At 39.5% G+C, this 144,179-nt stretch overlaps 1 protein-coding gene across 1 annotated transcript; it reads right to left on the minus strand.

The window, feature by feature from the left end:
- Positions 1 to 13,777: 13,777 nt before the first annotated feature.
- LRRC3B (leucine rich repeat containing 3B) lies at positions 13,778 to 102,847 on the minus strand. Its single transcript, XM_003256779.4, has 2 exons — positions 102,418 to 102,847; positions 13,778 to 15,043 (listed from the first exon to the last, which is right to left on the minus strand). Exon 2 carries the CDS (start codon positions 14,881 to 14,883, stop codon positions 14,104 to 14,106), a length of 780 nt encoding a protein of 259 aa, XP_003256827.1. The 5' UTR covers positions 14,884 to 15,043; positions 102,418 to 102,847; the 3' UTR covers positions 13,778 to 14,103.
- Positions 102,848 to 144,179: the final 41,332 nt, after the last annotated feature.

The following is a 144,179-nucleotide window of genomic DNA, read 5'->3' on the forward strand; positions in this document are numbered from 1 at the left end:
TCAAGCTGCTAGGTGGTCCACTTCAGGGGACTCAAGGAGTCAGTTCCATGAGTCTGTCAGCCTTGTTAGATCAATGGCTACCTGGTATATGTTCTTCTAATGATGAATAGCAGAAGTGTAGGAGGGTATGTGGAAACATTAGACACCCTGGCTCTGAATGGGCACGCTGTTACTTTTGAACAGTGGGAGGTACTGCAAATCACTTGGCACTGGGTAAGAAGTGATAGGGCTATGATCTAATCTGCCACAGGGCACCCAACGTACTGGTACAGGGACATTTGTTTTCCTCCTTTTGGCCCTTTAAATTTTGCCTCCTGATTCCTCTTTCTATATATCTAAATCTATATTGATATCTATATCTATATATACAATCACAGCAAATAGCTGTATGAAGAGCCATGTTAAAGTATATTTAATTTAGGCAAAGCTAAACCCTCAAAAAAAGAAGATTAAAATTACACCAAGATTATTTCACCCCCAAAGCTGATATTTTTCTTACTTATTATATTTTTTTCAGGATGAATAAAAAAGTTGTGTTTTGGAAATGTCTCCACCGTTTAGGAAGAACCAGAAACTAAATTTATTGCATACTTTCTCAAAGAAAAGTCTGTATGTTATAGCTAAATCACCCAATTTTCCATAGAGAAGAGCAATGTACACATTCATGAATTGGAATAAAGCGTGTGCCCAGAATGTGATGCATTTTAGTTTATTGTCTTAAGTAAGATCTTTTTATCTTAAAATGGTTAGTAGATTCTTGTTACTGGCAGTGTACTGTAATATAGGTGAGAATCAAACATGAATGTAGTTATTAATATTAAATTGTCAAGTCTATTACTTATGATGAACAAGAGTTCTTATCACATCATGGTAGATGGTTAAAACATACGAATAATTACCTTTAACAAATCTAATGTTCCTTAATTTGTAAAATGCTCAGCTACTCTTCTGCATGACAGGAAGTAGCTAAATTCAGGACTGCCAGTACAGACTTGGGAATAGATTATATGATGCTGATACATCACACTCATCAGCACTGAGTGTCAGAAGACTGAGGTTATGGTCCCCATTCTGCCTTACTAACTTTGAAAGGCTGGTAAGACACTAAAAGTTTGGGGGCATGGAAGATTATAATGGTACATAATGTAGGTTCTTAAGCTTAAATGAATTGACCCAAGTGTTAATTATCATGATGATGAAAAACATGTAGACGTGTATTATCCTGGCATGGGGCAGCGTTGCACTGCTGTGGCTTGGTGATGTGACCTCTAGAGTCAGAATGCTTGAACTGCAATCCCCTGCTCTATCACTTGAAGAAGGTGTGACCACAGATGAGTCTATTACCCTCTCTGAACTTCAGTTCTTTCATCTGTAAAATATGAATTGTAATAGTATCTGCTTCAGAGTGTTGCTGTGAAGAGTAATCAAAGAAGGCATGAAAAATGCTTAGCATGATACCTGGCACATAGTAATTCCTTAATAAATGTTGTTAGCTAAAATTTATCATTTTCATTATTTTAAAGTGTATTAAATTTATGCAACACTAAAGGGTCCCAGAGGGCATTTTATTACATTGAGTCTTAAAAACAATGTACTTCATTTTATTTTGACAACCAGGCATTAATCCTTTATACCATTTTTTGTTGGTCTTTAAGACTCCATGGGATGGTATCCGAGTGGCTTGCAAAATAATATTTAGTTGTGTTCACCCACCTTTAAAAGACATCTCTTTTGGTGAATGCCAGGTACAGCATGCCACACCCTAATCTCCTGAATAAAAAGCTCAGACATTACCTAGGTTTTTCAAAAAACAGGTCCACACGTGTGGAGATGTAGAAGGTGCTAGAAGGGCAGAGATTCCAGCTGATTACAACTGTCAGGTCAAAAATCAGACAAGAAATGTAATAAATGACATTAACAGGAGCTCAGTCATTTTCTTGCAAGGTGATAAGTGATTATGATTATAGTTTTTGATATAAAGCCTTCATTAAAGGATGTCTTCAAATAAAATTAACTCCATCCTTTTCTGACAATTAATATAAAAGATTTGAGACCATTTATTCTGTGATACAGTTTAAATCAAACCTATTTTTGGCTAGATCAGGTTCAAATTGACAGTGAAACTATGTTGCTGGCTAGAATAATTAAGCTGGTTTTACGAAGCCTCATCGACTCCATGTATTTTATTTTATTTTATTTTATTTTTATTATTACACTTTAGGTTTTAGGGTACATGTGCACAATGTGCAGGTTTGTTACATATGTATCCATGTGCCATGTTGTTTTGCTGCACCCATTAACTCGTCATTTAGCATTAGGTATATCTCCTAATGCCGTCCCTCCCCCCTCCCCCTCCCCCACAACAGTCCCCAGAGTGTGATGTTCCCCTTCCTGTGTCCATGAGTTCTCATTGTTCAGTTCCCACCTATGAGTGAGAACATGCAGTGTTTGGTTTTTTGTCCTTGTGATAGTTTGCTGAGAATGATGGTTTCCAGCTTCATCCATGTCCCTAAAAGGACATGAACTCATCATTTTTTATGGCTGCATAGTATTCCATGGTGTATATGTGCCACATTTTCTTAATCCACTCTATCGTTGTTGGACATTTGGGTTGGTTCCAAGTCTTTGCTATTGTGAATAGTGCCACAATAAACATACGTGTGCATGTGTCTTTATAGCAGCATGATTTATAGTCCTTTGGGTATATACCCAGTAATGGGATGGCTGGGTCAAATGGTATTTCTAGTTCTAGATCCCTGAGGAATCCCACACTGACTTCCACAATGGTTGAACTAGTTTACAGTCCACCAACAGTGTAAAAGTGTACCTATTTCTCCACATCCTCTCCAGCACCTGTTGTTTCCTGACTTTTTAATGATGGCCATTCTAACTGGTGTGAGATGGTATCTCACTGTGGTTTTGATTTGCATTTCTCTGATGGCCGTGATGATGAGCATTTTTTCATGTGTTTTTTGGCTGCATAAATGTCTTCTTTTGAGAAGTGTCTGTTCATGTCCTTTGCCCACTTTTTGATGGGGTTGTTTGTCTTTTTCTTGTAAATTTGTTTGAGTTCATTGTAGATTCTGAATATTAGCCCTTTGTCAGATAAGTAGGTTGCAAAAATTTTCTCCCATTCTGTAGGTTGCCTGTTCACTCTGATGGTAGTTTCTTTTGCTGTGCAGAAGCTCTTTAGTTTAATTAGATCCCATTTGTCAATTTTGGCTTTTGTTGCCATTGCTTTTGGTGTTTTAGACATGAAGTCCTTGCCCACGCCTATGTCCTGAATGGTATTGCCTAGGTTTTCTTGTAGGATTTTAATGGTTTTAGGTCTAACATTTAAGTCTTTAATCCATCTTGAATTAATTTTTGTATAAGGTGTAAGGAAGGGATCCAGTTTCAGCTTTCTACATATGGCTAGCCAGTTTTCCCAGCACCATTTATTAAATAGGGAATCCTTTCCCCATTGCTTGTTTTTGTCAGGTTTGTCAAAGATCAGATAGTTGTAGATATGTGGCATTATTTCTGAGGGCTCTGTTCTGTTCCATTGATCTATGTCTCTGTTGTGGTACCAGTACCATGCTGTTTTGGTTACTGTAGCCTTGTAGTATAGTTTGAAGTCAGGTAGCATGATGCCTCCAGCTTTGTTCTTTTGGCTTAGGATTGACTTGGCGATGCGGGCTCTTTTTTGGTTCCATATGAACTTTAAAGTAGATTTTTCCAATTCTGTGAAGAAAGTCATTGGTAGCTTGATGGGGATGGCATTGAATCTATAAATTACCTTGGGCAGTATGGCCATTTTCAGGATATTGATTCTTGCAACCCATGAGCATGGAATGTTCTTCCATTTGTTTGTATCCTCTTTTATTTCATTGAGCAGTGGTTTGTAGTTCTCCTTGAAGAGGTCCTTCACATCCCTTGTAAGTTGGATTCCTAGGTATTTTATTCTCTTTGAAGCAATTGTGAATGGGAGTTCACTCATGATTCGGCTCTCTGTTTGTCTGTGATTGGTGTACAAGAATGCTTGTGATTTTTGTACATTGATTTTGTATCCTGAGACTTTGCTGAAGTTGCTTATCAGCTTAAGGAGATTTTGGGCTGAGACGATGGGGTTTTGTAGATATACAATCATGTCATCTGCAAACAGGGACAATTTGACTTCCCCTTTTCCTAATATTTTAATCATGAACCTCATAATCATTACAGTTAAGGGCCAGAGCACAATAACTACAAAAATGATGGTAATGATAGACAGAAAGATAGATAGATAGGCAGGTAGGTAGGTAGGTAGATAGATGATGATGATAGATAGATAGATAGATAGATGATAGATAGATAGTGTCTAACATATGCCTGATTGCATCTCCCAAGCATGTCTCAAATTCACCTACTTTCTGTCTCCACTGCCACAACTCTGGTCTATGCCTCTAGCTTTTGTTCACCTGGAATTAGTGCAATAAATACCTGGGCTACTTATATCCAATTTCCTCCCATTCTTGACAATTCATTCTGAATGCTGCTGCCAGTTAGCTTTCAGAAATACAAAGTTGATCACACTCCCATCTCAGCTTGGAGCTCTTCAAAGGATTGCAGTGGGGTGGATTGGCGGGTTAGAGGGATGTTGTTTCCAGGAATTCAAGATAAGAGAGTTAGGAACCTAGTGGGTTATGAGTATGTAGACAAGAGATTATTCCAGAAAACTGGACAAGGTTGATCTGGAAGGGCCATATCAGCATAAAGGGGTCTGGCCTGAACATTATTGAGAGGGGCATAGGGAGTTATTAAATGTATCTCAACAATGTGCATAAGATGTCACTTTTATATGAAATTTTAGAAATGTATGTGCAGGGAGAGAGAAGAGGTCTAAAAGAAAGCACAGAATAGGAAGGAATACTTATTTTTTAATGACTTTGGAATAATTTATAATTTCTCCTAGTGTCTTTTAATATTGCTCTCATTTTCTACATGAGTTTATACCCTCCGATTTTTAAACATTGAAGTTTTTGTTTTGTAAGCGAACTAAAAAGTCCTGAGCTCTTTTGTTTTTTTACCACTCCACAAGGCAAATTAAAATACTGAGTTAATTGGGCCCCTCTGCACTTGTCTCTTATTGTAGCTAAATCTCTGGCCCAATGAACTGTTTTCTAATAGGCTTCCCACCATCTCTGCCTTCCAAATTTCTTGCCTGAAGAAGTCTTTTTGAGTCTCTTACTGGCAGAACCATAGCCCCTGCTAGCTGAGCCAAGCCAGCTGTGAGTATCATTGACCGAATGGTAAGCCAATTCTAATTACAGTGTTTTTGTTACTCTTTGAGAGGAAAGGGACAAGAGTCATCGTTTACAGTCCTGGTCAGAGTTTTCAGATCTCCCAACCTCAGAAGTGATCACTGGAGTTGTAAACAGAGCCAAGCTACTGTGAAAATTGCTGGAAGGGAATTAATAAAGCCTCTCATTTTTTTTCCCTGTTTTTAAGGAAAACTATTTTAATGGGTATTTGGGATTTTTAGCTCTGAGGAAAATTCCTAATGAAGCTGGGCCACGGGGTAGAATAAGAATTCAAATGTAATTAAATGCAGATAATTATATCATTCTCCCAATTAAGATATTTCATTATATATGGCTATTTCCCCTTTAAAATAGTTATCTGGAAATAGAGGCAGCATGATCTGATCATGTATTCATTTTTTCTCATTTGCTCTCATGTATCTACACATAAGTTCTCACTTCTCAGAGGTACGATACATACTTCTCAGCACAGGGCATTTCCAAAAGACAGAGGTAGATCTGTTTCAAAGGCAAAGTTGCCCCTGAAAACTAAGGGCAACACAGAAAGATACACATATAGCACTCAAAATGGGATGGCATTAATTGATCATTTGCACTTCCTACAGTTTTCCCATATTGCCTACTAAGAAAACCTTCCAAAAGTCCTTGTAGAAAAAGGGTTAATATGGTGTAGTAGTTTGCTGGAATGTCATAACTAAGTAACACAGACTGCGTGGATTAAACACCAGAAATTCATTTTCTCAGCTCTTTTGAAGCTAGAAGTTCAAGATCAAGGTGTTGGCATGTTTTCTTTCTTCTGAGGCCTCTCTCCTTGGCTTGCAGATGGCTGACTTCTCACTGAGGCTTTGAACACATACATCCTTGGTGACTCTCTGTGTGTCCTATTCACTGTCTTAAGATACCAGTCATATTGGATTAGGGCCCACTCTAATAGCTTCACTTTTGACTTATCTCTTTAAAGGCACTGTTTCAAAATACAGTCACATTCTGAGGCACTAAGGCTTAGGGCTTCAACATATTACTTTTTGTCATAATTCAGCCCACCATATATAGCACCAGTTGGAAAGCACAAATTGACAAAATGAAACAATAAAGCAACTAAGATATTATTTGTTCTCATAACAATAGCAACAGTGATAAGATAATCTTCCAAATCTGAGTAAAGAGATAAATATGGGCCTTTTTCGCTCCAAAGAAAACCAAGAAGCTGCTCAAGCCAGATCATTACTCTTCTTCTTGCAATTGCCTGATGCCTCTCCAAAGGTGTTCATGCCTCATAAATGAAAAGTGGATGGAACATGAGCTTTGGTGTCAACGGAGTTTTCTGTAAGTCCCAGCTCTCTTACCAGGGAACACCTTGGGCAAGTAACTTAGCATCTCTGGGTCTCAGTTCCTTCATTTGAAAAATAATGCTCTCATCCACTGTACCTCCCTCCTTCCAAGGTGAATGGGGATCAAATTAGCAGAAGCTACTGGGGGGCTGTGAGATTGGGAGACTTGAACTTGTGTCTGATCTTGAATCTTGGTGATCAAGGCATAGTTTCATAGCAAAGGATAAATGGATATCCAATATTTCTGGAACATGAAACCAAGTTTGAGGAAACAAATTATAAGAAATCAGAACTTGAGCAATATAGAATATTAAATGAGTCTGGGAACTATCTATAAGTTTGAGAGAAATGTAAAAGACAGCAAATGTCATTTTCTTCCTTATTGCATTACATAAAGGATTTGAGAGATGGTAAATAAATACTTATAATAAAATGGGAACATACAAATAACAAATTTAAAATAATCAGAATATAACTAATGACTTAAATGAAATAGCCAAAAGTAGAGGAAATTGGGCTACAGCTAGATGGGCTGTGAGGTTGTATATCTGAAGCATAGATTTGTTTTTCTTATGATATTCCTAGGATGTAAGGCAAAACAGGGAACATTATTATGGGTTCACATGACACTCACTTTTCCCGAAGGAACAGAGCTCACTTTTTTTCTTTTATGGCAGCAAAGTTTTGTCAAGTGCAATGTTCCAGAAAAAATTTCTAGTGCAGGATGCTTTATGGGTCAGTGTTGGTATCCTGACTAATCACTAAATCTTCAGAAGAAGGGAGATTAACAGAAAAGACAGAGGCCTGAACCCAACCTCCAGAGATTTTAGTTCAGTAGATCTGGGTAACGCATTCGTGCTTATATTTTTCAAAGGCTTTCTCAATCTGTCTGATCATTAGCCAGGTTTGGAAAGTATTGCTGTAGGGTATATTCGGGTGACTTAGGTTGGGTTCCCTTGAAAAGTGGGCAATGAGATGAAATTTGAATGCAAAGAGTTTATTTAGGAAGTGTTTCCCAAAGGTTTATTTGGGAAACACCAAAAGGGAAGTAGAAAAGTGAGACAAGGGAACAAAGACAGCAAGAATTCGTCCCTCACAAAGCCCATTATTTTGATGTATGAGTTGAGCTTCATTCTGCTGGGGAAACTCTGCAACCTGGGGTAGAATAGATGCTTCTAAGAGTGAGGGGTCTGGGTGTTTATACACCAAGTTCTTAGTAGTCATCGGTTGAGGATTGCACCTGAAAGGTGCAACTTGCCCGCATTCCAAACCTGCTATGTAAGTGGCAAAATGTGCCATGGTGGCCACCGAAAACCCTCAGGCAAGTGGATGCAGGAGGTGCCAGTTGGAATTTGGCTGGTGTACATGCAAATAGTAAGACTGAAGGCAGATGTGGCTGCCAGTGACACCACCCTCCTCAACATCCCACCATCCCAGGAGCAACCTTGAAATAAAAGTCATCATTCCTATGATTGAAAACTATATGTACATCTGCCCCATCCAGGAGCCTGGTTTACTTTAGGTGTATGTGGGATTTCAGAGCTGGGCCTAAAGGGATGGGTATGAAAAAGGGATAAACCATTGTGGTCCCCAAACACCAAGCTCTGCTAACTAGCTGAGTGAGCTAAGACTTGCTTTGTTCTTTAGAACCTCACTTCCCTCTCCTGCAAATTAAGAAAAATGTCTTTCCCTATCCTCCTCCCCTTATCATGAGTCTTAAGATGAGACTTCATAAAACGAAAGGACTAGGCAATGTGACACTGGTGGAGCAAAGGGCTTTGCAGATAGCTACCTGGCTCTGCTCTTGCAGGATGCTTTCTAAGTTTTAGTTTCCTCATCTGTAAAATGAGAAAAATGATAATATCTACTTGATAATAAATGTTGTGCGAACTAGGAAAGATGGGAACAGAATCTTGCACTACGCCAAGTAAATGACAACCATTGTTAGGGAAGGGTGGAATTATTTGATAAGAGATTCTTTATCTGTGGCTTATGCACAGGATTCCTCAGTTCATGTGAATATAAAAAGTCTTGTTAATGGTGAAGTGCTGAAAATATCAGTTTAAGTCAGTCCTGTTTGTCCCCCTAAAGACTTACTCCAGGCAACATTTTTCCAAGATTTTCTTCTTCCTTTCTCACATCGCATTCACCTCTTGTCACAGCAGTTGGCTCCTGAGGGAGCCCAAGAACTGGCAGGGCTGTCTGTGGGAATGAAAGACTTTGAAGGAAGACCAGCATCTTTCAGACATTTGCCTTCAGAAGAAATGCAGACAATCCCAAGGAAGCCGGCTTTCTGTGAATTAACCTCATCCTACTCCCCATGGGTCATTTTCTTTGGAAATCTATTCAACAGTCAATGCCATTAGCACAATAGACTGCTTGTTAATTCTTAGACCAACAGCCAGATTTCAGATTGCCTTTTGTTTTACAAACTCTTCTTTGTAAGAAAATAAAAACAAAAAGAATAAAACAAAAAAACATGAGATTTTGGTTCCAACCCCAGAGAGACCCACAATGTATTCATTTCAGGCCTCACTTTTGAGGTCAGATCCAGAGAACTCCTGCCATTTGAATGCCTGGACATCTACAGGGAAAGAAAGAAAATACGTCGATTCTTTTTTGTAAATGGTGAGCAAAATGCAGAACACTTTCCAGCCAAAGAAGAAATACAACTTATGAAATTGATCAACTCAGTTGCCACTAGTGAGTGACAGTGTAAATGTTTGCACTCGACTTGGAGACAGCCTTAAAAATATATCTAGTAATTTCCCCAGAAACCTGAAACTTAGGCCATCCCTAGGCCAAATTTGGCAGGTACACTTTGTTTTCAATGTTTTCAGCATCTGTTTTCCTGACGTTTTCAGAACCCAATTGCATGTTACCCCAATGTGCATGCAGACACACACACTCACACATGCACACTCACACATGCACACATTCATGCACACGTGCATGGTTCTTAAGTGATCCTCACTAGCTTCTGGTTCTTTTCCTATTGAAGAGATTATAGCCATAAAACTAGTGGCTTTCCTTTTTACTGTCATCCACCAATGAAACCATGAGACTCTATGTTCACCTTTGGCCTCTACAGCATAATTTCCCTCAGTTGGATGAAAAAGTCCTGGACCTTGAGGAGTGCCCCTGGCTGAGGGTATGTAGCCCACTAAGTCATTTGGCACATTTGGGACCATCCGTATCATGAGTGTGGGCAAATGTGGGATGAGGAATGCACATCTTCCTTTTTTTTTTTTTTTTTTTTTTTTTTTTTGCGAATTCTGATTCACCTATTTGGACTTCGGAATGAGTTGGACAGGACATTTACAAATGTGTGGTAATTGAGATTGCCTCTGGTTTGCTTTGTCTGGGTCAGACCCAATCAACTTGACAGATGAGCGATACCACTTTGGGAAGCCAAGCTGACAAGAGCTCTGGAAATAGAGAAGGGCATCATTTATGGACAGTCATTCTCCTCCTGCCAAGCAGGGATGCACTCGATCACTTGTGGTTTATGTTGTTACTCAAGGAAACAAGTGCTAATCAACTCTCCCTCTCCAGCAACTTGCACCAGGATTATTTTCTCCATTTCTCCACTGGGAAGCTAGGTCATGCTCAACATGGAGCATGTTATCTGGGGTCTATTTTAAAAGGCAAACTGATCTCCTCATCCTATCTTGAAAGAACAAGAGGGTTTTTGGAATCATAAATATTCTTTACTGTGACTCTGTGACAATGTGGGAGCCTTACATGCCTTTTGAATCCTCAAGGAAACTTGCTGATGGCCAGTGACATTTTCATGGTGTATATTGTTATGTTATTGTTTCTTTGTTGATTGGGAAACAATTTATCAAGACAGGAAATTAGTGTACTTTAAGGGATACTGGTTGGGGAACATGAGGACACGAGTGCTAATCTGCAGACCTGCAAGGGTTTCAATTTCAACACCTGTAAAATAAGTAGGTAAGCTCATCCCTAAGACTCTCCCAGCCCTAACAATCTAGGAATTCACCTAGCTGTAGTAACAAAAACATTCAATTAAGCAGAATTTTCCACTTCCTCCCTCTGCCAGATAGATGAGAGAACTTACTATATGAATTGAAAGTATTAAGCCGATAAGAAAAACCTACCCACATCTGAGACTGCCTTATGTTTGTTGATGTCAGGACAAGAATTATTGTGAAGAATCAGAGAAAGACGAAAAAAGAACAATGCGTACCTGGCAGATTTTGTATATCATTGCATTACAATTTGCCAAAGTGTTCTTGAAAGCTAAATCTTCCATTACATAACTTTTCATTACTTTGTTAAAAATGTTCCAGTTGAGTTGACATAGTTTATGATTTTCCTTGCTTCAAAGATAAGCACATTGTCAAAGATTAGACTAAAATTCCTAGGTATTTCTGAATTTAAAAGGTTGGGGTTAAGGAAGAGATGCCAAAAGAGAAGGCTGAGAAAAGAAGCGTTATTTAAAATATTTAGAAGGTAAGATCGAGGTAAGATAGTATGTGCCTTGGATAGTGAGTTGATAGTTAATTTAAAAAACCTTACAGTCCCCAAATAGGTAGCTCTCCATCTGCAAGGGTTTGGAAAATTGAGGGCCAAGCTGGGATCAAAACTGAAGCATGCATGTTGGGCCTTTTTCTGTGCAGATTTGAGTCTTAGTTCTTTTCACTCATTGGCAGCATATACTATTGGCCTTGGGGGACAGAGCATTCCCACAAGCTGGCAGGAAGAGTGCTTCTTCTCAATTCTGATCAAAAATGGGCGCCATAGCCTGGTATTTATTTTAAAATGAAGAAACAAACAAAAGAATTAATTTTCTCCTCCAATGGCTTATACATGATTCATGGCAACCGAACTAAAGGCTTAAGGCACTGTTAACTAAAAATCTACACATAGAATTCAGGCAGGAGAATTATTAAGCTATGACACACCTCTCAGCTCTATGTATATGGAGAATTTCAAAGTGAATATGTGGAAATTTAACTTTTCTGCATCTGAACAAGGATATAACTATACTTACAAAACTTTTCAGAGATTTTTGCTTTACAAGTACTTTTACTTGAATAATACAATTGACCATTGGGAAAACAAGCTCTCATTAGTGAAGACAAAGATTATTTTGGAAGAAGCAGCCTGGAATGGATTATCTGATTTGTGAAAGCTTTTCTAAAATGACTGTGACTCATACACTCAAGTAAATACAATTAATTTACCTTTTTAAAGGGTTGTCTTAGCAAAGGCTTGATTTTCCTATTCTTTAGGAAAAAATTATGTCTATTTCAGTTCAGTTGGGCATCTTTCTAGAGTACCTGCAGAGATATATTATAGTATTGTCCTCCAGGGGGCGATAAATCTTCAGCAAAGCTTCAATCTCACTGGAAAGGTGAACTCTCAATTCAGTTCGTAAAAGCAGTCTGGCTTCCTTCTTGCTGGGATGCAGGAATTCTTGGGCCTATATCCTGAATTTTACATCTAGGAGTTACCTCAGACTTCTAGACTAGATCTAACACTTTTAGCAAGTTTGGTGGGATTGGGGTGAAAAGCCCATGGCCCTGAGGTGTGTACAATGAGCAGAGCCTGGCCACAGTGCTCTGCATGCCTCGCCACAGGTCCTGGATTAGCTGACCCTGATTGCCCCTTGCAATAAATAAACATTTAAAGAGACTATTGCTGCCTGGGACCTCTAGGGCTTTCTGAAAGCAGAAATATTAGGCCCAAAGATACCCTAACTTGGGTTGGAGAAGGCTAAGTGTCTCAAAATGAGAGGTTCCCTCTTACCTGCATACATCTCACAAAGGGCTATTTTTGTGCTATTTGAAAAATAAAACCATCATGTAGGAGGCTGCAAAACTGTAGGTCTGAGGAATCCGCAACTTTAGGTAGTAAAGTTGATGAGCATAAGGCAGCACAGTGGATAAAAGGTTCATAGGTTCTGGAGTTGACAGACTGGGCTTCAATGCCTGCTATGCTTACCAACTCTGTATTAATTACTTAACTCCTGTGTCTCTGATTCTCATTCACAAAAGACTATCTCATAGGGAAGTCTGTAAGGGTTCATTAAGATACTCCAAAGAAAGTACTTGGTGCATAGTAAGTGTTCCATAAATGCCATCAGTTCTATTATTCCTTATTCTGGAACTGAGATCTCCACTATATAGTTCCAGCCTTGTTTCTCATTTCTGTGCATAGACTCCTTCATCCCAAACACCTCCCTATAAGGTATCCCTCTGCTTCTTCTATCTTCCTTGTCTACATCATCACCTTATGAGATGCCACCCAAGTTTTAAGGATTATCTGTAATCGTACCGTAAAACCAATAACTTCCACACAATTCCCTACTCCCAAGAACCAAATGTGCTGTCTCCTATCTCTGGCCAATGACAAGGACACAATATCTTGATTGTATGACAGATGCCAGAAGTATATATATTTTAAAACTCATAGAACTGTGTACTTAACCTAGGTGCATTTTTTAACAGAAAATTATAACTATAAACCAACTCAGTAGGAACGTAATGTGAAGACCTTTCTTTGGAGACAGATCTGATTCAAACTTAAGTTCTAATACTTTCTACCTGGCAAATCAACGAACCTCTCTTACTTGAAGTTTTTTCCTATGTAAATAAAGCAGCTGTCACTTTCTTTTCTTGTTGTGAGAGTTTAAAGACACAATAATAGCATAAAAATGCCTCTCACAGTGCTTGCACCCAGTTGATGCTACATGATTACAAGGACCTTCCTCCCTAGCATAACCATTTCTATATTTGTCACACACACCCCAGTCCACCAGAAAGTAATCTTGAGTGCAGGCTATGTGCTGTCTTTTTCTTTTCCATTTTGTCCAGCATAGAGCAAAGGTATAATAAGTATTTGGATTCAATAGCTAATTATGTCTATTTTTGAAGAGTAAATGCCAAAAGCCATCCTGACTTAAGCCTCTGAAGGATGCCACACTTGTGTATAACCACCTAGTAAAGCTCGGTATTTTAGAGTCTGACAGATACTTAACTTGGCCAATAATTCAGCTATGGCTCCCCAGTGTACAGTAGGGCTTAATAACACATTTTTTCATTGTGATAGTTCTTTGAGTTCATAAAGGTTGTCTGTTTTTCTTTAGAGCAAGTAGAATGACTATACTGTTTTCTTGACCAATAAGTCACTCTGTTTTCCATGGTTCAAAGTTAAGCTTTTATTTGGTTTTAAATTAAAAAAATAAATTTCATTATTAAATAGTGAGATGGATCTAATGATGTTCAGATAGTAGCTTACTCAGAAATATACCATCAGGGGTACAATAAAGGGGTGGATCACCTAAACTGAAATTATTTGTTATGTTGTAGTGTTTGTTTGTTAAAAGTTCAGCAGTGGCATAATTCAAAAGAAACTGAAATACAAAGTTTCAAATGTTTACAATGGATGGGAGAAGTAAACCACTTATTTCTACTGCAATTGCAAACTACTTTCTTTCTCAACACCAGTCAGTTTGGACACTATACCACAGTGCTAATATCATCAGGTTCATCTGCTTTCTTTTGCCTGCTTGGCAGGGATTTCAAGTATTCGAGGTGTCTCCGGGCATCCTCCTGATTTTGCCTCACATAGTATACCACATATGAGATCACCATGGTGAACCAGCCAAACATGGTGACCAGCATGGCATAATCGGTAGTTTTTTTAGGGAGGTTACAAAGGTCAGCGTCATTGGCAGCATTGAGGAATGGTCTGCCAGCATGTTCATCCAACACGGACGTTTTACAGATCACGTTGTGGGCTGTCTCGTGATTGGACGCCATGCTCCTCAGAACTTGCTGTAGAGTACAGTCGCAGTGCCAGGGGTTGTTGGCAATTCTGGCCCGGGCCTTCAGGTTATTGAAGGCATTTTTGTGCACACTTTGAATCCGATTATCGGACAAGTCCAGAGTCTGCAAGGTTTCAGCTACTCCTTTGAAGGCATGCTCGTCAATAAACTCAATGCCATTTTTGGACAGGTTGAGAACTCTCAGTTGATGGAGGTCCTTAAAAATTTCATTGGGAATAGATGTGATCTGATTGGAGTCCAGATACAGTAAGACTGTTTCAGGAGGAAGATCTCTAGGTATTTCCTTGAGATTTGCATTGCTACAGGTGACATTTAAACCCCCAGAGGAAGAACAAAGACAGCCCTTGGGACACATACTGGCAGAATGAAAGCACAGTATCATAAGAACAAAACTTTGTAGGAGGAGACACATGGAGAGGGAACGGGTTAACCACAGGTCTACCAGATTCATGCTGGAATGTCAGCATAATCACGAGCCCATTCCTCATTTACTCCAACAAGCGTGGTAATGGTTCCAGCCCTGTCCACACTATTGATTTCCTTCTTGCGTGGTTCAAAAGGCTGCAGCTAACACATGTGTCTCTTCATTATTTCTTTCCTTGCTTGGGCACCTAAAGGAAAAGGAAACAGATGCAATTAGTTCCTTTGCAAAGGGAGGTACATTGTAATTAAAGGCGTTCTTAGGTGTCTGGCATTCTGCGTGAGCAAGGGGGTTAGTTATGCAGGTAATTTCCATCAATGCCACTGGGAGTTATCTGCGAGATGGGAGTCTCCTGTTCAAATCCCAGGTGCTGGGGGAGAGAACTGTCAACATATGAAGATATTTCTGAATTCTGTTGCCTGGTTTTCAGTTGGATAGAATGAGAACAAATACTCCCTATTTCTCTGCTGCTCTCCACATCCTGGACCCCTTCAAATTCTACAGAAATAAAATTTAATTATGTCTCTCACCCTTTCTGAGATAACAGATGCATTAATGCAATTTAGTCCTGCACTTGGGCAGCAATGAGAAATAATACCAATATTTCATGGTTAATGACTATAGACAGGGATATCTGTCATGGCTTTTGAACGGATGCCCCATTTGGAATATTGTCTCTAAAGAAACATCTTACTTGAATTAAGAAAATAATAAATGCATACCAACAAAATATTACTAGAGGCTGACAGCCAAGAACCTCCAGGATAGTTGCCTTCCTTGTGATCTCTTAAAAGTACATTATACCTGGGAGGATGCTTTTCACTGAATTTCCAGCGGATCCTCTCTCTCTTTTCTAAGGACCATATCCCCTTCCCAATAAATGCTTAAATATGGCACACACCTATATGACTTTTTTATGTAACAAAAGAATTAAGAAATACTGTCTTTGAAGACTTCCCCAATAGACTTCACTCTCTATATGTTGCATGTTGCATATATGTACTGTTAGTGTTGGCAGGGGGCACAGAAATTACAAAATTAAGTGATGAAAAAAGTTATGAAACTTACTCAACAGCAGAGAGCACAGATAAGAATATAAGTTAACTCTCAAAATTACCCTTTACTATAGAGAAGAAAGCACACATCTTTGGGACCAGTTCACAGAGGAGACAAGTGGATCCCAGAGAGATGAGGTTACTTACCCAAGGTCAAACAGATTGAGGTGTAGAGACAGGACTCAAGCCAAAGTCTTTGTTCTGACTCATTAATATCAAAACTCTTTCCACTATCCACACACTCTCTTCCAGTCTTATCTGCTCTATAAGTATCCAGCAAGCATTGCTTATTGTGATTTCTGATGCTGTTATGTTGCAGTCCTATCTTTTATGCCATGAATACTGTTCCAAGTTGAAGACCCCATGGAGCTCAAGTGAGGGGTCCCTCTGCATTTTGAAGGGAACCCATGCCTGACTTAGAAGATTCCCTCCCAGGATCTAAGAAACAAGAGCATTCACTCCTCTTATAGCAGTGAACAACAAACAACTTTCTGCATGAGCAACTAATGACTTTCTGAAAACTTATCTTTTATGAAGATTCCAGATGGATAAATACAGAGGGAAATGACTCCAAATGTTACCAAACTCACAGAAGAGAAGATTAATGTGAGCTGAAAACATAATGATCTGGATTGTTAATCATGGAAAAAATGAGATTAGCAACAACAGAATGGAGCGGATGTGCTTTTGGAAAACTGAGTCCGTTAAATACCAGAGAATGCTAAAGAGACACCCTAAGCTTACTAAGCCCTCCATCAACAGATCATTTCATTGGCAATGAAAGTGTCCTCCCTGTCAAGTTTCCCTTCAAAACTGTATTGCATGGCACTTGGGGACTCTAGGAATCTAGATGGGAAAGAAAAAAAAATAAACAGGTGTGGAAGGGAAGAGAGAAGACAGAGGAGTAGAAGGACAAGGCAACGAATTCTAGGAAAAGGGCATGAGAAAAACACAGGAGATAGAAGAAATTAATGTAATTGAAGAAAATAAAGGGAGTCCACATCAAACAAGTGATTTCCATCCATTGAGTATATGCAACCATCCTAAAACATGCTGAAAGATGAGAAGCCGTTTCTGGAGGACACTTCATATTTCTCTTTGGATTCATTAAAGGAGTTGGCATAGAAAAGAAGTGTTCTCTATTCAGAGTACAAGCTCCATGATGGCAGAGGCTTGTTTCTGCCTCTTGCAGAGACAATAGTAAGCAATTAAAAAGTAAAAAGTACACTAAGTTTGTATATCAACTTTATTTTTTTATTTTTATTTTTTGAGATGGAGTGTTGCTCTGTTGCTCAGGCTGGAGAGCAATGGTATGGTCTCGGCTCACTGCAAATCTCCACCTCCCAGGTTCCAGCAATTCTCCCACCTCAGCCTCCCAAGTATCTGGAACTACAGGCACACACCACCACGCCTAGCTATTTTTTTTTTTTTTTTTTTTGGTATTTTTAGTAGAGACAGGGTTTCACCGTGTTGGCCAGGCTGGTCTTGAACTCCTAAACTTAAGTGATCTACCTGCCTTGGCCTCCCAAAGTGCTAGGATTACAGGTGTGAGCCACTGCTCCCGGCCTGTATCCCAGGTTTAATTCTTATTAGTAGTGGTGTTCTTGGGGGAACTTACGCAACCTCCGTAAACCTCAGTTTCTTTAGGTGCTTTTATAATCTTTATACAAAGATAATCACAAGGTTGATTTGAGGATTATATGAAGTAATCCATGTAAAGCACTTAGCACAGTATGAAACTGGTAGTAAAAGATCAGTGCTTCTTAGCCATAGTTACTATTATTATTCTCGGATACATTCCCAGCACCCAGCATAGTGCTTGGCATATAGTGAGAACTAAATAAATATCTGTTATATGAATAAAGCAACAAAATATTGAAGAGTCTAGGTATGCTTTTTCTTCTCCAGGGCAATTATTTTTATAAACATTTTAAACATAACCATTGGCTCATCAAATGTCTACTGGTCTTATATGGCAACATAATGGACTTTGGAAAAGTCATATATGTTCAGGCTCCTAGGAGATGGAAAGAAGAATGGAACTCTTCCTCAGCAGGCTTCTTTACACTTAATCAGGGTTTCTCCAGAATGATCAGTCCAATGGTCATGGTCACATATAAGAAATGTTTAGGACACAGGTTGAGTTCTCTACTCAGATTGCAGTCTTTCTTGAGATGGAATCCATCATATCCCAAATGGTCTACCTGTAGACTGGATGTAATGCTTGTTAGGAGTACAAATACAGAGCACCCCTTGCTTTCAAAGAAATTGGACTTCAACTAAGTATTTCATTTTCTCTCTATTATGTTTGATAAAAAGAGAATAAAATCTTCTGGGATTGGCTATATTGCTGAGCTACTGTGATTCAGACTCTAGAGCCATCACCCCCAGCTAGAATAAAGTGACAAAAGATGCAGGATGTAGACAGCTGAGCCCTGGGATGCTGCTATGGTTTGAATATGTGGGTCCTTCACATATTCTGATATCTAAATCTAATCCCCAGTGTGAGGATATTTGGAGGTGGGGCCTTTGAGAAGTGATTAGGTCATGAAAGCAGAGCCATCATGAATGGAATTAGTGCCCTTATAAAAGAGGCCCCAGAGAATTCTCTCATCCCTTCTGCCGTGTGAAGAAACAGAGAGAAGAGAGCCATCTATAAGCCAACAAACAGGACCTCACCAGAAACCAAATCTTCTGGCACCTTGATTTTGCAGGCTCCAGAACTGTAAGAAATAAATTTGTATTGCTTTAGCAGTACAAAAAGACTTAGACAGATGTCCAGGATGTAGACAGCAAAGCCAAAGGTATCAAGTCAAGGTCATCTTCACCAGGGAGGATGGAAGAGCTGCTCTCCACTCTTTGATACTGGTTCTGTAGTTTCCAAAGGGATTATCAGTTTGCTTTATATTACTAGACAGGTCAACAGTGGCTGTTGGAAAAGGAAGATATGAGGACATGTGCCTCAGAGAAAAAGAGGTGGATATTCTTCTGCCATTGGTTATCATCCAGCAGAATACAGGGCTAAAAAGCTTGGAAGCCTAAAACTCCCTCCTGCTCTGACTGAATCACATCTACACACAAACCCAAAGCAGTAAACAAGCTATGCTGCTGGGCAAGAAGAGTGCCTTCCTACTAACTTCAGAATGGGTGGTTAGAACATAAAGAAGGGCCTGGGGTCACACTGGTAATGGCAAAAACAGCAACAGCAATACCGCCTGTCTTTCTGATAAGGAATAAGACCCATCAAAGGGATGGACCAAGTTAAACAGCATCTTTCCTCCCTCCTAACTGCCCCTCTGCAAATCTCGACTCACTGGACTACCCTGTCCCCATCTACTCATTCCCTTTAACTATGTCTGGGTCAAGCAGGAAGCTGTAATATTTCTGGATGTGGTGTTTAAGTACGCACTGCACCCCCGAAGGAGAATTATTTTATCCAGACTCATATCTCGCTCATATTTTCTTGCCACCCAGATTTCTGAGCATCAGCAGTTAATTCTGGGATTGGGTGGCAACCATCAAATACCATTTCCAGAAGAAAAAAACCAGTGCATTTAACAGGCTGTTCATTCAGTGAGAAGACAGGCCATTCAGTGGCTGATTAACAACTGTCTTTCTGCTTATTGCTTTCTTTTCATCATTAAATGATAGAAACATTCAGAGATTCTAACCCAAAAGCTTTTATTAACCCTTCTGAGATAAGTGAGTGTACCAATTCACAGAGAAATACCAGATACACCAGTTTCTTCCAATTATAGTCTATGCAACTCTATTACTAAACAGGAGAATTTGATTAAAAAGGAAATAGCAAAACAGGAAGGGCTTTTAATTTAAAACATAAAATTCAAATCAATGGGAAAAACCCTCATACATTTAATTATTTAAAATTTAAAACTTCTCTATGGCAAAAAGTTAAGGTCATAAGCAAAGTCAATGAACAAATGACAAAACAAAAGGTTGATTATTTTAATACACAGAAAATCCTTACAAAAGAATAATAAACTAATTAAAAAAATGGAGAGCTGGGTGCAACAGTACACACCTACAGTCCCTGCTACTTATGAGGTTGAGGTGCAAGCATTATTTGAGCCCAGAAGTTTGATTCCAGACAGACAGGGCAACATAGCAAGACCCTGCCTCTAAAAAAGAAAAAGAAAAAAAAAAAAAAGAAAAAAAGCAGAAAAGAAAAAAAGAAAAAGAAAAAAAAGAAAAAGAAAAAAAGCAGAAAAGAAAAATGGATGGGAAAATAATATACATAAATGGCAATGTATATGATGTATACAAAATAAACAATATGAAAAGATTCTTGATCTCACTGACAGTAAAATAAATTCAGGTTAAAGTACTTATCATCTAGATTAAAATTAGGCATAGTATTTAGTGTCAATAAACATGTTAAGAACAAAGCATTCTCAAACACTTGATAAGAGGATAGATGGTGCATTCTTGTCATATAAGCAATTTGGGAATATCTATCAAAAATTTAAAATTGAAGAATAAGCTGTTGATGATATAAAGATGTCCAAAGATTACCCTAAAGAGCAGCTCAAAAAAAGCAAATACTTATAATCACATTTGTGTAGATTTTTTAAAGATAAATATGCAAATATAAATATGCATAGATCACTTCCAAAAGGGTGTATTAGAAACTATTAGTAATGGTTAACTCCAAGCGAGTAGTGGAACTGAGGGGCTGTCAGGCGGAGAAGAGGAATTGCCTTTTTATTTTATATTCTTTTGTATGGTTTTAACTCCTGATGGTATAAATGTACATTTTATTTTATTTTGCAATAAATATTTAAAATATAATGCAAAAGGACTAGGATTAGCCAAAAAATGACTTAAATTTAATGCCTCAGAAAGCAACTATTCAGTGCATGAAAGAGTTGAACAATGGTGGCCAAGATGGCAAAGGCAAATGAAAGAACAATGAATTATTAAAAGCAGTACATGTTTCATGATGAGAGACTGAAGATACAAACGGACAGTGGGCACACCATATACAAAAATAGATCTCTGATGCACAATCTGCAGCAACTAGACCAGGAAACCAAACCACAATCTCTGTAGCAAACGGCCCAAATCAGCCAAGAAATGATTATTAACTGACAGTTTTCCTAATTTTTGACCCTGCTTCCAACTTAGGACCAACCAAAGAACACGTAATGTACACCCGTAACCAATCATGTAGGCTGCCATTCTTCTGTTAGCACACCTATAGCTTCTCCATGTCAACAGCCTTCAACCAGAACTCTCCTGAAGCCTTCCTTTTTTCCCCCACTATAATGCTTTTACACTCCTCTGCCAGCCTTTGAGTCTGTCAAATGCAAGGGATGGTGGTTGCCTCTTTTGCTGTAGAAAGCTCTGAATGAATAGCATTTGCTTATTCTCATTTGGGTGGTTTTTGTTTATTTTCACAAAACCTAAAGTTTGAGTACTTGATATCTTTAATGCAATATCCCAAAATTAGTCTTATTGACTATCATAGAGCTTAGATATGATTTATTTATATGATCAGGTTATCTATGAAATAAGTATGGGTTGCATCAACCATCAATATGTCTAATTCCTGTGTATTTGTCACTAAAATAACTAGGAAAAGAGAGTTGGGACCCGGCTAATTCAAGTGAATAAATTGCATAAGTAATTTTTCCACTGCTGGTCTTTCTTTGGGATCATGTTTGGAGATAATAACTTCTTCATTCACATCTTTAGCACTGAGTTCTGCCATGGACTTTAGTTCTCCATTTCCATTCTCAACTGTCTACTACAGGAAGAGTTCATCAGGGCCTCAAACTTTGCATATCCAAAAGTAAAATCATAATTTTACCCTCAGCTTTACCCAATGACTCCCGCCTCCACTGTAGACCACCTTTCTTCCCTCCCTATTTCTTGAAGTTTTTATTTCTGTTCTCCATTCTGCCTGTCCCTTGCTTTGCATTCTCATGGCCTCTTTCCTAATTCAGATCTCCAACATCCTGTTCTAAAAGAGCAAAAGCCTCCTTCATGAATTGTTGGTGTCCAGTCTCTGTGCTTCCATTCTTCTAATGTCAGGTTAAAGTAACACTCTTAACCACATCATCCTGCAGGTCAAAAAAGCACTAATGACCCCTGATGGTTCATAACAATCTCCTTTTACGGTTGTATCTCCCACCATGTTTTCTTACACAGACACAGAAACATGAATTCAACAAATAGCTCAATGAGGAGAAAACCGATGATGAATGGCAGTTCGTTCCACAAATAGATTTATCAGAAACCAATCAAACTGAAGATCTCTACACTGTAGAATAGCTTTCCTGATTTAAAATCCAATTATAAAGTTCTGGCCCGTGAGTCATTTAGGTGGCTCATTAATAACAGCTGTGATCCTTTAGTCAAGGATATGAACTGACAAGGCAGACAGATGCATGAAGAACAGAGTATATTTTCATTTAAGAAGAGAATAATCTGGTAGCAGATCCAGAACTGTTTAAGGCAAGGAACTCTTGCAATCTCCAAACTCTCCTTTCTCTAATATTCCAGCCTTTACTATATTATTTACTGTTTTCTACTTCATATTAAATACATCACTTTTTACCTTCTCTACTGCTAGACCATGAGGTTCCAACAGGCAGGGTCAGTGTCTTACCCATTTTACATTCTCACATTGCCGATGGTAAGAATTTAATAAACATTTATTGAAATGAATTATAATCCATTCTCATTTCATTACAACACAGCTATCATTTGCTTGGCATTTATTATACATTAGGTATTTGTTAAGTGATGAATTCATCTAGCAGGATGGTAAAATTGAAATTCTGACAAGGTTCTTGGTTAAATGAATGTAGAGTTAACCATGTAACTTTTTTTGGAATTAAGGCATTAAGTTACCATATAAAGCTGGGCTGACACATGTTCTGTGAGTCAATGTGTCCTTGCCCACTTTGAAAGTAAAACAGTCAGGAGGTACCTATCATATCACGTTCCCAAGGAAAGGAGAAAGTTTAGTACATGACCCCTGGAGTTGGGAGGCAGAGTGTCTTGGAAAGAGAACCAGACTAACCTGTTGTTTGCAGATGGAGTTGGGTGATGTTTCAATGTTGGGGTGAGCCTACACTCCCAGAATTTGTCAATAAGGGATGGGAAACTATTTCCTATAGGTCAAATGTGGTCACTAGAGGGGAAGAGATTTTCAAGGAGCGAGCATCTTGAGTCTTATTTCACTGTCCCATAGGATTCCTTCGGAGAACAGAGGGACTCCAGCAACACAAAACTGTAGGGTAGACGCTTAGATTTTGAGCAAGTGGCCACCTGAAACGAATCCACTATCAGAGTCAGGGGAGCCACATGGGTGGAGGGCATGGAAGCCTCAGGAGAGAGAGACCTGAATCCTCTCATCATCCTATTAATTCTACCTCCTGAGCAGCTGCCACCCAGTTATGCTCACCTGGGGGTGGGGTGGAATGGAAGGCAGAGAAGAGAAATCAAGCCACTTACTAAATCCTCTTTCCCTTTGAGCCTGAAACAAAGGGAAGGGGAGAACAGTTAAATATTAAATGAAATTCAGGGTTTTTGTTAATCTGTTAAACTGTACATTTAAATGATCATGATTAATTTTTATTTTCGTTTAAATTAACTGAGTTTGTGACTTAAAATAATATTAGGACAATCTATTATCTAGGAGTAAGTACAACAGTATGGGGCTTACTAATGTTTGCATTCAAGGACTAGAAGAGAATGATCAAGAGGATAGAAATTAAAGGAACAGTAGAGGCAAGAAGGAAAGTTTCATTTTATACTGGTTACACATGTATCACCTCACCACAATTCTCACAAAACCCCTAAAAGGTGGTAATTGCAACCCTTGTACGGATGAACAAATTGAGGCTTAAAGAGGTTATATAACCCATTTGTGGTAACTAGTGCTAAATGACAGAGGCAAGAACTTAACTGAAGTCCTTTGGCTTCCAGAGCATGTGTGATCAAACATGGCACCATACACCATTTTACAGCTAAACTATAATTTTTTTCCTTCCTAACTGATTCCACTAAGATAGGAAACAAGGATGAAGATGGATTTTTAAATTAAGGGAAGTATACTTCCAAGTCAAAAGCTCTAAAATTATCCATTTGCCTTACATTTGTGAACTACTTTACTTTAGAAGCTTGTGGGGCAAGTGCACATGCATGCTTTCATTTGATTATCTCTAAACAGCACTGTCCAAAACACATAGTGGACATTATTAGTCTCTATGTTAATACAGTGGAGGAACTCATAAAATGGAGACTCCCCAAAGCCACACAGCTGGTTAGCAGCAGGAAAGGACCTGCATCTCAGGTATCCCCCAGAATAGGTCTCATTTAACATGCATTGGTTTCTATATCTCTTTTCCTGGCCACTTTTTATATGAATGTCTGTAAACACAAATGCTGAGTTTCAAATGCCTCACCAGCCCTCTGTTGACCTCTTTCTGCCAAATTTGGGAAAATCAAAGAGGGATACAACCCCTTCTCCTGTTAGAATTTCTTAAAGGCCACTCTGATATAAAACTTTCATCAAAATCACATGAAATCCATTTGTTCTAGATCTCAGTCAGTTAAGGCACTACATTTCCACTTTGGAAATCTATTTCACAAGATAAATCTTCAAGCAAACCCTCAATATATTGGGAAAGAATTGACTCTTCTGAATATATTAACTCCTTCCTACAAGATCTAGTGCTTATGGATCTTCAGAGTGGGTTTAAAAGTTCTTCCTACAAATGAATCCACTGGAAAAACAAACAAATACATTTTTAAAACCCACTTTTTATGAACCCAGCATTTATCCCTCTGTGGGTACTGAGCACAGCATAAAGATACCACGATGTCTTTGCTACATCCATATTTATTATGCAACATGCTGCAAGTTTATACGGAGACTGAGTGGGAATCTATCCATCTTGGTTTCTTTCTGTTTCTCTACTATTATTTCACAGCAAATGCTTATGACATTTACAACGTGAGAGCTTTGCAAACTTTTAACATCTAATCTGCATAAATGTAGGCTCTCCAAGATTCACCAGAGTCCAGGATAACTTGAAAGCTTCCTTTAGAAAGCCCTTACTTATGCTGAATTCAGTTGTACTTCTGAGTAGGATGAGTGTAACAATTTTTTTAAAAACATATCCTGCTTAACCCTGCTTCATCCTTCTTACACAAGATGCTGTAATAATATTCACTGGGTTGGTGGGAAAAACACAGGATTGAGATCCAAAATGAAGACTCAGAAACTGGATTCAAACCTCAGCTTCCCAAGGAATGAATTTCCGGAATTTAGCACAACACATACTTCCATCCCTTAGTTGCCCTAGGACTATCATCAATAATATCCATCTCATTGGTCTCACAGTTACAAGGAGACAATAAAATATGTGTGGAATGTGCTTCAAAAACTGTCAATGACCATTCAAAGATGATTAGATTTAAAATTTAATTATTTTCCTAAAATATAAGATCATTCTGTCTTGAGGGTTTCACATTTCTTTTTCTTAAGTATAACCAATTAGGAAATGATTCTCACATCACATACAGTATTCATGCCAATACATATTTAACCCAAATCTATCAAGAGGAAAGCATCAGACCAATTCACAACTTTTTGAAATTTCACTGAAGGAAATAAAAAAATAAAGAAACAAAACAACAATAAAACACAGGCTTTAGAACTGTTCTAGATTAAAGAAAAGAGATGTCGCAACTGAAAACAATGCAAGAGAACAACTTCTGGATTTAAAGGAAATGCTAGAAAGGGACATTATTGGAACAACTGGGGGAAATTTGAATGTATACTGTATGTAAGGTATTATTGCATCAAATTTACATTTCTTGAAATTTATCCTGATATAAGTAGAATGGAGGTAGTTGTTCTTAGGAGGCACATACTGAAGTATTTTGGGGTAAAGTGTCTTGACAACTGTAGCTGTCAAATTATTTGGCAGAAACGAAATATATCTGCCTATATATTGTGAGAAACAGTGATGGAAAAAATGTAACAATTTTTAAAGGGACGGTGATGGATATATAAGTGTTCATTGTACCAATTTTTCAACTTGTCTGAAAGTTTCAAATTTTTCAAATAAAAATTTGGGGTAGGGGAGATTCTACATCTTAAAAAAAATCTTCAAGAGGAAGTTAAGTCCTTTTTTGGTGAGGCAAAAAAGTCTTAGGAATCCTAGATAGAGTAAGGCTTATCCCCTCAGAGTGATACAAAATGGAAACCCAAGGTGAAATGAGCAGTGATTCTCTGCAATTGCATTTCATGAACTCCAGGACTCCATTTCACTGCCCTACGAGACATGTGCAAGGTGCACTTGGTTTTAATTGGCCAATATGGAGATCACAGCTTGGCCACTAACTCATTGCATAATTTCTCTATCCTAGTTTTCTCATCTGAACATGAGGGTAATAAAAGTTCCACCTCACAAGGGTGAGATGGGGATTAAATGAGATAACACATGTAAAACATTTAGAATATCTGCTGTTACAAGATAAACTCTCAGTCAGAATTACTACTACTACTGCCACCAACACCACCACCATCATCATCTTACACTGATGTCTGCTATGACAATGTGGAGCCTTCACCATCTTACACTTTGTCTTCTCTCTGCTATGACAATATTTCTAAAGAATCAATGATTTCATTTTATCAACTTTTTCACGTTATTCCAAGGGGGATCCACGCTCAGAGACATAGCTAAATCAGAATCATAGAATGGTAAAGAAAATGAACCATATGATGAGGGAAGAGGATGAACAGCATAATTCTGATGGTGGCTAACATTTTGTGGGCACCTTCTGTGTACAAGGCACTGGGCCAAAAGCTTTACTTTAAAAATAGAAAGAAATTTTGCTCCCAGGATGCTTATACCTAGAATCTTTGCATATCTGATTTAAATGCTAAAATGTGAGGGTTTGGGGGTGATATTTAGATGAGATTTTGTACTTTGAGTTGATGCTGTAATGAATTGAGAATTTTTGGGGATGTTTGAATATGATTAATATATTTTGCATGGAGGATGGATATAAATCTTTCAGAACCAGAGGGTAGATTGTGATAAGCCAAAAATGGTCTAAAAATATCTAGGTCCTGATCTCTGGAACCTGTGAATGTTACCTTTTATGGAAAAAGAATCTTTGCAGATGTGATTAAATTAAGGATCTTGAGATGGAAAGATTATCTTGGATTATCTGGATGAGCCCTAAATGTAATTTTGAGTGCTCTTATAAGAAGGATACAGAGGGAGATCTAACACAGAAGAAAAGGCAATGTAACAACTAAGGTAAGGATTGAAGTGATATAGCCACAAGTCAAGAAGTGCTGACAAGCTACCAGAAGCTAAAAGTTGCAAGCAATGGATTGTCCTTTATAGTCTTTGGAGTTAGTGTGGCCCTACCCCCAAAATTGATTTTTTGTCCATTGAAACTGATTTCAGACTCTACCTCCAGAACTGTAAGAAAATAGATGTGTGTTATTTTTAGTCACCAAGATTGTGGCAATTTGCAACAGAAACTATAGGAAACTAATACAGTAGTAAATGGAGAATAGAACTTGAAGTCAATTCTATCTGACTCCCCATTATATGAGTTAAGAGTTTTTGCTGCAACTAAGTACCTGGCTTGACTCTGAGTTTCCTGGCAGCTAAAGACAGAAAACAAGCAAAAAAAGAAAAAGGTTATTATCTAAAACAGTCAAAACGATTAGTTATTAGCAGAGATAAAATTTTTTCAAATTTTATCATTTTCAAAAAATCCTAGGAAAGAGCTGCCAAACAACATAATGGACAATGTCTTTAAGATTTCACTGACGATGCAGATACATTCTTCTTTGGTCTTTTGCATACAGTGAAATCATTGATGTGTACAAGACTTTCTAAGCCATAGAAAGTTAAATTATGATCTAGGGATGATGTTTACTAGAGGTCAGGATAAAACCAGGATGAGATAGAAATGTGGTGGAACAGGATAGTTAGTATGTCCCTCACAGTGAGGGGCCCACAGAATTTATTGTACAAACAAAGACAAGTCTAACAGTGAAAAGCAATGCTAGTGACAATTGTGCTGGGACAACAGGTTCAAGAAGGAACAGTTCCAGGCAAAATGGAACATGTAGTAACCTCACTTACAAACAGCATTCTTTTTTTTTTTTTTTTGAGACAGAGTCTTGCTCTGTCACCCAGGCTGGAGTGCAGTGGCGCGATCTCGGCTCACTGCAAGCTCCGCCTCCTGGGTTCACGCCATTCTCCTGCCTCAGCCTCTCCGAGTAGCTGGGACTACAGGCGTCCGCCACCACGCCCGGCTAATTTTTTTTTTTGTATTTTTAGTAGAGACGGGGTTTCACCATGGTCTCGATCTCCTGACCTCGTGATCTGCCAGCCTCGGCCTCCCAAAGTGCTGGGATTACAAGCGTGAGTCACCGCGCCCGGCACAAACAGCATTCTTAAGAATTAGGGGAGAGTGTGATCAAATTTACAGAATGCCATTTTAAAAGGATATGTCAATCCCTAAGACTACAACAAACCTCCGTGCACAGCTCATAGTCTTCCTAGACATCCACAGAGATTAGCCCCTGTAGGCTATTAATTTAAAATTTTACAAATAGCATTAAAAAACATTTGAACTTTAAAAAATAAAAAAATGCATAATTCATACATGTAACACATCAAATATTTTGTTCTTCCAGGCCTTATATGTGTACACACGCATCATTTTACAATTGCCGTGTTAGCATAGGTAACAATTTCGCGTTTCTGTCTTTTTCAGGGTTGTAAATTGTCGTGACTTTCATCATTTTAATGCCTGCATAGTACCTGAGTGAATGGGGTTGTATGTTAGATATATTTACACATTATTCATTTGTTCAATATTTAGGTTGTCTCTCATGATTTGCTACCATAAATAATGTGGAATAAAATTATTCCATTCCTGGTCTACATCATTGAAAGAGCCAGCTGATAACAAAATGGGAATACCTTTAAAATGAGAAAGGTTTGGTTACATCTGTGTCCTTGGCATGAAAGTTAAACTGTGCAGAGCTGTTCCATGGGAAGGTAACAGCCTGAGGAGGCTGAAATGCCCTCTCCTGGTTTTAGCCATTGTGGATTTTGGACATACAGGCATCTGATGAGAACCACTGTCTCAGTCCTTTTGCTCCCTTGTTAGAACAGAGCAGACCAGAAAGTCAGGGTCCTATTTTTTGGTCAAAAATATATATTTAAACACACATGTTTATCTACAGATTCTATAATATTTCTTAGAAATGGTCCACTATGTTTCCTAAGAAGAGACATTGGGGAAAAATAATGCCCTTTATGTGTTTACTATTAAAAACGTAACTGTGCAAACACATGTATATAAAACTGTTTTTTTCAAACTGTCTGTTACAGCAAAAAAGAAAAATAAAGAAGTTTTTTTGTTTGTTTGTTTGTCTGAGATGTTGTCTCGCTCTGTCACCCAGGCTAGAGTGCAGTGGCAGGATCTCAGCTCACTGTAAGCTCGGCCTCCCGAGTATCTGGGACTACAGGCGCCCGCCACCATGCCCGGCTAATTTTTTGTATTTTTAGTAGAGACGGGGTTTCACCGTGTTAGCCAGGATGGTCTCAATCTCCTGACTTCGTGATCCCTGCGCCTAAGCCTCCCAAAGTGCTGGGATTACAGGCGTGAGCCAACACGCCCAGCCAAAGTATTTTCTAAAAAATAGAATTAATCTAAATATTCGTCATAAAGAGATTGATTAAATATGGTACATCAACAAAATGAATGAAGCAATCTGCAAATCCTGATAAAAAGATGTCAAATACATATCACTGAGAGAAAAATTTGAATGTGTAATCCCATCTGTGTAAGGCAGAACAGAAGCATCTACACACACACACACACATACATGCAAAAGCTTTAAAAGTTGTGGAAAATCAAGAACAAATTGATAATAGTTTTACCTTTAGGGGACGGTTCTGGGGGTTGATAATATACAGGAGAATTTTTACTTTTTACCTTATATCATTTTCTATAGTCATAATTTTTCACCATGAGCATAATCATAATAACAACTAAGCAACAAACAAAGAGATTGGCCAGGAGGCATTGATAGACAACTTATTCCGTGTTAAGTGCTGTGGAAGATATGAAAGTATATGAGACAGTGCCTCTTCTTACCAGTGGAGCCACTCTGGACCGTTTAAACTTTCTTGGTCTCAACAAAATGTACAGAAATCATCCAGAACCTGAAGCTAGATAAAATCAAGTTCAACTTTCATTTCTGATAACAGCTAGGAGGTCTTGGACAAGCCAACTAATTGTTCTGCATGTCAGTTTCCTCAACTAGAACTAAGAATGATGCTTATTTCATTGATTTCTGATGTGGTTCTGATAATGACTGTCTCATAGTAGATGCTTGGCAAATATTATTAGCTCTGAATACACCTTCAAAGGGATCAGAATCACATTCACATTTTCCAGGGGTTCTATGGAAAGTTAGGTGTCTGAGAGTTCTACAAATGAGTATTATGAAGTCATAAGTCTGAAAAACACTCTTTCTGAGACTCACAATGGATATCAGCCTGTTAAAGGTTCTGACAGTTGCAGTAAAGTATTTATTAACCCAGATTTTCCCAAATATATTTGGCTCCCTGCTGAAGGCCTCCCCAGGTCTTCTTATTTTTATAGTGAAATCACCCATAGACTAAAACATTGCTATTAATAAATTAATACATTCAGATTTAAATGGACAACATTTAATACTACTTCTACTACTACAATTACTACTACCAATACATTCACACTTTACCTAAATATTCTGGAAGGAGTATGAGGTGACAGGTTTTGCAAGTGAGGATTCTAGTTGCACTTGATCACTGTCAAGTTGCATAATATTACCATAGAGAAACACCCACCACCAACTAATGTCTATTGCAGGCAGAGAAGAAAAAATTAATAATCAATAGTTACCACTAAGGGTTATTTTTTGTTTTATTAAAGAAATGTCCCTGGACTTAAACTAGACATACTTATAAGTAAATGAAGATGAATGGACTATTGTGTTTCAATTTTATACTCTGCTATTTCCTCATCTTCAGATAACACTTTTCTTTTTGAAAAGATTATTTAATACTATTACCCTTAAAGGCTTTGAAAACCTTATAAAGCAGTATTTTTTTAAAGGACTTTGGAATTAGGCATACCTAAGTTTGTCTAACTTTGTCATTCAGCCTCTTAGTAGTTACTAGTTACTGCTAGTAATTTGAACTTATTCGTTTTGTGATTTCTAGGGCATGTTACTTAACACTGGACCTCAACGTTTTCATCTATAAAATGGGCATGATAATATCTATTTCACATGGTTTGATAGATTGCTTCCAAAACTGACTTCCATGATTCCTCATCTTGTATTATCCATGGTCTTTTGCAATGCGACCTTGAAGCTCCTTAAATTAACAGGTGGAGCCTATTTTCCCCTTCTTTAAATCTAGTCTAGATTGGGACTGTTGAGGCAGATGAGAGATTCATGAGGCAGATGTGACACTATGCCAGTTCTGATCCTAGGCTTCTCCAAAAGGTCTTGCATGTTCCTGCTCTTGATCTTAGAACCCTGCCCAGCCATCATGTGAACAAGTCCTGGCTAGCCTGCTGGATGTTAAGAAACCATATAAAGGAGAAGCCTGTTGTTCTAGCTGAGGTATCCCAGCCTAGAGCCAGCCACACTCCAAACTTAGGGGAAAACCAGTCTGATCATTAGAGCCAACTACTTGATCTGCAGCGGACCATAGGCTAAGGAGCCAAGACTAGAAGAACCACCAAGCTACTCACGGATTTGTGAGCAATAATAAATGCCACTAAATTTGTAAATATTTGTTATGTAGCGAAAGCTAACTGATACACATGGCTGTTTTACCAATTAAATAAGTTAATATATTTATATTTATGTTTTTATCACAAACCCTGATTAATATTTGTTTCACACATATACACTAACAACTAATAGAACAGTATGCTTTTTAATAAAAATAGAAACCTCATTTTAAAATTTTGTCATTGCTCAATGCTGAAGGACAACGTGGTTCCATTGTCATTAGATACCAAATTATTTAATTATATTTGCTGACCATGACAGTCAATAATGTTCTAAGTTGTTATGGTAACTTTCAAGCAGCTGAGAAAAACTGATACACAGATGAAAGATATCCATGCACTTCAAAGGTGTAATCTGAATAATAAATTTAAATATTGTTTGCTCACATATCCCTCGTGTCTAGCACAGTTCCTGGTGTGGAATTAGTGCTATATTAGTATAGTCCAGGGGTTAAGACCAGGGACTCAGAAGTCAGACTATCTGAGTCTAAACCCCAGTTTCCATATTAACCTTGCCTTACCTCAGTTTCTCCACCTGTAAAATGAGTGTAACAGCAGTACTTATTTCTTCTATTGGTAGAAAGGACTAAGTGATATTATTTAGGCAAAACAGAATAAGACCTGGAAGAGTAAGCACAAAATAAGTATTAGCTATTTCTCTTTGTTGAGTGATTTTTAAGCATACTCTTGGAAATAGAGCCTGTGTGGCATATAGTCATCTTAGTGGACATGTGTGGATAGCCATCCTAGTGCCTGTTGATTCTCTGCAGCTCTCAGAAGCTCTTTTGCAAACACAAAGACAAACATCAAAGAGACAACTACAAAGGAAGCAAAAATTCTGGAGATTCTGTGAAGAATTTAAATGACATGTCTTGGCAATTCTGATGAAACAGAACTGACATAAATAACATTCTGTTAATTCAGGAATATTGCCAGCATGTGGATAGTATACAGTTCTCACTCAATATTATGTCTGCAAAAGGCTTCCATCAAATGGAGCCCACTCTCCATTATCCACGACTGACGAGTAGGCTATCAAGAAAGTGCTCTCCCCCATTTCATTTTGACCACTGGTCCCCCAACAAACCTTGTCCAGAACTGCGGCATCATGCAAATTCTCACTGAATTATCCAGACTAATGACCTAAAACTGACACCTGGATGCTGAGAAGTTATTTTCACACAATACTTATCCTTCCTTCCCATTTTTATTTCCTAATCAGGAAGTCAAAAATCTGGTTACAGAATCAGTGAGGTGGGTAAGCAGCTTGGAGTTGAGACAGATTACACACATGAAGCATGAAATAGCCAAATTTTCAAGAATCATCGCAAAACAAAGTTGTTCTTGTGAATCTCATCATTTTTCTTTTCCAGAACCACTGTCCATCAAATCAAATGGAATAACTACCCCTCCAATTTGTTGGTAGAGGTCAAGTAGTGTATAAATCATCCCTAACCTTCATATAATTTGTCCTTCATTTCAGATTTAGATTCTTCATTCTCTTAAGCATCCTAATGTAAATTTTCAAATTTCATCTTCTCAGTGATCACACGGGGGATCATGTAAGGTCAAAGTTTTCCTCATTTGATTTATCCTGTCATATATACATATATGTATATATATACGTATATATGACATATATATACGTATATATATATGTACATATATATATATATACACATTCATATGCATACATATATATATGTAGGTATATAAAAGCTTAAGTCCTCGTTCCTTAAAGAAAATGACAGAATGGAAAAGCCAATCAACTAATATTTGTAGAACAATGAAGTCATACAAAATGTTGCCTAAATACTATCAATGGCAATGTAATTCTAACAGTAAGATAATCAGATACGCTGCCTCCTGTTTACCTAATTATACCAATACATAACTAGGCAACCCTTTTAAACCAATTATTTTGATATAGTCTAGAAATGCTCTTGCCTCTCTGTTATCACATGAACAGTTTATCTTCTCAGTTAGACATAGATTTTTTCCAACCAAGAGAAATCTTCCTTTCATAGTAAGGAAACCCCCAGGAACAAAAAAGAAAATCAGAACTGAGATTACCGCCCATCTTTTTTTTTTTTTTTTTTTTTTTTTTTTTTTTTTTTTTTTTTTGAGACAGAGTCTCGCCCTGTCGCCCAGGCTGGAGTGCAGTGGCGCAATGTCGTCTCACTGCAAGCTCCGTCTCCTGGGTTCACGCCATTCTCCTGCCTCAGCCTCTCCGAGTAGCTGGGACTACAGGCGCCCACCACCACGCCCGGCTAATTTTTTTGTATTTTTAGTAGAGACAGGGTTTCACCGTGGTCTCGATCTCCTGACCTCGTGATCCGCCCGCCTCGGACTCCCAAAGTGCTGGGATTACAAGCGTGAGCCACCGCGCCCGGCCTCGCCCATCTTTTCTACACTGGGCAGTTCGTTGAAGTTCCACAGACAAATAATGTTGCTCTGAGTTGATTTTCCTCTGGGAAGCACCCGGAAAAATTAACAGCTACCTAGGGACTTAGCTTTTGTCAACAATGAACCAAATAAAACTTTCCGAACCCATTTAATTGTCTGCATGATGCAGTAAGACTTCCCCTATCTCCTTGCTCAGACATAACACACCAATTTAAATAAAACCAATTGGCATTCTTCAACCTAGCATTTATTCTCTCTTGGTGAACCAATTGGCAGGTAAGATAAGTAAAGACAGTAGGAATCCATGCAGGCAAAACTAAGAAAGTCAAGCAGAGGAGAGACAGCCATTTCCAGAACAAGATAATGTAAATCTTCATCTAGCCTTCTTTAGATACTGGCACAATCTTTTAAAAACAGACATCATCATATTAACATGAAGTCACAAATTTCACTGCCTCTGAGGTAGTTTCAAGAATCATGACCAAATTGCTACCACATCAAACCAATTTTTACCCATATTCAGCTCAACAAACCTGTTTTTGGTCAGGTACACCCATGTGTTACATTTTTACCATGCCTATGGCTTTTGCTTTGTGCAGAGTCATCGCATGTAAGAGGAGGAAGGTGGTGGGGAACCAAGTGGGGTCTCCTCAATTCCCTGATTTAATAACATTCAGTCTAAGCAGAGGCACAGTCCACCCTGAGCATTTCCTCCTCTTTGTCTTTCCAGTTCACCAACATCAAAAGTCACAGATGAGAGGACTGGACAGAGCAGAGCAACACACCCATGTGTTGGGGGGCCTGTGGACCATCTGACTGTTACAGCTGTGGGCATCCCCAGAGCTGCCTTGGAGCAAATAATACAGTCTGTGCTCAGAACATGTTTGCTCAGTGAAAATCTGGATGGCTAAAAAGATGATGGGAGCCTCTCAAGAACCTAAAAGTCCTGGGGGTGGGCCACTCTACCCTTAACATTGCAGATTTTGCCACCTGTTTATGGAAGTCCATACGGAAATGGAGAAAGAGCAGGAGAGAGAGTGAACCACTAATTACGAGCTCCTCCTTGCACAATCAGGTTCAAAACAAAAGGAGGGAGCCTCTCACATTGGGGAAATGGAAACAACAGTATTTAATTCATGAAAACTAAAATCTGGAAAGATGAGGATGACACCTCTATTCTTTGGGAAAGCCACCCAGGGATGGCCGCTGTCAGAAGGAGGTCAGATTCTGTGAGGTCACCACTGTTTAACCTGTCAGGACTGGTCCTGGTGTCCCAGATGCACTGTTATTGAGCCTGTGATGCTAGCCTGGCCTACAAGTTTGAGAAATACCTAATCAAAACATGAAGGTAAAATATTTCCAAAGAGTGAGAGTCAGGGAGAGACTGAATCTGTACTAAGTAAATTTTTCACTTTAAATGTACCAGCATTTCTCTCTTTTTGTCTACTTTGTCTCCACCTTAGAAGAAAAGACATCATTTTCAACCCTCAGGGAGATGGAGCGTCTGAGAGTCTTATAAGGGCTCCTCACGCTCAGCTGCTGGAACTCCCTGGAGTCTAGGAAACATCACAGGTCTGTAGACACTGAGGTCTCTCCACCTGTGGAAAGTGGCACTCATCCCATTATGGGATAATTGAGGCCTTGGTGACGTTAAAAGCTGATTCTTCTACTTTGCAGGTAGTAGATTCTTATCTGTTTGGGAATCTAGGCACATCTATTTACAAGTGACCAACAATTATCTGTGGAAATGCTGTGCTTGCCATTCTACAGCCACAAACGAAAGTGGTTAAAAATCGTACTCTAGGCAGTGATTATGGGAGTGAGATGGTGATATGGTTTGGATCTGTGTCCCCACTCAAATCTTATTTTCAATTGTAATCCTCAGTGTTGGAGGTGGGGCCTGGTGGGAGGTGACTGGAACACCGGGGAGGATCTTTCATGAATGGTTTAGCACCATCCCCTTGGTGCTGTTCTCATGATGATGAGTTCTCACAAGATCTGGTTGTTTAAAAGTGTGTGGCATCTCCCTCTCCTTCTTCCTGCTCTGGCCATGTAAGATATGCCTGATTCCTCTTTGCTTTGTGCCATGATTGAAAGCTTCCCGAGGCCTCACCAGAAGCTGAGCAGATGCCACCATCATGCTTCCTGTACAGCCTAAAGAACAATGAGCAAATTAAACTTCTTTTCATTATAAATGACCCAGTCTCAGGTATTTTTATAGCAATCTAGGAATAGGCTAATACAGATGGGAACAGTCATTTTTTATTGGTGCTGGCAAATATTCCCTGACCAAGTCAAACTTTCAACCTTGGCACAAAGCAGCAGCAAATATTATTCTTTCTGCGGTTCTTTATTTAAAATGTGTGCCTGCTCTTCTCTGTAAGGGAGCATTCTTTTCTGCTGACCAGAAAAATATGGATGCCCAGATGTCTAGAAAGAGCTGTGGATGTATTTTAATTATTTTTTACTCAACATGATTCATGGGTTCACATGTGGATATATCTTTATAGGTTCATACCTTTTCTATTAATCTGTTATCATAAAACTTCCATGTTATGTCCTCCCATGTGCACCAGGGATACCTGAGCCTCCTTCTGATGTAACCAAGATGAAAGCCTCAGTAAGGTGTCTTTATATCACCAAAGCAAGGAGGAATCTGACAAAAGTCTTCCCAGAGCCTACTTGTGAAGCATCTCCTTGTTTGGTGGTTCTGTCCAGTGGCTGCTGTGGGATGAGATAAAGCTGCAGGAGGCAGAGGAGACAAGGCTAATTCTTCCTTATTCAAACTATGGATTATCTCAACCCTTGATACTCTTCCCATTCCATCTCTCTCCTCAGTCCTGGGTCATTTTCATTGCTCATTATCACCAGCACCAGAGGGAAGGCAGAGGAAATGAAGGAAGTTGAAATTCAAATCAATCGATTCTACCACTTGTTAGCAGCTCAGCTCACAAGTACACAAAGGGAGGAGGCTGCAGCTCTTCTGTAGGTTTCAATTCTCCTTGCTATTCTTGTACCCCATGCTGCCAGGCAATATTGAGTGGGCTGTATGGAAACGATCTCTGGGATGAAAAAAGAAGTGGGGGTAGCTCCCTCTAACAGTAGCTTCTTCAAAGAAAAGAAAAAGCAATTATATGCTCAGCGGCAGCGTGCCACACAGAGAAGCCCAAATTTTATTAAACAAACTCATATTTGGAAGCATACTATCCCCTCAGAACTAGAGAGAAAGGAATGCTTAGAACATATTTAGAGCAATTATAATGCAGAGGATACACTGATTGTCATAGCAGCAAAAATTTTAAATAAAGAGTACATTTCCTTAAAAGATTATGCCAAGGACATCAAAAGCAGAAGCAAGCAAAGGCTGTATTAAAATCCTAAAGGATAATGAAAAGGAAGAAAAATGCATTAAGACCTTTAAAACCACTGTTTCCAACACAGGTAGAATGTCAGGGAGAGAATAGAACCCTGGAACAAATGGAATCGTCTTTTTCTCCCTGCACTTATAAGATAAGAAAGGGTTGGACTATAGTCACCAATGCCCTGTCCTGTTCTCAATGGTGGACATTGCGAGGCACCACCTAGATGACCCTGCAACAAAGGGTTTGTCCCAGCTTCTGGGAGTATTGGCGGCAGAGAGCTTTCAATTAGTGACCCATTCGGGGATTGTCTCTGTAGCAGAGAGACACTTTGCCTTCCAGAAACAGCCCACATCCGATGACTGACCAGTGGGGGAGGATGAAGGTCTGGCTCCCTCAGCCTAATATGGGACAGCTCTGAAGGACCAGTCTAGATCCAGAGCTGGCTGTGAGGTTGGCTGAGGCTGTGGTTGGTTCTGCATCACAGCCCATCTTCTCCTTCTTGCCATTCCTTCCCACCCCATTCACAAATGTTGATCCCAAGGGTACTCCTTAATAAACCTCTTGCATGCCAAATCCCATCTCAGAGTCTTCTTCCCTAGAATCTCAACATGCAACAGTTATTAGTCACTAGTCTTTGCACACTCTGGCTTTTTTTGTTTTCTTAACACTTTTTTTCTGAGCTGAATATTTACTTTTGTCAATGAGGTTGGTATATACTCCAAGAAGTTAAGTTATGTAACACATCAAAGAAGAAATGCAGGTTGGTTGGTGGGGGATGCAGGAGAGAAAAAGGCTATGAATGATCCAAATGGAAATTGAATAAAAAGATTGGGCTTCAAATTAACTATTTAAAGAAGCAGTGTTGAAGTTACCATAAGGAGCATGGAAAATTAAGAAATAACCATTTACTGGCTGGGCGCGGTGGCTCACGCCTGTAATCCCAGCACTTTGGGAGGCCAAGGCAGGTGGATCACGAGGCCAGGAGATCGAGACGATCCTGGCTAACATGGAGAAACCCCATCTTTACTAAAAATACAAAAAATTAGCCAGGTGTGGTGGCTGGCACCTGTAGTCCCAGCTACTCAGGAGGCTGATGCAGGAGAATGGCGTGAACCCGGGAGGCGGAGCTTGCAGTGAGCCACGATCGCGCCACAGCACTCCAGCCTGGGTGACAGAGCAAGACTCCGAGACTCCGTCTCAAATAAATAAATAAATAAATAACCGTTTACCTCGGCAAAGCAAGGGGTATAGTCTGTATGAATCCTATACCACGGCCGAGTCTATTAATGAACAAGCAACTTTTTTTAACTAAGCGTAAGAACTTGGTATTTTCTATCTGAGGTAGCTACTGCCAATAGAATCTTAGAGAATGTTTGCCACCAGAAAAACATATCATAACTGAGAGACTGGACTAAGCTATCGATGAAGCATATCTGGGCATGACCCCCACTGAACCACTAAATGACATTTCACACAGTATTTAAACCCCAAGTCTGAAAGGAGGAAAGCAGGCAACTTGCTCAGTGAATAGAGATTCATGAAACTAAGATCTTTCTGAATTATTGTATATGAAATTTCCATCAATTGCACTGCCTAAGTAAATTAAGGTATAGTCATAAAATAGTAATAGTAAATAGTTGTTTTTAAAAATGAGGTATATAGGTATATATATACACACACATATATATATGAGTGAAGCTTGTATATATTTGAAGAATATATGTGAATATATATATATAGAGAGAGAGAGACAGAGAGAGAGAGACAGCTAGAGAGAGAGAGGGGAGGAGAGTCTACCATATCTTAATATTAAAACAAAAAATGCCAGTTGCAAAACAGTGTGTGCGGTGGCATAATTCCATTTTAATGCGCAAATATATGTATGGCATCACATACTATTCTGATAACTTCACAATTACTAACTTATTTAATACTCATAACCATTTTTTGAGGTATTTACAATAATTATCCCCATTTTCCAGATGAAAAAAAAAATACTGAGGCACACTGAAATTAGTTCCTCCCAAGGTCACAGAGCTGGTAGGTGACTAAGCCAGAATTTGAACCCATGCAGAATCCATGCTAACCACTACATCGGACTTTGTCTCACTATTATCATGTCTGTGCAAACAAAGAGCATATCAAGTCAATGGAAATTCTCTCTCTTGCCCTCTCTCTCACCACACTGAAGCTGGCTGTTGCAAAGAGGAAGTATCCTGATATCACCTTACATCTGAATGGTGTCTTAGGGTTTATAATGTACCTTTACAGAAGTGGGGTCATCATTACTATGCTTTACAAAATTTTCAGTTCTCCTTCCTTGAGAAGTGCTAGGATTGCCCTCTCCACTCTCTCTATTTATTAATTAGAGATGGAGTCTCACTGTGTTACACAGGCTGGAGTGCAGTGGTGTGATCACAGTGTACTACAGCCCAAAACTCCTGGGCTCAAGGGATCTTCCTGACTCAGCCCCCCATGAGTAGTGGGGACTTCAGGCCTGTGCCACCATGCCCAGCTTCCAATCTCTTTGAAGTTAGGTGTGGCCATGTAATCACTTTGGCTGATGAGTCTGAGCAGAACTTGTGTGAGTTTTAGGCCTTCCCCAAGCCCCCCACCCCCAACCCCAGTATTCCTTGGTCCATGAGTAAATGGGAAGACCATATTCCTCACTGACCCATATTGAACACATAACGTAAATGAGAAAATAAACTTTTGTCCTTTTAAGCTTCTGGTATTTGAGGTTCATTTATTACCACAGCATTATTGAACCTATCTTCACAGTTACAGTTGGGTATCCTCCTTCCACAAACTAAGATTCAGAGAAATGTAATGACTGGTCGTTGGTCACATACTAGTAAGATAGGTAGCATTTTGACAAGTGGAGACTGAAGGGAGGTGATCATTTTGGAAAACAAGAAAGTGAAGTAAAATCAAGAAGGCAAAAATAAATGAACAAACATGAAACCCCCAAAAAACAACAACAATAACCCCCATGTGGGCCAGGCGCGGCAGCTCATGCCTGCAATCCCAGCACTTTGGGAGGCCAAGGTGGGTGGATCACCTGAGGTCGGGAGTTCGAGACCAGCCTGACCAACTTGTCGAAACCCCATCTCTACTAGAAATGCAAAATTAGCCGGGTGTGGTGGCACACGTCCGTAATCCCAGCTATGCAGAATGCTGAGGCAGAAGAATCGGTTGAAGCCAGGAGATGGAGATTGCAGTGAGCTGAGATCGCACCACTGCACTCCAGCCTAGGCAACAAGAGTGAAACTCCATTTAAAAAAAAAACAAAAAAAAACCTGTGTTTGAGTGACTGCAAGCACTCCATTGTATGTGAGAATGGAGTAACGGAGATCTGCTACTGGTGAACTCAGGGATCAGAATGAATAATGAGTTCCACTCTGAACATATTACATATGTGTATTGAAAGTCAGTGCTATGGTTTGAATGTTTGTCCCCTCCAAAACACATGTTGACATTTGACTGCTATCCACAGTATTAAGAGATGGAACCTTTGAGAGGTGATTAGGCTATGAGGGCTTTGCCCTCCTGGGTGGATTAATGCCATTAAAAAAGGACAAGTTTGGCCCCTTTTTAGTCTCTTTGCCCTTCTGCCTTCTGCCATGTGGTGGTGCAGCAAGAGGGCCCTTGCCAGATGCCAGCACCTAGATCTTGGACTTCTCAGTATCCAGAACCATGAAAAAATAAGCTTCTGTTCATTATAAGTTGCCCAGTCTCGGGTGTTCTGTCATAACGCACAAAATGGACTAAGGCAGTCAGTAAGAGAGCTGAAGTAAAGAACCAGAAATTGTCAGAAAGGAGATAGAAAAGAGTAAGCACAGATGCAGCACATATCATGGTCAAGGCAAGGATAGTATCATAATTTTCCAACCAACTTGCCCATTTCCGAATACCGCATAGTCCTTTAAAAGCCATATAGATTTAGGCTGACTTAATTTCAGTGGGAACCAGTGGGATTGACAGTTACATACAATCTACTTTCACCCCTGGTTCCTTGGATACTATCAGAAAACACAAAGCTTTGTGAAAGCACAGAGAGGGCTGAAACTTTCCCAACTTTGTTTTTTTAAAAAAGTGGAGAATAAAGATTCCAAGGAATTGTTCATCCAACCATGATCCTGACTGAATAACTTGAGCAAATCATCTAAATTGGCTGATTCACCAGGAGAAACGGGACAAGTCCACAGGAGACAATTCAACCAGAAGGACCCTGAGAAAACATTGAGAGAAACAAGCCCTGTGGACAAAGGATCAGCTTTTCTCAGACATCAGTATGACTTATGCTCAAAAAGGAACCCAAAGAGCTGGCGCCAAGATTTGTCTGACAAAGTGCTATAAAGTAAGAACAGAGATTTATTCCTGAGAAACTGTGCTACAGATATCTTAGGAAAAGTGTGCATCCTATCTCTACACAAATAAATGAGGTTAGGGGAGGTAGACAGAAAATGGAAAGCTGGCAAGGCTGCTGTCTTAGGCCAGAAGAATTGATAACTAATGGGCTGAACAGAGTGGTGGAGTGGTTCTGCTTTGAGAAAGTAGTATTTCTAGTTTCACTGTTTCAATAGGGTGCAACCTTATGCATGTACGGTTCCACCCAGCCACAGCCTTCCTAACCTCATGGACAAGGACTTTGAATACGGCTGTGCTTTTATTCCTCATTTGAGTTCAACATACCCTGGTGAGGACCTGCCATAAACCTCTGCCTCCTGGGGATCCAACTTATAGCATATCTTTTCCAACCCCCTTGTTTATTTCCCTAGACCTTGCTGGAGCTTATGTTTGGCCTAAACTGATGGACCCCCAAAGAACTATGATGCTACAACTGCTCAAATCTGGCTTTGCCAATATTTGGATATTTCAGCTGCTGCTACCACAATTTACCCAACAGATCAGATGGTTGTGATACTGAAATGCCATCGTGTAGTAAAGTGGTCCTATAATGTAGTTTAAACTGCTGTCTCCTTCCTTGATGGGACAAAGGATGCCTCTGGCCTGTAGTGTGATTTTAAACTGCTGGCCTCTTCCTTGATGGGACAAGGGATGCACCATAGCCTCTTAGTTTCTCTTTCCTTGGTTTTGGCCTTTCCTAACCTCCTCCCATTCCCAAATGGTGCCCTAGAAGTCCCAGAACATCTTGCAACCAAGTAAGCATGACTGGAATAAAAAAGATCTCAGAATTGAGCTTCCGGGATTTAAAAACTGGCATAAAAACTATAGATAGGATTGTTTTTGTATGTCATTCTTACATGCTGCAGAATGCCTGTGAGAGAAACACAGGGTATAAATTAGAAAATCTCAGATTTTACATTGTTTGGGGTAAACAAAATGGAAAAGTGAAACAGGAAATAGAGAGCTAATTGAGAAGAGGAAAACAGCAATTTTTTGACACTTTTAATGTGTAGCAGCTGAATGCCACATGCGGTATGCAATGGGGAGGGGAAGACTATCCACTGAGGCAATGCCACTTTCACGTGAGAACCATGAGAGGGGAGCTGTGCAGAGGCCCAGTAGTACTTATAAGTGAATGACAGCCCCATCAAAAGGAGCATTTAGTTTTTCTCCAGGCTGGGGACTGTCTTTCTGATGGCATTTGGCCAGGAAACATAATTTCCCATCTCAATGACAGGACTTCCTGGGGGAAAATAAATAGATCTTCCCACTAGGAACAAAGGCAAAAGGAAATGTAGTTATGAATAACTACAGTTATTCAGTAAATAAGGTGACTTGAGACAGCAACCAAAGCAGTTCTTTTCTGCAAGTGACAACGTATGTACGCTTGAAAGTTTGAGGTTGGAGAGTTGGCAGGAGAAGCAAAGGAGAAAGGGGCAGTGAACTTCAGAGTTTGCCAGGAAAAAGGTGGCAGTAATGAGAGGCAAGCTATGTGTATAGGGGTTCTCAAGCCTAGGTGGCGTGTAAGAAAAAACAAAAAGAGCATGAAAAACAGTTGGACAAGAGCAAAGGGCAGCTACAAAGCTATTGGCAAGTCTTGTGGAGAAGGGATTGGGAGTTAACCACAGTACCCACTTATTCGCGGTTTTGCTCTCCGTGGTTTCAGCTATCCCTGGTCAACCATAGTCCCCAAACAGGTGAATACAGTATCATAAGTTATTCTGAGAGAGAGAGGGAGAGACCACATTCACATAAATTTTATTAAGAATATTTTTATAATCATTATATTTTATTATTGTTGTTAATATCTTAGTGTCTAATTTATAAATTAAACTGTATCATAGGATATAATATGACAAGAAATGTATACACAAAAACTTGTATGTATAGGAAGAAACATAGTGTATGTAGGGTTTAGTACTATTCATGGCTTCAGGCATCTGCTGGGGGTTTTGGAATGTATCCCCTGAGGGTAAGTGAGTACTACTATATTCAATTCAAGAGGCTTTGGCTTATTTTAGAAATACTTTTGTTTTTACCAGATCTATCAACCATCTGGTTGCTACTCTAGTGCCTGACAGTGATTGACATTAATGATAATGATAATATAGTGATAAGAATAATTATTATAATTGTAGTGGCTGACATTTATTTGGCCCTTATTTGGGACCGTAGGCTTTATACACTTCATGTTATCCTATTTCACCTCCAGAGCTACCCTGAAAGATATGAATTACTATCATCCCCTTTTACAGATAAGAAAAATCAAGTCTCAGAGAAGCTTACTTGAATTATTAATAATTGCAAAGCCTGATTTCAATCCAGATCTGCCAATTCTAGAGCCTGAGCTCATAGACATTATGGAATATTATCTCTTGCTGAGCAGAGACAATAAGGTTTACGTCTGTTCTTCCCTAGTAGACTGTGAGGAAGGGAGGTTACATGTGCTACTAATATGTTCTCATAAGTATATTTAATTTAGCCTTAGTTTTCAAATCAATTTCCCTGTTAAAACTACATATTAAATAGGACACATTTTTCTCCCCATGAAATCTACACCTATAATTATGTTCGTTAACACAATTCAGTGTGATCCCAAAGGATTCACATTATGTTAATTATGTCTAAAAGCACTTCCATAAACATCAAAAGAACAATAAAAAGTACAAGCGTCGTCAATAAGAACAGAAACTATATATTATTTCCAAACTATCCTTCCTTTCTTCTTCCTCCCTCAAAAGCTACTTTTTTAAAAAGCCTACTCCAGACCACAATAATTCAGTTGTCTTTTGTAGTATATAAGTGACAAAAATAAATATTTGAGAGAACAAAATAACAGATTTTTCTCTTCTCTGTCCAATGTTACCTTTGGTCTTTGGCTTCCAAAACTAAATTCTATGATTAATAATGAAATAGGAAAGATAACACCTTCTTTCTAGATTAGGATGCTTTTCTGAACTATTTGGAAATCTGTCTTTTAGGATATGCCAAAATAAATCCCCTGTCTGGGCTAGACTATACTTTGTATCTTTTGGTCACAATGAAACAAAGTTGTTGGAGACAAGGAGGGAAAAATCAGCTATAGAGTTTCCTTTACCAAATGCAATGCGAAATAATCTTCGCATATTTTATGCACAGGCTTATGACATTCTGTGTGAAGATATGGGAGGTCAATTGTTTGGACAATACTGGGATGTAGAGTAGGAACTGCATGCTGTGACATGGAATGACAGAGAGGCTTTGGGGAACTACTGAGGTGTAATATGTGTGACACTTCTGGGCTACCCTACCCCAAATGGATGCAATATAAAATTCTATTTCCCAGACCCCTTGGGGGAAATTTAGAGTCTTTGCTTGTGGCATTAGACCTCAAATAGGAGAAATCCTGTAAGAACATTCTTTTACTTTATTTCTGAAACAGAGATACAAGCCATTTCCTAAATAGGTTAATGAGACAAATATTCCAAAAGCACAACTTAACAAGATTCCTAAACATAGAAACTTCAAGAAGAGAATTTATACATTTAATTATTCCCCCCTCAATGGGTGTTTTTACTGGGAAGTGGGGGTGGAGAGGTGGTATTGGAAAGGCTGGGAAGCACCTGTGCCTGTCGGGCGGGCTTTGTAATACTTGCCCTTCCCTGGACTGTGGACCAGCAGCATCTGCATCACCTGGGAGAGTCCTAGAAATACTGAATTTTAAGCCCTGCCTCAGACCTACTGTGTCAGAATCTGCATTCTCACAAGATCTGGGAAATTTGTTGCACATGAAAGCTTGAATCGCTTTGCTTAGGCCTTCTCTGCAGGCTGAAGAAGAAAAGCAAGCGAGCTCTGTAGAGGATGGGATAGTGGCCAATGGAGAAAATGAGGCTCAGGGATTCCATGTTCTCTGTTATGTGACACACCTTTGTTCTCCTAACCCAAATCCTTTCATCACTCCTTCTCCTTCATTTATTTGGTCATTTAACAGATATTTTCTTATAAGCCTCCTACATGCCAGGGACTGTTCTTGATGTTGAGCCTACAGCAGAGAACACAATAGACAAGGTTTCTGCCCTCATAAATCTCCACATTCTGGTGGAGGAGGGCAGGGAGGACAGGTGACACACAAATAAATGATGTAATGTCAGGAGAAGTAATAACTACCAAGCAGAATAACAACAAAGCAGAATAAAAGCATGGAACATGTTGCAGTGGATGGTGCTATTTTAAATAGGAAGGTTAGTAGAAGCCTCCCCAGGGAGGTAACACTTGAACAGAGAACTGACTGAAGTGAGGAAACAATCTATGAAGACAGTGAAAGGTACAGAGCTCCAGGAGAAGGAACACCATGTACCAAGACCCTGAGCCACCCTCAGCTACTTTGAAGAAAAGTGAAATGTGGAGTGTGACTGCAGCTAAGCAGGCAGAGGCACAGTGGCAGAGGCAGGCTTGGTGAGGCCATCAGGGAGACCATGGAGATCTCAAATACTATGCCAGAAGGTTTGGATTTTATTCTAAGAATGATGAGAAGCCACTGGGATTTGATCACAGAAGTGAGATGAACTGATTTACATATTGAAAAGATCGCTCTGGCTGTTGTGGTCACAACAAGACTACCTGCTATCATCTTTCTTGCAGAAGCACCCAGTTGACAGATCGTCCAACCTAGAGGATTTTGTACAACTCTGTTTAAATATTTGAATAGCTGAATGAATAACTAACTGATGAATGGATGAATTAATGGTTCTAGTTGTCCAGGTTATGGCTATGCATAACAATCCTATGCTGTCTTATTCATGAGCATAGGATTTGATAATATCTTTTCTCATTAAATACATTTGTATTTGTTATATCATAGCAGACCTGTTGTCAGCAGAGCCCACCCAAATACTCCTGGAAGATCTGATGTTAGAGGAATTCCAGTTTTCACTTTTTTTTTTAAATGAGAAAAGGAAAAGGTACACATCTTTCCCATGGAAAGAACTTATGAAACAACTCATAATTCTTCTTCCCAGAAAGTCTTTATTCTCTCTTTATTCTCTAAGGCTTTTGTGCTAACTGTCAACAGAATATGAATTGGATATTGGATAAACCCCAAAGTCATTTTTATACCTGGTTCTATGAATCTATGATTTAATATCCTCCTATTGTGGTGCTTTTCCAATCCTTCTTTCAGAGTAAGCTTTAAGAACCAGCATCACACTTCTCATGTGGTTTTGAGGGTCCCCTGGCTCTTAAGTACCAACCTTGGGTATAGATGCTACTCAGGATGCAGAATCTGATTCTGCAGGCATCAGCACTGACCAGGAATTCTACTACTTTTTTTTTTTTTCATTTTTTGAGACAGGGTCTCAATCTGTTACCCAGGCTGAAATGCAGTGGTGTGATCTTGGATCACTGTAACCTTCGCCTCCCAGGCTCAAGCTATTCTCCTACCTCAGCCTCCCGAGTAGCTGGGATTACAGGCATGTGCCACCACACCCAGCTAATTTTTGTATGTTTAGTAGAGATGGGGTTTCGTCATGTTGACCAGGCTGCTCTCAAACTCCTGGTCTCATGTGATCCACCCACCTCAGCTTCCCAAAGTGCTGGGATTACAGGCATGATCCACTGCACCCAGTGAATTCCACTACCTTTCCCATATGTTCATAAATTTCACAAGAAAGCCCTTGAACATTCATATGTACCTAAAACTACTGTTAAAAATACCAATCTTGGCTGGGTGTGGTGGCTCACACCTGTAAACCGAGCACTTTGGGAGGCCAAGGCGGGTTGGTCACTTGAACCCAGGAGTTTGAGACCAGCCTGGGCAACATGGTGAGATCTTGTCTCTACAAAAAAATAAAAAAGAAGAAAAATACAAAAATTAGCCAAGCATGTTGGCACATGCCCGTAGTCCCAGCTACTTGGGAACTGAGGTGGGAGGATAACTTGAGCCCAGGAGGTCAAGGCTGCAGTGAGCCATGATTGCACCACAGCACTCCAGCCTGCATGACAGAGTGAGACCTTGTCTCACAAAACAAACAAATAAAAGGCAAAACCAAAAAAAATGACTATCATATTGGTGTTCAATTTTGGCTGACAATAAGAATGTGTTATATGTATACATGTGTTCCTTTGATTGACAATAAGAATGTGTTATATGTATACATGTGTTTCTTTGGTATTTTGGCATCATTGTCCCTACATGCTCTAAATATTCTTCGAAGGTCTATGCCATTGGCACAGGGATGCTCCCAGTGTCCCCCAACAAGCTGGCCCACTGTCCAGTCTGCTTTGACTCACATAGGCCATCCCTTCCTCACATACAAGCCTGCCAGCCTTTCCAATGTGGGCTAGGATGCTGGTGAGCAGCCTTCCCCCTGGCAGCAGTGCAAGTCGATCACAGGCAAATGAACACCTCCCACAGTGCCTCCTGCCCGGGGTTGTGACCACTGCCAGTCACTGGCTGAACCTCCCTTAGGTTCACCCTGGTATGAAAGATTATGGGAAGTACACCAGAATACTGGTGTTTATTTTCAGTATCAACCCTCCCATCACATTCCCACTCTCCAGAAAAAAAACATGGCTTCCTTGTATGATGAGTGCCTTATTTTTTGCATACCCTGTACAGTTATCAAGGTACTTCATGCACATGATTTTCTTTGATTATTCAACATCCCTGTGAAGAAGGAAGGTATGGTTTTTGTCTCCATTTTGCAAATGAGATTGATGACTCACCTTCTTGACTCATGAGTGATGGAGCTAGAATAAGAATGTGTGCTCTTGACCCCTAGACTAGTGCCATTTCTATTCCACCATGACACCTTGCCCAACTCTGCTTTATATTGTGATTTTGCAAGCACTAACACCTCCATTCTACACTTCCACCCAGAGCATGTCTACAGTAAAGCCTGGACCTCCTCCTTATAAATCACACTGCCAGATCAGTGTTCATGGATGTGCAAATTTAAAAATGAAATGATATTTGGGTTGGTTCCAAGTCTTTGCTATTGTGAATAGTGCCGCAATAAACATACGTGTGCATGTGTCTTTATAGCAGCATGATTTATAATCCTTTGGGTATATACCCAGTAATGGGATGGCTGGGTCAAATGGTATTTCTAGTTCTAGATCCCTGAGGAATCGCCACACTGACTTCCACAATGGTTGAACTAGTTTACAGTCCCACCAATAATGTAAAAGTGTTCCTATTTCTCCACATCCACTCCAGCACCTGTTGTTTCCTGACTTTTTAATGATCACCATTCTAACTGGTGTAAGATGGTATCTCATTGTGGTTTTGATTTGCTTTTCTCTGATGGCCAGTGATGATGGTCCAACAATGATAGACTGGATTAAGAAAATGTGGCACATATACACCATGGAATACTATGCAGCCATAAAAATGATGAGTTCATGTCCTTTGTAGGGACATGGATGAAGCTGGAAACCATCATTCTCAGCAAACTATCGCAAGGATGAAAAACCAAACACCGCATGTTCTCACTCATAGGTGGGAATTGAACAATGAGAACACATGGACACAGGAAGGGGAACATCACACACTGGGGACTGTCGTGGGGTGAGGGGAAGCAAGGAGGGATAGCATTAGGAGATATACCTAATGTAAATGACAAGTTAATTGGTGCAGCACACCAACATGACACGTGTTATACATACGTAACAAACCTGCACGTTGTGCACATGTACCCTAAAACTTAAAGTATAATAATAATAAAATTTAAAAAAAAAAGAAAAAAACAGGCCCAAATTGAAGGCTATTCTTTGAAGTAACTGGCCAACACTCTTCAAAAATGTTAATGATCTGAAAATAAAGATTGAGAAACCATTAAAAAAAGGGGGGCTTTATAACTATAAAAAATGAAATGAATGATGATGTCAGATTGCCACATTTTATTTTACCAACTACCACCATTATTTAATAAAAGAAATTATATGTTTCATCATAAAGAATAAGAAGATAAACATTCTAGAATAAGGGCTAGTTTTTCCCAAGAAACAACAATTAAGGCATTTCATATCAACCTATTTTTAAAAACACTGTATATTTTCAAATTTAAAATTAAAACAATTTTCCTTTAACTATGCTGTAATTATTTAGTTGATACCTGTTTGCCAACCTGAGTATGTATTCAAATATATGCATATATATTTAACAATGCCAGAAAAAAAACAGTTATTCCAATTAACTTATTTTTTATCAATACCTTTGTCAGACTTCCAGTTTCACGTGCTGTTTGGCAAAAATTGAAAAAACACTCACTGGGGCTTCTTCACACAGCTTGGAATATTCTGGGCAAACTAAAAGAAGTTGAGAATTAATTGTTTCCATGCCACCAACCGCTTTTCCTACACTCTCACTCTCTGGAGCGCCATGAAGACAGTGGGTAGTTGGCACAGTGTGTGTCTGGCTGAAGGTAGCAAGTACTCCAGGAAGGGGCATGTGGCACCTAGAGCTCATGGCATAGGCCTGACTCACAACCTCAACCTTGTCAGTGGTGAATTCATCTGACTGGGGTATCAAAGACACATGCAGACTTGATTTTAAGAATCACTGGCTTTGTTTATATGCTATACATGAATGTATCCATTTTATTTTAAGAAAATGACAAAAGCTCCTACCTGTATCTACCTGCTTATATAGCTATCTACTTATATGCAACAGAATCAGGTGGGCAGAACCACACTGGGAAGACATACTACTAGAGTACACAGAAAACAAAGATCAAAGACTAGAACATGTTGAGAGGAGGATTTCTTGTTCTTTCTGCCTGTGATACCCCATGGTGTTTCCAATTATTTCAAGTCATGTCATGGAATATCAACAAAATAGTCTGACATAAAACTACTTGGAATCCTTTTTAAATTATATTTAAGCCCATGCTATTTGGGAAATCTTCAGGAAAAACAATAGACAGGCCCTGGTCTACACTGACACCCAGGTATTAGGCCAGGCGACTTCACTGAGAAGGAAAACATGGGAGGCCGGGCGCGGTGGCTCACGCTTGTAATCCCAGCACTTTGGGAGGCCGAGGCGGGCGGATCACAAGGTCAGGAGATCGAGACCACGGTGAAACCCCGTCTCTACTAAAAATACAAAAAAACATTAGCCGGGCGTGTTGGCGGGCGCCTGTAGTCCCAGCTACTCGGAGAGGCTGAGGCAGGAGAATGGCGGGAACCCGGGAGGCGGAGCCTGCAGTGAGCCGAGATCGCGCCACTGCACTCCAGCCTGGGCGACAGAGCGAGACTCCGTCTCAAAAAAAAAAAAAAAAAAAAAAAAAAAAAAAAAAAAAAAAGGAAAACATGGGAGAAGAAGTAGGGAGAAGGTTGTAGGTTGGAGCAAATAAGGAGGGAGCAAGGATGAGTTCATTTTTAGAAATGCCCAATCTGAGATGTTTGTGGGACTTCCCGGTTGTGATATCTAGCGGGTAATTATAAGTTTATTTAGTCATCTAAAATATTCATTATATATATTTACTATCAAACCCTGTGTTTGGTGCTAGGCATAAGAGAGAATATAGGCCCTGCTTCCATGAATAACCTAGATTTTAACATCAGGAATTGAATAGATAGAATGTTTTTATTCTTTGAGAAAACTTGTTTTGAAATATATAATTCATTTAGAAATTTTAAAAGGCAACCTTCTCTCCTTTTTATAAGAAAACAAGAATAGAAACCAAGTACTAAGTCATTTGCATAATATCAATATTTTACTTTATTTTGATCTGGCTAAATTAGTCAAAAGCTTAAACTTTATTTTAGTCCATTTAATTTCATGTTAATGTTTTTACATTCATCAGTAAATGTTTTGCCTCTGTCCTATGACAGCATGACAAAAAATATTTACCAAATATTCATAATTAACCTGTTGAATTGGAGATAGTGCAACCTCCCACAGACTTCAGAAGGATCTTCTCCACTGATTAACTTTTGGAGGTGATGAAAGTCATCATATTTCTGATAGTACAGCATCAGTAATCCAAAAACTAACTCAACATAAACCTCTCCTTGCCTATAAAATGCAGAGTATGCTTGTTTCAAAAATTCAAGTGATTTAAATGATTTCTATTAAATCACAAAGTTGACTTAGTTCAAAAGCTCATCATTGACAAGCCTACATGTTTATTATGTATTTATTATTTGTTATTTACAATCTACACTAGGTCAGGAGATGAAATTGGGCCTCCTGCAGTCTGGCTGGCTTTCCAATGTGGTCCACAAACCAGGGACCAATTTCAAGAAGAAGAACCTCAAAAGAGTGGACAGAGTGAGTGTCACTCACCAATTAATGCACTACATTAAGAAAACTCTCCTAGAGCTGACTGATGTTGTGCAGACTTCCTGTTTGAGTGGAGGAGGCTGTTCTTCAGCAGGCAGAGGTAAGGATGGAGATAATATGAGGGGGATCTCACAGGGCATATGACACAGTAAGAAGGCAGAGCAGCTTAGAGACCCGAGCCAAGAAGCAAGATGGAGGGCACTGCTTCCACTTCATGCTATGTCAGGCTACTGGAACCACTGGAATATTCTCTTCTCTTTTATAGGCAAAGAAGATGTATAAAACAGGCAACCACCAGAAAGTATTTGTGTCCACCATACCTTACTGCACTGCATAATTTTCTAAGACTGCTTCTCAAAACCTCCCCAAGCAGTTGAACAAAACTTAACATGAAATGAATACATTTTCATTGTTCTGTAGCTCAACCTTGGCGCTATTTTTTTCTCCCCATCTACCTATTTCCCAATACCCTCTCCAGCATTGTTGGGTTTTCATCTCACACACAGTGTATCTAAAGGCACAGCATTATAATCAGTATTATTTGAAATGAAAACCTTAAGATAAGAGAAATAAAAGACTGTATGAACTCAGTTTTCAATACTGCATGTTCTGATTTTTTTTTAAAGAATGACTTCTAGAAAAAAAATAAAAGCAACCTGTGACCACTTTGATTTTTCTTGATTTTATATTTATGCAGAAAACAATTGCTTGCCACTGCAGCAGACCTTTGTTTTATTTAAGAGTAAATTCTAAGATTCATTTCATGTGGCAACACTGACATGTACTGAGGCCAGAAATTTGATTCTCAGGGCTATGAGACTGGACTAGTGGAGCAAAAGTTTTGGACAATAAATAAACCTACTTTGCCAACCAGAACCCTCATTTCACATTTTGAAGGAGAAATGCTGTTCTCTCAAAGTCATTCTGTACAGCTGATCTGGTGGAATGTTAAAAATATTATTGCTCCAAAAAGTGGCCCTTAAACAAAGCGTACTATGGAGTCGTTTCTGAATTAAGATGTTCCATAAAGACTTGGATACACTGTATTAAAAACGTATTTCAAAGACATGAAAAGGGGGCAAAAAAGGAAAAGATGAAATATACTGAATCCAAAAATCTTAAGCAGCTACATAGCATAGCCACTCTAATTGGAGCAATAGATTTGGGGCTGAGATTACATTTGCTAATATAAACTGGACAATAAATTTGAGATTTTACACTTAACAATAAAAATGGTTATTACCATTAGGCTGACTAGTTTGGAGGCTGGGAGCAGAAACTGAGTATAAACTGCCAGTTCAGGAACAGGATGATAGAATTAATCCTCCGTTTCAAAAGGAAAGTGGTCTTCCCAGTGTCTTCTCAGGCCCTCAAGTGAAGGGCCACTTGTTTTGGATTATTTACAATTAACATGAAATTATGAGGAGATATCTTCATATCTCTGCATCATAACCAAGTCTTACTAAGCAGTTAAGAACTGACTCACCAACTGAGGAATAAAAATAAGAAACCAGGCTGGCAAAAGTGCATGGCCTATTGCAACCTATTAATCACTACCCTTCTCCTGTAAAAAAAAGTACTGACTGTGATTTCTAGGATATTATATTAACTAAAGGCTGTGGCACTTTTTTTCTTAGTATCTTCTGCTTTGCCTTTTGAAAATATCAAAACTATTTTGTTCAAAATGCACTCTGTTAATTAAAACATAAAACAAAATGATAAATGAACACCTCAGTTACTGAGCAACTACTTCTTTAAATGGTTAAAGCCTGGAGCTGGGGTGTTGAGGTGCAGAGAACACATTATTGAAAGGTCTTTAAAATGTGTTTAAAATGAGTTTAACAATGAGTCATTGTTACTTTACTAGAGTTTCCATTTTCAACGCCTAAATAGATCTTGTGTTCAAAAGTGACAACATGTTAATTCTTGGCATTTCTGGGAGTTTTCTGTCAAGGAAGGATGGCAACCTCAAGTTTGCAAATGTAAGAGAAAGAATTCTAGGACAGATATCTAAAGGCCCAAAGCGTGGTTCTGGTTAAATTAATTTGCTTCAAATCCTGAGTATGCTTCACATACTAAGCCTCATTTTTTTTTTTTTTTTTTTTTTTTTTTTTTTTTTTTTTTGGGACGGAGGTCTCCCTCTGTCGCCCAGGCTGGAGTGCAGTGGCGCAATCTCGGCTCACTGCAAGCTCCGCCTCCCGGGTTAAGCCTCATTTTCTTCATTCGCAGAAAAGAGCTAGTGTTGATCACTCCATGTATAAAAATTATTTTTATGGCCAGGCGTGGTGGCTTGCACCTGTAATCCCAGCACTTTGGGAGGCCAAGGCGGGCGGATCATGAGGTCATGAGATGGAGACCATCCTGGCCAACATGATGAAACCCCGTCTCTACTAAAAAATACAAAAAAATTAGCTGGGCGTGGTGGCGTGTGCCTGTAGTCCCAGCTACTTGGAAGGCTGAGGGAGGAGAACCGCTTAAAACTGGGAGGCGGAGGTTGCAGTGAGCTGAGATCATGCCACTGCACTCCAGCCTGGCAATAGAGCGAGACTTCGTCTCTCTCTCTCTCTCTATATATATATATACACACACACACACACACACACACACACACACACATTTATAAGATACATGAGAAGGTAGACTGTGCCCACCTCTCCCAATAGTGAGTACAGTATTATGCAAATGCCATAGCATGCTATGAACACACATTAAATAAAAGAACTAAGGCACCACAATTCTCCTTGATAGTTCTTTGTATGTGATAATAAAACCATTAATGGTTATTGAGCTTTTATTATGTCCCCAATACCAGATTGAACTTTTCATGTAGATTATTGCTTTCCATTTTCCTAACCTACTGAAGTAGTAGCTATGATTATCTCTATATTATACTTGGGGAAATTGAGACACACAGAGGTTAAGGAACTTGCTCAAGGTCACACAGTTAACTAGTAAAATGAGATTCATATGTGGACTCACTACTTCTTTCCACAATAACCAAACAAATGTTTCTTTGCCTCCAGCTTAATAAAATCCCTGACATAGTAATAATTACTGACATTTTTATAGAGCATGTGGTATTTCATGGGATTCCCAAACAACCTAGTAATATCCTTAGCTCCATTTTATAGATTAAAAAACCCAGTGCGCAGAAAGAAGAAATAATTTGCCCAAAGATCTAAGTGGTAGAATGAACAAAAAATGAAGCCCTCGGAATCATAACACAATGAACATTTCACTGTATAATCTATTATGATCTTCTAGCACGCAATGGGGTAAGAAGAAGGGATCAGGACACAAAACCAAATCCCTTCAGTTATTTTTGGAAACATACTACTAATGTGTCTTTCTGTATTCTCGGAGACTGCTTCATCCCTCTCTCATTTCTGCAAGGCAAAGCGAGCAAATGACTTCTCTTTGAAACTGAGCATCTACCAGGAAATGCACGTCCTTTCCTAAACCACCCTCATTTCTTCTCTGTGATGAAAGAACTAGATTAATTAACAGCACACACAGGATAAAAATGAGTGAGACAAAAGAAACAAAAGTGATTAGCATGGAGCTCTAAACTGATAATAGACCCAGTCAGGTCCAGAAAACATCAGGAATATTAATTCCAATAAGTTGAAAAAGCAGAGCAAGGTGGAGGAAGGGGAAGTAGCATATTATCAAGCTCAAGAAAATGTGATGAACATTGGAATGTAATGGTGTGGATAAGGAGGACTCTCACCTGGGAGCCAGTCCCCATCCTCAAGGAAGCAAACTGAACCTAATTGAACTGAACCAAACCAAAGCAACATAAACTAAAATAAAATATTCAGCCTGTGAGGGGTATCTGTTAGCACATGCCACTTATGGAAATCCAAAAAAAATCATCTTTCACCAGCAACCATATGACATTAAGTAAGATTCAATTTTGGAGAAAGAAAATAAATGAAGTATAAAATAGCTTTTTCTTTAAATGGCAAATAGGAAACTTCTTTTATTTTCCAATTTATTGTTTTGCTCTCTTCAAATAAGACAGATTTTACTAACAGAGTAAATCTTAAAGAATAAAAATCAAGCAATTAGTGAAAATTGGAGTTCAGCTACATGATTCTTGGTGTTATCATGGGGTTAAAAAGGTAATATTCATCATCTCCTTATTTCACAAATACTTGTAAATTTAGACAATATTTTTTATTGAAGAATTAAATCTTTCATTTACTGGATCTAGTAAAGCTAGTTGAGTTTTGTTAATCCAATTATGGAAGAAGGCCCACCCAACAATGCAATCAATTCACTCCATCTTAAGGAAAAGAATGAAAAGAGAAAACTGAAGGAGAAGGAATTGTTCTAGAAGTACACAACTGGCATGAGCTCAGAAATGGCACAGTGGAAACTGTGCTCTGCACAACACTCATCTTCCCATCAAATTTTTGCTTTCACCTTCACAAACACAAGAATACATTGGAACATCCACAAAATAGTTGAGCTCCTTAATGTTCATTGACTGAAAAAAATAACTAATGACAGCAAGCTATTCTAAATTCAGTAGGACTTTTGGATGAATTTGCATTTATTAATCTTAATGAATAGCATCTTTTCATGTTTACCTAGTGGTTAAACAAGTGTACATGACATATTAATTTGTTCAGTCTATAGACAATGCTTGATAAGTATGTGGATTTGAGGACCCTTGTAAGCAATCCATAGCTCCCCAGAGTTCCTCAGCTGCCAAATAGGAACTACTGAACCCTTTCTCTTCTACTAAATACTCATAATATAAAAATAGACTTATAGAAGGCAGTCCAGCATGATATTCAGCAAAATTTGCAGTCTATATGCATTGAAAAGGAGCCAGAGGATCATACACTGAAATGGTAACTGTTCATTGCTGGCTAAAATGGTTTAGGAAGTTTTATTTGCTTTTCTATATTTTCCAAAATGTTAACAATAATTATTTATCCCTTTTGCAGTAAAAATAAACAACAAAAAAGCAAAGTAAAAAAAGTTAACAAAAGGTCTCAACGCTGCCACATTAAAAAGGCTTTAGCAGTCCTTTGTAAACTTAAAAACGCAGATTCTTGGAAAATGCCCCTAATAGTTGATTCTCCTTATTCCTGGGGGACCTATTCCTTCACAGTGATGTAGAAAACTATGGAAACCTAAATGTGCATTCCACGAAAACTAAGTTTCTGGCCAGAGCAAGTGTATTTCCATCGCAGAGTTTATCCTATCACACTCCTTGAAGTCCTTCAATGGATCCTCCATTGTCCTATTGGGCAATTTCATGGCCCCCAAATCTTTCTGATCCTGCACCACTAAGGTCTCTAATGTCATGATCAATCACTCCCTTAAGTAACCAGCTCTGGCTCTGTTATGGCCCCTCATAGCTTTCTTGCTTGCTACTTCTTGGAAAAGTCTAGTCATTTCTCAGAGCACATCCCATGAAACAAAGGCTCTCTGATTGTTTCAACACGGCTCGTTAATGCAGGGAAAAAAGAAAACTAACCTACTCTATGTATTCCCCAGGTAGATTACAAAGAGAGCAAACTCATTTTTTTTATAATAGTATCTAACTGCAACCCAGAAATGCCCCATCATGTACTCTGAAAATTATATGTCCAAAAAATTACTTATGCAAAAATTAATGGCAGGTTCAAAACAATGTTGAGTCAAAAATTCAATATTGATGGTGAATTAAAAATTGTTGGTAATCCAATGATCTGTGTTTATATGTTCAGGGTTGGACAACATTGCCAAATGTGGTAGTGACCGCTATTTGCCTCCCAATGCCCGGGCTCATCCTCTTCTTTGACAAGAGACACCCTGTTTTTGCCAGGCACAGCACTGCCTACAATGAAGATTATATTTCTCAGTCTGTTCTTTTAGTAAGTTCCCATGTGACCATGTTTTGTCCAATGAGATATAAAGAGAAAATATATATTTCCAGAAAATCTTTTTTAAAGAGACAAGACACACCCTTCTTTTGCTGTATCCAATTCCATGGAATGTGGATGTGATGACAGGAGCTTCACCAGCCCTTCCAGATCAGAAGACTGGGTGGGGGCCATACTTTAGGAATGGTAGAACAGTGAGCTGGAAGGAGCCTAGGTCCCTGAATAGTTTCAGTAGCTCCCTTTCTAGCTCTGAACTGCCTACTCTAAATTGTTGCTAGGTGAGAAAAGAATAAACTGTTACTTTCTTTAAGTCTCTGTAAATGCAGGCCAATTTTTTTTCAGGTCTCTGTATTTGCAGCCAAAGCTAGTCTTAAAGGAGGTATGGAGCTTTGCATGACAACCCAGACATTTTAACAGAATATACAATGAGAACCCTTAACAAACTTAATAATGCACTAAGTCCAGTTAGTGGATATCAAGTGTTAGTGATTTTCAAAATTCACTTAGAAGGCTAGCATCCTCATCAAATCTCCCAGGGGCTGAAAGGCCATGGGATTGGGTATACCAGTCTCAACTGAGGCTTTTTTTTTTTTTTTTTTTTTGAACGTGAGACTTTACTAACAATGGTTTTAAAAAAAATCACAGAGGGACATTTTACTAGAATTCAAGGAGCCCAGGCATCACTAAAAAATAGTTAATTCTTAGTTATAACTGTTGTTGCTGGCAAAAGTTGTTAGTAATACCTCTCTTTTTATTTAAATTCCCTATATTTGATGAAAGTGTTGTAGTCGACACATTTCTATTAAAAACAACAATTTCTATTCTACAAAATCCCTGAGTCTTCACAACTGTCAAGGTCATGAAAAGCAAGGAAATATTGAGAAACTGTCACAGACCAGAGGAGAAAAGGGTAGTATGACAACTAAATGTAATGTGGATCCTGGAAAAGAAAAGCACATTAGTGGGAAAACTGGTGACATCCAAATATTGTTTGGAGTTTGACTGATAGTGATGTAACCCATACTGGAGTCTTAATTGTGGCAAATGTACCAGAATAATATAAGATGTGAACAAGAGGGGAAACTTGGTGGGGGTATACAGGAACTCCCTGTTCTATATTTGCAACTTTTCTGTACAAGTAAAACCATTCTAAATTTTAATTTCATTTAAAAATAGCAGTATCTATTGCCAAGCAGTTGGCAGGATTGGTTGAGACAATAGGTACAAAGCCCTGAGCTTGTAGTAGAGATCTAATAAATATTATTACCCTCCCTTCCATGAAGACCCTCAAAATCCCCCCAATCTTTAACATTTTCTATTATCAGATAAATTCTTTGACATGTACTTCTTCTGTCTTGGTATGGCTGAAAAAATAATTGTCTTCTAATAAACTTTCACAAATTTGAAGGCAGCTGTATATTTTCCTTTCCTTTTCTTCTCCACTATTAATAATCTATTCGTCTTCACCTTTTCCTTGTGGTTACTCTGCTTTCTTCTTTGACGTCTTTTTTCTCTGTAGTCTTTCTAAATTCATTTGACTAAATTTAGGATCCAGATCATACTCAGTACTCTTGCAAAGGCATCCCACGATAAACTTATGGACATAAATCCTCTTTTCTCCATGGTTCTCTCTCCTTCACTCTTTCCCTTGGTTTTACACGGAATACATTCTCAATGTTTCTGTTAAATTGATTTGAATTAATGAAGATGGGATATAGTCAAAGGACTATTTCATAATTCTTGAATGATTTATTATCTTTGCAAACATTTGAGCATGATGTCAGATGTGATTACAACATTAAACTTTTAGCTCTCTTATATTTATTTCAAAGCACCCAGTTAGACAGATTTCTCAGGACATGAGCTACTCTGGTGAACATCACATGCCTTTCGGAGTTCCATGAACTCTTACAAAGAACCAAGATGAATACAGTGAAGAAAACTTTCTTTTAGCTTAAAGAAGTATACCTAAGATTTGACTGGAATTTCAACAATTACCGAAAGGTTTCTCACTGGCTTTCAAATAATGCCTGGTAAATCAAGAAAATAATTTATTTTTCCAGGTCTTTTCTTGATCATTTAGCCAAACTTAGTGTCGATTTATTTACTTTTCACACTATGATTTTATAGCTTGTTGCCTCAACTCTCTTTTCTATACTTGTCAATACCGAACTCCATGCTTTTTGGATTAGATGGCAATATTTTGAAGTTGTTTTGGTAGATTACAATAAAAGAAAACACAGAAGGAAGTAAGCTGGGAAGAAAAACACATCAACAAGACAAAGCAATGGTGCCTCCAGAAAGTATTTTTAGCAGAACACAATAAGAAGGACAAGAAAAAAACAAAGATTATAGGAAGAAATAGTTTAGTAAATGTGATTTTTCAATCAAGCAAAGTGAAGTTTGATTTAGAAGTTAAATACTGAGATAAGCCAGTCTTTCAAACTGGGATCTGGCCTTGAATTAGAAATGAGTCCACAGAACTCTGCTCTAGGTAGTTCAGATCCTCCTGGGCATTTAGTCAGGGCCCAGTCTTCAGAAGGAGATGCTGTGGATGCTCTGCCCACATTCCCTTAGATTTCTTAATGATCTCCAAATACAGCAGATTCTGTAGTGCCGCTTTCACTCCCAAAAGCCTGACTGTACCTTTATGGTAGGATGGCCCTTAGGCTGCTGCAGCCCATTTTGCTTAAACTGGTACAGACCAGCAGCATCCATATCACCTAGGAATATGCTGAAAATGTAAATTCTTGTACTCCATCCCAGACCTACTAGATCAGAAACTGTAGAAGAGGGGCCTATCAAACTGCATTTTATTAAGCCCTCTAGTAATTCTGATACATGCTCAATTTTCAGACCCACTGACACATGGAGAGTCAAATGACTGGGAGTTTAAATTTTGAGGGAAAGCATCCCTTAACCAATGCTGATAGATGCGAGAGCTGCCTCACCCCTTGTGGGAACAAATCAGAGGCGAGACCTAAACTGTCTCCTAGAACTCCACCACAGAACTGACCCAAAATTATTCTCTGTGGGTTTCTCTGGATAGCACAGCCTTTCTTGGCCTTCTCTTCACTTCCCCACCACCCAACCAGTGTTCCACAGGACCACTTCCTAATAATTCAATTTCATATGACTCTTCAGCATAGGATCTGCTTCTAGGGAACTAAACCAAAAATACCTTCTTTCATGAAAACCTCAACTTTATTGTTTACAGTCTGGTGATCTGGCATCACATTAGCAATAATCCTAGACTCCACACATGGCATTAGAGGCTGGGGATAACCAGATAAATAGGACTTTCTCTGCCCCTAGAAAACTAGGGGTAGTAGCAATAGTGGTGGGGGTGGGGGGACAGACACCTGAAAGGATATTGTATATATAGCAATACTCAAATTCTCAACGGTGTAGGAAAAAATTTTACCCAAAACTCCTGGAAGAAGCAATGGGCCAAGCTCACTCCTGAATGTGGATGAAGACTTGTCAGGGTATGAAAAGTGAATTAAGTATTCCAGCAAAACTCATGGACCAAAACATGGGAGTAAGAGACAGAGAAGAACTATGCATAATTTGGTGTTCATGTGGTGTCTAGTTCAAATTGGAGAGGGGCAGATGATAAAGTGAAAAAATTGGGAAGTTCCAAAACATAGGAAGACTTCTATGTCCTTCTAAGTAGTGTGGGTTTTATTTGGTGGGTGACAGGTATGTGCTGGTAGGTTTTAAGCATGAAAGTACATGTTCAAATGTGTTCATAGAAAAATCCTCTGGTTGAATTAAAAAGGGGCAATTTTATCAGCAGGGAGACCAACTCAAAGGCTATAGTGAAAATCCAAGCAAGACATGGCAAGGTTCTGAACTGGAGGAGAATATGGAACCCAGGAAATATGTAGGAGCCCAAATTGGCAAGATGGTAACTGAATAAATGTAGTATTGATTGACAGGGAGGAATAAGGCAAGGACGAATCCAGATTTCTGGCTTGAGTGATACAATTAACTTAGTCATAACCATTTCCATCTTGCCAGTTCAAAGTGAGGACTAAAACAGCCGCACTGAGAATCGCCCCCTTACCTTGGGAAAGCTAGATACAATTACTATTCCAAATCAACACAGTCAATGGAAAGCTTTATCAGTGCTGAAAAATGCAAGGCACCTCTGATTAGTACTGATATAGAATTGCCTAATCAACAAAAACATCAGGTACAATTAATAAACATGCCCTTTCAGTTAAATACAATTTAGGCATGATTATGTTAAATGGAGAGTTTATAGAATTTTTCAGTATTTCTTTAGTAATTAACAAAATTCTCTTAAGAGAATTAAACATAGAGATATGCAAAAGTTTACTAGAAGAGCAAATAGTAAAATGAAGATGCATGTGTGTATTGGGGTGGGGAGAGTGAAAAACATGATTAATGAGAGCTTTCAACAGAGCAAGCTACAAAACAAATTCCCCAAATCACTATATGAACAAAAGCAAACACAATACCTAACTCTGGCACAAAATATTGCCAGAGACAGAACTCAGTCAACCTAATAGCTGGCTACAAAAAAGGAGAAACCTATGGAAATGCTTTGGAAGAAGTTTTTACTGGAATCGTGCATGAGAGGGCCTAAAGCCCAACTCAATCTAGCCCTAGCCTCTAGAGTCTGATGCACTGGGAATCAACGTGAAAGAGTGGCAGAGCCGGCACAGGAACTTGGTTTCCCTTCTGCCCAAAGGTTCTTGATTCCCAGAAGGTACCTCCTGAGTAACACAGCTGCAAACCCTCGTATCCCTCCTTCCTCATGCTCCATTTAACTTCAAATCCTCATGACATAAAATAAAAGAATTATCAACAGGAAAAGAAACAAACCAGTTTCAGGCCTTCCTAAAAATAATTATAATGTCTATTGGCCTTATCATCCCACCACCAACCTGAGAAAAGACTGTTCACTAAAGAAGTGCACTGAGTTGGTGGCAAGGTGACAAGAAGAAGCAGTGGTAGGACTCAAGAGACATTCCCACCACCAAAGTAGCCACACTCTCTTCCAGAAATTTTGTTACATACTCAAATCCCAGCTTGAATAAAACAAGGGTAATGTTAAAACTCACTCATACACACATCCCACATACATGCCTGTTTATCTGTCTATCTATCTATCTATCTATCTATCTATCTATCTATCTATCTATGTATCTATCTATCAATGACTTAGACAGCAACCAATCAGAATGGACAATGTTGTAGCTTTAGCGGTAGAGAGATTTCAGAGGGGCTGGGGCTGCCAGGGTGTAGTAGGAGTAGGAGAAAGTTAAAGGGTGAATGGGGGTACTTCAAGGGAACAGAGTGGCAGAAAATTTTAATCAGTAGTAATACATTTCAATATTTCAACAACTGTATATTCATACTCATGCATATCAGATGAATATCAGTCCTAGCAAACAAGAATATTTTTATTGCATTAAACTGTCCAAATCCCAGAATGTGGAGCACAAGTTGGGCATGGCAGACAGTCTAAGAACAGTAAATAAATTTAATTGACTATAATGGTCTAGGAAAAAATAAGATAGGACAAGCTGGCATTAATAGCCAGAAAAAATGACTCAATTATCAAACTCAAGAGGAGTAAAGGAGGACTTTCATTAAAAGATAGGAAATGCATATTTCTTTAATGGTATGACTGGTTTTTGGAACAGAGAAGTAAATGCTGGGGTGATATGTTAAGGACAACAAGATTTCTCAGAGGAGCCCCAGAATCCTCAGGGGATTGCTAGTTTTTGAGGAGTCACAGAGGTCAGAACCTGTAACTCTGAGAAAACATCTCTTTATTCTGGGCCTTTCTGCAATTCCTGACCCCCCAGTCTTTAAAAGGCACAGAAATGTCAGAGACCAACTTTGGGTGTTGATCCTGAGCTGGAAGAATCTAAAGAAATACGGAAAAGCAGTGTTGGAAATTATTGGAAGCTGCACCAACCAAGTTCTAACTGTAATGATTTTTATAAATTTGTCATATTCAGGACAGTGTGGCCACTACTATAAACACTGCAGCATTAGCATGCACAAAGATGTTCATGGCAGCATTCTTTATAACAGGAAAGAACTGGGAAGACATAAATGTTTTACTCTATAAAGTTGGCTAGAGTAACTATAATATATCAATTTGATGTGATGTTATGTAGCCATTAAAATGATGTTTATAAAGACTTAATAATAATGCTTGGAAACTTTTTTAAAATAGGGCATAAAGGGAAGATACACAATTACCCACACAGTATGATCACAATTAACGACAACTACATACATAAAGACATAAAAATCACCAAAATATTAAGAATGTTTGGATGTGAGGAAGAAGATTTTGAGTGGCATTTGTCATCCTCTGATTTATTAGCATTCTCCCAATTTAAGCATGAAGGAACAAGATGAACTTTGGATAAAGTATGGGCACTTGCTCTACCTACAGACTTCATTTCTGTATGCAGTGCAAGTCTTTAGGGAGGAATCAGCCTTTTGACTGCACATTGGGAGCCATAACACGTTGTATTCCCTGTGAACAAGACCTTCCCCTAAACAGAAGCCAATATCTGTGTGTGCAAGTGTTAGGGGGGATTTCAGTCACTGATGTACATACCCCTGGGGTCAGCACTTCTATTGACTGATTTGACACAATCTATTCAGGATGTTTTTCAAATTGTTCAAATAGCTAAGAAAATTTTTTGATTTTCTATTTCTATTTTCTATTATGATCACACATTAATAATGATCAAGAGTATCTAAAAAGTAACTCTTATATGGATAATTTGTATTATTTTAAAATATATTTACCATATGCCACACACCATGATTGTATAATTCCCACCACAATCCCATGGTATGTATTCTTATTATCTCCATTGTAAAAATAAGGAGATAGGTTTGGGCAAAGTAGGAAACTCAACCATGCAGCTCAGAAACGAAAAAAGCAGAATTTGGACTGAGTGCTCTCTGACCTCAAGGTCTACATCTTTGACCATTATTCTATAGTGTCTGGATTTTTTTTACATCAGTAATATACGTCTAGATATGTCGGAAGACCATCTTCCTTTGTCAACATTTGCTCTAGAACAATACCAGGGAAAGCAAGCAATGCTCTGGAAGACACAGGCACGTACTGACTACTCAAGTATCATACTGGCCACTTCGAAAACCTAAACGAACCCTATCTTAGAAGCCACAGTTGAAGGAAAATGATGATGTTTGATGGTTCTGCTTTTATTAAATCGGCTTTAAAATGTTACCTGTTTACACAGAAAAAAAATCACTTAATCTTTGTTCTATTTTGCATTTGATAATTTATTTAAGAGACTTAATTATATCTAACCCTAACATTTACTCTAAAAGACTTATCATCATGTGTAGCCTAAAAGGAAACAAATTTTGATCTGGCTAAATGAAATGAAATAGAATAAGGTTCTGGCTTAAAATTTACTTGCTTTTTTACCATGACCTTCTGACAGAGAAAAGAGAATCTGTAATCAAGGGGCAACTCTACTACCTGCATCCAGGAACCAGACACAGCAACACAATCAAACCCCCCACAATCCTTCCTAATCACAATTCTGTGTTATCAGGTCCTCTGAAATCTTAGACTGAGTAGGGATGGAGTAATGTAATTATGAGGGGAGTCCTATATTTTCTACTGCTAAAACTTGGAGGGAGAAAAATGTGTGCAGCTGGAAGGTTAAAACTCTAAGCAAAGTGAGGGTTTCTGCAGAATGAGAAATTTGCTGGGATAAGGCAAGGCAACAAGAAAAATTATTGGCTACATCTGAGAGCACAATTCTATGGTGAAATTGCTTTCATCATGGAACACCTTTCCAAAAGAAAGAGCTAAATACAGGAGGCGTTAGAGAATCATTTCAACCCAGATGGGCTAACACTTCAGAGAAGACTCTACAGGGGATAATTTTTCAGAACGTAGGAATGAATGAAATCAGCTGATGGATCTTCCACTGGTTTTTAGCCTCTGTAGAACATTCTATTTTCAGAAAACCTAAACAAAGCAAATCCAAGAAGAGAGATTTTTTTTTGTATTGTTTTTCACATGTGTGTCCAGGCATAACCAGTTCTTCCTAAAGAAGTAGGAAAAATATAGAAATAGAGACTAAAGAAACATAAAGTGGATATTTACAAAATACTATTCAAATTATCTCCATGGTAATCGAATGCACTATTTATGAGTTTCCATTGAATTCTTAAATCTCTCTTAATATCTGTATATCACTTATAAACTTTCATATGTATTATCTTAACTTTCCAAAACTCCTGAGAGGTTGCCAGGGCATCTTAGGCCCACCTTGCAGATGGTGGAACTGGGATGGAGAGATGAAAGGACTTATTCAAGGACAAATGCAGATGGAAGAATCTGAACTTAAATCACATGAGTATTTGAATGTGTGAGTTCCATATGTGAGCATGATAAGAATGGGCTAGGCAGCCAGCCTGCCCTGATTCAAAATCTGAGCTCTGCTGATTTAGGGAGCATACTTAACCTTTTTGTGATTCAGTTTCTTTATTCAGTGAAGACAATAATAGTACCTACTTCATAGGATTATTGTGAAGATAAAATAAGTTAGTATTTGCAAAGTGTTTGGCAGCATACATATGGCTGTTATTAATCGATATACACATACATATTTACTTCCACCTTCCATTTTTAACATAAGAAGATATTTGTAAAGTTATGTTCCCAATATCCACATCAGCATTTCCTGAAACTCCCAATGCATTGTGCAAAATCATTAGGAAGTTAGCACCTGATTCCACCCCAGATCCTTAATTGTCTGCAGATCCGCATACAGCCGTCCTCTTACAGTTAACAATCCTTCATTCAGGTAATTTGTTGCAGTCATGTCCATGTCACCACTCAAATGCAATACGATCTATTATTTTCTTGTTTATTGTCAGTGTAGATGCAATCTTAGACTTGAAGCTGCCTAAATTATGCAAACTCACAATGACCTAGAGGTGGCGCTTTGTAAAAATACTGTAGATTGAAAAACACACAACATATCACACTTTCCCCTGATTGCAATTTTTTCATCTATTTTCATAGGTACAGCCTGGTTATTACTCTTTGTCAAAGACAGCACATCATCTGAAAGTGTTTTGTATAAAGAATGAGGCTTTGATAAGAATAGGACCTGTCTCTTCAACTCTCCCTCCTCTTCAATGTGTGATACCAGTAGCATCCCTGGGAAACTTGTTAGAAATGCCAAATCCCTGGCCCCATCCTAGATCTACTGTATCAAAATACATTTTAAGAAGTTCCCAGGTAATTACTGTACACATGAAAGTATGGGAAGCATTGGGCTGTCTCTCTGCAGATACTTTATTTGCAAATTATGCTTCATTGAAAAGCTGACGTGGCCGGGGATGGTGGCTCACGCCTATAATCCCAGCACTCTGGGAGGCCGAGACTGGTGGATCACAAGGTCAGGAGATCGAGACCATCCTGGCTAACATGGTGAAACCCCGTCTCTACTAAAAAATACAAAAAATTAGCTGGGCGTGGTGGCGGGCACCTGTAGTCCCAGCTACTCCAGAGGCTGAGGCAGGAGAATGGCGTGAACCCGGGAGGCTGAGCTTGCAGTAGCCAAGATCGTGCCACTGCACTCCAGCCTGTGTACTCAAAAAAATAAAAGAAAGAAAGAAAGAAAGACAGCTGACTTAAAGGATGACACTCTGCTAGGTGTTCAGTGGCTTTTGATAGTACTATGATATAATGCAGCAATTATTCTGTCACTAAAGGTATCCAGTCTCTCACTGATTTTCTTTTATATCTCTTGGTATTTACTTATCAAAGTTTGAAAAGGCAGATGCGGCCTCACCTGCAACAACCCAGAAAAATAAGAGTGAGTCATCTCATTTTGCATTTAGAAGAACAGGCTATGCCTGTCGATTCATAGTTGGGTGAGCCCAGAAATGAATGAAAAGCCAAGCCAGACAATCATCCCTCTGTCAAATGCAGCTCAGAGGGCAACCTCGAAGGTAATGAGCACCTTGGCTGGAATTAAGAAGTTTCAAGAGACTTCAACAAGAAAAAAAAAAAGAGGAAAAGGAAAATAACTTAATGAATCACTCTAATTCTGGATCGACTCAAAGCATGAAAGCAGGCATGAACTTTTTAAATGACTAATACCATCAACTCAGAGAAGTGACTTAGCAAATAAGAAAGTTAGAATGTGATCACTAAGGATAAATTTTACCCTCAAGGAGAGACATGGGAGTTGTAAGAGTTCCATGTTCCATCCCAGGAGACTTAGTCACTACTGTTGTGTCAGCCTACTGGACACTTTTGTCATTGACCCGAAGTAAATTTTGAAATTGAATATAATTCAATAAGTATAATTCAATCAATCAGGTATGAACTATATACCTGGAATGCTAAGAATTTCAAATACTGAGGTGATTCAAGCTGTTCTCTCATAGAGTTTATAGGCATTAAAGGTGCGTGTTGAGAGTGAGCATCTATTTCAGTTCTTTGAGAAAATTTACTATTTTTATTTCATTCAGGGAAAAGCTGGGAGTTTGTGGTTTGGAAAGCATTCTCTAAGCAATAGACTCTTAAGCAGAAAGCCCTGATTATATTAAAAACAAATGTTTTATATCCCTCTGATATTTAATGATTTTTAAACACTGTATCATATGCTACTGAGTTGTATACTCTGGATCCTGTAAAAAAGGTGAGGCAAGTGTTTTTCCTCCTAAATAATAAAAAAAGTTTTTGCATCTCAGAGAGCCAAGTTGTGCTTGCATAGCTATAAAGTGGCAGAAAAAAGAATCTGAACTTGGATTCTATTCCAAAATCTAGGTCTTTTTCTATTGTCCCATGCTAAATCTTAACTTGCTTTACAAAGCATACCCACACATCTTATTTCACTCTAACTTTGATTTTAAATTACCCTATTACCCTGTGGAGTAGAAAGCAACAGGAGCCATTGATTCTGATTTTCAGATGAGCAACTTGTCAAGTGACTCTAGCAATGGTTGTCAGGATTCAAATCCCAATCTGTGGATTTCTAGTCTTAAATGCTTTCCTCTGCTTCCCTAATACGGGTCTCTCTAAAATTCATTTCTTCTTGGATACCTGGCTTGACAATATTCCACTGCCTCTCTTGCAATTAGGTGTAGTCATGTAACAGAATTCTGGCCAGTGGAATGGAAATGCAAGAAATTCATGTCTTTTCTGAAGCTTTGTCGATAAAATCATCCTATGTATGCTCTTCTTTGTTGCCTTGTGGCTAACAGTAACAGAGACAACAGTGGCAAACTTGGAAGCCATGTATACACAATAATAGAGCTAGAGTCAACTTACCTCCCTGAATGACTACATGGAGCAAACTTACCTTCCCCTCCCACTTTACCACCACCCTCAAACTGCCCTGCACAATCATGTAATCAGGAAATAAACTTTTGTTGTGGTGAGTCATTACATATTTGGATCAATTTGTTATAGTGATTAGACGATTTTAGCTGCAATACACAACCATCCTGCGTGTCAGCTCATTTGGGACAGCAGCAGTGGCAGTGGCAGTGGCAGCAGCAGCAGCAGCAGCACCGATATACCTCTTGTTCTGCCTTACAGAGACTATCAAATCCATCCTTGCAGTGATTCTTCAGGGCTTTCATAAATCATTGAGCTAAAATAAGCTGAACAACCAGGCATAGTCAGTTGGAGGCAGAATAGAGAAGTAGATGAGGTCAGGCTTTGCAGTCAAATGAACCCTAGTCTGAAGTCCAGCACTATCATTTATTAGTATGAACATTTTGACTAGTCCTTTAGTCTCTGAGTCGTGGTTTCCTTGAATGTAAAAAGGTGATAATAAATAGCAATAAGGTCATAGAGAATTTTAAACCATATCACAATGTGTGTGATATGCTTGGCACAGACCTTGGCCCAGCACCTGGCATATGACAGAAACTTAGTAACCAGTAGATATTATTAATATAATGCACTACTGAGCATTTCTGTCACCATGACACAGTTAGAAGAAGGTAATAGGGTGGTTAATAATGACAAATTAGAGATATGAGCTCTGCTTCATTTGGTATTATAAAAAGGGCACATCTATGAAAGATAACTAAAAAGATAAAGCCAAGTATTGTTAATGAAAACAGGACAGATGAATTAGTGAAAAGGAAAAAAGAATATTTGTCTTCAGCACTACCAGGTTTTACTAATAATCCTAGGCCAACCTATCAAGTAAGATCTGCTTATCAGTAAAATGCCTTAGTCATGTCCATTGTAGGGAGGCTCGAGTTTGGCTCTTACTAATAGTCTACATAAACAACATCAAGTAACTCAAGATACAGATGTTATGGTGCCTCTCATAGGCTTTAACAGAGCTTCAGAGGGTAAGAGAGAAACAGATTTCCTTTTTAGTTCATCACTGGCTTTAATGATAGGGTCATAATGTTTGCTCTATGACTACAGGCTTATTTCTTTCTTGTAATATCTACTAATTTCTTTACTAGATAAAGAAATTCTTTACCGTTTAATTCACTGCAGTAAATGGGAGTATCTAAGAAGAAACAATTTTTATTTTTATGGTATTGATTTTTAAGGTTAAACTTCAACTTATGAAAAGTGATACCAGTTTTCCATTGACAGAGTAATATAAATGTTCATGGATAGACAGACAGATAGATAGACAGATAGATGATAGCTAAATAGATTGATAAATAAATGAAGAGGTAGATATCCTTTATAAATATAAGTAAAACTAAGTAATTTAAAAATATATTAGACAATTATACTCAAAAATTATGAAGATGATAAGGCAATGACTCAACTTAGGAAATGCCATTTTAAAGCAACAACAGCCCACTAATATGACACAGACTTATAATTTCTGCTTTTTTCCAGGCACTTTTTACTCACTGGTGCTATGTTCATTAACAAACAAACAAAACCTTCTTTCTCCAATGATTATTTTTGCCTATGAAATGGCATATAAGATTGCATCAGCCTGGTATCCAAGCACTTCTACAGAATATTCTGATGTTCTGATATTCTCCCCTGCTGCTCCTTTATGCCTCCAGGCTACAGTCAAAAAGAACTTTGCACTGTCCCACTACATGCTTTCTCATCTCTGTTTTTGCTTATGCTTTTCTCTCTGCCTAGAACATCCTCTTTATTCCCCACCAAAGAAGTCTTTCTGATTTCTCTTTTCTCTGAAGTACTCCTAGAGCATACAGGTAATCCTCATTTGCATTTATCATACCAGGCCTTGTTTTATGGCTGTATATCAGAACCACCTGGGAAAATTTTAAAGCTACTGGTGCCTTAGTTCCAGCCTTAGAAATTCTGGTTTAATTTATATATAGTGCAATCTGGACCTAGGATGTTTTCCAGAGCTCTCTAAGAGATTCTAGCATGCAGCAAAGCTTCAGAAGCATTGCTACACACGCTCACAGTATTCTCTAAGCCCCACTATTGGACAGCCGGCTTCTTATGGCTGCTTGTCTTAGCATAGATGGATAGCAAGAAATACTTGAACAGCATTCAAGAAATACTTAAACAGCCACTTCAGCATTTTTTAAGTCCATCCTGGTCTTGTTCCAGGACACCCAACTCTCTGACAGATTTTAAATCATGATTCTATTCCATTATTTTGCAGGTTATTAGAAACAGATCACCAGGAACAGGAAAACATCACAGCAATTCAGCTAGGCTTTGGACTGTTTCCCCATCTAGGAAATGTATCACACAGGCTATTTTAGGCTGTTAATTAGAAATGGAAAAAAATAGCCATCTGGTGCCACCAGGTATGGACATTATACATTTTTCTACAATATCCATATAGTGTAATTCACTTCTTTATAAACTGTCACTTATTAGGTGAACTATTGTTTTCAATACGGTATCTTTCTGTGTGGTCATGCTAACTACTTCAGGACACACATATGGGTACAATCTGCTCTCAGAAACAAACAGTTCACAGTGAGTTTACATGGGTGACATTATAATTCATGGTGAAAATCTGACACCTGGTCCTGAGCCGTACTCAGAGAAATGACTGTGGCCTAAAACATCCAGCATGATCAAGAGTTCTCAAAAATCTCAGCTAGACTTCAGGTTATCTTACTGTAGTTTAAAGGACACTGTCAGCTTATTTTTTTTTCTGTGAGTTCTTCTTTTTGAGAGTTTACAAGTTTTGTTTTATACTTCATCTCTCTCAGCTTCCCGGAGGCTTAAGTCAGAGAGAAATGACATGTCAGCTTCTCCTAAACCATTATTAATGACAGATCAATTTCTGCAACATCTGAACTCACATGTATATCTAAGCTCATCTTTGAGAATATTTCAAATCAGCTTTTTGAAGTCTTTGTTCCTGTCTGTAAAAAAATGACAGAAATTCTAGATTTCATGGAGGAACTGTTCAGGTACAGGCTCTGACTAACACAAACCAGCTGAACTGAATGTCAAGGAGATGCAAGTCATTTTCTTTTCATTAATTCCTACTAATATTTTTTCCCTCATTTTCCTCTTTCCCCACTTACGTCTTTTGAATTTTTTCATCCAGTCTTTTAGTCATTTTTGTTTCCTCATCTTTAGCACCTTACCTGATATCTCACTCATTATTTTTTTGATCACACAAGCTCAGCCTAAGGTTTTGAGGCCACTTCTCCTTAAGTATGAATCTACTAGGGGGCACTGTCATCCCCATCCCCTTCTTGTTGACCCGGTAATGCCTGGAACTGATGGAAATGACAATTATCTCCAGAAATAGATTTCAACATGTAAGAGATATGAGATTATCCCATAATAAAAATAGGTATGGATATGGACAAGAACTAGAAAGGGAAGAATGCAGAATGAAACAAAAATATTTTTTAGCATAATAAAATTTGGGGAGATGCTTTGTTTACTTTCATTACTGCTGTTATAACTGTTAGAATTTTACACTTTTAAATAAAAAATTATGTACTTTCTAAAAAGTTGACTTGAAATCTCTAAAACATCTGTGATTTTTTTAAAAAAAAGAAAAATAAAGGGGTTTTGGAAGTAAGTAATCCAAGGATTGAGATAGAAAATAGTGTGTACCTTTGCAGAGACATACTTAGTACATGGATGTAGGAAACTGTCTCACTGTCTTTATGTACCGTTGCCTCTGCAGACTAAAGGATTCCTACACATTTTCCCCCCACTGGACTCTGCTTTATTCTTGCAGGATTTGAGCTGACTCTGTTCTACTACCCCTCTGCAGGCTTGCATTTAGTTACCCAGCTCTTCTATGAGATTCCTTTGGCTTCTTTCTTCCGCCCCACTTCACAGCTGTGCAGTGACATCTAACACTTCCCGGCAGCATATGCTGGCAGGAACAGGTGCCAAGGCAGCAGAGACTGTGAGAACGGGAGAGGATCCCATAAAGGGTTGGGCTCTGCTTCGCAGGCCCCAGCTGTCCTTCCCTCCCAGTCTCAGGGACAGAGCAGCCCCAGTTGATCATGCAGGTGTTATACCACATATATACAGTGTTCTGTAGGGTTTGCAGAAAGCCAAACATTACCTTAGCTGTTTGAAAAACCCTCTGACTTTTCTTCCATTTCATGGGAAGTGCTGTGGATTCACCCACTTTGTACCTGCACTCCCACCATTGCCCAATAAAATTATAGTAGGGGCAGCAAAGCATCAAGAGAGTGTAATAGTTAAGAGCCGGTTCTGCAGTTAGACCTGGGTTCAAATCCAATTTTTGATGTTTGCTAGCACCAGGATGCTGGGCAAGTTCCAATGAGATAAGATGTCATTTCTCCTCTGTAAAGTGGCTATTCTTGAGAATTCATTGAGATAATATGTATTAAAAGGTCTAACGCTAGTAAACTCTCAATATATGTCCATTTTTATTATAAGGTAACCTTCTGAATTAGGCTTACAGGCTGAACTGACAGGTAGGAAAGTTGAGGCAATTTCCATCTACTTCAAGAGGATCATATTCGTAAGGCTAGGAAAAAGGCAAAAGGGTACTTCTGTAACCTATTGAAAGGTCAGCTTCTTGTTACCCACTTCAAATGAGCCCCAGAGAGAAGAGATGAAATGTCTCTTCAGAATATGTTACTATACTTCATTCGTTCATTCATTCATTCATTCAACAGATATTTATTGAGTATTGACTTTAAGCCAGATTGTCTCATTGGTGTCTCGAACACAGCATTGATAAAGTAAATTTTCTCACCACATGAAACTTAGTAACAGAGGTGACAAATACTAAACAAGTAAATATACACATAGATACACACAGGTACACACCACATGTGCTCATTTATAATAGTTCAGGTGGTGACAAGCATGGGAAGAAAAACAAACTGTGGTAAAAATGATAGAGAATAAGGCAGAGAATAAAAGGGAGTGATTACATATTTTATACAGGTGGTCACAGAAACCCTCTCTGATGAGGTGATGTTTGCATATAACCATCTCTGATGACCTCCCAGAAAATTGTTCTTCACTAAAACAAAAGCACATCGGATACACAGGAATTCCTAGTACTTATGAGTCTCAGAGTAAGTCATTTTTAACTACACCCATTCTCTATATGACAAAATGATTTTCAGTGATCATCATGGAATGGAACAAATATATTTCATGTATAAAAAATGTGCACTCACCAAACAAAATGATCTACTTTGCAGTATCCAAATATTAAACACCAATATAAACACCACAAGTGTGGACACACAGAATGACAGAATTAATGTAACTCGAGGTGCATTTCTTCATTTTTACAATCTCTGTGCTCTCCATGTTTCACATCGATTTACTGTTTAGATACAGGAATACATGGCACCAAGAGGGGCTGGAGACATGAGCTATGCCTGACACAAGACAAAAATCTGGAACTGTTATGCACTTACCGTCGAGTAGATAACTGAAATCTTGTGTCGGTGGGCATAACTGGGACTTCTCTGAATTAATTTTCTTATAGGCTACAGTGTTTACTAACTAATAATAACAGCAATAATAATAATAAGCTATTTGGAGCTTGCATACATTATTAAAATTTAATAGTAACTACTACAACAAAATATTTTGGACAAGAAGGGGTATTTTATCACTGACATTGTTTGGAAATGCTAGTGTTTGGTGAAAAAAAAAAAGCAAAACACCTCCGAGTTGGTTTTACAATATTTTCAAATTCTCTCTGTACTTGCTTATTGCCTGTATCCAGGGTGTGCTGTTCCCACTGCTCTGACATCAGTCTGCCACTGGTGGGGGGAGCCGTGTGACCCCTCTCTCTTCATTTCCAGATCTAGCATAATCTTTTCTCCCAAATATGTTTTACACTCTCCCTCTTGGCCCTTTTAAACTCTGAATCCAGCAACCCACATCCTGGAAGTAAAAGAAAAAAAACCTGACACAATCCCTGAGGCTCAACAGAAAACTTATTTAACACCCATAGAAATGGGAGCCATACAGCCCTGATGGTTTTTAGAAAGGACATAGCCTTTTCAGAGCAGGTGACAGATATTTACTGAGTACTCATAATGTGTAAGATGACAAGGTAGGCAGTAAGTGGAGACACACAGAGCTATGAGACATGGTCTTAGACATTAAGTTTTTTATAATTAAGTTTGAGAGAGAAAACATAGAAATATAGGCAGAAGACATGGAACAAATAAATTCAAGAAATAATTTATTTAAAAAGAGGAATTATTTTCATCACAGGTGGTCAATGAAACTTCTGTATTAGTGTTTGTCCTGGGTCTTAAAAAGATGAAATTGCATTGGATAAGTAGAGGGAAAGAGGGAGAAAGTTCCAAGTGGGGGCTACATCAGGGCTGTACAAAAGGGAAAGTGTGTTACGAAGTGAAGAAACATTTTGGATGATGTTCAAGATGAGCACAGGATAGCACCATGCAACATCTTAGGAGAATAACGGGCCCATAGGGTGGCCTTAGATGCCAGGCTAAGGAATTTGGCATTATAGATAGTTTAAGGTTACCAAATGCCTTAAACAAGGAGGTAACCAAATTAAAGTGGTATTTTAACATGATGAATCTGTCAGTGATGTGAAATATGAGGTAGAGGGAGAAGGAGAAGGAGCAGTGAATTTGGACACAGGCACGAAGTGTTAAGGTCTGAGTTGAGGTATTGTACCTTAGAATATGATGAAAATGCAGGATATTGGGCAACATCATGAAATTAAAACTCAGGGTTTGGTTTTATCTTTAATTTGAGGAGTATGAAAACAGGGATCTGGGAAAAAAGAGTCGCACAGTTGGGATCTAGGAACGTTCTCTTCACTTCCTTGATAAAGTATTTCATGCTAAATATTCTCAACTAAATACGCCAAAGAAACAAAATAGAGGAGAAATCAGAGAGGCAAATAATTCTTTTTGAATTTTAGAACCCCAATGGTAGTTTCTCCACTAAGACCAGTAGAGGCTGCCCATTCTCGAAAACAAGCAAACAAGCGGAAGGATCACCTGTGTGATGTTCTAAGATAATTCTGTTCAGTGTTCTCCTGTACTTGGGACAGCCTGGCCTTAAGTCAGATGACGAAACCCTTGGAACCCTTTAGGCATCAGATCTATACTTTATTTCTAATTCTTTTCTCAAGAACATAAGTAGCCTCTACTATAAACACTTTTTAAAGGTTGTGTTTTAATCCTCTAAATGAGCTGTATTTCAGGGCTGCATTTAATTTGTGATTTATTCTGTGCTACTTAATCCACTTCTTTCTTCAAACAAAGCTCCCTAAAAGAAACCTTCAGCTCTGAAGTGGAGAAAAAATGTCCCATTCTTATTTTTGAGTTGCCTCAAGGGAGGAATGTAAGCTTTGAGAGTTTAAGACAGCCAGTATATTCATTGTCTTTATTACAGATCATTTGCTGACGTTAAGGCAGAGTCCATATTACAAGTTCGGTGTTGCAACTGCCCATTCTTCAAAGCACTCAAATTAAACATTAAAATGCTACAGTTTAAACATTACGAATCAAGCATCAAAATCTTTGTGTGCTATACACATTTTTCCCAGTAGACATGTGCATTTGTGTGAGGGGTCCTCTCAGGAGTCAAACAAAGAGAGCCCATATGGTAGGAGATGTGGCAGGATTCTGGTTCTCTAGGGAGAACCAGACTGAATTCAAAATCCTTTTATTGATACTTTAAGAAAAATGGAGAGTATTCATTTTGAAAGCCCTAAGTAAAATGATTTCTACCAGGTTCAGGATTTTGTTTCATTTTCTTGAAAACTTCAGATTGAAATTTTTACTGAAACAAAAAAAAAGCCCTTTTCATTTCTTGTAAAAATGGAGTGTGGGTACAAAAAGGCACAGTACTATTCTGCACTGTATCTACAAGGTGACAGGGAAGGAGGGGTTTCCACCTTCTGAAATCAGTGCCAATCGCTGTCTGATTTAGTCTTTATTACGATGATTTTCACACTTCCAAAAAAACCACATCTTTCTAAACATCATGAATAATGGATTGAGAGTTCTGAAATCCCCTTTCTTTCCCTCCACAATTTAAATCAAGCTCTTTCAAAGCCAACATACTACATCTTGGTTGAAGCCTGAAAATGTTACAAATAGTAAAGGTTGAAAATTTTCCACAAAGGTAAATAGATGAAAAAAAAAAAAACAAACTTCTTATACCATACATGGGCAAGATGTACTCCTTCCTCATCAGTTCTGTCCTTCATCAAGGCACTGTCGAGTCAAGGAACACAATGAACAAAAATGGGCCTCCAAGCTGAACTCTCCTCTGCATAGATTTCTGCCTCCTCATCCCCAAACACAGGCATATGACATTTTCTTTAAGCAAAGCTTGGCGCGGGGAAGCTACATGCAGCTTAAATTCTTAATAGTCTCCCTCTGAAGCTGGATATTGTTTAAACATGGCATGCTCTGTGTACTCCATGGGATTGAAATTTACACCTGTAAATTCTTTGCCTAGTGGCAATTTCCAAGCTAGAAGACTTTTTTTCTCTTGCTTCAAATTCCTCCGAGTTTCATTTGAAACTCCTGCCAATGAGCTGTGTCAGGCGTTAAATCATGTGTCAGGAATGCCGTATCTTTAGAGTGATGCATAATGCTGTAAGAATATGAAGAGGATAATTTGGGCTGCGGCAATGGAAGAGTTTCTTCATGGACAGGTAGGGAAGGCTTAATAATACATTTTATTCACATAATGTTTTATAATTTCTAAGGCACTCTCAGAAACCTTGTGTTATCTGATCTTCAGAACAGCCCTTCAAGGCTGTTCTGCTTCTTTTAGAGTTCCAAGTAACCTCCATTCAACAAATATTTGTTGAGCAACTAGTATGTGCCAGGTGCTGGCATACAGGAGTGAAAGCACAAAAGTTATGGTCTCTGCTCCCAGGAGCTCTGGGTTGAGAGAGAGAGGCCGACAATATGCACAAAACACAAATGAGTCATCAAAACAGTTAAGATGGTGAGAGACGCCATGAGGAAAAACCTCAGGGTAACATGTGTTGGAGGGTGACAGAGGGAGGAAAGGCCACTCTTAGGGGTGACATTTGAGCTGAGAACTGAAAAAAGTGATGAGCATGCCATGGGGTGATTGGAGGGAGGAATGCATCAAGTAGAAGGAAGTGTAAGTCCAGCAGCTTGGAAACAGGAAGATTCTCGGTATGTTCTACAAACAGAAGGAAGGCCAGTATGGCCGCAGCTGAGGGAGCGGATAGAAAGAGATGAGTTGGAAAGGTGAGAGGGAGCTACCCACTTGAGTAAAAAGAATTAAGATGGAGAAGGAAGATGCGGGGCTCATATTTGCTGAGTACTTACTATGGGCCAGGTCTTGAGCCAAATTCACAGCCATAAATGGTGGGACTGGGACTCAAATTAGGTTCCCTGACTCCAAATCCTGTACATCTGACACTAGACCACATTGCCTCACCCACACCCTACCATCTGGAGGCTAGCTTTGGTTCATACAGGTGGAAACAGGGGAAATAGAAAAAAAATTAATATTTCGCATCCTCCATAGGATCCTCCTCACCTGCTGGCCTCTCCTGAGTGATTTTTGCGTGAGGGGCATATTTTTGGCCTGCATGTTAAAATCCATTTTTTTGTTTTTGTTTTTGTTTTTTTTGTTTTATTTTACCTCCTATCCTTAGTGGCCTCTGGGCTGAAGAATCAGCTGACTGGTTCTACACTCTGGGGTAAATTCAAGCACTGCAGATAGAATATAATTATCAGAGGAAACTGAAAAGGTGACTGCAAAAGAAAGATAAAACATACTTAATGCCTGCAGGAAATGAATCCAAATGGATCTTGATCGGTGTTGCAAGGAGAATGCAATATAAGTTCTTTACCCTGACTCTCCTTCAAGCAAGTTTGAATACTCTCTCTCTCACTGCTTTTACATGAACTCAAATTGCTTTAGAAACCTGTCATATTGAATTAGTAAAAGCAGATAATAATTCAGAGGGGTGCCAATGTGGCATTATTGAAAATCACTGGTTGGAAGGCTTCCTGCTGCATTATTCAGGGATTATAACTCACTTTCATCACCATGTATCAGAATGAACAAATGAGGAGATTTCTATGGTTTTTTGGATTAAGCTTCTTTAAAAGTTTATCATAAAGATGAGGTGGCATACATTGTGAATGATAAGTGTATAGAGAACGTCTGCATTCATCAACATGAGAACAAGGAAACAAGCGCGCACCCTTGGGTTGGCCACATTGTATGGTCACTTGGAATGGACCACAGTCAGAAACAGATCCTGGGGTAGTCCAGCAGAATGGTCAAGTTTCAGAAGGCCCTTGACCTTGATATTAGGAAAAACTCAAAGGCTAGGGGAATTAAGAAAAATAGCAGAGACATGAAAAATAAAATACACTTCCTTCTAATCTTAATGGTTGGCCATCTCCTCAGAGAACCCATCCTCAATCACTTTCTGACATGATACCCTCATAATTTTTTTTCCATTACAAGACTGCAATTTTTGAAATACATCCATTCCTGTAATTACTTCTTTGGCTATTTTCTATCCCTCACACTCCAGAAAGTAATGTGTTTGAGAAGTAGGATCTTAATTTTCTTACCTCCAGACCCTAGGAGCAATGCCTGAAACATAGTAGGCATTCAAAAAATATTTATTGAATGAAAATTATATATGTATATATGTATATACACACACACACATATATAATAGCAGAGGCCATTCTGTGTGTAATAGTATTGTTCGATCAGCTGTTACAGTAAAGTCTATGCAAGCTAGAATCCAGGCAGTCACTATGAACTATCTTTGCTGAGTTTGTCTGAGCAAGTCAATTTACTTATTTAAATGATTTCTTTGCTTACCAGAGACCATCTTTATGTCTCATAGTTAGTCTGTGGAGGGAATCTTGTCTGTCGAATAGTTGGGAAGGAACTTCGGGTCTCTGCACAATGTAAACATCCTCTTTAGTAGGCTCAAAAAATGTTATCCAAGTTCTCAACACCTGCTTCTTAATCCACATGACAAAGATTTATCTCTGAGATTTCTTTAACTCAAAAAGTCTATTTTTTTCTGCAACCAGTAATTTGAAAAGTTTAAGTCTAAGTCTACTGAACAGCTGCGAGAATTGCAAATAAACACTCTGGATTGACCAATTGTTAATATTCTGTCATGTTTGCTTTCCCTCTCCGTGTATGGATGTATGTCTGCGTCTTTGTCTGTATCTATGCATATATGTATGTATGTCTGTATGTGTATGTGTCTGCAGGTCTATGTTTTTATATGCATGTGTATATGTGTATATTATCTGTGTATATATGGGCATTATATGTGTGAGTATATGTTTATGTATGTGTATTTTGTCTGAACCATTTGAGAGTTAGTTGTAGACAATGATGTACTTCATCCTTAAATAGTTCAATATGAATCTCTTAAGACCAGGAATATGGTCCTATACTGCACTTATCACACTTTGGAGGTCCAAAATTGATACCTAGACTATTTTCTAATAAGCAGTGGGTTTTCAAATTTCCTTAAGTGTCCCAAAATGCCCTTAATAACTTTTTATTTTTAAGCCAGGGTTCCATTAGGAACCACACATTATATTTCATTGTCATATCTCTTTATTTTACTTTAATTTAGAAATGTTCTCCAGCATGGTTTTTCTACCCTGTCCTTTATGACACTGACATTTTCGTAGATTCCAGGGTCAGCTGTTTGCATAATTTTTTCCTCATTTAAATGTGTCTGATTGTTCCCCCTAATTGTATCCAGGTTAAAGTCTAACATTCTAGGTACCAGATATGACCAATATTAAGTAGACGTGAAATAACTCAGATTCTCAAAGAAATTTTTAGGCTGAGTTACCAAATGAATGAATAAAAACACTTCTGACATAGATACTGGGTATTACCTGGTAAGGCAGTCACCTCTTCTGAATTTGTTAGAACAAAAGCCTCATCAACACAATTAAGTTAGTGCTTCCCACATATTAGTCATTCAAATACTACCTTCAAGATTTCTGCTATATCTAAGCTCTACCCGTGTTCATACTTACATAATCTTCTTGAAGTCAACTTTTTTAAATGATTCTTCATCCTAAGAAATAATATCTGCATAAATGGCTTTGTTATGCTTGTTTTATTTTTCTAATACTTATCAAAGCGTATGTAAATACCAAAAGTAATTTGTACACATCTAAACCACCTTTCACACTGCAGTAGTATACTTGGAAATGCTGAGCAGAGCATGGTCAAACTGCTCTTTGTGCGTATATGTGTGTGCATACTTGTGCATGAGTGTGTGTCTATGCAGAATTAGCTGGTAAGAAAAGGCTTCTCAAGAACTAAGAAAACAAGAAAATGCCAAGGTTGCCCAGCCAAACTGGGGACCATATCCAAACAAATGACAAGACTTGCAACTCTTGAGACTTGCAGCTGCTATATATAGTCCCCTGACATCAGACTCACTGTGTCCTCATTCATTTCCAAATCATTCAACAGACAAGATTGAAAAGGGGCTCAGGAAAATGCTACTCAGCCAAACTCTGACAGTGATGGAATCCCTGTGTCCTCCAGAAGATCACTCTTTGTGGCCTGTAAAAAAAGGTACATCATATCACAGAATTCCTGACACTACACACCTGCTGTATATCCCAGACAATGAGACTGAGGCCCAGAGACCCTTGTGAGTTGTCCAAGATCACACAGCTAGTGAGTGGGTGGGTGGCAAACTGGGAGCTGACTCTAAATGCCCAAGCCAGCTCATTCCACCACTCCATGCTGAGTCCTGGGCTGACATAGCCATTTATATATAAAACCAGCTATACAGGTATATCACACACATATAAACACAGACACATATATATGTGTACATACATGTATGTGTCTAGTGTATATGGTTTTATATATGTGTTTTCATACAACCACATATATACATACATATACATGTATACACACACACACACACACACATATATGTGTGTGTATACAAAACCATATCACCATTCTGGATTCCTGAGTCCCTCCCAAGTGCTCTTACAACCATGAATGTGTCCAGCCCCAAGGAGAAGGACATTCCACAGACTTCATCCCTTATTGTCTTTGTCACTCACCAACCAATTATTTTTCCCTGTGTCGCTGCATATGTGAACATAGCAGACTAAACCAGCCCACACTTGAATGCTTCTGGTAATTCTGCCTTCCTTTTTAGTGGTGTGATCTCGGCTCTCTACAACCTCTGCCTCCTGGGTTCAAGTGATTCTCCTGCCTCAGCCTCCCAAATAGCTGGGATTACAGGAACACACCACCACACCCAGCTAATTTTTGTATTTTTAGTAGAGACAGGCTTTCACCGTGTTAGCCAGGATGGCCTCGATCTCCTGACCTCGTGATCTGCCTACCTCGGCCTCCCAAAGTGCTGGGATTACAGGCATGAGCCACCATGCCCAGGCAACTCTGCACATTTAATTCCTGCTGATGTGTAGTGATATTCTTAAAGTCCAGTCATTGACCTAGGGCTGGACCTCCTGCTTCCTTTTCACCGGGTCAAAACCTGTAGAGAAACAGGCCTGTGTGGGGTCGGGGTGGCTGAAGAACACCCTATACCTGTTGCAGCAGCTTGCTGACATCCAGCTATTCATTTGGCCAAGTCATTCTCAGAGACTCTGCTCTCTCCTCCATCCCCACATCCTATGGGTTATGAAGTTCTATGGCTTATGTCTCCTTAGCTTCTCTCCCATTCATCCTCTTCTACTTTCCTGAAGATACACCTTGGTGCAGGCCTTCATCTTTCTCCCCTAAGCTATTACAAGGTCTGCTGGTATCCCCACTTGCTGGTAGAGCCATCTTCACCACCACACCAGTGGCTCTCAAAGTTTGGTCCAGGGACTCCAGGAAGTCCCTAAGATCCTTGCAGGGGATTCCTGAAGATAAGACTATTTGTACCATGTGATTAGTATGTGATTTGCCTTTTTCACTCTTTCTCTCACAAACAGACGGTGGAGTTTTCTGAAGGCTCCTGACATGGAATATCACAACAGAGTGAATGTAGAAGCAGATATGAGAATTCGACTGTTTTAAGCGAGACATGAAGGAGACGTGCAGAACTATACAATAATACCACTCTTCTCAGGAAATACTTTTTGTTTTGAAAAACATAATTTTTTTTCATAAAAATGTGTTTTCATGTTAACATATGATAGGCTTACCTTTTTCAATTAATTAGTAAACATTTTAAAATTTTATCAGTTTTAATTTTTAAGATGGTGAATATGGATAAATATAACCCACATGAACAAGACCTCTTTAAGATCCTCTGTAATTGCTGAGTGTCTAAAAGGATTCTGATACCAAAAAGTTTGAGAACTACTCTGACATTTAAAATCTTTTGATTTCTTTAAAAATTTGATTTTTAAAAATTTATTAATTTTTTTAAAGAAAATCTATTTTATCAAGTTACTCCTCCATTTTAATCCATTGATACACAGAGGATAAAACTCCTCAAGGTCATCATTGCTGCTTTACCGCTGTACATAGGCTAACACCCTGTCATACCACCCCAGTCTCCTGCCCCAACAGGCCCACGTTCCAGCCTGCCACTTCCAGCTCAGGTTTCCTAAGCCAACTGCAGTGGTTTTCTATTGTGTTGACTTAGCTACATGGGACCATGTTTCCAAGATTTCCCTTTCCTGTGGGAATCCAGTCGAGGTTGGCCATGAAAAAATCATCCTGAGATCTGGAAGGCAGACATGCTGTGCAGAATCACACTTGGAAGGCACCATGTCAGCTAACACACATTGCTGCTAATCTCCTGGCTGGCAGTGTTGGGGAGAGCACAGGTGGGCCCACAGCTCTTTCACATCCCCCTGGGTCTCCACCCCCAGTTTCCCAGTCTGGGTGTGCAGCTCCAGGGCAAAGGGTGCCTGCTTCCTCCTTAGGCCACCTATGCTACTGGGGCACAGGTCCTAGTTTATCCTCATAGGTTCTAGTTTGCCCTTGCTTCTCCTCACACCAGTCCCGATTTCTTCTTCTCTGAGCCCTGCTGACCTAGAGCAACTTCAGTCCCACCACTAGCAGTAGAGGCAATACCTGCCATAGATTTCTTCACCAGCTTCCTTCATGGTCCCCACTAAGTGACTTTTTGTGCCCTGCCAGACCTTTGCATTCCAAGCATCTCCCACAACTGTAGAAGGTCTGTTTATTCTAGTAATAAATGTATTATTCTATGTCATTCATAAGGACTCTGCTTCCCTGTTCACACCTCAATTTATATGAAGTCTCCAGGTGTCCTTCCCTGCCTCTAGCTGTCTGGGAGAACACCAGTTTGATCTTTCCTGGATCAACTCAGGATTCCCAAAGTCCTTTTTAAGCCATTTCACCAGCTCATAGTCCAATGGATATGACTTTTGTGCTCTCCATGTCCTTCCTACACCCAGCATGCCATGCAGTACTCCACTTATAGTGCTTTATAAATACAGTTTTCCACAGGTCTCCTCTCTCCCTCCTACATCTGCAAGCTCTCTGAGATCAGAAACAGGATCTCATGATCTATACCTTTGTATCCCAGTCCCATATTTTAAAAATAACCTTGACAGAGGGGAGGCAGAATAAATATGACATGGATTTTTAAATGTCAGTTACTGGAAAAGAGGATGAATGAGAAAGGCTGGGATTAGCAAATTCTTTTTTTTCTAAGCTGGGGTCTGCATAAAGCAGTGTTTTTGTTTGCTTGTTTATTTTTGGTTTTTGGGGGTTTTTTTTTTAGTTTATAATGCATAACAATTACTTAGGGAGTTTTGGGGGTATGTTTTGTTTTGTTTTGTTTTAAAGTAGATTCCTAGTGCCATGCTTTCATATATTCTGATTTGCAGACTTGGGGAGAGCCTAGAATTCTTCAATTTAACAAGACACAGGTTGATCTCAGGAAGAGAGAAGAACACAGTTTGAGGACCACTCGTAGAAAGAATATAGTGGGAGGATAGGGGTTTAGGGTAACAATTCTTAAATTAGGCTCTTTGAATCACTTAGTGGGGAGAGTAGGGGGTGTAAGAGAAATTTAACAAAAATGCAGTTTCCTAGATCCCACACCAAATCTTCATAATCAGAAGCAGAGGTGCTTCAAAAGTGATGGCTGCCTTGTGGGGCTTGGAGCAAGGAACATTTACTCCTGTGGTTTAGCTGTTTATCCATCCTGACTTGGTGTAGAGACATTAACTTCCTGTCTTCATCTAGTCACCTAACTCACCCTTGAACCTTCTGTCTATGAAGCAGAGACCATGTGGTGTTTCTGGATATAAATAATAAATACTCATAAGGAAAGGCCTTTGGGAGGGGTCACACAAAAGGATTATAAAGAGAAGGTGGGGAGATTTTTGGAAAAATATTAGATTAACAAAAAGACTAAACAAAGTGATTCATAGAAAAGACAACTAAAAACTGGAAAGACAAGCAGGACTCTAACATTTCCAGTGAGTTTAAAGCCCACACAGTGCCTAAGAATTCCTCTCCAATTGTTTCTTCATATAGTTTATACCTGTCCTGTCCATGCAGTAATCACTGGCCACATGTAGATACTGAGCACTTGAAATGTAGCTAGTGTGACTGAGGAACTAAATATTTAAGTTTATTTAACTGTGATTAATTTAAATTTAAAGACTAATATCCAATTCAGTCATTGGAAAATGTTTAAGTATGTTTGAAACAACTTAGACATATGAACCTGTTTTTTTCCCAACTGTAAATTTTATAAAATCTAAATATAGGTCAAGTATTTCTGATGAAAATTTAGTGTCCAAAGTGCAACATGGTGTAAGTATAAAATATAACACCAGATCTCAAAGACTTAGTGTGTAAAATTCAATACATTTTATTTGCTTACAAGTCAAAATTATAATTTTGAATATACTGGGTTAAGTATATTACTGAAATTAACTATACCTTTTTCTTTTTACATGTTTAATGTAGCTACTGAAAAAAATTTTAAATTACACAAGTGGCTAACATTATATTTGTATTGAACAGTGCAGCTCTATTCAAGACTATATAGAATGGGACTATTTAATGAGGGAAAAGAGTGTTCCTCTATAAGGTAGTCACTGCAGGGGATTATAAGCTGACTCCAAGGATGCTATCATTTTGGAAATGCAATCCTTTCTGAATCTCATCCCTACCTTGTCTCCACCTGCTACAAAGCAAACTTCAGGGTAGCTGATGAGCCCCTTCCAAAAAAACCCTTAGGACTTTCAAGTCCCAATCTGGTGTTCACACCCCTTGATTACCTTCTTCATTCAGCAGCCCTACTTCAATTGACTTTGGCTTATTTCAAAACACCAGACCTACCCTAAAACAGTCTAAGAATGAACATTGATGACAATATTCAAAGCATTATACCACTGGTTCTCAGAGAAGACCCAACACCATTTTGAATAAAGGCAACAGCATCTCTCTCCAAAGGGACCAATTATGAAGTCAATTGCAAACTTTAGGTTTAACTATGGCACGTTTGTTAAATAAGTTAGCAAACAGTAAATGACATTCTTTTTATAATCCCATCTGCAGGTCTTATTTTTCTGAGAACTGCTTTAGTTGTTATTTTCCAAATCATCAGGTATTGATTCACACTTTGAGATAGAGGTTTTTAACTTGGGGGTCCAACAGGTCCATAATGAGGCCGTGGCTAGAATGCAAGGGATCCACAACTGTGTAGGATCTTTTCTGATTTTTTTTTCCCATTGACCCTTAATTGAAATTTGGCATTTCCTTCCATTTAAAAGGCAAGCAACAGACTACACTACCTTTATAGTACCTGTGATAATACCAATAAAAGTCACAACTTTTTTTTTCATATGACAATCCTGAAATTTTTTTTATATCATGACATTAAAGTCATGATAGTTAATTTCTCCTGATCATAGCACCTCATAATATATAGAAACAAGTATTGGTCAATTCTTCACTTGGCAGTTGTTCAGCCCTGAAAGGCGGAAGATGCATTATCCCACCCTAGATATTTAGACATCTACAATGCTTTTTGGAATTCCTTATTCATACTTGTTTGTTCTTCACCAATGGAAAGAAGTCAGCCATTTAAATTAGTTGTTACAATTTTGCAAAATTGTAAAGTTCAAATGAGAATTTTTGATTCTTCATAACTTACTATTGTTGTTTGAAATATGATATACTTGTAGGCCACAAGTCTAGACCAGGCAAGTTCAAACACATCTGATGGTTAAACACAATGTTGAAATGTGTTATTCAAAGTAATTTTAAGATTATTATTGATGACACATTGGGTGATGATATTAGTCATCCATAATGTTGTAAATTCTGTGAGATTCAGTGTACTTTGTGTTATCGTCTTGCTCTTGATAATCCTATGTACTTTTTTAAATTTAAAAATATCATTCTGAAAAAGGGTACATAGGTTTCACCAGACTGCCCAGGGATCTATACTAGGAAAAATGTCTAAATCTCCTGCTCTAGGCATCCCATGACTAATCTAGGACCCTGAATATCCACGTATTACTAGAGATGCCTGCTATCCACAGAATCCACAAATGTTTCCTAGCCCCGGACACAGTGTGCCTAGACTTCCCAGTCAATTTACAACTCAGTGGAAAGAAGACCTCTTCATTGCCATCCACATGAAGGAAAGGTAAGGTAGAGAAAAGAACATGACTTTATAAAACTAGTAATGGCACATAATTTCACCTGAGAAAGCCCTAAAAGTTGACGGTGAATTTGAGGTGGTGGAGGTTGAGAAGCAAACAACAACTTCATGGTAACTCCATAAATGACCACTAATTTTTCTAGAAACCAGTTGGTTCTTCAATATGAAAAGTGAATTATTCTTACCTGTTGTTACTGACGCCATTTCCCTCACTCAGTTGAATATAACATGAATGTACATTTAGAAACACATCCTGGCCAACACAGTGAAACCCTGTCTCTACTAAAAATACAAAAATTAGCTGGGCATGGTGGTGAGCGCCTGTAATCACAGCTATTCGGGAGGCTAAGGCAGGAGGATTGCTTGAACTTGAAAGGCGGAGATTGCAGTGAGCCGAGATCACGCCATTGCACTCCAGCCTGGGTGACAGTTAGACTCTGTCTCAAAAGAAAGAAAGAAAGAAAGAGAGAGAAGGAAGGAAGGAAGGAAGGAAGGAAGGAAGGAAGGAAGGAAGGAAGGAAGGAAGGAAGGAAAAGAAAGAAAGAAAGAAAGAAAGAAAGAAAGAAAGAAAGAAAGAAAGAAAGAAAGAAAGAAAAGAAAAGAAAGAGAGAGAGAAAGAAAAAAAGAAAGAAAAAGAAAGAAAGGAAAGAAAGAAAGAAAGAAAGAAAGAGGAAGGGAGGGAGGGAAAGAAAGACTATAGCACTCTCCAGTTAAAAAGAAAGCTATATGGGCTTTTCACACTAAACCCAGGTTGGGCAGAAGAAAGTGATGCATATTGGAGGCCCATATTTTTCAGCACTGTTGTCCCAACATTTAGAAACACCCCTGGCATAAAAACAACACTGTAGCTTTTAGAAATTGTGTTGTTTTTTTTTAACACTAAAAAATGAGATTTAGCCCACAATTTAATATTGTCAATACATATTCTTCATTACACAACTGGCATGCCAACTGTTACCTAAGCACTTCAGACTCTTCAAATCCCACACCCACACATTCTGAACTCATCTGCATCCAGATATGAATAAAGATGCATAGCATCTTGAGGAAATTACTTCTCCATTCTCAAATGGCAAAAGCCATGGAGTATACTCCTCATAGTGTCTAAGGAATTTCTAAGAGCAACAGGAAAGCATCGTAAAGTCACCATTTTGTAAAAGAAATCACATCCTTCTATGGCAACCTGCCCACTGGGGATTTCAAATTAAAAGGGACCTTAGAATTCCCTTCCTGTAATTCTCTCTCTCTTTTTTTTTTAAAGGACTTCTTTATTTTACTAAACTCAATTAGGTTTTGGCAGATCAGCAGCTCAACTCAGCATCTCTTTATAGAGAATGGTTCTAAGAGATCTTGATGAAATTGCAAATGCTTAGAAACAGTCACTTGCTTGCATGCTGGGTAAATAAGAAAGCATGCTGACTGTATTTATTTTCCTATCATTATGTCACCGTGGGGTGAGCTGGTAAAAAAAGTAGAGGCTGCTAACATTTGGGTGTGTGTGTGTGTGCGTGCATCCTAAAATAATTTATTTTTTTCTTAATCTCAAACCATTATTCCATGATTGCAGGAAGTCCCCAACACTAGAATAAATTGTTCACTAAATGTTTATTTATAAATTGGATATTTTTCACTTAAATCATTAGTGTTCATTGATTCAACAGACAGTTACTGAGTGCCAATTATGTGCCAGGCTGGTGGTATACACAGATGCAAAAGTGAGGTCCATTTTTATCCCAAGAGATGCTTACAAGGTGACTAGATGCCCAGGCTAACCTACATTAATTTCTTGTCTTAGCTAGGGCTGCCATAACAAATTGCCATAGACTGGGTGGCTTAAACAACAGGAATTCGTTTCTCACAGTTCTGGAGAAGACACTAGCAGGGTTGATGCCTGGTGTAGGCTCTTTCCTTGGGTTGCAGACAGCTGCCTTCTCACTGTGTCCTCACATGGCCTTTCCTTGGTGTGTGCAGGCGGAGAGAGAGAGAGGAAGCATGCTTTCTGTTGTCTTTTCTTGTAAGAACACTAATCTCATGCTGAGGACCCCACCTTCATGACTTCATCTAGATCTAATTACTTCCCAAAGGCCCTATCTCCAAATACCATCACATTGGGGGTTAAGACTTGGATACCTCCTTAATAGCAGATGTGGTATTTCATCTATAATATTAGTTCAGTAGACCAAGGTGTCTCAAATCCACCTCAGAAGAGAGGAACCTTGGCTCCTCTGGGACTCCTGCAGTGCCTTGGGGGACAGGGCTCCAGAAACTGGCAGGAAATGAGAGCTATAGAGGCATCAGACACTGCAGTCCTGAGGTCCAGGTGGCTTGAGGCTCAGAGGAGACTAAAACAGACTCTGAGGCTCAGGTCAGTTCCAGAAGCAGAGGTAGTAAAATTTCTGCAGTGGAGCCAAAACTCATAATGAATGTGCTTCTGTAAGTCAGGTATCCTTATTTCAAGGTCTGCCTGTATCTTTGAAGCTTCTCATGATCATGTTCAATCAGGCAATAAAACAAAACAAATAAAGATAACACAGATCAGACAACACCAACATTCAACGTATTATAATAGCCTGGAGTTTTTGCAAAGCTGCAATTACAGAGAGCGTTTAACCAGGCCCAATGAAGCAAGCTGGGTACATATCCAACTCTCAGCAGTGTCAAAGCCAACATCCCCCAAGCTCAGCCCCTCAACCAGAAATAATTTGACATTTATAGGGTTTGATCATTTCCTTAAAAGCCTTTATGATCAAAGCCAACCTGGAATGGAAAGGGATCAAAAGACGGGAAATTACACAAATGCAAGTGCAGATTTTGACATAACCCCCACTAACAAGTAGTGCAGCAGATTCCTTTTCAGAGAATCCTCCCCCCATCTCAAGGAAACAGCCAACACACACCATGTCGAGGTGAATTGAACCTTTTCCCTGTCACTCTGAATCCATGCAGAATCAATAAATAACTCTTAGCTGGATCTTTGACACACAGACTTTCAAAATGGAATGTCAAGCTCCTTATGATGTTTTTAACAGAATAAAGGGGAAAACTACACCTACGTTTTTCTTCCCCCATCTATTGTTAAAATTAACAAGGCAGGTGAGGACATTCAGGTATCTTTGGGTGACTTAAACCATGCTTAGGGCTGTACTGAGTGTATGGCTCTGCCACAGCATGCTAGGACCCAGGAAGAATTCTAACACTTGTCTGATTCTTTGCTTTTATCCCCATCATCCAAAAAGCTCCTCACAGCAAGGTATGAAAGACAAGAAATACAGCCATCTGGCAGAAAACCAAGGTTCAGAGAGCTTAAGAAACTCTCACCTGTGGTCACACAGCTAATGGCAGAATCATATTCAAAATCGGAAGTTTCAACTGCAGAGCTTCTCATCTTTAACCAAGCTTGGAAACCCAGGGCTCCACTTTTCTGTGGAAAGCTGAATATAGCCTGCATATGTGTTTTATTTTGTTTTGTTTTATTTTGTTTTTAATTTAATTAGTTCTACCATGTTTTAATTGAATTAGTTCTACCAAACATTAGGAGCTTACACATAAAAATATGGATTTCTGACACTTTTTGGAAAACCCAAAGTTCCCTATATTGGTGCAGGCAACAGGAAATTTTTTTTTTTAAAAAAAAAAAGGACTAAAAGGAAACTGCAGTTCACTCCCTGGAAGATCTTGCCAAAACCCAGAGCTGATCAAAGATCTCCTCTGTCTGTGACCTCATGCTCAGCTACACAAAACCCTAACAAGTCATTATTCTGTTCCCTTTTCCTGTGGCTGTGCTTTCCCTCCTCCTGGGATATCCCCATCTGTCTTACGGTATATGTAATCATCTTCCAGGATTTGGTTCAAATGTCCCTGGTTCCATGAAAAATTGACCATGAAGTCAATTCTGATACCCCTGGAATAACCAGGCTTTGTTCAGGGTTCTTGAACATTTTCTTATGCTTATTTTACAAACCTGTTTTCATATGTGCATATTCAGTGCTGTATACACAGTAAGCAATCAATAATATTTTGTTCAATACTAATAATAATGACTTAAGTAGTACTTCTCATGTGCCAGATACTGTTAAAAAGCACCTTGTTCATGTTAATTCATTTAAGCCTCAAACTACCTATTATTATACCCATTTCACACAGAGAAAACTGAGGCATACTAAAGGTTAGAAAAATTTCCCACAGTCACTCACTCAGCTATTAAATGGCCGATTAATTAGAACTTAGTCGGGCTACCTTTGGATGAATGGGTGGATGGGTGTGTGGACGAATAATTAGATGGAAGAAAAGGAGAGAGAGAAGAAGAGAAAGGAAGAAGAGAGGGGAGGACAGATAAACTTTCAGCAATAGGGAATGGCAGTGGAGGCAGATGTGAAAGAGCACTTTCTGTTGCAGGAACATCAAGTCTTTTGGTGGGGCAGGGGCAGTGGTATGTGCTTGTAAACTCTACATCCAGCTTTCTAGGGGAAAATGCTTGCTTTGTAGTATAAATAGTGGTGTAAATCCTCCTACCATGGCTGATTTCATGATGCCAACATGGTATCTGATCACAGAGTTGGAGAGAAAAAATGTGGACAATTGTCAGTACAGGCCAGTTCGAACACACCAGGGCACAGGGTATACCAACGAAAATGGCAGGTAAAGTGACAGGTAACAGCCAGGTGACAAAGGACTGTGGAGGCCAAAGCAACTCCATCTTGGATGCGAATCCACCATGTTGACTTCTGATTAACTTCAGTTCCTGGAAGGCCTCAAAGATTTCCCACTTATCTAATGTTCCTTGTGTAAGAACAGGTACTTACTTACTATAAATCCTGCCCTTAGGTCAAACAAACTTGATGTTACCCTACTTCAATAGTTCTACAAATCCTTTCTGAATCACCCCTTTCCAACAATATATAAACCCTGGGTCTAGGAGGTAATGGCTCAGGGATCCACCATCTTGTCTCGCCATCGCCCGAGATACAGACATGGCTTCTGTTCATAAGTCCCAATTATAGGTTTCTTTCTGATAAACTAGATTTGTCAGCCTCTTTCTTCAGCCTCTCAGCTTCCTTGAACTTTGAGATAGGTTTGCATAGACCTGCCCATTGCTAAACAAGGACGTATTAAGCCATACTAAGGATGTAATCCTCTTATATGCAAGCAGGAGTAATTTAAAGGTTTTTAAGAGAGAGTAATATGAGCACATGGTTATAAAGAGTTGGACACAAGATGGGCACATAGTCAAAAATCTTAGGAACCTTCTTCATCTTGCAACATCTTGCCCGCACAGCAATTATTGCTACAAGAAAAGTTATTAATTGCTTCACCCCTTTGTACCTTGTCCCTTTACCAGTCAGCTATTGCCCTTTTTGTGTCACTCCCCCTCATCCTTTTATTGTAGGCTCCCAGAAGTGCTCCAGATGTAACAGACCCTCAGGACTGTAGAGTGTCCATCTATCATTGTTGGATCTGTAACATGTAAGGGTTGGAAGGCCTAAGCAAAGAAATGAGTCTGAGTCAACTTAAACAGAGAAGACATCATATGGAGTAAACATAAAACAATGTCAGACACATCCTTGACATTATAAACCCATATAACTGAAAGGGACTTTGGAAACCATTTAATTTCTAATTTCCCTCTTACTGGGGAAGTAGAGCCCAGAACATTTGATGTAACCAGCCCAGTGCCACAGAGATGGTTAGAGTCAAAGCTGGAACTAGAACTAGGTTGCCTGGTTCCCAAATAGTCTACATGCACAAAAAGAGGGCATTTTCTGAGATGTTGTCACCCCTGCAAGGTCAAAGGCTTTCTTAGAAGAGTTTTTTTCTTCTACTAAGCAGGTTCTATTTCATCAAATAGAACAAACAAAAACATGCTAATTTCCAGGAGCAGGGACATTCTGTTATCTTCTCCCAACACTGGACATGAGCCATCTGTTTAGGAAACACTCCACGACCACAGTTCCCTCTCTATCACTCAGGGCCTTATTATCTACTTTAAAAATTCTTCAGATCCTGACCTTTTCCCATGGTTCTCCATCTACCTGCCTGTGCCAAAGCCATTTCCTGATAACTGGGAAGTGGCAAGGGAAACAAAGTGAATCTTTAAAAACTATTTTGGCAAGTCTACTTAAGAGAAATTGTTGGAGGGGAAGTTGAAACTTTTGGCTGAAATGCAATGTAGTCCGATAATTCACCCTCATTTCAGGTGATATTGGTCAAGGCTACAGTGAACCTAGCCAAGGGGGCCATTGGGAGCTAAAACACAAGCCAGTGTTCATCGGGCCAGGATCCAGGAGGCTATTGCTGCTCCAGGGAAGCCCATTTTTCATTTCTCACAAAGGCATCCCATATCTTGGTTGTGGCCCTGATAAAGGATCCTTTTCCAGCTGAAGGTCTTCTCTACTTTCCAATACCAGTATCCACAGTCTTGATCCCTAAGAACAGAGCAGAAAAAGGCAATTCCCTGAGCCAGAGAAGTGAAAACTGGTCTGGGGAGGAAGATCTCAAAGTGCTAACACAGCTAGAAGATCCCAGAGAGCTAAAGCAGCTGTATTACCATTTGCCTGGGCCTGTCCCAATTTATACCTACTGTCTTGGAAAAACAACTAAGAGCCCTTTCATTCTCCAAAGCGTCCCAGTGGGAAATGATAAATTATATGGTTACCATTGTCTGGAGTTCTTGGGGTCAGAGACCTCCAAGGCATCTACCAATAGAATTCAAGGCATCCATGAACTTGCACGGAAAAAAAAGTCACAACTTTGTTTGTGAAGCTTAAATGGCAATATACTATCTCATTCCCTTTTGAACACAGGCCATAAACCTCAATAGTAGCAGTACTAGTGATTATGTCACCAATATAAATATTTTCATATCACAATACAGCTGCCACAGTTATCTCATAGTAGCATTTATGCCCATTCCTACTTTGAAACAATAGTAGCCACTAGTCCCACTACAAGATCTTGTTATAGAGGTATTATGTAAGAAGCACATATATTAGTAACAGTGGTTTCTTTTGTAAGTCGATAAACAGATATTTCAATAAAATTGGTTTGTGCTATAATCTTATTATATTTTATGCATTTAAACACCATTCCAGAGCCCGTAGGCTTTGTCAGACTGTCAAAGGGCACCATGGAGTAAATCAGAGTAGAAGACCTTGGCCTGGAAATTGATAAAGCCACATTAATGTGGCACTCTGATATGTGAGAAAGAGACCTTGCCCTCTGGCTGGGGAGCTAGGCTGCCATTGAATTGATCTATGCTATGAGGTATTATTTAGTACATTCCTCTTCCTTATAAGCCTCTTCTTTCAGTCTTTATTACTCCCATTCTCTTTTTTTTTTTGTCTTCTCTTATTCTTATGGGTTTTTCCCCCCCTTATCCTTTGGTTTAGGTTTACCATCAGATATCTCTTAGTCTTACTGTGCTAAGTATTGGGTTCTCTTCCTTTGGATAGATTTTTTTTTTTTTTTGGCCATGCTTCTCTTACTCCTCTTTCTCTCCTGCCCCCACCTTTCCCACCTTTCTCTGCTGTTGTGTGCTGCCTCTTTCTTGGCCCTCCTGACTTGGCTGGCCACACACCATACCCCTTTCATAGGTTTTGTAGCAGAAACATTGGGTATCAACAGTCCACAGTACATCTTCCCTTTGGGAATCATTTTCAGTTTACTAACAGACACTGTTTCTGAGCCACAGTTAAAATAACAAACTAGCCACCCCAGTAAACGACCGCACAACACATAGTAGCAGGAAAATAAAAGCATTGAAACCCTAAGCTTAAATATAATTGTGGAAAGGGTGAAAAGTATTCCACTTAATAATCCCTGATGGCCAGACATCTAGAGAAGATCAGCAGCCTGGACCAGGACTCTTCTCAGTGCATAAATTCCCAGTGCAGCATAGGAAAGCATACTGCTTAGTCACTGCTAACAGGGGGAGCCCTCTGTCGCAGGCCTATACAATGATTATTTCTCCAAATCAGAGCTCAGGTTAGAAGACTCAGGGGAAAGCCATGAGACCTCATGACCTTTGTGCTTTAGCTTTAGAGAACTATGCACTGCGCCTTCAGCACTGCCCTCGCCAGAGGACGTATTTGTCCTGAAATATTATAGCAGTCTCTCCCAGTTAAGTTACTGAATACTTCTTCTATCAATGACCTAAAATTGGAAGGAAGAAGGGAAGAAAGGAAGAAAGGAAGAAAGGAAGGAAGGAAGGAAGAGTGGGAGGGAGTGAGGGAGGGAAGGAAGGAAGGAGGCAGGGAGGGAGGGGGAGGGGTGGAGGAGGAAAAGAGAATAAAAGGAAACTAATCTGTATTTGGAAACATACTTACCACTTTGTCAAATATTACTCCATGGTTGAGAATAGCTTCACATTTTTAAATAATATTTGTTTCCATTTTATTTCTAATAAAAGGTACCTAAAGCATTTTTTAAACTGTCTGAAAATGTAGTGACATTTGCACTGGACAAGTATTAACATAAAAGGTAGCTTAGAGAGCTTAGGATAAAATGAAACTGTAAATTTCATAACCTTTCCTAATCTGTTCATTTATCCTCCTAAAGAATAAAATCTGTTTTTATTTGGGGAGGATTTTTTTTTTTTTTTTTAGTATTTACTCATTTATCTATTTTGAAAGAACTAAATGGCCCTTACTATTAACTTACTACCTGTGGTGGAGAAATAGTATGTTCAAGCCTATCAGCTTTTGAGAAGATTCCAGATTTCATTCTCATATGAAATGGCCATTTCATATGTCATTATCATGTTGAGATATATTAATTCACTAAGTTTTTATAAAGTATATGTAGATATATACTAACACCTCAGGTACAAGAGCTTCTATCATGGCTCCAAACCATTTATCAAATACAGTTCATCAAAGTCACAATCTGCAGATAATAAAATGAATACAAAATTTATTAATCTTATGGATTATTAAAATCTAAATATAGATTAGAATATTCTATATTTTTTAAATAAAATCAATAAGGTTTTGTAAAGCTTCTCAGGTCCTACTTTGAGCTTTTGGTTTTGTTTTTTTTTTTTCAGTATCTTCTTCAAATTCTTTCTACAGAACCTTATTATTTAGCTTCTCTTGCTATTAAAAATAGTCAAGATCAGATATTCCGAATCTTGATTATTTTTTATTTTCAAATATCTTACCCAAGACTTTAAACTCATACTATGTATTGTATAAACATATCTATTCATTATGTTCTGAATAAAAGTTTTTATTTTTCCATACCCTTTTTCTTAGAGCATATTGCTTAATAGTAATTATTATTCTAAATGTCAATGAACTCATATTTATATGATTTAAGATAAAGGTACACCCCAAAGAATTTCCCCAGCAGACGTGTCATGTGGGACTTTTGATATTGCACCACATAGGAGCCACAGTAAAATAAGTAGAGGGGATTGGACCACATAAGTAAGATGAGGATACAGCTCCCCTGAATAAACTAGGAATTGGAAACCAGAATGTCTGCCAGGTTCCAAAGGATTCCCCTTACTGTGGTTCCTAGGACATAGACCATTTCTTTTGCATATTGTTACACTTAACTTCAGTGTTACGTCTCTTTTCTTTAACACTGCTGCAACTCAACTAAGCCCCACCTCCAGAAGGTCACCCTTCTGGATGATCTGGTTTTGAATGGCTCTTCCTGAAGAGTGGGGCAGCTGTGCAAGTTTTTCCTACTTGCATAAAAACAAAATTGATTTCTAATGAATTCCCTGGAAAATGAATGCTTCTCCTTGAGATAACTGGGGTCTTGGGGATTCAGAACAGTCGCCCTGACACGAAAGGCAGACTGAGGTCGAGGCTAGGAAAAAAAGGAAGAAGAGGAGCAGCTCTTAGTGCACACTGGCTCTCTATGGGCATTATGGTCACACTTGCGTCCCTCAGCAGCCAAGCCTCACCTCCATCTTCCTCCACCCCATCCCTCCTCTGACAATATTGTTGCCTCACTCTCCTTTTCTTCCTCCACTATAGGATGGCCTAGGTCCTCACTATAGGATGGCCTAGGTCCTAGTGTGCCACAGCATTAGAGGTGGAAATCCTATTCCAGGTGACCTAAAAGGCACCAGGTTTCCACCATCTGTCTATGACTCTTGCCCCGCTGATCTGATCCTGAAAAACAGGATTCTTCTATCCCTCCTCCCTGTTTACTCTGGCTTACTTTTTGTTGGTTTGTCTCCAAGGGGAGGACATCCTGGTACTACAGCTACAGAGAAAAGACATGAGGTGTTCTTGGAAACTAGAACTTTGTCCCACAAAAATGCTTAAAGGTACATGAAATCCTCAAGTGACTGGAGAAAGTCCCCTTTGTTGAAGGGGCTAGGTAGGTGAGGAAGTGGCAAATATTATCGGAAGTGACAAAGAACTATTTTTCCTCTTTCTGAGCCCCAAGTACAGAAATATATTGTTTTGCCTCAGCTTTACATCAGCATAAACTTTAACGAAAAGTCAAAAATCCAGGAGAAATCCAAGAATTTATGCCATTGTATTCAAAAGAATGTTTCCTGTGATAGGAAAAATTCCCTATTATTTTCACAAATACCTGGAAGTATGGAAGGATGAAGCAACTCAATCTAACAGAAGACTTTGCTAAAATCATTTAATCTTTATTAAGAAAGAAATTAGAAATCATTTAATCTTATTTCAAATCATCCAGAGGTTTGCACAGTTAATTTTTGTTGAGTTGAAGGCTTATAAATATTCTGCAATTTTTTATTTTTGCAAAAAGAGTCACATTTGTGGTAGCTTATTCATTATACATGATATAGAGTTTTTCTGGTTATGCTGATTGAGAAGCATTTATATGAAAATAAGCAAAACAGTCTTTTTAAAAATAAAAAGCCTTTTCCCAATTAATTTTAAGATGCTAAAAAACAGCAGGAGTGAGCATAATTTATTTATGTATAATGGTACCACATTTGAGCAAGGGTCAAAAGGCAGTGGTTCTCGCATTAGTTATGCTACAAATGCACCAAGTGGCCTTGAGCTCAGCATTGAATCTCCTCCCTGAGTCTGGATTGGGTGGGATGATATCTGAGATCCCTCTTAGCTCTAACTAATTCTGTGACTCAATTCAGAGAGAGGCTTTCATTTGCAGAATACAATTGCTACATAAAATTGCCTCTAGTTTTTGACTACAGAGCAAATCTCTGTTCATATTTGGATCCCTCCTTCCATTTCTCTTCCTATTTAAAAAGGGAATGTCTACGAAAGGTTCAGAAGAGAAGTCCAGTACCAGTAGCCAGTTCTCTAAATCGATTTCCAGTACTAGTATTCCACTATACCAAGGTGTACCCCAACAAACTTTGAGGCAGGCGATATGCAACATCAGTCTCCCTAATACTCTAGTCACAGGGGCTCACAGGCCAGGACTGGCACTTATAGTATGCCGCTGCAGTTTGGAATAAAGGGTTAGGGGCCTCACTCATGCTTCCTTCTAGACAAAGGGTTTTTAGCACCAAATAGGGCTGGGAGTATGGCACACACTCAGTGTTCTCTGCTCACCAGACCAATCAGCCCCACCATTTCCTGGCTGAATGTCGATAAGCAAATAACTTGAATTCTTCAATACTGGGTTTCTCCATCTGTAACACGAGATAAATAACTCTACCCATTTTTCAGGGTTGTTGTGAGGGTTAAATCTAACACAAGCACATACAAAGTCAAAGCACATAGTAAGAACTCCACAACTGCTAGCTAGCGCTGATTGTTACATTACTATTTGTCTCCCCAGAACAGTTCAGCAACCTGAAATAAACACACCTTGGTGTAGATTTGGAGTCTTTCCTCAAGTTACATGTTCTAACTTGTTTCTACATGCAAAAAGAAGTGGCCAGAGCGCAAATTCAGGCGATAGATAAGCACCCAGAAAGAAATGAGCCCTGGCAGGGTCAGAGCTAAATCTCGTGGAGTGCGAGTTTTAAGTCTAGGATCCTACCTCAGGTATCCAGGTACTTCTGAAGAAGCCCGGCTCTCTCACCAGGCCTGGCCTGTGAGGGTGTGGCCTTTGTGCTCAGGAGCTGCACCAGGAGCCTGCGCGCAGGGAATCCCCGTTCTGCTCCTTGGGGCTCTGGAGTTTGCCACCGCTAGGCAGGGAGCTAGCTGCTCCAGGGGTGCCCCAGAATGGGAGGGACTGACCTCGGGATTTCTCCCGGGAGTCCTGGCGAGTCAACGTTTCCTCCGATGTGGCCAAGGCGAGGGACCCAGAAAAAGGAACTGCTATGAATTTTGCTTTTTCCCAACTGGTACAAGGCAGCAGGAGTCCTCTGTAGGGCACCCGCGGAGAAAGTAAGAAAAGCCTGCACGTGGAAGGTCTGAACAGGGAGGACCTAAAGGTTGTACAGGGTTCCAAACCCACCCAACCTCCAAACATTTCCCTACAGGGCTGCTAGGAACCAGGGATCCACTCTCAGCCAAAGGCACCTCTGGGAGAGGAGCATGCACCTCCTCAGGGAGAGAAGGGTTAAGTGAGGTGCTTACTGGCCTTGGCAGTCACTGTGCCCCCACCCGGAAATAGGGGGCTTGGTGGATAAAAGGGAGGGGAGGCTGCCTCTTCGAAACAGCTGACTAAGCCCCCTCCCGCAAACGGTCTTGCATTCCAGATTGCTGGGGTGCAAAGGAGAAAGAGCCTCCCCTTCCTGCATTCACCAGAGCATCTGGAGCCACAAGAAGGATCTACCTGGAAGCTGCAAGGTGGGCAGATCCACCTCTGTCTGGGCTCCCAGGTCTAAGAGCTGGGTCTCCCCTCACCCGAGGCCCACACCTCCTGGCTCTGCGTTTCCCTGCACGCCCTCCAGCTCTGCGCTCCCCAGCCTCCCGGGCGCAGCACAGGGCTCCCCCCACTCCCTCGCTCCGCCCAGGTGCGATTTGTGGAGGGGGGGGAAGTGGCTTCCACCGCAGCCTCCGCTCCTGCGCTCTCTCCTCCAACCACTTTGGACCCCTGTTTACTCGCCGCGCGCTGGGGACTCCCCTCTACCCCGCACACACGTCTCCCCCTGGGAGGCAGGAGTCCCCTTCCTACACTGCGGCTGTGGAAACATCCTTGACTCCTGAGTGCCTGGCAGGGAAGGTAGGCGTGGGTCTACCGACCTGGCTGCGGAGGTGAAGGAGCGTAGAAGCAAGCGGGTGCCAGAGAAGAGAGCAGACTATGGTCCTCTTAGAGCTTGCAGAAGCATCCCTAGTCCACGATCTGACCATTCAGTCACCACTCAAGATGCCAACGCATTCAGATTCTCGCGGGGAGATTTCTTTGCTTCTGGGGAGGGAGATCGCCCCATCCCAGGCACTCAGCAGCCTGCCTTCCCAAGTACCCAAGGGCCCGGCATTCCGGGGCTCCATTCCTTGTCTCCACGCGCCCCCAGGTACCCAGCCCCTCCCCCATCTGTATTTACATACCCAGGCCAGCGCCCTCCGGACTCAAATCCCTTTTCCTCTTCGTCAGATGGCCTCTCAGGGCTGGCCGCTAGCCCACATTAGCAGTACCTTTTCATTTCCCTCAACCGTGGGCAGATCTACCCGACCCTCAGCTTCCTCCTCCACCGCACGAGCAGCCTTTCTCTCCCTGAGCCACTTACTTCACCCACCCATATCTGCACTTGCAGTTCCCACGGCGCACAGCCGCAAGCCACTCCAAAGGTTTCATTGCCGAGTTGGGGGTGGCGTGTGCAAGGATGGACTGACTCCCATCGCGCTGGACGAAGCTTCAGGGGTGGCCGCAGCCATCCTCCACGTCCCACCTCTCTTATTTCACCTTCTCTGTCCCTACCCAGCTCCTAGAGGCAGGATGAGCACTGCTGGGTCCCAAACCCTCGCCTCAGGAGCCAGAGCTGCGTGGAGTGAAAAGTCGACTGGCAAGAACACACAGAGAGAAATGGGCAGATGCATATGGCAAGAGGGGCTGGGGGAAGGGAAGGAACTAAACCTGCAACTTGCACAGCACGGGGTGAGCACCGCGCAGGGAAGGGGGTCACAAAAGTTTGCAGACTATTGTATAGCAGCCGGCTGAACAGGAGCAAAGAGGGTCTCTCTCTCCAGGAGGAGGTCTCTCCCAGGGTCTGCGCAAAAGGGATAAGGGGAGCTTAGACAGGCATGGCTTAGAACTAGGGTAATAGTTCTCCTCTACTTGTTCCTTGGAGGGACGGCCTAGGTACCCGGGCAGAGGGATGATCCCGCGCTCTGCGAAAAGCAACAGGCGGCTGCACCTTACCTTGCGCCAGTCCCGGGCCGGGGTGGCTGCTCCATCCTCGTGGCTCAGGGAGGAGGCGTTGGGTGCGTATGCTTAGGGGTGTGCGCGCTGCCAGGGCTGCAGCGGCCGCCACCTCCAACCAGCTGCAAGCCCAGCTGCCCACCTGCGACCCGGCCGGCCCGGCGGGCTTGGCTCCCGGCGAAGGCGGCGGCGTTGGTGCGCGGCGGCTGGGGCGCGGGACGCAGGCAGTGCGTGGCGCGGCTGGCGTCTTCGGGCGCCGCCACCGAGCGAGGGTGCGGCCCCGGGCGGCCGTGCGGGGCACGACTTGGCTCGCGTTGCTGCGGCGGCCGCTGCAGACCCTGCTCCAGGCGCCGTAGCCTTGCAGTTAGAGCAGACAAAGACAGGAGAGATGCAAAGCGCCGCTTGCCCAGATGCAGTCGGCTCAGTCAATAGAGGGAAATCGCCTCCAAACCCAGGCTGGGAATGAGGGAGGAGGGGCGAGGCGGCTGGGGACTAGAAAAGCAGCAGGGAATTAACGTGACAGTCGGAGCCCAGCCAGCGCCTCGCCGGCGCTGCTCTCTCGCCTCGCGGTTGCAGGGTCCGGTTTGGAGAGAGGGGGCGGGGGCTGAGCGTTGGCTGCCGGAGACTAGCTGAGGTAGGAGTATTAACTCCCTCCGCTGCTCTCGCCTTCCTTCCTCGCACCCCCTTACACAGCCCTACTTGCAGCAGGCTATGGCCCCATTCTTTCTCCTGTTTTTCTAACTACTGAGATCAGAGCTGAATTAAGCTGGTGAAAGGAGCAAAACGTGCAATGGATTGATTGCCCTCCTTGGGGAAAAAGCGGAGGCTTAAAATCAATTCGATAAATGAGTTTTTACTGGGTGCCGAGTACTGTGCTCCGCTATTGTGAGGGAGGATTATGAATAAGGTACCCCCCTCCCGCCCCAGGGTCCATTGTCAGATCTCAGAATCAGTTTCCCCTGCAGTTCTGGAAGCCCAAAGTTTCGGGGTTGAGTTGTGGTCCCTGATCCCGATCCTCAACCAATCTAGCTTTCTAAATCAGAAGAAGGTGGAATTCAATTTTCCCTTCTCCTTCCTGGGATGACTTTAACGTGCAGCCGAAATGGAGTCTATAGGCCCCTTAAAAAAGCGCGCGCACGCCAGTGTGTGTGTGTGCGAGCGCGCTCGCGTGCGCGCGTGTGTTTTAAGAGTAAGTCAAATTATTGGTTTTAGTGATGTTCTTATTTCATGATTTTAATTATTTACCATATCTGCAGTAGACACCAGTTTGGGGCAGAGGAACCCGCCTCTCCAGACTCTACAAATACCACCTTTTTTCTAAAGCTTTTTTCCGCTACCCCAGTCCTCTGATTCGAGGCGGAAATCTTTCCCCTCTCTTTGCCCTCTCAGAATTTTATTTGCCAATCACTTGCGGAACTTATATATTTATAGATTTATCTCTTCACTCACATATGAGTATTCCCTGTGCTTTTTGTTTGTTTGTTCTCACTGCAACATCCAGCAGTGTTTTGTATCTAATGGGCACTCAAGGAAAGCTTATCCAGTTGAAGGTCATTTTCTCCTTCTGTATAAGCTAAATCTCAGTGTCTCTAGAATTAAAGAGACTCCAGGGATGAAACTTTTGATTTAGGGTGTGGTGGAGGGAGCCACACATACAGTTAGACTCACAGCCCCTTTACTGGAAAGGTAATAAAGTATTTAATACATTTTGGTCTCTAGACAATCAACCTTCTCCCACTGACCACCCACCTCTGTTTCCTGAATTCCCAAAAGCAAAAGAAAACCAAGCTGCTAAGCAACTGCGTAGAGCAAGACATATATGTTCAGCTGCCAGCACCTAGAGCAAACCCATTCCAAGGGGAGAATGACCAAAAAATCTTGATTATTTCATGACCTGTGTCAAGTATGTTGAAAGCCTGCCAAAGTTTCCTCATTTCTATTGAGGCACTTTTATTCTGGATGCATTTTAGAACAGTTTGAACAGTGTTACATTGCTCAGAGGTGAAGAAAATTGCTTTGTAGTTTAAGGATATTTAAGATTTGTTTGTTTGTTTTCTGTCCCACCTACAAATTGCAGGATAGATACCTCAGATCAGGAATGCTGCATGAAAAAGTATGTCCATAATGCAGAAGATTAGACTAAATGACTCTTAAGATACCTTCTGTCTCTTAGATGTTATGATACTGTGATTTGAAAGATTGTGGTTTAAAGTTTGTTTTTTTTTAATTTTTTTTTTTTGTTTTTAAAAGAGATTTTTGAACACAAACATAGATACATGTGGATAGCAGGTATGTAATTTGGCATAGTTTTTCTGAGGGGAAATTTGGCATGCTATTGAAAGCATAACATTTTTGCATGTCATTTTTCCAGTGACTATAATTCTTCAAATTCATCCTCGGGAAATAACTAAGGTTGAGCAACAAGATTTATCTACCTAGATATTCATTGCAGTGCTGTTTACATTAGTGAAAAATCGAAAAGAAACAAAACTAAACTCAAATGTCTACCAAGAGAGGAATGGTAAAATATTTTGTAAATCTATACAATGGAATATCAGTCAGACACTAAAATGTTGTAGGTGAATATTATCATGATTTATGGTTGTAATATAATTTTAGTCAAAAATTTCAGATGCACAAAGTGAGAAGTAGAATAGTAAAAAATAAAATCTGGAGTTGACAAATCTGGGTTTGAAACCAGGCATTTCTACTTGCTGACTATGTGATTATGGACCTGAACCTCCAATATATCGACTGTATAATTGGGTTGATGTTATTTACATTATAGTATTGTTGCGATTAAGTGAAATAGCATTTATGAAGCGCTTAGCATGGTGCCTAATGCATAGTAAAATCTCAATATATTAAATATATTTATTTGGCAAACAAATATATAAACATGAGTTTAAGGTATGATATATTTTCTGGTAAAAATATATACATATATAGACTCATTTCTACAGTAAGATATGCTTCACTATTACCAGTGGCTATCTCTGTTGGCACTGGGATTTGGGGTGTCTTTTTAAAAAAAATCCTGTAGTAATCATCAAGTAAAATTATATAGTAAATAACAGCGGAATTTGTTTTTAATTTAATTGTCTTTTAATTAAAATACGACTAACTATGGACATAGGAAACCTCTAGATTTGGAAGTTTTCTGTTGTTGTTGATTCATCCACATGTCATCAACATTACTTGTTGACTGTTGGTGTCACCCATGCTATAAAAAGGATAAACGACAGGGCATGAAGTTTGTCACCTCTGATATAAACTTAGATTTGTTTTGTAGCAACCAGAAGTCAAGTCCAGCTCCGCAAAATATGCTGTTTAATATAAAGAGCTGATTGGTTGCTACCCTTGCCTTCTCTTGACAGCCAATACAGACAGAGGGAGAGAGAAAAAGGAGGGATCAGAAGGTATATTTGTAACTTTTGATTAGTGAACTAGAGAAGGAAGCCTAACACTGCAGGACCATGACCTTCACATCTACTTTAGTGGCCCCTCTGGGTCAGAGATGGATGGTTTGTACAAGTTTTCTATGTATATTAAAAATGTTATAGAAATACAGGGGGGAATATGATTTATGGTGTTTTCAGTTTAACTTTCTTTAGAAATAGGGGCACACGATTTAAAAATCAATATGTTCCAGAACACTTTTCATGTAAACGAAATTCTTTGAATTTTAAATTGTATTCTCTCTCTGAAACTCTTTACAGAAATGAAAATGCATTTCTTTGAGCCCAGAAATTGAGTTTCTGAAATCTGAATCACTGGGGTGCCCGAAACTCTGCTGTCTAATGGATGAATGGGATCAAAATGTGAAGATATGACTACCATGAATCCTTTGTACAAGGTGATCCAGTTTACTAATAACAAACCATCCTTAAACTTCTTGGCTTGAAATAACAGCCATCATTTATTTAGCCTGAATCTAAATTCTGGACAAGGCTCACTGAGGAAGGCGCATCTCTGATCCACTTCCCACGTGGCTCACCATATACCTGACAGGCTGTGTTGGCTGTTGGCTATTGGTTGAGCATCCGACAGGAGTTGCGAGCTAGGGACCTTAGTTTCTCTCCATGTGGGGCTCTCCCTGTGCATCACACCATAGGTTCTCAAAGACTTCCTCACCGCATAGCGGTTGGGTTCACCAGGAGAGATCCAACAGGGGTCAGACCCTTTCCAGATAATGAAAATCTGAACAATTTAGCCTTATCAATTGTACAACTTCATCCAATCTTCAAACAATATCATAAATTTTAGCCCAGAACACACCAGGCAAACTGAACCAGTGGACTAACGAATCATCTGAACGATTCAGGCAAATGGATCGATTTTTCTTTTATTTATTGAGATAATTTTATCAACAATTGGAGTCTTAGTCAATTAAATGAATTCATAATATTTTCTATATTAAAAAATTAATGATGTCTTCACATAGGGAAGACTAAATTTCTCATGGTGTTTTTAAAGGCCTCTGCAATTTAACTCTCTTCCCAGTCCTATCTCATCACCTCCTCTAGTCTCTCATATTTATCCATCTTACCTGAGCCTTGTTTTGACCTGTATTAGGGCTCAGTGTTGAGAAGTCTCCCTTTCTTACTAGACTCTAAGTTCCTTGAGAGCAGAGACTTTTTCAGTTTATGTCCTCACAACCCTCAGCCCTGAGACATGCATGAAGTATGTGCTTGATATACCCTTATTGAAAAAATGAATAATTCAACATCCCTTGGCTTTCTAATTCAATCATTCATTTTCCAAAATGGCAATATTGGTCATGAGTTACTTCACAGGGAAGCTAATTAATTCCCTAAATTGGAAAATGTTTTGAAGTTCCACAGTACTTTAGAAACACACAGGAACATTAATATGTGTAATACATACGTTATTATTACTTCCCTGACACATAAATTGTAAATAATCCCTTTTTAATGTGTTTGTTTTGGATGTACTGGACAAATTTGCACAAAGTAATGTATTGTTGGCTCATTTCTACTAATGGACACCTGTGTGGACTGAATAAGATGTGGTCTCTTCTAGCTCTATTATTTGTTTATTTCTCCAACTTTCAGAGCCGCTATTTATACATGCTTCTTGCCAGAAAGGTGACCATGACATGAGAATCAGCCTTCTTGGGGTTCTATGTCTTAACAGATAGTATGGGTACCTATACAATTCTAGGAGTGTCCCAGCCACATAATTACTGTGATGTAACTACAAAGCTGCATGATCTAATGGAGAATCCTTGCCCCAAAGTGGAACTGTCTCTTCTCGGAAATTTTGTATAAGAAAACTGGGAGGGTTGGGTTAACCTCTCTGGTAGATAAAGCTGCATGATATAAATCATAGGTGCAATAAGCAGGTATATTGTCTGCCATGTGGAGAAAGCCACACTGCAGTCTGAGTGATAAAGCTGCCACACAGGTACAGATGTGAGAGACAGGGCAATTCCCTGTAGCTTCTATGCCCCTGGATACAGCTATTTAAAGGTCCAGCCATGTCTCTGTTCTTCCCATAGCTTTTTATATATCCACTTATTTCAATAAGTTTCCCTTTTTACTTAAAGTCATTCAAATTTCTTTCCATCATTTGGGACCCTAAATATTTCAACTAATGCAATATCAAAGAAAGATTTGAGGAATGACTCTCAGAAAATGTTTAATTAAAAGTTGGAGAGAAGTATTTTGGGATGCTTTGATATAAGACTTACATTTTTCAAAGTTAAAAGCCCAAAAGCAACATAAACTGAACCTATTTTTCCAGACAATAAAAATAGGACCTTAAAAGTGAAAACGTGATCCCAGTGTTTGTAATTTACTAGAATGTAGACTTCATGGAGGCAGAGATTTGGATCCTTTGCTACTATATTCCAACAACTAGAATAGAATTCTATGTAAGGTAGGGTATTAATATTTATTGAATAAGTTTATGTATTTCCTTGTTGCATCTCTTCCTTAATCCCAGTAGGAATATGAAAAACTCTCATTTATTGAACTCATGCTATAAAACAGCCATCGTGCTAAAATGTTGTCAAAATTTCATTTCATTTTTTAACAGATGTTGGGGTGGGGATGGAGGGCAACTGTTCTCATAGATAAAACAGTTTGCTCAAGGGCACACAGGTTCTATATATTGAGGCTAGGGGTTAAACCCAGGATCATCTGTCTCCAAAACGTGTTTTTTCTACCATCCCACAATCACATATTAATGTGTTTCTTTATAGGGCCGAAATCTTTCCTGAGGTATTAAGATGTAAGGGGTAGAGTAGACTGATATTTTGCTTCATATATAATTGCAGCTTTAAATATCAAGGGTTTAATGAATAAAGAATTAGTTCCCATTTTATAGACAAGTAAGTGGAAGTCTATGGTGTTGCCTCAGTATTCATCAATGTCTTCTTTGAAAGTCTTATTATCAGGATGGAAGCTCTACTCTTGCTCCTCTTGCCTTCCCATGAGGAGGCTTCATAACATCTTAGTCTCCTGTAGCTGTTGCTGCTCTACCACACAGCTTCCAACTGCAAGGAAGCACCTGCTTCTCTATGCCTGGTCTTTTGACAAGTGCCAGGGGACTTACTGCTCCATTACCAATAACTGATGAGAATTGATGGATAAATATCCCACACACAATTACTCTTTTGAGATGTCTCTAAGGCATGTTGTACACTGTGCCCCAGAAGTCCTGTGTATGATTAAGCACTTGTTATACACAACACTAGCTCGCCCAAAAGCGAACCCTTTATTGGCTTCTTTCCCATCCCTATCTCACTGCCCTAAATCTCTACCAGAATTTTCCAAATAAATTTCTTGAATTCACACCCTTATCCCAAAGGTTTGCATCTGGGATACCCCCAACTAAGGCATCTCTCTGGCCCATTCACTCTTGAACTCTAAAAGAGAGGGTCAAATTACCTGATTGATGAGTTTAAAAGAAGACACTGAAAATTATGTTTACATTTATCTCTTTTGAAGATATCAAGTTCATAGGACACATACGTGTTCAGACTGCACCCTGCCATGTGCTTAAGGACTTGCACTTTGGGGAAGGTCTTAGTGACTGAACAAACAAGTCAGTTTACTTCAAAAGTAAGGTATTAGGACATACCAAAGTCCTTATAGATCTAAAATCACGTTTCCAATCAACTTTATTTGCAATACAGTGGACATTTTAATTTCCATCAAAATTAGCTTCACATGATTCATAATAGCCAAAAGGTAGAAACAACCCAAATGTCTCCATCAACTGACAAATGGAAAGAGAAAATATATTATAGCCATATAATGAAATATTACTGTGCCATAAAAATGGATGAAGTACTGATACATGCTATAGCATGGATAGGCCATGATACTATGGTAAGTAGAATAAGAAGCCAGTCACAAAAGATAACATGTTGTGTTATTCTATTCACATGAAATGTCTGGGACAGAGAAATTTACAGAGACAGAAAGTAGATTAGTGGTTGCTTAGGGCTGTGGTATGAGTTGGAGATGAAAAACACGATAACTAAAGAATGTGAGGTTTCCTTTTGAGGTGATAAAAATGTTTTAACATTGACTGAAGTGTTGGTTGTCCCATACCTATCAATAAAAGCCACTGAGGTGTATTCTTTAAGTAGATGAATTATATCTCAAAAAAGTGGTAAAAGCCCCACATGGTGATGCAAAATGTTAATGTTGTGTGGAAGATACATGACAGCTCTGTACTATCTTTGCCACTCCTCTGTAAATATAAAATAGTCATCTCTTAAGGTTGTAATAATCAATTGAGATATTATATATGACACCACTGTATCTGGCAAATACTCTCTTTCCCCCTCCTCCTTCTCCCTTTAACTAAAATAGGGACCCATGTGGATATATATGGACAGCACCACGTCTGCTTCTGAGGCATCTGATTTTTTTTTCCCTAAAATCTCCATTATCCTTTATGTCCTCTTGTTACTTTACAGGGGTAAGATTTGGCCCGATATGGTGTAGTTAATATCCCTATTACTACAATTTAATAGAAATAATAAGCCAATTCAGTTTTCAATGCCAGAGATTTGGGCAAAAAAATAAAGCAGGGTGACATCAATAATTGATGCCAATGTGGCCCTTCTCAGCAATTGTTTTTTCTTGTTTCTTTTGCACTGCATCATAGCTATTTTTGTTATTTATGTGTGTTTTATGAAAATGGTAGCATTCCACCAGATCCACATGTAAGCCTCGAGTTGCCAATGCAGGCTTTCCTTTTCTCCTTCTGTAGAACTTGTGAAAGCCAGCACAATATTTCTGTTAGTTGGTCTGGAGTCAATTCTGTTTCTAATTATGGGGTTTATTTTCTTCTTTTGTTGTAAAGTTTTCTCCACTCCCTGGGGGTGTTTCAAGGATTTGACAAGGAAGCTTTCCCTATGGTCCTGATTTCATCGTAAGAAGCCAACGGTGTGGAGGAAATGCCCTTGCTGGAGTGGAGGCGGAGGTTTCAGTCCTTTTTCTAAACTTAAAAGGAACTAAGGAAACCACAAACAAGCCATCTAATCCCTTCAGGCTTCAGTGTTTTCTTCCATAAAATGACAGGATTGGCTTGAATGTCTCTAAAGTTTCACTCAGGCCTGACATTCTCTCAAAATGCAAGCATTTTCCTGAAGTTTACTGACAAGCAGTTGCCAAACACCAGAAGAGTGCTGATATGTTGCTAGCTAGTATCTCTCATCTGTTTGCAGCATTTTGCTGGGAGATCATCAGTGAGAGCAGTTCAGTGTTCTGATGTCTGCTCTGAGGAAAGCTTTAGAGAACACAGGAAGAGAGAGTGATACAGAGGGTAGATTCTTCCAACATGAGCATGGATGCTGTTGCTCTGTTATGATGTTCATGCAGATACAGAGAAACCAACCAAAGGCTAGTCTTAGTGGCTGAAAGATGAGTATTACGTAAGTGCAATTTTACTTTCTGCGTTAATCTTTGCTGAGGTAATTGCCTTCATTCTATTTTCAGTGTGTTGTTGGCAGTGTTGCATGGCCTACTGACAGTTGCTCAATAAAAATAGAGATCTTACCCTAGAGAAAAAGCACAATATTTACTCACGGCCAATGCCCTGCTTCTACGAACCATGGTACTCAGTTCCTCAAGAGTTAAATGGAGACAGGTACTTGCTGGAGTTTTAACAAGAATCAAGGTTGAGTTGTATTTACAGGTTGTTGGGTATGTCTGGCACACAACTTTGTATACAAGGAGCCATTAACGATTTCAGCCAGCAGAGATCTTTCCAAAATGAGAACACCTGAAAGTTATATTCTTCTCTTCACACACCACATATTCACTTTTAGGTCACCCTTACCCTCCATGTGCACCACCAAATGCAACTAAATGTACTTCCTAAATAACTATCTAATGGCCCACAGCAGACCATCTCTCTCCCCTCTTCCCAGCTGCTGTCTTGAATTATAACATTATTATTTCTCATCTGAGTACTTCAATATTCTCCTAAAAGGTCTCACCATCCCTAGTTCTCCCCTTACCTCCCTTCCATTCTCTGCATAGCAGTTGGAGTGATCCTTTTAGTCTGCTAATGTGACTGTGACATGACTTGCTCAAAAATCTTCAATGGTTCATGATAACATTTTAACTTCATTACACAGCCCACAAGTCTCATTATAATCTCCTGTCTGCCTATTTCACTAGCCTCACCTCCTGTCATTCTTCTTTCTGCTGTGGTACGGCTAAGCTTAGATGCTCACAGTTCTCCAAAATTCACCACATTCTTGTGCCTCTCACTGAAACACAGCCTGGAATCTCCAATTCATTCAGCCAGCTTCTCATCTTTTGTGTGTCTCTCACTACTACCCTCTTGAGCGCCCTTTCCTGATTCTCCAGGCAGACCTAAGGACTGTTTCCTTCTCATTCTCAATGCTCAATCTATATTCTTCCAATATGACAATAATCAAACTAGCATTGTCCTGGTAAACCCAAGTGTGATCATCTAAATGCTGAGACCATGTATTGGGTCTTCATCTCCTTACCACCAAACCAGATAGAAGTTGCTCAATACATGCCTAAGGAAGAGAATGGAAAGAACATTTACTAAACACCTAAAATATGTCATATGCATACTTGTAATTTTTACTAAAGCTATGATATTTGGAAGGTGGGAAACAGGGAGGGAAACAGTGCATAGTTTATGAGCTATATCTGGTAGAATGATAAAAGTAATGAGAGGAGGGGAAGATAATAAAAATCATGTATTTTGAAAAGTAACAAACCAGAAAGAAAAATTAATAAATCATGAAAGGGAAGGCAAACTAAGCATAATATTAAGGAAATAAGAAATTTGGCTCCAAGTGACTTTCCCCACAAGGAGTAAAAAGTCTCTGGAGTCCTCACTATTAAAGCCTCCTGCCATATTTAAGGATGGCCTTGATGATCAAGCATTAGCATGCAGAATGGATTGGAAAGTGTCAATGTCCCAAGTAAGGGGGAGTTCAACGATCACTTTTCATAACCTGCAGAGATATTAAAAGAAATTTTTAACTACACAACTGTATATCCACAGAATTTAATCATAGGTTACAGCAGAATTGTTCTCTTATTGTCTTAAACGTCAAAGACTTTGACTTTTAGTGGGGAGTATTGAGAGGTGAGGCTAGAGAAGCAGCAGAGAGGAAATTATAATGAGACTTGAAGACTGTAATACAGAGCTAACATTTTAACATAAAGGATATGGGGGCCATAATATAATTTTGAGCAAATTGTGTCACAAGCACATTTTCAAGCTAGAAATCTCTTGACAGTTGTATTCAACATAGTGGGGATGTGTAAAAGGGATGGGAATATTGAGACCATTTAGGACTTTATCACAGTACTTGTATTAGTCCATTTTCACACTGCTGATAAAGACATACATGAGACTGGGAAAAAAGAGAGGTTTAATTGGACTTAGAGTTCCACATGGCTGGGAAGGCCTCAGAATTATGGTGGGAGGTAAAAGACACTTCTTACATGGTGGCAGCAAAAGAAAATGAGGAAAAGCAAAAGTGGAAACCCCAGATAAGACCATGAGATCTGGTGAGACTTATTCACTATCACAAGAATAGCACAGGAAAGACTGGCCCCCATGATTTGATTGCCTCCCCCAGGTCCCTCCTGCAACATGTGGGAATTCTGGGAGGAACAATTCAAGTTGAGATTTGGGTGGGGACACAGCCAAACCATAAGAACACTCCAGGTAAGAAAAGTTGCTGTTCTGAATCAAGAAGACAAGAGGGTATGGGGAGGCATAGACCAATAAGAGAAGAAGGTTCTGAGGTAAATTAAGGCATATGGCCTTATCTAAGTGACCCATGCTATGATGGAGTCCAGTCATCCCTTCCATGTACTAACTTAATGAGGCATTTCTAGCCCTTCAGGATTGCCATGACTAAGAGAACCCCAGACCCACGGTGGCAGACATGGTTAGTTGTTCACCCAGTGACCATCATCTTCTCCACCATTCTTCCAGTAGAGCCCATTTCTCATTACAGAGGCTGAAAATCTACTTTCTAAGATGCCCTTGCAGTGAAGAATGGGAAACAGACATGATTCCAGTCAAAGGAACCTAAGAAGAGGCTTGCTGGGATATTTGTAGCAAAGACTTTTCTCCTTATAAAAAGATTACAAGAGAAACAATATCCTTCTTCTCCTACTAATCATGAGCTTTGCCATGTCTATATGTGCTGGTTAGAATCAGTGCAGCCATCTTGAGACCTTAAGGGAAAAGCCAGTATGGGGGAGTGGAACAATGGAAAGAGCCGGTGTCCTTATTGAGGTCAACACCTACATACAAACTTTGGTTACATAAGATAATACAAAATCTCATTTTACAAGTTCTTACTACTCAAAGAGTGAGGTCAGTGGACCAAATGTATCAATATCACCTGGAACTTGTTAAAACTGCAGAAGCCTGGGCAGTATTCCAGAAATACTAAATTATAACATGCATTTTAACAAGATTCCCAGAATAACTTTAAGCCACTTTTAATTGGATATTTAGTTGTTTGGAGTTGGAGGCATCCTAATTAACATATGCACTATACACACAATTCCTTTTGTAACTAGAATTGATTGCATTTTTTGTTATTCTACAATATTTGACCACCTCCTCTATCATAAAACACATTTTATTTTGTCATGTGTATGTAGAGTGGTTAAAACTATCTATGATCATCTGACCCATGCAATTTACACATTCTTTAAGGGTAGGCTGTATATCCTATTCACTTTTGCATTTCCCTTGCTACCTAGCATTAAGCTCTGTGAAAATTAGTCAGTGAAATACTTGTTGAATGAAAGAATAAAGAGTAATCATTTCTTTGAAATTCCTCTGGCCAATGAGAATTTTAGAACTTCCAATAATTAGGTACAATGGATTCGAAGGTATGCTGATGATCTGCCTTAGGCTGTGAATGTATTCCATTTTCTTATGCAAACACATTACCAGATAGAGCCCTGTTCCACAGAGCTCTTCAGAGTCAAGATGCTCCATAATCTTGGATCTTCTTTGTGGTGGGCCACATCACTGCCATTTTCCTCAAGCTTTATTGCCTCGTTGTTACTGGAATAATGAACACCATCTCAAGGTTATCCCTGTCAAAATCACCAAATCTAGCCCTAATGGTACCACTCTAAACACATAGATTCTTAATTTAAAGTAATCAATGCCACAAATCAATCCACCATTTAGCATCAAGAACTGACCACTGAATAAGGTCTGGAAAGAAATCTCTGGCTTCCTAGAATTCAGGAAAAGCCTTAAAGGGGTAGACACATTCCATCCAGATGACTCTGCTTCCCTTAAATGGCTCTGGAAGTGGTCAAACTTAGAGAAGCTTAGAATGAAAGGCTAAATATAGAAAATTGATTTATCTTTGTCATTTCATAAAAAAAATCTATAGATTTCATAAAGAAGAAACCCTGCATATAGGTCATCCAAATAAAGAAAACACACAGATAAACAGAGAGACAGAGACACACAGAGAGACAGAGAGAGAGAGATGGAGGGAGGGAGAGAATAGCTCTTAGCCATCTTACATGCACACATATGTAGCTATGTCATTTGATGTTATGCTCTATCCATTATTTGTAAATATACCTTTATAGCCCATCCAATAAATCTGTGTGCTTGCCTGCTTCCTCAACATCTGGCAAAGCAATAGACATTGTAGTTATGGTGATCAAAGCTCAAGAACTAAAGAAGAAGAGTTCTAAGCTACGGTTCCAGCTCCATACTGATGAGAGGTTATAGGGGGACCTATATCAGCCTCAGTATATTTATATAAGTACTCCTTTAGATGATGAATACCCTTCAACTTCAAAGTTGGGAGTGGATGAGAAAAATCATACAATTACTTAGAGGTAGTAGTTTCAAAAACTTTTTAGGAGTTTTGTAAAATAATTTAGAAGAGGTTGTTACTAAATCTTTCTGTCTGTTTTGACAATTTTATCTGTTTATGGACAGCTCTAATTGGGCAAAGAAACAAATGTGATGTAGCAAAATAATTCTCAACAGTGCCTATAATAATTCAATATTTTCAACCAAAAGCTAAACTGTATTGCACCAAATTGCCTGATAAAGCTCACAAAACACACACACACACACATACACACACACACACACACGGACAGCTATGGCTATAAGTCCTCAATTGTCCTTTGAAAACAGGCAAATTACAGAAGATATTTAAGGATCTGAGAATGCCCAATAGCAAATTATATCTGTTTAGATTATGGTTTAAATTGACAAAATCAATTTTCTAATTGGTAAGGGCATTTTTTTTTCTCACAGAAGGAACTAATTTTATGTTTATATTAATAAGATAGTTTCGAGGCACTATTCATTTGAAATTCACTGAAAGTTAATTCCTCAGAAAGAACTTGGTTAACCAATTTATAGAGTTTCCAACTTGGGTAACAGACATCTTACTCATATTTATGATAAACACACAGGAAGCAAGAGAGCCCCAAGAGGTGCAGTGGCTTGCCCAAGCACACACAATTAGAGGCAGAACCAGGGCCACAGACTCATTGTCACTTATGCTTAGAGCAGTGATTCTCAACTAGTGGCAATTTTGTCCCCCGGGGAACACTGGGCAATGTCTGCAGATATTTTTCATTGTCACAACAAGCAGGAAGGCACTAATTGTATCTAGCAGGTAGAGGTCAGGGATGCTGCTAAACATCCTAAAACACACAAAATGGCTGTCCAACAAAGTGATGCCAAGGCTGAGAAACCCAGCGATAGAGTCACTTTTATGTGCATGCATGTGCACACACCTACACACACACACACAAACGTGCAAATAAATGCAAAGATGACAAAAAGAGGATAAAATAGCTATCTAAATTATTTCTAACACTTGTTTATAAGCAAAATCTAGAAGAGTAATAACAACAGCAAGGCTTAGAGTTTTCTATGATCTTTTCTTTCACTCACACTTGACTTCCAATGTCAGCATATCCTGTCATCTCTACCTTCAAACTAGATCCCCAAATCAGCTGCTTCTTACTACCTTCACTGATGACTCCTAGTTCTGGTCATTATCTTTAGCATGGACCAATGCATTAGCATCCTAAGTGGAATGTCTTCTTCAGCTCTGTACCCATTCAGCCAGTTTTCAACTCAGCAGCCACAATAACTTTAACAATGAAAACCTGATCATGCCACTTCCTTTTCATAAAGCTTAGTCCTCCACTCACACTAACACTATATCCCAGTGTGCTGTTGGAAATGTGTGGGGCATATTTTTGGCTGTAATGATAAGCTCAGGGCTACTGGCACTTAGTACCTGGGGCCAAAGAAAGTTAATCTTCCTGCAATGGGAGAGGTTACGAAGAACTGACTTGTCCAAGCTTTTTAGCACCTCTGGTAGGATGCAGTAGTTCATCACCTACCCCACTCTCCATCTTGCTCTCTATGCTGCAGCCACTGGCCGTTCCCCATGATCCTTGGGCCTGCAAATTATGTTTTAATATCAAGGACTTGGCACTAGTTGATCCCTGCCTAAAAAACTCTTCCCCAATTATCCAAATATCTTACTCCCTCTCTTCATTCAGATATCTCACTTAAATTGTCATCTCATTAGAGAAACATTAAGTCACAATCTTAACTAAATTATTATCCCCTTCATTAAAGTGAGAGGTTAGTCTGCTCAATGTTCCTTCACTTCACTTATCAACAGCTAATATTATTTTGTTAGTGTATTCTGTTTATTATCTGTTTTCCTATGAGAAAGTGAGCTCCAAGAGGGCAGGGGCTTTGTTTACTCATCTTTGTCTCTTCAGTGCCTAAAACAGTGCCTGGACAGAAAAGTTATTAGAATAATGTGCAAGGAGTGAACAAATGAATGCATACTTTCACTTAGACAACAAAAACATCCCACTAGAAATGTGTGTGTGGTCAGAGTAGAGAGAAAAATCACAAATGTCCTCTTAACCTGATGGCGGTACATTTTAAAAACCTAACATTACCAAAAAAAGAAAATCCCACATTCATCAAGTATTGCTTGCAAAATTATACTTTAGAAGTAGTCCTAATTGTTCTGTTAATTATTTGGTGATCATATCTTTGTGGACTGAGTATTACAAATAGGTCAGAATATTTTTCTAATACTTCAGGTATCATGGGCAAAAGGGGAAACATTCAATTCGATCTATTCAAATAAGATATAATTAATACCCTTATTAAGGGATACCAAATTTTATGGACTATTTTGTGCTGACAATATTAAATGTGTAAACTCAGTAGGAATGGTGAAGTAAGGAAAATTCCTCTTCATTAAATTCGATGGGAGCTGGGAGTCTGACAAAACTGCAATTGCCTTGGGGTCTGGTTTCAGGCCAAGGAGACAAACTTCTCTCAGAGAAAAGTTTGAGTTTGGAGAGACAGGCCCCCAGAAGTCCTCTGATTAGCAAGCAGAATATGCTGTCACCTCTAATCAAACTTTTCTGAGCTCTGATTGTCCCCATACATCACATTTAACCCCCTGGCTAAAGAACCACAGAGGTGTAGCAGAGCAAGGAGAATGTTGTTATGGAGAAAGAAGCACCTGTAATACTCATCATTTGGATATATGGACCCCATGTGTTTTGGGTCAGCTTCCATCATATGAGAGCTTGCAGTAAGTATTTTGGTGAAAGTGTTTTATTAGGAGCTACTGTCCAGAGAAGAGGAGTATAGAAAGCAGAATAGAGCCAGAAGAAGAATCTAAACTAGGATGTAGTCTTAACAGGAATCTAGCTTAGTCTGATCTTATGCAGAGCTCTGGAATATGAAGTATACTGCAGAATTGGTCCTCCTAAAAGCAGGGAAACCAGCCTTTCATACCCTTTGGCAATCCTTGGCCATTGGCCGCTCCATAGGATGGGGTGTCACCTCCCTGGTGAAGAGCTCCCATTCCATGGAGGACAATTCTCTAAGAGGGAGGCAGCTATGAGACCTTAGCAACCAACAATCATGACAGCTGTGGGGGAAGAAGTACCCCTATACTTTGAAGGGCACTTGGATGAGGGACCAACAGCACTTGCCTGTCTGCCAGTGTCTCAAAGAGACATGAATCACAAATACAATTAGTTAGAAAAAAAAAAACCCAAAGTACTCTCTCTAAGTATCACTGCTTGGCACAGCATTATTCACAGTGGCCTTGGGAATCATGTTTGGCATCCTGAGTGTTTTCTGAGGGAATTCTGCTAATATAGGGCAATGTCCACATGGTATTTGTAAAGCCAAATAACATCTTCTCTCCTTGAAACGCTCCAAGCCTTTTACAAAGAGTCGTACTAACAAGTCTCAGAGAACAGTGGACAAAACTAAGAAAAGATGTTAAACATCAAATTTAAAAGTTAAAAAAGAGTCTATTTACCAATAACTTTGAATAATGATCAACTGAAACCCTTTCAGCAAGTCCTTTAGAAATCTTATTTGCATGTATTTTTTTTCACTAATTTTCTTTTTAAAATAATTCTCTAATGCAAAGGTTTCCCAGCCTCAGCACAATGCACATTTTGGGCCAGATAATTTGGAGCTGTCCTGTGCATTGTAGGGTACTGATACAGTTTGGCTGTGTCTCACCTTGAATTGTAATAACCCCCCTGTGTTGTGGGAGGGACCCAGTGGGAGGTAATTGAATCAAAGGGGTGGGTTTTTCTGTGCTGTTCTCCTGATAGTGAATAAGTCTTATGAGACCTGATGGTTTTATAAAGGGGAGTTCCCCTGCACATGCTCTCTTGCCTGCTGCCGTGTAAGATGTGCCCTTGCTTCACTTCTCCTTTGCCTTCTGCCATGATTGTGAGGCCTCCCCAGCCATGTAAAACTGTGAGTCCATTAAACTTCTTTCCTTTATAAATTACCCAGTCTCAGGTACGTCTTTATTAGCAGCGTGAGAACAGACTAATACAGGTATTTAGCAGCACCCTGGCCTCTACCTACTAGATGTCAATGGAGTGCCTGCTCCACCTCTTCAACCTCATAGTGCCAAATGTCCTCTGGAAGGTAAAATGATTCCTAGTTGAGTACCATTGATAAAGCCAAAGGAAACCAGGACAATCTTTGGAGTCATGGCAGGGCTATCCACTATGTGTTTTGGGCAAGCTAAAAAGTAATGCTAAGTCTTGGTTTTCTTGTGAAATGGGAATAATACCTACTCTACAGGCTTATTCTAATGATGTAAGTACATAATATTATATAGCATACCACTTGAAGTATTAGTCAGTGTTTCTTCTCTTCCTTTCCTTCTGGACTGAAATGTTTTCAAAAGTGGTTTGCATTCTTATGAATAGAATAGTGGATATAAAAGACCATTTTATACAAATTAGAACATGATACATGGTTTTACCTCAAAGATCCAACATTGATAGAGAAAAAAACTAATTTATCCCAACTGTCCCTTTTCAGTTTTTATTAGCTGTTCTTTGAAGAAAGTATATTGGGAATTTAAATAGGCATTTATAACAACTAACATTTTCTGAATGCTTGAATAAGTGTCATATTCTGTTCTAAGCACTTTATATTGATTATCTCCTGAGTAAATACAACTATCCCCAATTTATAGATGAAAAACAGAAGGCAGAAAGAGGTTAAGTTTTTCATCCAAAGTAACAGAAAATGATGAATGATATGGTTTGGCTGTGTCCCCACCCAAATATCATCTTGAATTGTAGCTCCCATAATTCTTATGTGTTGTGGGAGGGACCTGATGGGAGACAACTGAATCATGGGGGTGCTTTCTCCCATACTGTTCTTATTGTAGTGAATGTCTCGAGATCTGATGGTTTTATAAGGGGAAACACCTTTTGCTTGGCTCTCAATTCTCTTGTTTGCTGCCATGAAAGATGCGCCTTCCACCTGCCATGATTATGAGGCCTCCTCAGCCACGTGGAACTCTAAGTCCATTAAACTCATTTTTCTTCCCAGTCTCGAGTATGTCTTTATTAGCAGTGTGAAAACAGACTAATACTGTAAATTGGTACCAGTGGAGTAGGGTGCTGCTGAAAAGATACCCAAAAATATGGAAGTGACTTTGGAACTGGGTAACAGGGAGAGCTTGGAACAGTTTGGATGGCTCAGAAGAAGACAGGAAGATGTGGAAGAGTTTGGAACTTCCTTGAGACTTACTGAATGGCTTTGACAAGAATGCTGATAATGATATAGGCAATGAAATCCAGGCTGGGGTGGTCTCAGATGGAGATGAGGAACTTGTTGGGAACTGAAGTAAAGGTGACTCTTGCTATGTTTTAGCAAAGAGACTGGTGGTATTGTGGCCCTGCCCTAGAGATTTGCAGAACTTTGAACTTGAGGGAGATGATTTAGGGTATTTGGTGGAAGAAATTTCTAAGCAGCAAGGCATTCAAGAGGTGACTTAGGTGCTGTTATAGGCATTCAGTTTTAAAAAGGAAACAGACATAAAAGTTCAGAAAATTTGCAGCCTGATGATGCCATAGAAAAGAAAATCTCATTTTCTGAGAAGAAATTCAAGCTGGCTGCAGAAATTTGCATAAGTAATGAGGAGCCAAATGTTAATTGCCAAAACAGTGGGGAAAATGTCTCCAGGGCATGTCAGAGATGTTTATGCCAACCCCTCTTATCACAGGCCTGGAGGCCTAGGAGGAAAAAATGGTTCCATGAGCTAGGTCCAGAGCCCCCCTGCTGTGTGCAGCCTAGGGACTTGGTGCTCTGTGTCCCAGTTGTTCTAGCTATGGCTAAAAGGGGCCAAATGTATAGCTCTGGTCATGGCTTTAGAGGGTGCAAGCCCCAACCCTTGGCAGCTTCCATGTGGTATTGAGCCTGCCAGTGCATAGAAGTGAAGAATTGAGGTTTGGAAACCTCTGCCTAGATTTCAGATGACGTATGGAAATGCCTGGATGTCCAGGCAGAAATTTGTTGCAGGTGCAAGGCCCTCATAGAGAGCCTCTGCTAGGGCAGTGCAGAAAGGAAATGTGGGGTTGAAGCCCCCACACAGAGCAAAGTCCCCACTGGGGCACTGCCTAGTGGAGCTGTGAGAAGAGGGCCACCATTTTCCAGACCCCAGAATGGTAGATCCATTGACAGCTTGCACTGTGCATCTGGAAAAGCCAAAGACATTCAATGCCATCCAGTGAAAGCAGCCAGGAGGGAGGGTGTACCCTGCAAAGCCACAGAGGCAGAGCTGCCCAAGACCATTGGAACCCACCTCTTCCATCAGTGTGACCTGGATGTGAGATATGGAGTCAAAGGAGATCCTTTTGGAGCTTTAAGATTTGACTGTCCTGCTGGATTTTGGACTTGCATGAGGCCTTTAGTCTCTTCATTTTGGCCAATTTCTACCATTTCGAATGGGTGTATTTACCCAATGTCTGTACCCCCATTGTATCTAGGAAGTAACTAACTTGCTTTTGATTTTACAGGCTTATAGGTAGAAGGGACTTTCCTTGTCTCAGATGAGGCTTTGGACTGTGGACTTTTGAGTTAATTCTGAAATGATTTAAGACTTTGGGGGACTGTTGGGAAGGCATGATTGGTTTTGAAATGTGAGGACATAAGATTTGGGAGGGGCCAAGGGCAGAATGATATAAGTTGGCTTTGTCCCCACCCAAATCTCATCTTGAGTTATAGCTCCCATAATTTACACGTGTTGGAATGATCTGGTGGGAGATAATTGAATCATGGGGGCAGCTTCCCCCATACTTTTTTCATCATAGTGAATGATGAGATCTGATGGTTTTATAACAGGTAATCCCTTTTGCTTCGTTCTCAATTCTCTTTTATGCATGTGAATGCCGGGTGGCTCAGTGTAAGCTGGGGGGGGGGGGTCGGGGAGATGGGGTGCCGTTCTACTAAAAAAAAAATTACCTGCCTTGTGCTACTAGAGGCTACAATGGTACCAGACTGCAGTGACATGCCTTTTACCTTCACCATGATTGTGAGGCCTCCCCAGCCACGTGGAACTGTGAGTCCATTAAACCTCTTTATTTTTTTTTTTTTAAAGGAAATACCCAGCCTCCAGTATGTCTTTATCAGCAGCATGAAAACAGACTAATACAGTGGAGTGTGAATTTATACTGAGGTAGCCTGTTGGAAAGTGGAAGAGCTATGACAAAATCTAAAAAGACAGTTGGTGGTTTGGGAATAGAAATACAACAAGAAAAGTAGCTACAATGATAGCTGATGGCATTTTGTTGGTCAGCCTGTAACACCCAATCCTCGAGACACAATTAAGACTTTGCATTGAATTAAGACCTTAGAGTCCCTAAGCATGAAAGAATTGAAGTTGCCTGTCTCTGCCCTCGCCTACCATATGCAGTTTAAATTAAAGCAATAAAAAATAAAATAAATTTTTGAAATTCCAATAAAGTTTTTATTTTTTCCCATAATGAATATATTAATGCTTTTTGAAACATTGAATATTGCATTTTTAAAATATTTTATCATGTTTAGCTTGTTTATTGGGTATTCAGTACTAATAACTCAGAATTTCTTGATCCTCCTGCAAACTTACGACTATTGAATTTATGATCTTGACCTTGGCTGTGGAATGAAGAGTTCATGACTTTGGATTGGTAAACTTGGTTCACTCATCTAACCTTGGTTGGACAGCCTCATTTAGATCTTTCATGTTCATTTTGATCTAGGGTAGACACCAGCAGACTTTTTCTGTAAAAGGCCAGATAGTAAATACCTCAGGCTTTGTGAAGCATGGGGCCTGTGTTGCAGCCATTCAATTCTGCCACTGTAGTTCAAAAGCAGTTATTGACAATATATGAATAAATTGATATAGCTGTGTTCAATAATATTTTATTTACAAAAACAAGCAGCAGGCAAGATTTGGCCTGGGAGCCACAGTATGCCAACCTCTGATCAAGGGTCCTATTTTCTGTGTATACTTCCTTAACCATCAATTCTTCATGCTTTCAATGCAGCGCTTTGCCTACAATTATATTATATTGCTGCCAAGTAGGTGATGATTCATTTTTGGCCTTATGATCCAGAAGGCCTGGCTTCCCTAGAAGTGGTTACCCGATCATTTACGATAAATAAACAACTCTTTATAAAAATGGAAAAAATACAATAAATGCTCCAGATAGATTCATAAATTACACCATTAATAAAGATACGTCATAATTAAAGGAAATATTTCTGGAGAATGGTACCTAGAGGAAATGCTTGCAATCATGCCACTATTAAGTGACAGATGCAAGAGTAAAGCAGAGCTCCTGAGCCTCAGTCTGGTACGTTTTACTGTACCCTTTTACCTCTTTCCTCCAATCCTGCTTACCCTGTGCTTTCAATAAAACACTTCTCATCTACTCTGTGTCTCTGAATTTAATGTTAAAGGGCTCTGATGTCTATGCTCTTTTAGGTAAAGGTTCTCTTCTTTAGTGGTTGTGGCTAAAAAGAGGAACCAATGATTGAGTGACAAAGTCCAGTGGCTATTTCTTAATTCTCACTCTCCTTGACCAACATACTTCATTTGACCTTTTCTTTTTACAACCATTTTTCCTTCTAGAAATTTCCTTCCCTTATGGTTTCCCAGCATTGTCTCAAGGTTCCTTTTCCTCTCACAGTAGTTCATTTTAAATTTCTTTTACTGGCTCTTTGTCCATGTAAATGCTGGTGTTCCCCACAGTCTTGTCCTCAGTCTTTTTATTTTTCCATAATTCTCTCAGAGATCCCTTATCCATTCCCATGGCCTTGACTACTGTTGACCTGCTGAATCTTGCAAAATCCGTATCTTGTTCCTTTTCTGAGATCCATATTTCTATTTTCAACCAAACATAGTCATTTCTGCTATAATGTGACTTATGTATTCCAACATTATGCAAAATCATGCAACAAAAACAATAGGACTTGTAGAAAATCAGAGTTAGAAGAACAGTCTGCCAGTAGCTGTAGTGTACTGAATGTTTATGTCTTCCCCAAAATTTATATCTTGAAATCCTAGCCCCTAAGGTGGTAGTATTCTGAGGTGAAGCCTTTCGGAAGTGATTAAATCATGAGGCTAGAGCTCTCTTACGTGGGATTATAAAAGAAACCCCAGAGAGAGCTCTTGCCCCTTCCACCATGTGAGTTACAAATAAGAAGATGGTTATCTATGAGGAAGTGAATCCTCACCTGACTCTGAATCTGCTGATGCCTTGATCTTGAACTCACCAGCCTCCAGAACTATGAGAAATACATTTCTGTTTATAAGCCAGCCACCAGATTTATGGTATTTTGTTACAGCAGCCGAATACACTTAAGACAATGACACAGAGAAAAAGAAACCTAAGAAAAGCAATGTCAAAATTTTACACATATTAAATGGTTAATAAATGCACAAATGCTACAATAAATATGGCACTTTACCTTAAAGAAGACTTGAAGTTTACTTGTAGAAATGTGATTTGAAATCGTTGTACTCTGTGTTATTCTGAAGTGGTAGAAACAGGGCTATGTAAAATCAGTCGGAAAGTTGTGAAACCAGATGTGGATGGGTGTGGCTCATAACACATGCTGCAAACTGGGATAGTGGGTAGATGCTTGAGGTAAGCACATGTGCAAATTTTGGTATTCCTGTGTAGTTTGGTTCACCTGTGTGCAGTTTTCTGCATTCACCTAGTGTTTTTTGTGGATGAAATCACACAAAAGCAAATTCAAAATTCTTGTTATGCTCAAATTATCTCCTAATATATTCATATCATTGGAACACATTCAAGTTTTTACAAGTGTTATGCCAGAATTGGTGCCTCCCAGGCATCTCAGTCTCAACACATCAAATCATGATATGTCCAGCTATTTTTTTCTGCAAAGTCTTTCTTTCTCCACAAAGTCTGTTGATGCCATCAACAAATAGCCAACTGCCTTAAACAGAAACCTTGACATGGTCTTCAACTACCTCTCTGTCCCTCATTACATCCAATTAGTCATCAACTACTGTCAATTCCACCTCATAAAGGTGTCTCAAGTTCATCTTCTCTTCTCCACTGTGGGAATTGTACTGATTCAAACTTACCATCTCTTGCCAGAACTCTTGCAAGAGCCTCCTACTTGGTTTTCTAGCTCAATTCTTTTCTCCCAACACCTGATATTTCAAACAGCTATCATGATGATATTTCTCAGAGCAAGTTTTCTGAGAGTAAAGGCGCTGAGTTTAACTCTCTGTCCTGCCCTACTATCTGTATGAATTTAGGTAATTTACTTAACCTCTTTATACCTCAGCTTCCTCATCGAGAAAAAGGAAAATCTTGTGTCACAGGTTTGTTATGAGGATGAGACATTTAAAGAGCTTAGCACAGTGTTCAGCATATGTGTTAAATGAATAACAGTTATAATCAATCAATCAATCATCATGATGATTATGATTACCATTGTCATCATCATATCATTGTCACCATCAGGATATCATTATTCCAGGAAAGCTGGAATTAAGTTCTCCAAGCTAAAAATCCAGACTTTTTAGCTTTTATTTCATTTATTATAATTTAATATATATGTCACATATTGAATGCTTACTGCATCCAAAGCAGTACCAAGGGGGACACTCAATTGAATCCAACTACCAAGACTGACAAAAATTATGTATTAATATTTTCACCTTAAAGCAGATTGTCATGATGGCTACAAATAAAGTACAAAGGGAGTATAGGAAAGGAGATAAATTCTAATGGAGGATTTTGGAGGCCTTTGGGGAGAAAATAATATTTCAGTGGTCATGAGGATTGGATGGCCTTGAGAGCCAGCTATGAATGATAATCTCTATTTTAGAAACATGATGTGGTTTGTATGTGGGTGGAAGAAGGAGAGTTTAAAAAATGACAACTATGTCTATTGTGGCTGGAGTGTGGTATGCAGGATGAAGGGAGCTGGAATGAAACATGAATTACTGATGAACTGGTTCAAGGTGAGGGTTCAGCAGGTCTTGTTAACTCTACTTTTAAGTGAAGTCTGAATCCATTCATTCATCTTCATCCCCACTATTGTGGCTCTAACCCAGGGCATGGCCTTCACTCACATGGAATACTGCAAAGCTTTCCTATCTAAATCCCTTTCTCAGGCCTGCAGAGCTTTGCGCTCTCTTGACTTTGCTATAATACACCTGCATTAACCACACCCCTTATCTCAATCATGATGGTTTTCTCATGACCCTTGAAGAAGACAGGTCTGTTACCATCTTCAGGCTTTGACTCTTGCTGCTCCTCTACCTGATGTTCTTCCCCCTTTTCTTTGGATGACTAACTTATTCTCACCATTCAGGTCTCAGCACAAGTATCTCTTCTTCAAAGAAAACTTTCTTAACAATCCTATTCAAAATAGACCACCTTGTCACTCTCTATAGCATCACAATAGATTACATGTTGTTTATCACCTATCAATTCCACCAAGACACAAGCTCAATAACTGTTCTGGCTCAACATTTTATCTGTAGTGCATAAAACCATGCCCGTGCATACTAAGTGCTGAGAAGTTCTGGTTCAACGGACACATGCAATAGGTAGGTACAGGCTATACAGTTGGATAGGAAAGGCCCTGAATGACAGACTGTGGAATTTAGGTTTTTCTCTGTGACAGTAGAGGTTTTGTGAGTGGATGTGTTTTCTCTTCCTTCTCAGCTTCTTCTCCACCTAAGTCCCCACTCATTCATCATGGCTCAGTTCAGGCTCCACTTTACAGCAGTGATTATCCTTGGTCACATCTGTAAATGCCCTCTCTTTTTCTCTCCTTTGCACCCTTGGCTTTTAAATAAATACTATTTATATTGTTTTTGGCACTAATCATATGCTGCAAAGAATTACTTGGTATTTTTCTATCTGTCTAAATTTATCGTTTCAAAAAGATATCTGAATCTTTTAAGAATGTCATGTATGACCTATGCCCTGTGGTTCTTGCCATGCCTCTTATAGGTCTGAGGTGCCCCAGAAGTTTCTTGTGTGCTATCTGGCTATTTTTAAGGTAAATAATATTCTTTCAATTTCATTGTGTGAATTGTCTTCAATTCAACACATATTTATTGTGTGCCTAGAGTGTGCTGTGTTCTGTGGCATACAAAGATAAGAATGGTACAGTCTTTGCACTCAGGTAGTCCATGACCCAACTAGGAAAAGCAGGTGCATATATCAAATGTAATAATTAAAGTACTGTTATATAAGTTTGTGCTGACTGCAATTGAGACCATGAATGAAAGATCAACTGATTTCATCAGAAGTGAAAAAAGGTGGTTGTACAAAGATAAGAAACTCAATTGAGTTGGGACCATGGGCAGGATGTGCAGCATTGCCTGGGGACAAGGCATTCCATTTGGAAGAATGGTACAGGCCAAAATTCGGTGGTGTGAATGTGCTGATGACTCTGTGAATAACCTATAAACTAGAGTGGCTTGAGCACAGGGTGCAGAGGTAGCAAAAGAATAGCTGAGAATAGGAATTAATTTAAAACATATTTTACGTGTTTTTAGAAGGAAGAGTACACACAAAGGTGATGGCATACATACCTCTTCCCAAGCCAATTACATTAGGGCTATTCTGTGATAACGAGTTCCCAGAAGGTGATGGCATTGGACTGATCCCACAGGCAACTTACCTTTTCCCAGGGTGTGCACCTCCACCCAGAAAGCAGCCTGGTGCTGGCAGAGCTGTCTCTGTTTCACCTTGGTTCCATGTGTTTACACTACTACAAAGTTAACATAACCCAAACAGGATGGGGTGAGCTCACCAGAAATGTGAGCCCTGAGTTTGATTCAGTGTGGTTCAACTTTAAAGCATTCCTGAAAATGCATTTAGCATTAGCAACTAGAATTTCAGTTCTCTGGAATGTGCTTGCCCCGTGGATGTGGCTTGTGAACAACACATGGCAGAGGGTGTTTTTACTGAGATGAACAAGATTTTCATCCTGAGAGTCTGCTGGAGGCTCTGTCGGGATGACATAGGTGTCTGCATTGTTAGGCAGGGTCAGGCAAACATGTCACCTTTGGCAGATCAGGAAGGACAGGACTAGTGCCGTGGTGTCTTAACGGGGAAGGGGAGGCCAAAGGTGGAGCAGTAATAGCCCAAATGTACTGTGCTTTTCCAGAACTTGATTACACTGCTTTCTGATAAAAGAGGATATGTACTTAGGAGCTGGGCAAAATTCACTAACTTCTAATTCCTAATCTGGGTAGACCAGGGCTTTAACAGCTCTCAGTTTGGGTTAACTACACCCTGAAACATGATGGCAAGGAGACAGATTAGCAACGTTTCTCCCTCACACTGGAGAGATAATGCTCCAAAGCAGCCATCATCCGGTGACTGACAGGGACTTGGTGGACAAACATCCTACTGCATCCTTGCTCCTTTGCACAGATGATTGATTCTGAGGTGTGCCCTGCACTGTCCCAGGGTCACCCTGAGGGATTAAGCCTCAGTCACCCACAGCAGAACTCTGATCTATAACACACCCTCTACTGGCTGCCTATTCTTCCCTGCCTCACTTCCCCCTTCCTGATTGTTGCCTTCTGGTGTCATCTCCCAAATAAACCACTTGTCCTCAAATCTCTGTCTCACTCCTTTTGGAGGACTCACCTAGTATAGCCAGAGTAGACTTAAAGAATAGAATCTGGCCACAGGAGATTTTGAGAAAGAGGAGACTGAACGTTACAGACATTTACTGAAAACCCATTGTGAGCCAGGTTCTCTACCTGACACTTGTCCTGTAGCAGGACTGTAGTCCCCCCATCTTCCCTCAGCACTCATCTGTGCACACTGAAGCTACTCCCCACATAGCTTTTCTGGCCTCAGGCACATACTCTGTCTGCAAACTGAACTCAGAACTGAGGTGGAATGAATATTCTAAGGCACCTCTCAGTCAGTGATGGATGGCAATGACTAGGTGAATGAGCACATTCCTCACCCCTTGGGAGAGGTAGCTCTCGGGCACAGCTTCCCTATTTCCCAGAAGTCCCTGGCAGAATAGAGTCTCTAATGTCCGCAGTAGGACCCTGACCATTAGCACACTTTGTGAGCTGCCTCCTCTTTTCTCTCTTCCTTCTCCAGCCCCCTACCAGTGCTTCCTGAGACCTTCTCCCAGACAAACCACTTGCATCCAAATCTTTATCACAGGGTCTACTTCGGGGGGAGGCCCAAACATAAGACAACATATGTATCTCATTTGGTGCTAATAATAAACAATGGAGTCAGATAATATAATAGTGGTAACGCCTACTCACTCTTCCGAGTACTTTACACATATTAACTAGTTTAATTCTCACATCGTCATAATAATCACGGTACTAAAATTATACCTGTGTATGGATGAGGACAGCAAGGCACAAAGCATTAACAGTATGGCCTATAGTTGCACAACTGGTGAGTAGAGGAGCCAGGATTCTAGGTCAGGCAGTCTGGCACCAGAATTGACCCTATTTTTCATTTAAAGAACCAAGACTAAGAAACATTAATTAACTTGACAAAGGTCCCATGATGGCAAGCAACAAGGCTGAGATCAGAACCCATATCTGTCTGAGCCAATGAACTTTCCCTGCCGTTATTAACAAACATTTTCCTGAGGTCCCTGAATTGATCTCTGGTTCTCTGGAGCAACAGGCCTGGACATGTGGAGCCCCATCCCATGGTAGCCTGGCTCACTACACCCCACATTATTGTGCTGAGAGGGAAACAAAGCCAGCTGGGGTACTGTAGGAGGGATCCCCACAAGCCACCAAGTAGCCTGAAGCTACCCAATGCTTCCACCTGGATGTCTTCCAAGATGTGAAATTGCTTAATAAGAAAAGCAAAGAAGATTTTCTTTTGTATGTGCTCCTGATCTTTCTTTCTAGTAAAATGATTAATTTTATTGTTCTTCAAAAGAAAGGGGAAAACAAGTAAGGTTTGGGCATCAAAACACTGAAGACTTTGATTTCCAGAATTCTTCTGTGGATCACCTCTAAGTCACTAACCACATCAGTAAGAAGAAAACACTCAAGAGTCACAGCTCATTGCAGTCAGATGCCTGTTCACACCAGACCTATGTCACTTCTTATCTCTGTGAATTTAGCAAAATTATGTCACCACTCCAAGCCTGACTTCTATCAAAGTGAGAATAATAATAGTGCTGACTATGCGAACCTGAGGTGAGGATCAAAATGGGGCAAGGCATAGGGAATATTTTATGGATATTAAGAAGATATAATATACTAGCGACATTAAAAGATTGCAAAGCAAAGTATGTGTTCCTTCTCTTAATTTTGCTAATATTAATTAATGTAATAACTATTTGCTGAGTATATTTGAGTTCTCAGACACTGCTCTAGGTTCTGAGAATACAGAGTAAATAAACAAATGAAATTTCTTGCCACAAACTTTAGTGTAAACAAAATAAACTATTTAGTTTGTTAGAAGGTGGTAAGTCCTAAGAGTAACAGATCAGCAAGGAATGGCAGAGGAAGTATTGGAGGAAGAGCTGCACTTTCACATAGAGTGGTCCAGGAAAGGTCTCATTAAGTAAGTAATATTTGGAAAGAGAGATGATCAACTCAAAATAGATTAAATACTAAAACATAAGACCTGAAACTATAAAAATCTTGAGAGAACATAAGGGAAATGGTCCTTGACATTAGTTTTGGCAAAAAATATTGACACCAAAAGTACAGGCAACAAAAGCAAAGATAAATAAGTGGCACCACATCAAACCAGAAAAGTTCTTGTGCAGGAAAGAAAACAATCAAAAAATGAAAAGGCAAACTACTGAATGGGAGAAAATATTGGGAAACTATATATCTGATAGGGGGCTGATATTCAAGATCTGTAAGGAACTCAAACAACTCAACAGCAAAACCAACCAATCAACCAAATAACTCAATTAAAAAATGAGGAAAGGATCTGAATAGATGTTTTTCCAAAGAATATATACAAATGACCAATAGGTACATGAAGTGGTGCTCACCATCACTAATCATCAGGGAAATGCAAATGAAAACCACGACAAGATATTACCTCACATTTGTTAGGATAGCTGTTATCAAAAAGGCAAAAAATAACAAGTGTTGGTGAGGATGTGGATAAAAGAGAATCCCTGTACACTGTTGGAGGAAATGTAAATTAGTATAAGCCTTATAGAGAATAGTATAGAGGTTCCTAAAAAATTAAAAATACAACCACCATATGAATCAGTAATCCCTCTGCTGAGTATGCACCTAAAATAAATAAAAGCAGCATGTCTGAAAGATATTTGCACTCCATATTCATTGCAGCATTATTCACAATGGTCAAGATATGGAAACAACCTTAGTGTCTGTCAATAGGTGCAAGGATAGAGAAAACGTATGTGAATGTGTGTATGCATTACAGGAAATATTATTCAGGCTTTAAAAAGAAGGCAATTCTGCCATTTGTGACAACATGGATGAACCTGGAGAACATTATGCTAAGTGAAATAAGGAAATAAGACAAATACCCCATGATCTTACTTAATCTACAAAAGTTGATCATTAGAAATAGAGAGTATAACAGTGGTTACCAGGGGCAGGAGGTGGGGGAAACTGAGGACTATGTGTCAGAATTGTAAAATGAATATATACAGCATGGTGACTAGTTAATAATAATATATCGTGTACTCGAATTTTCTAAAAGAGTAGATCTTAGGTGTTCTCATTAAAGTGTGTGAGGTGACAGATAGGTTAACTTGATTGGGGGAATCATTGTGCAATGTATTCATATATCAAAACATCATGTTGTACATCTTACATATATTTAATGTTTACTTGCCAATCATACCTCAATAAAATTGGGGGGAAAAGACTTTAAGAGGTGAGCATGCAGATCATGAAGGAATAACATAAACATGTCTGAGACACTTCGGCAAGCACTACCCTGGTGACTAGCCAATCTTACCACACTCTCTAGCATTCCATGGCTACGGCTTTTGAAACAAGCAGAGCATTCCCCAACCCAGCACAGAGAAAACTGACTTTGGCTGATCCTCATTCTGAGCATGCTGCTGTAAACTACGTGTATCTAACAAATTCTTATATCTGGAGCTCCAGTTTGAGAAACCTGGGAAAATAGCCCAAAAAGTTTGTGTAAAACCAACAGCTTGGGAGAATTATTCTAAAAGCCAGCAACCATTATAGACTCTTGAGTTTCTATTTGGGATGTAATCATGAGAGAGCCTTCATGTGCAAGGTGAGTATGGAGCTGGCAAATCCTTCCCATTAATATCTATACAGGAAAGCTTTTCTTTTCAGCAAGCTGCTTCTGACCATGAGAAAATCAGTAGCATTCCTGGCACTGTACAACCAAACCTTGACAAGTTCAGCAGCATCCTCAGCATCACAGAACTATGAAGAGGTCAGCAGTATCCCAGCACCAAGATCACAGTATCTCCAGTGGCATTGAAGCATTAAAAGGTCAGTGGTGACCCCAGTATGATGAAATGGGCCTAACGGTAGCCTCAGACCACATCTGGACCACCTGAGGAGCAATTAGATTTATAGGGTTTGTCACTGCTAATGCTCTGCAGAAACTGCTTTTGACATGTAGAGAGTGAGAATCAGAGCACTGAACGGAATTCCCAGGCAATACATTTGGCCTGAGTCGTACTTAACATGTGTTAGACATAAGTTGCTATGCTTGGCTTCATAGTCACTCTCCTTTTAGCAAAGCAAGCATAAGGGATTGAACGTGTCTCAGCTGCTCTGGGATGTCTCCTTGCAACTCACAGATGACGTAGGAGATTCGGAAGCAGAGCACAAGACCAGGGTTCTAATCCTATGCATGTCTATCTGGGGACCCGAGACAAGAGGCTAAATTCTCTGCATTTCTGTGATTCCATTTGTGTAATAAGAAACTATGTCTTCATGTTTAACAGGGATTTTCCTAAGGCTAAACCATACTTAAAGGAGAAAAGATTCAAATCTATACAAGCAGGACATCTCATCAGGGTTTGGGCCTTAGTGCAAACAGTGTTCAGGTACTACTGGACCGCTAAAAATCTCTCTGTGGGAATTTATATTAATATGCAAATGAATCAGGCTTTGAGCTCCCTTCTAGACCACCAGACAACCAACATTTTCACCTACTTCCTGCCCATCTCATCTGTAATGCTCACTGAATCCTTACTAGTAAAAAAGTTTTCTCCACTGCTTTAAATTAGAACTAGCTGTACTCCAAATGGCGATAAAAGAGGGTTTTAAAATATTTATATTTATTTTGAGAATTTCTTTAAATTACTGTTGAATTGATGAGCACTGAACTACGTGGCAATCACAGCGCTAAGTGTGTTTACATGAATTTTCCCCATTGAATCATATCTCTATGAGGTAGATATTATGAGATGAGGTTGCTATTTTTAAATGATAAATTCGGAGCTCAGAAAAATAAGGAACGCACAGAATTCACATAGCTAAAATGTGGCAATGTTAACCACAGTCTGATTTCAACTCCTTGCATTAACCACAAAGCCGCACTAGTTAACTATTGCTGCAAAACAAGTTATTCCAAAACTTAACAGCTTATAAGAACAAACATTGATGATCTCACCCAGCTTCTGAGGTCAAGAATCTAAGAACATTTTAGATGGATAGTTCTGGTTGAGAATCTCTTGTGAAATTATGGTCAAGATGTTTACCAGGGCTACATGCATCCCAATGCTTTGATGAGTTCAAAGAGCCAAGTCCACTCACATGGATGTAGGTAATTAACTTCAGTTTCTCACCATGCAGCCATGCTCACTGGGCTGCTTACAGTCACAGAGCTAGCTTCACCACAGTGAATGACCCGAGAGAGAGAAAGAGCAAGACCCACATAGAAGTCACAGCAGATACAGAATTTAATCTTGGAAGTGACATGTCATCACTTCTGTCATGTGATATTGGGTTATTGGTCACAGAAACCAACCCTAGTATAATACGGGAGGGAACTGTATGAAGGCATGAATATCAGATGGCAGAGATTACTGTGGACCACCTTGCAGGTGGGCTACAATTACCTATTAGAATTTTATGCTATCACTTAAAAGGGGCTCAACAGACTTCTTGGCTCCAGGTTTCCCTACCAGCCAAACACTGGCATGTAGAGTGTAGAGGATGACATTTCTAGTCATCTTCTCCTTAATTCAGAGACCAGGAAAAAGAGAAAGAGAAGGGCTACATTAAATTAATTATTTTTGGATCCTCTATAGTGCCCCTAATGACATAGATTGGATACAATATGGTGAGGGTAGTTAACTACTCTCAGGACACCCCTGCCCCCACCTCTGCCGTTTTTGATGAGAAGAGAGAGAGAGAGACAGAGAGACAGAGAGAGAGAGAGAGAGAGAGAGAGACAAAGAGACACAGAGAGAGACAGAGAATGTGTTTCCAGACTCCCCAAACACAGACTCGCCATCAGATTTAGTACTATTTTTCTCATAACATGGCAGGACATTGTCAAGCTTGGGAACTGAGAAAACACGATGAGAGGAGAAAGGGAGAAATGAACCATAAATGTTGGAATTATTCCACAGCACCAACAAATGATAAACTCCTGCTGTTCCTCACATAGATCTGTAACCACAATTGCACTTGTCCCTTTTAAAAATAGCAGTTGGAGTCTAGAATATTTCTAAGACAGTAGAGTGTCATCTTCATTTTAAAATATGAATAAGCTACACAGATGAAGCCTGTGGGGCCTAAAGCATTAGAGAGACATAGAACAGAGAAAGAGGCAGGGGCAAGATTTACCAGGACTTCCAGAAAAGGGTTGTTTATTCATTTATTCTTTCAACTAGCACTCAGGGAGCCTTTATTATGAGATAGCTACTAAGCATTTAGGAGGGTATAAAAATATAAAAAGCACTGTCCCTACTTTCCAGAAATGGAATAGTATAGATTGATTCCCATAGATTATTAATAGACAGATATAGCCTCAATCATTTATTCATTTATTCACTAAATATTGCTGTGTCAGGCATTTCGCTAGACAATGGTGTGGCAAAGATGAATAAAAATGTTATCTGTTCTTCAGGGCCCACAGTCTTGGGTAGGGGTGGGGGGATCAGGATTGAGAGGATTGAGGTGGATCCAGAATGATAAGAGAAAAATAAAGAAGTGGCATCTAAATTAGTTTGGGGAAGAGGATGGGACAAGTGCTAGGGAAAGTGGTAGTGTATCTGAGTCTCAAGGAGAGAGTTTAAATCAGTATTTAAATTTGTATCTGTATAAATGACTTTCCAGCTGTCTGCCTATTTTATTAATGGGGCATGGCTCGGAGGTACGATTATAGTTTGAGTCCCAGCTCGACTGCTTTTTAGCTGTGCAATCTTGGGTAAGTTAGCTTCTTGATGCCTCAGTTTCCTCATTTGTAAAATAAGGATTATAATAGCAATTACCCTTTATGATCACTATGAGAATTAAATGAGTTAGTCTCTTTAAAGTCCTTAAAAAAAAGTACTTAGCACATAGTGAGTTCTATGTAAGTATTAGTTATCTACAGAGAGACTAACATTTTCCACTGGAATGTCTCCTAGACAACACCTCTCAGGTATGTTTCTGGGTCTTGGGAATTAAAATTAGGGCCTATGAATGGGAAAGTCTTAAGATGCTAGTTTGGAGAGTCCGCTAAGAAATGAGGTGAGGAATCTTTATGGCTTCCCACTGGGAAAATCCAGAGTTGCAACCTCTTTGGCAGGCAGTATTCTTTTTTTGGCAGGAATCAGGAATTCCAGATTCTTCACAGTATCAGGGGCCTTGAGGAGGAAGCAGTTGTACTAATAAATTCACAGATATTCTGGATTAACTGACTGCAACCTGGAAGAGCAGGAGCACATTGTTGAGCCTACAGTAGTTTTCTGTTGTGCAGAAAATGGCAAATAAAAACCTGTAATTGCTTCAATCTTCATATCCTTGTTATTTCTCCCCTTCCCCACTCAATCCTTTTGGAAGGCCTAGAGACTGAACCCACTGCAATCAGTGTATGGCATGTATCCAAGTAACTGCTCTGCAAAGCATGGAGTAGGAAATCTTATTTGTAGCAAAAGAAGTAAAACAGACTACTATAGTGTTTTATCTACATTGTGGCATGATGATAAATGTATGTTATTATTCTATGTCATTTAGCTCCTAACCAGTCTCCCGAAGAGGATCTTATTATTATTCCTATGAGTGAAGAAGTATTCCGAGCAGTTGATGGGTTTCTTAGTGTTATTATTAGTAATTGGAGGTACTGGTTTTGAGCCTAACTCTATGACTCTAAAGCAAGTGCTCGTAACTTCTGTGACATGGGGTATAAGAACTAAGGAGTTATACAGTATCAAAGGAGGAATGGAGGAGGAAACAGTGAGAACATCCCCAGAGAGGTTGTATTTGAGTTGAGTGTTAAGGATAGGCACAGTTTTTAGACATGGAAAGGATAAGGCAGGTCGTCCTAGATGAAGAAATGTTAAAGGTCAGGAGGGCATGCGTGTCATGAGCCCCCTGAAAGAATAAAGAAGCGTCTGGTGAGAGTAAAGCATGGGTGTTTGGTAGAAGATAAAGCTGGATATGGACACATTCAAGGAAGGTCATCTGTTCCCTCAACCAAATGGAAATACAAACCCATCTTTGAGGCAGAGGGAGGAAAGGGCTGAGGGAATGGCTCCGTGTTCTACACTGCATGATAAACAGTAGACATTATATCTCTAACAGCCTTTTGCCATGGTTGATGCTTAGTTTCTGCATCATTGTCTGAAGACAGGGGCACAAAGCCCAGCTGCTGAGACTCTAGAGATTGCTAGTGCCCTAGCTGTTGAGATTGAACTTGTTAGCAGGAAATGAACAGCAGAAGAGAAATTAGGAAGGAGTTGAACCTTAGACCTGACTGATGGGTCACAAAGCAGAAAGGGTGCCTAGCCATACCAGGAAGGATTTTTTTTCTGGCTCCCCATGGCAGCACCGATGATATCTCACAGCAATGCCAATCTGGACACAACCATTCCACAGAATGTTTTGCTGAACTGTGGTTCGTGAAGACATCAAGCCTAGGATTTGTTGTAAGTGATCCTTTTCTTTTCCCACACCATTTTAGACTAGAAATAATCCCCAGCCAGCTGGTATGTCACTTTCAGAGATAATGTGAATCCAAAACAACACAACTCTGACCTCTTCCTTATGGGAACACACATGGCATTATAGGAAAAGCATTGGTTTCAGGACCAGCAGTTCAGATTCAAGTCTCGGCTCTTAGAATTAAGCAGTTGTGCAATCTTGGACAAAATGTTTAGCTTTTCTGAACTTCAGTTTTCTTAACTGTAGACTAAGAAAGCATGCCTTACTTTATATGAAAAGGCCAGCTATCTCAGGGTGGATGTGAGCAGAAATTAGATAGTGCAAATGAAATGAAATAAAAACACACTGCTAGTCTAAAGCAGTGAGCATTTAGACTGCATGATAAATAATTAAATTATTTTAAAGTATGAAGGAAATGTAATCTGCTTCTCCCATCCTGCCCCCTACAGTATCCAGCAGCAATGTTCATAGGCACTAGTCAATGTCTTTGCTGTTGAGTCTCCCACAAGTGTCACAGTTGCTTCCTGTCAGGGACTGGGACCATGTGCACTCAGAGACTGTGTCATCTCTGCCTCACAGGCAGAAGGGAGAAGGGTTTCGGGCACTGCTGGCTGCAGTCACAGTCTCCGATGCCTTTGCATTCCTCTGTATAGTGGCAAATAGTCAAGATGGTGACATCCAGATGCATTTACATTTAAGTGTGCCTTGAACCAATAGCACCTATCCAAAAAGTATCCTGCTCCCCTGCCTTCTCCCTTGGCATAGCTGGGTACTATCCACCTGTAGTTCTATGGCCTTGAGAAAGTTAATCTCTGTGCCTCGGTATTCTCATATTTGTGATATTAGCGTCGCAGTCCTCCTTTCTAGTACTATTGTTATGGACATTACTTAGATATTATATATACGGAGAATGGCACATCATTCCTTTACAGGGGTTGCAGCCACACTAAACAAAATGCTCCGTGGGAGCACATTGAGAGGTGTGGGTGGATTTGACAGATAGTAGACTAAGAATAAGTGAATCTAGAAAAGTCAATTCTCATAGCCAATGGGGATAGGATGTCAGAAGATTTCTTGGAGGAAAAACAAAAAAAACTGAGACTCAAAGAATTGGAAGTCACAGGTAGGTGAGGAGGAGGGAAGGACTCTAGGCATTCACTCTAGAATGTGTCACTCAGCACAGTGACACGATACAGTGAGAGAACAAGGTGGTCATCAATGTCACCAGATGGAGAAGTGGGAACGTATGCTGAAGTCCTCAAATGCCACGTTAAGTAGCACAGACTGTAACCCCCTAAAGTCAGGGCTTTCCAAACTTCAGCCAGTCAGTATCAGCTTCACAATTTTTGGCAGATCTAAGTATTGCAGTTATCTCTTCTTTAACCATTTACTTAATATGGTCTTTAAATGGACTCACCTTCTTTTAAACTAAATAAGCTTACCTTATAAGGAAATTCTATTACCATTGTAAATAATAACCCATACCATTTGTCATAAATATAAGAAAATGAAATCCATAAAGTAAAACCAAACTATATTATTACACTCTTACTAGATACTTTTGCCTAATGACAATTCTGAGCCCAAGCCTACTATCTCTTGGCTAAAAAGGGAAATGAGCAGGTTTTTGAGGAGTATGACAGCCATAAAGCACTCCTACAGTGAAGCTTTCCCTTAGAAGGATGAAGAGGGATCTGGGAAGTTGCTGCTGTGAATTTAACGTGAGGTAATGCTATCACCATGGGCCTCTAAAAGCATTCTCAAAACTACCAGTGCCAAGTGTCCCATTATTAGGAAAATCCTCCTGGGGTGACGAGAAAGTCTTTGAAGTTTTAGGAAAGAAAATTTATGTTCTTAGGACTTCTTTTTGGCCGTATTGTGGAGTGTGGATTTATAGGAACAGAGACTGGTCACACGGAGATCAGGTAGAATGAAGCTGCTGTATCCCAGGTGACAATGAAGGTCTGAATAAGCAGAAGTGCTATAAGGAGAGAAGTTATTGATGGAACATTAGAGGAACATGGATTGTGCTTGATGATTGACTGTGCAAATGATCTAAGATGTCTTCCAAGGGGTCACCTTGGATGAGTTGAAAGATAATGATGCCATAGTGAGCTAGAGAACACTGCAGGTGATATTCCCACTTTTCTGCAAACTTGTCTAGTAACCTTCTCCTAGGCTTCTACACTCCTCCTGCTGTTTCGAGTTGCTCAGACCTCTGGGGTGCCCAGTCAGACCTGGGGAAGAGTTCACACTGCAGACCCATCATCCTGCCTAGGACTATCTTAAGGTAGGGGGAAGGCTGAAGAAAAATCACACTACATTTCTCTGTCTCCACATTAGTACTATTGTACAGTGGAAAAGGTTTTTCTTCTTTTTCTTCTTTTTTTTTTTTTTTGAGACAGTGTCTTGCTCTGTCACCCAGGTTGGAGTGCTGTGGTGCGATCTCAGCTTACTGCAACCTCTGCCTCCTGGGTTCAAGCGATTCTTGTGTCTCAGCCTCCCGAGTAGCTGGGATTACAGGCATGCGCAACCACACCTGGCTAATTTTTGTATTTTTAGTAGAGATGGGGTTTCACCATGTTGCCCAGACCTCAAATGATCCACCCACCTTGACCTCCCAAAATGCTGGGATTTCAGGTGTGAGCCACCATTCCAGACTCCAGGTGAAAACTTTTTAAAGGATGGTCAAATACAGGGTAAACAAGACCTTCACAATTCACTCAGAAAATCCCCAAGAATCCAGATGGAGGCATGTAGAGTCCAAGAGCTTATCAATTCTTTTCCAGTCGGTGACTAAGTGAGGTAGAGAAAGTTAGAGGCTAAATGTATGTATTTGCACATTATATAATGTGTTAGACCTCCTGGAGAAAGAATTTTCTTGACCTCACATGGCCCTACTTCACTGCTCAGACAGACATCTTTAATTGCTACAGTAGAATTCCTGCCCTTTTATTGAGGGTCCAGTAGTTATCACATCAATTTGATACATTCTGAAATGACTCCACCCATCTTATTCTCCCTGATCCAGATGAAAATAACAGCCGGAGGTCACAGCAGAAAGTGGTTAATGAACTAGCTCAGACTATGGTACAAATGACTGTGAACAGGTTAACTGAATAAAATCTAGCAATAAATTAACCCAAAGGAATGAATATGTAGTAATGTTTCAAATCCTTTGGGCTTTATTTTGAAGTGGAAAATGAACTTTCCTGTAAGGCTACCTGAAATCAACAGTCTCCATGATTGTGAAGTCCATTGATTTGGTAAGCACCAATGGTCTAGAAAGGACACTCCCAGGAGCCCAGCCACAGAGTCAGCTCTTTTCTGAAATAAACACTTTCTTCCATTTCTAAGTGAAAACTCATTTGATGATACTTTAAGTTGAAAATACACTAACGGTGGTGGCAAGAATGCATAAAGACTTTCTGTGGAAAATCAAAATGTTTCCAGGTAACTTCCCTAGTGACTGGCCGGGTGATGTAATCTGACATTTCATATGGAAATAGAAACAAATTATCTGAATAGGAAAATGGAACGGAACACAGGAGAAGATGACAGACATTCCAGGAATTACAGGGAACTATGAAGTTCACTGTTTTGAGAAAGCAGAGGTCTCTCTTTCCTTCTTTATACATCAACTTCCTTTAAGTGAACGTCATTTGAATTTGTCCTTGTTGACAAATTTCTACTTGAATCTCTTCTACTTGTTGATTCAATGTTGAACCTTATCTACTTGAAAATATTTAAAAGGATGTTTCTGATCAGGCTTAAAATACTTCTTAGCTACAATATAGGAGGTCAATAGGTTTTGCAAGTTACAGTCATTCAAAATCCTCAAAGTCAATACAAGCCAACAGGTCTATTTCCTTTAACTTTCTAAAGGAGAGTAGTTTAAGCATATAGCTGTATTACAGCCTGCGATGTTGGATAATCAAAATGAGTGATATGGGATATAGAATATAATCTTCCTCCATCAAGCCATGTTTCCTAGCCCAGAAGCACTTTCTTTGACACAGCAATTGGTTTATTCATTCAAATCGTAGGCTCTTAACACACAAAAGGAACTTCAGTGTTCATTCACCTCATGCTGCTATGTCTAGAACAATGGTTTCCAACCCTGAATGCTCAGAATTCCCAGGGGAGCTTTTAAAAATTGCATATGCCTGGGCTCCACTGCTGAGCTACCAAATCCTTATTTGTGGTTTTTGGAGCCCAGGCGTCAGTGTTTTTGAATCCAACCTCTCTCCCTCCAAGACACTGATCAACAGCCAGGATTGGGGACCACTGACTCAGAATTCAAATTCACCTCTACTATTGAAACCTTGTTTCTAAGTAGTCAGGTTCAAGCAATGCAACTCATATATAAAAGATACAATTTATAATATGAGCCCTTATGCAGTATTTAATTTGTTTTCCTGTTTCCAGGTACAAGATTTTTTTTTTTTCTCTTTTCTACCGCCAGGAGAACAGAATTGGACCAGCAAGAATGAGATCTTGGTTGAGTGGAGAGAGAAGATAAGGGGCAAGACACCTCCGATACTATCCTTTCCCTCTCTGTTCCAGGGCATATCAGTAACACCCTGATATGGGATATCATCAAAAACTAGAGAGTTGACCCACTAGATCCTGAGCCTGGACTTTGTGCCTTCTGACAACCAAATCATTGGCTTGAGCAGCAATGTACTTCTGCCTGAGGAGTGGGCTACAGAGTCCCTCCCAGCCTATAAACCCTGAAGCATTGCACCAACTGTAATGCATATCCAGTATAGTGGATTTGTTTATTGGCACCTGCAATATGCACTCCTTAACTCTCAAAAATAATGTTGTAGACATTGACTTAGTGAGATAATGAATAATTATTGAGCTTCTGCTTGTGCTTACCACTGTGCTAGGCACATTTATGAACAGAGAATAGGAATTAAACCCCAACTTCAGGGAACCTCTATATTATGCACCTGTGTAAAATAATGGAAAAAAAAGTGAGCTGAACTCTGATCAGTGACCAAAGATCCCTGGGACTTTGGACACTGATCAAAATTGAAAGTACACATAGCAGAATAAAAAGAATAGAGTTGGACCAAAATGTGGACATATTAGAAAGGATCTTGAGAATCCAACAGAAGAAGTTACACTTGCTGCATGGAGTCAGTGGGGGATTTGGTCCAATGCCCCAGTGATACACGAAGGAGCAGTGAAACTGGAGAACAGGGAAGGGCTGGGTGGGTAAGGAAGGCTGTTGATGTCACTCAGGTAGAGGTAATTACATGATGTTGTGGCAATGGTATTCCATTTTGAATAGGAAAAAATGATAGAATTAGTCTTTGGGAGGGGAGAACAAAGAAGAATGAGTCAAAGGAGAAACAGGATTTTTAGAGTAAATGTGTGTATAGACATAGACAGTCATGTTAGGAAAGAACTCAAAAGTCTGCTTTTATACATATTGAGTTTTAAGCCATACTAGGATATTTAAATTAAAATTTCCAGCTGGCAGTTAAAGATAAGAGGCCGGAGTCTAAATAAAATAAGAGCTCTTCAGTTTTAGATTAAGAAAGATCCACAAGGAGTGTAGTCTGAAATGAGAGGACTGATGGGATTCTTTAAGACTGAGAACCTAAGAAAAACAGAACACAGAGTTGCAGTCTGGGGAACAGCCTCAACAGAAGAGATCATCAGTAAGTATTGCATGTTCATGAGAGCTGTGCTGGTGTAGTTATTTATACATGTTAATAACTCCTATGTAGTTTTAGTGTGATTGAAATCTCAGACTTTTGCCTAAAGCAACTCCATCTTATGCTATCGATTCAAAATTTTCCACACAGAATAAAGTACCTTTTGCACATTATCTTATGTTGACCAACTAATTAGCTCTAACAGGAAGTTTTCTAAAGAGGAGAAATGTATACAAAAAGGGGAGAGGCAGTTACTTTTTTAAACTGTGACCTTTATTTTTCATATTTTATTTATCTTTTTTTAGCAGATAAGGTTAAATACCTTGCTGTTCAAACTGTATTACTAATTTATTGAATTTGTGGGAAAAACATTAAAACTTAACAGTATTAAGCACTATAACCATCTTATTTATTTTTAATCAACAGATCATTATTCATTCTCCAATTACCATTCAGTCACAGCTCTCCATGTTATTCCGGACTGTGAAACATGGAGCAAGCCAAGGTGCATAATAGAGAATCTATGTAACGGGATTCAACAGAAAATAGCATAAAATAGTCAGAAACTTTCTTTCAGACTTTAAATAATATCACTAACCTATCTGGGCCAATTTTACCTCATCTATAAAATGGGCCTA

Source organism: Nomascus leucogenys, chromosome 4 (genome assembly GCF_006542625.1).
Source record: "Nomascus leucogenys isolate Asia chromosome 4, Asia_NLE_v1, whole genome shotgun sequence".
NCBI classification, from domain to species: Eukaryota; Metazoa; Chordata; class Mammalia; order Primates; family Hylobatidae; genus Nomascus; species Nomascus leucogenys.

Bases quoted from the DNA above. Each gene is read 5' to 3' on its own strand.
- LRRC3B (XM_003256779.4), bottom strand. From the start codon at position 14,883: ATGAATCTGGTAGACCTGTGGTTAACCCGTTCCCTCTCCATGTGTCTC.